Source organism: Rhamphochromis longiceps, linkage group LG9 (genome assembly GCF_057381845.1).
Source record: "Rhamphochromis longiceps isolate RC_006_pf linkage group LG9, R_longiceps_female_GT1.1, whole genome shotgun sequence".
Classification (NCBI taxonomy): Eukaryota; Metazoa; Chordata; class Actinopteri; order Cichliformes; family Cichlidae; genus Rhamphochromis; species Rhamphochromis longiceps.
In genome coordinates this window covers 28,886,233-29,030,411 of record NC_140565.1, presented here as the reverse complement: position 1 = coordinate 29,030,411, position 144,179 = coordinate 28,886,233, and the positions used below count along the sequence as shown (strand labels likewise).

At 39.2% G+C, this 144,179-nt stretch overlaps 1 protein-coding gene across 1 annotated transcript; it reads left to right on the top strand.

Moving 5' to 3' along the window:
• The first annotated feature begins 25,961 nt into the window (after positions 1–25,961).
• LOC146662499 (cadherin-12-like) lies at positions 25,962–129,505 on the top strand. Its single transcript, XM_085419165.1, has 12 exons — positions 25,962–26,448; positions 59,311–59,721; positions 78,319–78,613; positions 82,853–82,972; positions 85,156–85,323; positions 87,747–87,934; positions 105,782–106,035; positions 112,786–112,922; positions 116,288–116,409; positions 122,366–122,483; positions 124,948–125,199; positions 128,182–129,505. The coding sequence occupies exons 2-12, from the start codon at positions 59,476–59,478 to the stop codon at positions 128,691–128,693; spliced, it is 2,412 nt and encodes an 803-aa protein (XP_085275291.1). The 5' UTR covers positions 25,962–26,448; positions 59,311–59,475; the 3' UTR covers positions 128,694–129,505.
• Positions 129,506–144,179: the final 14,674 nt, after the last annotated feature.

Below are 144,179 nucleotides of genomic sequence, written 5' to 3'. Positions count from 1 at the left end.
ACAATTTGTGCTCGAGTATGCTTCAGTTTATATCAGTATGTCATCTCTCTCAGTCGCTCTCTCTCTTTCACCTACACAAATGCTTTTGATGAGTGCTGTTGTGCAGCACTATGAGCTTAACAATTTCATACATTTTGTGGTTTAATTGAAGCAGTTGTTGAACGTATCCTCTCACATGAATTACAGATTCACTAATTCTTTAACACGCTGCTTTTCACTGAGCCAGACATCATTGAGATAACACTGGAGTCCCTCGAGTGATAACACCATATACTACATGCTATATATAAAACGCACTTATATAAGTTCTACTGAACTGCAGAGCCTGGGCCCACCTCCTCAAGAGGGTCAGGTCATCATACACTAAACCTTGCCCAAGGATAGTACACTGCATGGATCAACCAAGTTCAGTACATTGTAAGAAGCAACACGTCTGGCATAGGAATTCTTAGTTGAATGAGAAATCATTAAGGTCATACACTTATGGGAAAGAAATATTGGATTTGAAACCTTCACATAGACATCAATGGTGACATCAACAGCCAGAGAATAATTGGCTGATTTGTTTGAAATGAGTGCCGAGACCTAGAGGACAAAACTTAGGGGACCAGCACAAAGAATCAGTTCGCTTCACTAGTGTTGCTGATTCTATTTAGGAAACGATGCATATTATTTATCAGCATAGTTAAGAAAGTGTGTTTCTGAAGCATGAAAATATTTGTAACTTTTTTAGACTAATTTAATCCTGTGCTACCGGCAAAGAAGCCGGGGCTTGGATATAAAATAGGACCCAGTCAGATAAATCACTGACATGAATTTAACCATTTCATATCAAGTAAAATACTTGAAAAGTAAAATTAAATTTGAATAATGGAATTCAATCAGACAATTGTTGCTGTTCAGCTTATAAAAGCAATTATAGTTTGTGTGCGCTCAGTATTAATTGAAAGGATGCTGCTTTTCTCAGTAGTCGGGTCTTTTGTATTAACTTCCAAAAGGTATTTGGCACAAGTTCATACTTTCCAGTTTTATTAGAAATCAAATCATACAACTTTAAAACATCTATCATTAAGAACTGGCACAGTCACAATGCAATGATTTGTGATTCAGTAAAAGAATCAGGGAAAAAAAGAGGAAACATGAACCAAAGTATCACTATGTGATGAGTATTTGGCCAAGAAAGAAGAAATCATAAGCACTGTGTAAGGCAGCCAGCGCCCTCTGAAACTGCGCCAACAGCAATTATGCTACATCAATAGCATTCTTCCATATACCCAGTTGTAAGCCGACCATAAAGGAAAAGAGGAATAGCTGAACAGCCACTGCTATTCATAGACAGGAAAATAGCCTGACATACCTCCATGAATACATACAGGCGTCACTCTCATCACACAATTATAAGACTAAAACAAAAGTTACTGAAAGATATTCATTCGTTAAACCATGATGATGTTTTCCTAAAGCTAAAAAGGTAGTTATGGTGCTCAAACTTAACCAAAGTGTTAAAAATATGAAATAATAAAAAACGTAGGCATATCACACATTTTAGACCCATTATTGTAAAATTAATATGTTTTGTTGACCAACATAGAAGTTGAAAATGTACTTTTTTGGCCAACCTCAGGGAGGAAGAGCCCAGTAAACCATCACTCTCTACTTGACTTTGACACATCACAGGATGAAGTAAATTCAGTAAAATTAAAGAACTACTACATTATTATATACTCTGATGAGTCATGAGCTCCATTAGTTCATTGTGTGTCATCAGAGCGCGTTCCCACGGGGTTCAAACTTTCTTGGAAACACTCTGACTTCTGAGTGTCAGCAGCACGACAGGGCCGCAGATAACGGCCCATGTTCTCAAACGCTCTTCTTCCAATATAACTTCACTTTGAAGTCCAGTCAAGGGATCAAGCAGAACATTTTAAGTAGTTAATCCCTCATTTCTAGTCAAATGCACACTATCCGCTTAATATTTACTGCAGAGAGGTTTCTAATTGTCCTGCTTACTAGTTCAGACTTAAAGGACCATACTGATATTTTATGTGCCCACTAGAGAACTATAGGCTGTGTGCTGAAAAATTGACGAAAGAGTGTAAGATGTTTTGTATAATTAGCATACCTTTGAAAGGGGAAAGTAACATCTCCTTTTCTTGGTTGCCTCAAGGTCATGGTTCTTAAGTATGGTAGTTTAATTAAATTTGCTGTCCATAAAGTTTTTGGGGAACATTATGCAAATAAGATTTTAATTATTGCCCATTCAAAGTGTCATCAAAGTGCTTGTCGAAAAGGGAATATAACCAGTCCTCTGTGATTTCCCCTACCCACGTTTCCTGCCATAAAGCAGAGAAACTTGGGAGGGAAAAAACACAAGTGAAGTAGTTCCAGTTTATGAAACAGCAGAAACTTTCCCCCCCAGATATTACAATTGTGTCTCCTGAAAATAACTGTAAGTCACTTAAATGTTCACAAGATGATCATCTATTTTGCTTTATCCATTAGCGCTACTGTAAATTTGGTTATGCGAATGTACTTATTATTTCACGAATGTGAATTCACTTATACTTGTAAAAAGTTTGTAATGTGCGCTTCAGCGCTGTTTAAGACTGTATATATAATTTCAGTTGAACATCAATCGACTTGATGGTGTAGTAGTTTACAGATCCACAGGAGCGAAGATCTATGGTCTGATCCAGGGAGGACACACAAATGCCAGTGGGGTTGCATGAGCTATAAAACTCTGTCAACTTAATTGTGCAGAGTTTGGAGAAGTCTTGTGAATAAGGTAGCTTTCTATTATTATTTGAACAGCTGCAATGTGCTCTGTAAACTTGCATATTCAACATTCTCCTTCACATGACGTGTGCGAGCACGTTCCTCAAACGCATTTACAGACTTTAATTGCTATTGGCTAATTCAAACTCGGAAGAAACTACTGTTGTCTGACATTAATACAGTTCAAAGGACGCTGAGTGTGGCTGCACACTTAGAAAAATGTAATATTGGCAAAAGCAGCCATCCCAGTTTAGGGGAATTACGCAACTGGGTAGGGAATTAAAAGTGAAAATGGGGATGCTTAGACTCTCATGACTAGGACCTTGATCAAATATTGATTGTGTGGCACAGTAGGGAAGGTGAAACTGCTGAGAAATCCCAAATCCATACTGTGGAATTTGTTAGACGTGGGCCTCCATTATTTAATTATCACCTCCTTGAGTAAGATCAGCTCTCGAGTCAAGCCCTGTCAGCTCCTCTTGAAAAGAACCTGCCAGAGGAAGCAAGGAGTTTAATTTGCAGCTTTTTGCTTTTCTTTCATTTCCGCATTACTGATTCACCCTGAAAGCAGTCGATTCAATCCCTCCGCGGTGAAGAACACATACCTATTCCAGCATGAGTAATTGGCAGTGGAATTGGGATTTACCACCTGAAAGAATGTAAAGAGTAGGAAAATACTCATTTCAGAAACTCTTAACAAACTGTTTCAGGACATCTGGAGTTTAAAAAAGGACATTTTCTTAGCAAAAACCAATGCCCTATTACACAAATAGTGGGTTGCAAAGGATAATTGGAAGTTTCTGTTGAACCTGAACATCTTAAGAATTTGTTTACCTTGTGTGGGGAGATTTTTAATAGAAATTAGAAATAGAAATATAATTTTTAAGCCGTTTTTATTCGCTTTCATCAGTTTGTTTAAGCAAGGTCAACCAACACATTGTGATTCACTAGATGATTTCCACAACTGTGACAGCTAACAGAAATGCAGAAATGTAAGGTTCATGTTTTTAGACCATGTAAGGAACTTCAAATATTTACTGTGAACCAGTTATTACACACTGACATGTTGTTCTACAATAGATGAACAGAAACTCTTCTGTCCCTCTTCTGACAACACACAAAACAGAATTCATAGGTCTGCTTATCAGATATCTGCAGAAAACAAAACCAAAGTTTAAGTCAAAAAAAAGCAGGACATCATCTGTTTCCCCTCTTCAGCACCTGAGTTGCAGAAAGAGCATACAGGCAACTTTTTTGTCCCCCTCATCCTTGCTTTTTAAAAATAGCACATGTGAACAGAAAAGGGCCACAACCAGCATATTTTTTATTCTTAACGTGTATATTTGCATTCATCTCTTTATGAGTGTATGCAAGTGTGTATATATCACCAAAATACATCAATGGGAGTACGCCTTGAGCCCTGTTCTCTTGAGGCCTTCATTATGTGGGGACCTCAGGTAATTAATGAACTATGAACAACCTCTGTGGTTAGTAAATTACACTAGCATATAATAAAAAATTCACTAAAACCAGCAGCGCCTTGAATACATGAATTGTATCATTGCTGAATGATTTAGCAGAACAAAACACTACATTTGTCCTGGCAGTACATTCGAAACCTTGCTTGCTTTCTTTGTCTTTAGACTTGTTTTTTACTGGGGAAAAAAAAAAATCAAAGCACAGCTACAATATAGACATGTCAGATTTATATGGGGTTAGTATCAGAGAACTTTCTGCGATTACATGCATTAAAGTTTCACTTGCAGGATTTATACACCCTGCCTAAAGTGATGGTATAATTAAAGATTTGAAAATGTGGACATTTTGCACATATTTAACAACTATTGGAACTAAAGACAATATTATGCAAAAAAAATAAATAAAGGTGAGTCATCACTAATTTTGTTGATCTTTTAAATATTAGGAGTCAACTTGTCAATCAAAACGCAGGTCAGTGGAGAAAGCCAATAAAACTAGGATCCCTACAGTAAAGCCTTTGGATGTTTGGAACTGAGGAACAACTTTGGAGGAATTCTCAATCTGGTCTCATTGGAGTGTGGACAATATTTAAGAGCGTTGGTCACCATTTCTTTAGTAATATAAATTTGAAACCAGCTGCCAATCCAATTTCAATAGGGTGAAAAATGTAATATTTTAACTCCCAAAGGAGTTCTGAATTGTCTTCAAAGAGGAAGAAGTTACCGCTGGCGCACAACATTTATTGCAGTTTATGAAATATCCTTACCCAAAAGGCTCAGATGTCCATCCTGCACTTCCTGTGAACCGAGTCCTTAAAGAGCAAATGCATGAAGCAGATAAATAAGTAAACACGTACTCGGCTTGATATTCTCTGTATACACCCACCTCCTTTCATATTGGTGGGACCAACTTCAAACAAGGTGAAAAGATACACCCTTACAGACTTCAAAAGTGCATTTGATATCCCAAGCTGGACATTTGGGGCATAAATAATAGATTTTGTGATTTTATTATTTAAAATTGAATGGGATGTTTCTTCTTCGAGGACCATTTCCTTTTTATCATCTCTGTGTGGAAACCAGCTGAAGACCAAGATGGTAAGACAGAGTGCAATATGGGGGAAACCGTCAAAGCAGCACAAACTGACCCTCTTTATTCTTTTCAAAGGCCCTCCTCTGCTATACGCTGCGAGAGGCACAGTGCATTTGTTCCCTGCTACTATGGAAGGCGTAGGTGATCGAAGGCCAGTAAGGGTGAATGACTCACAAAGCAATTCTTCTTCCTCGGCAGATATCTGAGTAAGTGGACAGGCCTGTATAACCACAGCATTTCCCGTTTTCTTATTACAAATCTCAGCACCAATCCAGTTCAGTCATACACTCCTCCAGACAAGCTAATGTTAAAAAAATAGAATGTGTTCAGGTACAAGTGGCTACAGATTCTAAATAACTACCTTTCAGTTAAAGGGGGAAAAAAGGAATGTTAGAACTCACCTTGAATTTCTCTTTTCTGTAAATAATTCAATTTATTATTGATTGCTCTTGCTGTCTGCTTGCTTAAATAAGGTATACATAACTCAATTTGCTGCTTGTTAAAAAAAAAAAAACCTTAGAAATTCAACATTACATACTGTAGATGTGATGGTAGAAATAACACAATTAGCTATGAAATATATACTCAAAAGTTATGAGTGAATCCTGAACAACAGTAGATATGACTTAAAAAATAAATAAAAACACTAAGTGAAATGCTTCGAAGTTCAAAGGGGCAGAGGATGCTTTTTTCCCCTCTAGTACATCAGAACAGAAACATCTAGCATCATGTTCATTTTTTACAAAGGGAAAGAGAGAAAGATCAATACCCCAGTTGTACTTTGTAATGAACAGACAGCTGAATAAGTCATTATAATAAGTTTTGCATTGCTACATTAAAATCTCTTTAAATTTGTTAATATGTTATTAAACAAATAAGCCTCCCCCCAAGCGCTGGGAAGAGGGGGGAGGGGCGGTAGTTACACTCGCAGTAGCACAGGAACAGAGCAGGAGGGAGAGACAGAGAAAGAGAGCCAGGGACAACAACGTCACATCAGAAAGGTGTAGTTTAGTGGTGTGCAATACTGCATATTTTGGACGATACCAATACTTTTCAATAAATAAGGTGGATGCCTCATTGAATTGCTAAATCGCAATTAATTTTCATGACCTTAAGTGTTTTTTGTGATTTTTCTTTTTGTATTATTAATTATTTAAAACCCAGGACATAATTAGGAGAAATAATTTATTTATAATTAAATAAAAAAATGCTTTATTATTGTGGCGGGCCGTGGTCTGCGATGCTGCTGCAGGTGAGATGGACTCACCTTCACTGCATCTACAATCATGCCTCACCGGCTTATAAACCTGTGCGCTGCTTGTGCTGTTGTTGTTTTTGGTGTTGATGTGTACAGCTGGCAGCAGGAGGGCTGCAGCCGTTGAATGTAGGCTACTGTTACAGCAACCGGGTGGACAGCACGCGGCTCGGGGTGAGCCGGAGGCTGGCGCGCCAGTGGGACCTGCCAAGCTGGAGATGGAGGTCGAGATGCGCGGGGGTCCTGCCTGAGGGCGGCATGCTGTCCGCTTCGGCACGCAGGCTGCATGGTCTGCCCAGCTGCCTCTGAGCCCGGCTCACTTCCACTCCTGCTGCACCGCCGCTGCTTGCCATATGGGTGGCCATCAGGCCAGCTCCCGGGCTTCCGCTGGAGGCGCAGGCGACCGCCAGAGTGGACACTTCCCAGTCGCTGGGCCGGGGGCATGGGGCGCCGATGGTCCGGGCCGATTCCTTCACCTGTTCGCGGGGTGGGGTGAAGCGGGCGATGGGGGTATGTGGCAGGGCGTGTTCTGCGATGCCGCTGCAGGTTTGGTGGTGGGGGAGTTGCAGCTGTTGAATTTACTGTTACAGCAACCGTGTGATTATTGTAAGAATAAATGATGCGGCGAAGCATGAAAATGCCATCGGATCTGCTGTGGTGGCGATCTTTCTTTCTTTTTTTTTTAAAATCTTAAGTGCACGCAAACCAGTAAAACAAATGAAAACAAATACTGTTGATAAACTATAATACAAAAATTACAATTAAAATTCTCAACAACAAAAACAACTGGTAAAAATATAATTAATATGTAAACAACTTAATAACTCCCAAAGTGTCTAAGTCACGTGACGTGTCAGCGCAACACCGAAACATAAGAGGGGGGGAGCAAAGTGTGCCTGCTCTCCGCTGACACAGGAGCGGCGAGTCCAGCGACCTGGCTTTTTCGTTTTTGCCGAAAGCACAGCATAACAAACAAGCAGAACTCAAAGTAAAGAATCGATCTAACCAGGCTAGTATCGATCCGATACCGATCCCGACTTGGGATCGATACTATCGATATTTGGATCGATCCGCCCACCACTAGTATAGTAATCAACTATTTTCAGTTGTGGATGATAAAGGATTCAGAAAGTTTATTCATGCAGGCCCATATGACGGAATATGCATCTTCTTTTAGTTTTCATATTTTAATTTATATTTAATTGTGTTGTGGTTTGTAGTGTTTTGTGTCGTTTCATTTTAAATTTGTTTAAAAGGAAAAAGCTGAAAATTTAAATAGTTAAAAGTTGAAATGTGACTAGTTGGTTTTTGTATTATATGATTTATTTATTACATTTTATGTGGAGTGAATAAATAAAAGCATATTTACGGTGGCCCCTACAGAAAAAAAAAAGACTCCAAAACACGTACGAACTCTGGAGCACGTAGAAACTCCAAAGTCAGCAAGTACCAACGACCGGATTTGGTGTGTGGTAGTAACAGGTAAATTAACATTTTTTTTAAATTATTTGAATATATATGAGTGCTTGTGTATAAATACACAAACAATACACATATGCTTTCAATTGTGTAATTTAAGTGATCTAGGTAGCTCTGTTTTGGAAGTTCAGTTAACGCTAGAAATGTGTTTTGGAGTTTGTACATGCTTTGTCTCTAGGGGCCACTGTATATAAACATATATAAATAAAACCACTTTTTTTTACATTAGTAATTCCTTTTGTGCATAATTTTATATTATTGTTAATAATAAATTAATTAAAGCAACAAAACAACCTGAAGAGCCGGTTCAGAGCCGAAAGAGCCGGTTCTCTAAAACGAGCCGGAAATCCCATCACTACTCGCTACTACCTGCTCTTTTTCCTACTGCACACATCTTGCAATATAAGCACCACTGAAGTTGTATTATATGTAGTGTTTAATATATGTACATTTATAAAATACTGTTTAATGTAAATTTTACATGTAAATAAGAATAACTTACATTGTAATATAATATATACAGTTAATGTGTCATTCACAGGCACTAATTTGTTTTTATAAAAATGCTGTGAATAACAGATTGTTTTGTAAGTGCGCTACCATATAAAACCTTTTTTCACTTTTGTCTGGCGTTTCAAAGAAAATAGTTCTTTCTGTAACCATGGGAAAACAAATCTATTGATGGATCATGAAAAAAAAAAAAAAAAAGATCAGTTGCACGGAAAACTTTCTTCTAGTCTGTAACTGATGAGTGAAAATATTACAAATAATGTTTTGCAGCACCCCAATCCAAAGTTTATTAATAAAAAATCTATTCATTTTTGACACTGTGGAGAAGGGAAATTATTTTACTGCTATTGTTAAATAATTGTCATCAGTACCATTGCATTAAGAATATAATCTGGAGTTTATATTGCATTCAGGGGTTAAACAGTGTCTCTTTCAGAAAGACTGAGTTGCAGGCTGACAGGAAGTTGTATGCAGAAGTGGAAGTTATTTTGAGCCGCAGGCTAAGACGAGGCTTTAACAATGTAACAGATAACTGCTTAAGACCTTCTTAAAGCTATGACTATTTTATACACAATGCATATCTGTGCTTATTAAAGAGTTGGAGCTCGGTCAATTAATTGGGGGTCGGAAGCTTTGTTCGGCGCGATGTTCGGACAATCTATTGTGCAAGTGACTTGGAGCCATAGAAGGAATTGCAATACATGCTTACAAAACACTTATATATCAGATCATTTTATATTAAGGTTTTAGTAGAGGTTCTTGGTTAAAACATTTATTTAGTAGAAGACAGACACATAGTCTCAGTGAGCCTCTGTCCTGGTGAAAGGTCAGAAGTGCAACAGGTGAATTGAGAAAGAGCATGTGAGGTCGTGACACACACACATGAGTTAGATTTATTTAGAGGAGAGAGAGGTTACTCATGTCTGGCTGTAACTGCAAAAGTGTCTCGGTAAAAGAGGAACCGTTCCTTGTTGTCTCGGCAAGAAAGAGGAACAAGACAAGAACTGAAAGGTAGACAGGAAGGGCCAGCCATGAAAATAGAAGATGATCTTCTGGGGTAAAAGCCAGAAGATCATCTTGTATAGATCTATGTATAAAATGTACCGGTGACGCATGAAGGGGCGTCAGTAAACAAACCCTGATGCTATAAAATATCTGTTCATGCTTTGATTAAGTCGAGGACTACTGGCTGTCTGCGTACAGAGTGTCTTCCCACACGTGTGTTCATTAAAATCATTGTTTGACCAAAGAGCTTCTGGACCAAGAGTGGTTTGTACTCTCCCTCCTCAATTTTGAACCTTAACATTTGGGGGCTTCGTCCGGTGGTTGAGGAGGGAGGATTGGAGGTTTAGATGGAGAAATTTGGTGGTCTCTGAGGTGGTCTGACGGGCAGACATGAATTCCAGTGGTCGAAGTGAGTGGGCATAAGCCGGCTTATCCAAAAGGTAAGGCACTACCTGTTGAATTATTTCCAAAGTGTGCCAAATTGGACATGATAAAATTTAAGTCTACTCACTGAAGTTACTGGTGGATGTCTGTTTTGATTTTGATGAAAAATCTCATGAGTTGAAGCAGTTAGAGTTCTGCTAAGAAGAAATGAAAGTAGTTAAGAGTCTGATAAGAAAAGTTTAAATACTGGGTTGAAGTCCCAAAGAAATTGAGTTAGAGTCTCAAGTAGTTTGGTAGGGAATTTGGTTATTTTTTGGTTATAAGGTTGGACCTGCTTCAGTCTTACACTTTGTTGGGTGTTTTACTGTTGTTCCAAAGTATTATAAATTATTTTAGAACGGAACCGAGGGGGTTCTAGGAAGCGCAGTGCTCAGAGGTAACGCTTGCCAATGCCAAGGACGCTTAGGCATTGTCCTCGAAGAGGGATAGTCAGTTGGTCACTGTGGAGCTTGGGGCACTCCAGAATAACTAGGAGATAGAGTCTCCTTACCGTTTGGAACGGTATCTGCGCTTTTTTGGTCAGAAGAAGTTGGACTTTGGGCGTGTAACTTTAACCTAAAAAAACTTCAAAGTTTGGGTTGGTTGACGCTTTTAAATTGAGTTAGGGATTTTAGAAATGAGGCCAGAAACAGTTAAAGTCTTGATACTGGTTAATTGGTCGCAAAAAACTCAGGGAGTTTATCCGCTGGGCGGTTATTTTAAATTTGTCTAAAATTGTGTAGGCGCTAAAGCTGACAGATCTGACAGTGGTTGTAAATATAAGACGTCGTTGTAATATAGAATAAGAAAATTTGGTGTGAGAGATCTCTGTGTGTCGAGTCAGTAATGCACTGACTGCCTGCTGCTATTTTTAGATGTGTGTGTGTGAGTGTGAAAATGCAAGGCAAGGCAAGGCAAGGCAAGTTTATTTGTATAGCACAATTGAACAATAAGGTGATTGAAAGTGCTTTACAGAGACATTAGAAACAAGAACAAATAAAAAGCATGATTTAAAATTGATTAAAACAAGCAAATAAACTAACTAATTAACAAACAAACAAACAAACAAACAAACAAACAAACAATCAAAACAGTATATAAAATCAAAACAGATAAAATCAGAACATGCTTACTAATGCAAATTAGTAAGCAGTGAACTGTTTAAGCCACAGTTGGTTTTACAAATACTGCTGCAAACATTGTTGAGTGGGTGTTTAAAATGCCATTTATGTTTATTAGAGGACTATAAATAAAGTTTTGAGTTGCCGTAGGGGATGTATAGTAATTGACTGAAGTTGGATGTAGATATATAAATATATTGAGTGCACTGTGTATACTTAAGATTAACATATTACTTTCAGTAGTAACTTCTCTCCAGCAATAGTTGCTGGTGTGTTTTATTTTTTCAATTTCTTGTGTGAATGCGGTGACTAGAAGGTTTTGAATGATGAATAAAGGTGTGAGAGGTATTTCTTGGGTGATGTAAAGTAGGATGCTTTAAAGTTTGAAAGTGTTTTTAATTTAAGAGATGCATGAGTGATGTTATAAGAGTTTAGTTTATTTAAAAGGTGTGTGTGAGAGGATTATGAAATCATTGTGTGAATGATGCTACATTTTAGATCAAAAGTTAGTAGAATTACAGAGGGTTTGTAGATTGTAAATACAAAATAAGTTTGATTAGCCTGGAGAAACAGCAGAGCAGCTGCGTGCTGTGTGTGTGTAACAGGAAATGGTGTGGGTGACAGGAAGTTTGCATGCCCATATAAGGTGACGAGTGAGCACCCAGAGAGAGAAACAGATGAGCTAAACTTTAGGCAGATTAAGAATGGAGGTTTTGAGAAAAGAAATGAAAAGGATAGTAATCGTATGCTTTAGTGTGTTAATACAGGTTCCAGATAAATGAAGGTGGACTTCTCTCAACCTGGAATTTTGAGTACGGCGCCAAAACCACTAGAGTAGCATAATTGGGAGAAAACAGGCCAGATTTTGGCTTAAAATTTTACAGCTTGACCTCGCACTTGTCCCCATCCTGAGAAGAAGCTCAAAGGACAGTTAATCTCCTGATGAAGACCGACAGAACATCGTGGACTTGAGAAGAATTAATAGCAGGCAAAAGACAGTGCAACGGAAACCACACTGACGACACCAGCAGCAGCATGTAAGGAACCACGAGGTGGAAACATGTACTGTAAATTACAGGCTGGGCAGTTGAACAGTGGGATAATGAACGGTGGTAAAGCACTGGACACTGATTGTCAGATTTGCCATGCTTGGAGTAATCTTGAAAGAGATGACTGAGAGGATCAACAGGAAAGAAGAAACCACGTGATGAAACATGCACGGTGGACAGCAGGCTGGTAAGAACAGTGTGATATGACTGTTTAAAGGCACTGAATGTGGTATTTTGCCAGGCTGGGACTTGATCCAAAAGGAAAATACTGAAGAGAAACAGAGAAGAAACAGACTGTGTTTGCTGGAATTCAAGACAACAAAAGGACACTGAGAGAAGAGGACAGTGACCAGTGAGAGGCGAAGCCGGACGAGTTCGACTGTGAGAATACAGGGTGTAATTGGATTGAAATGAAAGCCTGAACTCATGATGGTTTAGAGATGTCCACCGTCACAAACAAAGAGGTAAACAAGAATAGAAAACACACATAGACAAAGTGTTACATGTGAAATTATTTCTGGAAAGAATCAGAAGTGAGATAGTTTTGAATTAAGAAATCAGGGAAAAGATGCATGAATTAAACCTGATTATAACATACAGAGGCAATGAAGAAAGCAGCTTACACTTACTGAACATTAACAAAATACATAGGAAAAGCAATGAAGACCTGCTTACACGTATATACATAACATAAGTTGGGATTTCTGACCAGAGAGAGGGAAACGGGTAGTTTAAGTACTTATGATAATAATGAAAATGTCTCAGTTGTGTTTCTATAGGGGCGAAACAGATCTGGATCAATTTTCCACGTGCAGCGGTCGGAAGAAACCTGTAGGTTAACTTGACTGGACATGCCAAGGCAAGTTTCTGGTTGAATTGTTCACAGCGCCATGTCTCCATAAACCTGACAAGTGGGCCCTAACTTCTGGCTGAGGAGCAGGAATAAGGTGGGAACTTAAAATTTGGGTTAGCAAATTTGGGAAAGAGAACTGACGGCTTAAGTGGAGAATTGTGCAGGAGTCTGACACACTGCAAGAGCAACATAGGCAAATTCACATACACAAGCAGAAAATGCATTAACCTTATGAAGACAAGACAAGCTCATGGAGATTAATGCATAGATACTGATTAAACCTGGCTAAGAACACAAACATATGCAATGAAGAACAGCTTGCTATTTTGTATGAATGATACAATGGTGTGAATGTTTAATAAAATACATTTGAGTTTGTAATTGAGGAATAGAAGAAGCCATATGACAAAGGGAGTTATGAAAACAAAAAAGTGATTAAAGTAGTTTTAAAAAGAGTGACTTAGGAGTGCTCTCGTACTGAGTGATCAAAACCAGTGATAACTGTAGAAAGAAATAACATAATTTAATAAGTTGGGAATGTTTAAACATATGTTTCTGTTGTTACAGCTTTTTGAGAGATGACTCAGTATGCACATTAGCTGGAGTGAGTGGTGACGTAGGAGCTTCCTGTATGTGTGTGACTGAGGAAGTGACTTTCAGAAGAGGAAGCATGGCAGACGAGAAGTGCAGATTGGGGTAGGGAATTTTAGTTTAGTGATTATATGATGTCATAAGGGGTCTTATGCTGAATTTAAGAGCATAAGGGGGTGATTTTTGTGTGCAAATTGTGTGGTTTTAATGAGACTTTCGGTGTATTGAGGAGGCGAAATTATGTGGTGGCAAAACTTTTGTGCGTTTAAGGTTGTTGAGGTTGTTGTGGTGATGGGTTGATTCTGTCAGTTAGGTTGTTGTTGTTATTTTTGTTTTTAATAGAGGGAGTTTTAGGAAACATGGACATGTCTAAAAAATTGGGCCCATTATTTTGTAACAGTGCACTTAAAGAAAACCTGTCAGGTGATTTTGTTTTGTTTTTATGAGCTAACAATCAGCTCTATTTTTTCATTTCTGTTTTAAGCAGGCCTGCAACAGTGAATAACGGCGCTGAAAATTATCGGGAAGAGCAAATATAAGGTGGGCTTTCCAGATTACAATTGGCTGAGGAGAGCTACCTGTGGGGACTGATCAAGGTCATAAGTCCCTGTAAAAAGGATTTTATGCGAGTCAATCCAGTCCAAAAGCATAAAGAAATATTTTCCTATGGAAAATAAAATGACTGAGCTCATTTTGCTGAGGGTGGAGTATCTGATTGTGCGGGAAGCTCCACTATCAGCAAATACATGGTGTGACTGAATGTGAGTGAATGTGTGAGTGAATGTGAGGGTGAATAAATGTGGACAAACAATTTGCCTTTACCAGAGAAAATTTCTGTTTTGTTTTGTTGACTGGGGTTAGATTATGGGATTATAGTATATTGTTGGGAGAATGCCAAATGCTAAAGGGAAATATTTTTGATGAAACTCAGTTATCATTAATTGAAGAAACACATGACTGATAACTGTTCTGTTTTAAGTTTATTTTTATGACATAGATTGGATCATGAGTGGGGAAAACTGAGCATTTTTAAGTTTTGTATAGTATCTTGACACATGAAATGTATCAAGATAAAGGGGGGTTTAGGGTTTAATAATTTAATTGTTTAATAATTTAGGATCATTTCAGGACCTTTTGGGGTTTTTGATCATTTGGATATGGTAAAACTGAAACTGTTATTTTTAAGTTAAGGTTAAAGGATTAAAAGTGAACTTGTCACGGTTTGCGGGGCAAGCCGTGTGGAGTTGTAGAAAAGGACCCAAAAGGCGGCAGCTCTGGTGCAGGTGAATATTTATTTACAACGGTGGGCACAAAACTGTACTGGTGGAAAAACAAGAAACCGGAAACCTAAACTGGGTAAGCTAATAACACAAACCAGAAACGAGGATGCAGGGAGGTCCGGGGAAATACACAAGAGACGCAGGGAGACCGAGGGGAAACAACACAGACGAACCAGCAACTAGAATAACAGAAGACACAACTTAAATACACCCAGAGAACACAGGGAGATTACACACAGGTGGGGAACACAGGTGACACTGATAAACATAACGAGACAGGGCAGGAGTGAACACAACATTACGCATACTGACGAGAGACTGTCAAAGTAAAACAGGAAGTACACAGAGGTTCAGACAGGAGGAGAGAGAGCACGGGGAGAACACAGACATAACAGGCTGGAGGAAACATGGAATAAACACAAAGAGAGACGAGAGCTCATAAATAGACAGAGGGGCACAAGGGGGTAAGAGTCACAAAGGGAAAAAACACTTAGGGAACACCACAAGAGGACACTTCAGAAAACGTGGCCTAAATAAGGAGCGAAAATAGAAGGAACCAAGAATACTGGGCCAACATGGCCCAGGACCATGACAGAACTGAATCCTGTTTAGAAGATACAATGCAGGTTTTTCAAAGCTGTGAATAAACCTTAGGGGGAGAAATTAGTGAGGTTTGATTTCTAGAAGAACAGGTTTGATTTCTTTTTTGATTTCTAGAAGTACAGAAGTTACACATACAGATATTACATAGGTTTATCTTTAGGATAAAGGGGGAGCTTCTACGTAGAAATGATTTTTATACATATTGCATTTTGTGCTTTTAAAGGAGTTGTGGCTCAAATTTGTCTCTGGAGGGTCACGAGCCTTTGGCTAGCGCTATGATTAGCCAATCTACTGTGAGGATAATATGAGTTCATGAAGGATTGCACACGCTTACAGACACAGAGTCCAGAAACACACATGACAGTATTGATTCCAGGCAAAAGGCCTAAAATTCATTTAGCTTTTAACTGAACTTAAAAGAAGGACCAAAGAGGAAGGAAAGCATATATTTTGGTTAAGTCTGATAAACTAGAATTAGGAGGTATTGTTACATTAAAGGAGCAAAATGAAATAAAAAGGCTATACCAAAAACGGGTTATAACATAGGAAATGTGAGGTTAAAATGAAGTTAACACATAGGAGTTGTTTCAAGGCAGCATTTAGCTATGATGAAATGTATACAGGAGTAATTGCTTATATGCTTAAACTTAATTGATTAGAATGGTTGTTTTCTTTTGGATCTTTTAGAGTAGAGGAACTTGCAGCAGCGACAATTTGTGCACAGGATGTTGATGATCAGATAAGGGAAAAATAGAGCGAGCAACCGGACGTGAAAGCAGGGCTTAAAGAGTTTTAAAGGGATGAGTAATGTTGAAGAATATATATAAATATAAGTCAATAAGTTAAGAAGATAATTAGGATCAGGCTTTTGATTAAAGAGTCCCAGATAGGATAAGTTAGGGAGGTGCAGGAAAAGGTGTTTTGTTTCCTTTACAGAAGATCTCGGCGACCACAGGAGGGGCGAGGATCCTGGAGATCTCGAGGCCTGCTAAACCACCAGAGAGGGTCTGAGCGAGGACACAATGTATTGCGACCTCTGGTGTTCCAGAGGTCGAGAGAGGGAGTGTGGAGAAGGGAAATTATTTTACTGCTATTGTTAAATAATTGTCATCAGTACCATTGCATTAAGAATATAATCTGGAGTTTATATTGCATTCAGGGGTTAAACAGTGTCTCTTTCAGAAAGACTGAGTTGCAGGCTGACAGGAAGTTGTATGCAGAAGTGGAAGTTATTTTGAGCCGCAGGCTAAGACGAGGCTTTAACAATGTAACAGATAGCTTTAAGAAGGCCTTAAGCAGTTATGACTATTTTATACACAATGCATATCTGTGCTTATTAAAGAGTTGGAGCTCGGTCAATTAATTGGGGGTCGGAAGCTTTGTTCGGCGCGATGTTCGGACAATCTATTGTGCAAGTGACTTGGAGCCATAGAAGGAATTGCAATACATGCTTACAAAACACTTATATATCAGATCATTTTATATTAAGGTTTTAGTAGAGGTTCTTGGTTAAAACATTTATTTAGTAGAAGACAGACACATAGTCTCAGTGAGCCTCTGTCCTGGTGAAAGGTCAGAAGTGCAACAGGTGAATTGAGAAAGAGCATGTGAGGTCGTGACACACACACATGAGTTAGATTTATTTAGAGGAGAGAGAGGTTACTCATGTCTGGCTGTAACTGCAAAAGTGTCTCGGTAAAAGAGGAACCGTTCCTTGTTGTCTCGGCAAGAAAGAGGAACAAGACAAGAACTGAAAGGTAGACAGGAAGGGCCAGCCATGAAAATAGAAGATGATCTTCTGGGGTAAAAGCCAGAAGATCATCTTGTATAGATCTATGTATAAAATGTACCGGTGACGCATGAAGGGGCGTCAGTAAACAAACCCTGATGCTATAAAATATCTGTTCATGCTTTGATTAAGTCGAGGACTACTGGCTGTCTGCGTACAGAGTGTCTTCCCACACGTGTGTTCATTAAAATCATTGTTTGACCAAAGAGCTTCTGGACCAAGAGTGGTTTGTACTCTCCCTCCTCAATTTTGAACCTTAACAACACCACTTCTTTTCTCCTCCCCATATGTTATTCACTTCTTTCTCTTTTCCTATATTTGTTCATTAGCAGAGTTCCTCCCTGAGCTTTGAACACTGTTGAGCTGACAGATTCTGGCCTTCCTGACAGAAAGCAATTAGTGAGCGTAAGGTTGAACAGCTTGAGGCCTAAGGCTGCCAAAACTACTCTTTGCCTGCTCCTGTTGAAAGAAGCTATTTGATCATGTAGCTGTGCTCACCATAAGTTAAGTCCAATAATGACTGGACCCCTTACCAGGCAGGCTGGACCTGTTCATGACAGGTCAGAAAGAAGTATGTGTCGAAATACTGTAAAGATGACAACCGATCTTTAACCACTCAAGTTGTTGTGCAGTGCCACATAATAAGCTCCCAGCAGAGACTGCAAGTATTCACAGCAGAACCAATTTATTTTGTCTACTTCAGATGTAGTGTGCATGTGTGTTTTTTGGATTTGTCTAAATGAGAAAATGCATGCAGATTAAAATCTCCAAGTCTCTAATAGCATTCATGCAAGAATGGCGGTATTTGTCCTATACACGCCTGTTGACATTGAAGACTGTTTTGTGATTTCCGCTTCCAACGACACATAAACTGCACAACATCTAAAAACTTGATTTCCTTTGGTACAAAGAGAAAATTAAAAATGCCCTTGCATATAAGGAGATCACACACTATTGCCTGAAACAGCCTGATTCCACTATCCAAAGCTTCTTTCCTTCTTGCTATGATGCACAAATGTGCGTCAGAGAAGAAAAGCACTATGAACCATGAATTATCCAAAGTCCATATCAAATGACAGTCTGCTATTAGCTTACACATTCAGAGGCAACAGTAAGTCCCAGCAGAGCCTCTGGTAGAGATTACAGAAAGAAATGTGGTGGCATTTATAGCAAGCACCCAATTCATTTGTAACTATTTTTTCTTATGTAAATTATATAACCAAGAAATATCCTTTCTTTGAATCTACCAAAAAAAACAAATAAATAAATAAAATGCTGACCTCTATAAACTATAACTCTAGTATCCAATTGGCCAATTGACTATTTTAAAGCAGAACTTACTATTCTGTGTTATTTGATAAATTTGTAAAAGAAAAAAATCATTTTAGGACAATTTTAACACAATTTTACGGTCACAAGAAGCGGCTCAATATAAAGCACAGCAGCAGCTGGCAGATTCAGTCGCTAAAACAACTAGCTGCAGACAATCTGGTGTGTTTACGAGTTGCACTAATGAAATACAGCAGGTGATACAAGTTTATGAAGTTTATGTATTTATTCCCAGAATTTTAGGGTCCCTTATTATTCATGGTGAAAAGAGTTCCTGAAGGAGAAGGAAGTCATTTGCTTGTATTTGCACCGTCATTTTTAAATAATCTAGCTCCTGCTCTCTTTATCTGCCCTATGTGTGTGTGTCTGTGTGTGTTCAGCCAAACCAGTCCAACTAAATATTAATTTAAGCCCCACTTGCCAAGTGTGGTGGATGCAGCAGAGCTGTAACAGAATCATTCTGGCTTTAATGACACAGTGCCAAGTGAATTAGACTGACAGCAATTTATTGACCCAATTTTGAAACAGAATTGCTGGAATCATCATCTTCAGTGACAAATTAGGCTCTGTATGGTAACTGCCACACAGCTACCTTGTATGTTCATAATATCCGAGCTGCTCGAGAATCATGTGCAGGGGCTCATTATTTTCTATGTTTTATTTTTTATTTACTCTTTTTTTGTAATGAATAAATAAGTGGGACGCTGGTGGCCTATTAGACGGAAAGGCACATGTAGTTGTAGCATCTTTGGTCATTTGGGAAACTTTGCAGCGTATCTCCCTCCTCCTCTTCCTATATTAATGTTTTCTTTAAGTGATCCAATAATTTCAAGAAAGAAAAAATACTTAAGTGACAGCAAAGAAAATTGAACTACATATAATATTTTCAATTCATTTGATTTACTCGACTATACTTTTTAAAGTTCCTCTCGTGCTTACTAGAAAAGAAGCCTATTTAAACAAAACAACAGGGAACAGTATAATAGCAATTGATCTGCACTGTGAATCAGCTGCTGAAGTTCAAAACGCGGGTAAAACTAAAGCAGTAGATCCTCTTTTTTTTTTTTTTTTTTAACTATTCAGGTAAATAGTCATTTTGGTGGAAAACCATAACAACCATAAACAAAAGAGTTACTAATATTTGTACCTTTCCATTATCTCTTGAAACTAGCTCCATGTTAGACAAACATGCTAATTCTGTTTGTATTTACAGATGGTTTCACAATCTGACATGCTAAACGTCAAATTTGCTTTACGGACTTTTAAACATTTCTTTAATAGACCACCAAGAGCAAAAGAAATGTCGACATTGTGTTAAATATGACTAACATTTTATCATTACAATCAACCCTAGCCAGAAGGGGCCATGCACAGTGGAATACAGATCATACAGCATTTTAATTATTTGAATATAATTATAATATTAAACTTACAACTGAAAACAATGGTCATACTTAATTTAAAGTGCTACCTTTAATTTCTCTCCTAATGACACCAGTTTTAAATCGCCTACAGCAAAATCATCCACCTGATGTTTTCGATGCAGGTCAAATAATTTCTGTCAGATACATGAGTACCCTTTGCAATTCACAATACTTTGGCAATTACAGTGAATTAGCTGTGATTTGTTAGAAAATACAATATCACCAGTTAAGGGGAAAAGGGGTTTGTTGGGAGAGATGACAAATTCAGTTTAAACACATCTGTTGATTGGCCACACAGTGGGAATTCAGGGAATAATAACTGTGACGGCAGTGGGAGAGAGCTGGGATGAAGGGATCTAAAATCCAGGAAAGCCGTTTCCCTGGCACCGTTCTTCCCTCAGAGATTACATGTCTCTCGTTTTCATCATAACATCCAAGTTGGCTTGTGACCATTAATAGGACAGACCTCAGTACTTTTCCCCACTGCAACAGGCCAGGCACACAGACCGCATCAGAGGAACTGTGTCATCTACACAGCACTGACTTACAAATGCAAAACATGACATCACAGTGCAAGCTTACTGAGAGATGTTTAAGTATATCACTTCTTTTCAAATGCGAAAACAACATAGAATTCTTTTCACAGCACTAAGCTTGAAGTACAATTATGTAGTCTGGGAGAAATACTTAAATGCTCTCAATAGGCTTAAGCATGAGGCTGCGGGCTGCATTCAGGTGGACAGCGTGGAAACGTAATATACTGTCGCTGCAGAGCACAATTCAGAGCCTGCAGTGAGTTGAGGCAGTTTCTGCACCACAGCCCTGCTGGCTGTTCAAATCATCCTCGTTCACTCGCTCAATATACCTCCACCTCTGCAGGCTGGAGCCTATATACTGCCCGCCTCATCTCTCCACAGTATTTAATGTGTTCCTTCCTTCCCACTCTTAGTTCAAACCTTTGCCAAACGCTTGCCTGACAACATATCCCGCAGCTTTTGCAGCAGACAAGTAATATGGGCTCATTCTGCAGCAGCCTGTGGCACTGACAGGAGTGGGCTTGTGTCTGCCAGAGCTGATTACTTGCCAAGATTGCTGATCAAATTGTCAAATCACCCAAACTTTCAGACAGTTTTCACTCCCACCTAGTAAAATGTGACCCGGTTTTATTTGCAGGGCAATTTCTGTAATATCTGTGCTTTGCAGACAAAGACTGATGCGACTCCAAATCAAAATTTATGGGTTTTTCTCTCATACAACTCGTACTATTCTTCTAGGAAACGAGTTCCAGTTCCAGTGTATTAAATCCCGGTCCATAATAATTTGTCTTGTATTATTACCTTTTATCTTCTTCTAGAGGAGGAAAAACATCAGGGAAACACGTGCCGGCCTCACTCAAATAAGCGTTTTTAATCTCTTTCATTAAGTTGGCATTAGAGCTTTGAGAAACTGATTAGATGCCTCATTCCTAGTGGCTGCACTGATTGTTGTTAATGGCAACCTGTATTGCAGGGGCATTGTCAGACCCTGGCTCACTCTGTTCAAGCAACTTTCTGAAACACATGGCTGTTTTAATTAGGTCTCCATTCAGATCAATGCAGCATTGCTACTGTGATCAGTATTCAGTATTTGAGTTTTCCTTAAAAACTCCCCTCACTTTCCTTCTGGTCTTGATTGTGAAGAGCCTGCTTTATATGAAGAGCTTTAATGAAAGATTATTCCGCTGTGATTTCACACTGTGGATGTGGATCTCAGAACCAAATGCAACTCCAAAAGGCAAAGAGATGAAAAAAAATGCTTTCAAATTGGTTCACTAGAATGTAGACTGCCTTGTCTAGGTATGAAATGTTTTCTTAATAAAACCTATATTATAAAGTATACTGCATTATTGTCATAAATAGCTTCTCACTGGAATATATATTAAACTAACTAATCATTGTTTCTTTGTAAGGGAGAATGTCACAGCCTATGAGCAAAGATGGAGCCTGGATCAAGTATTCTTTCTACACAGAACATATCACAGGTAAATAAAAAACAGGTTATTTAGGTTCAGTTTTATTGATGCACTACAGAAATCCGTATCTACACATGTGCTGTGCTGAGGATAAAGCCTGCCTCTCTCCTACTAGTAAATACAGTGAGTCAGAGTGGGGGAGGCAGACAAAGGCTCCAGATGCCCACTTCTGGGCTAGACCTCCCTCAGGACAGGCTCGCCTCTTCTTCGGCTTCATGATCCGGCAAGAAGCAGACTGGTGTTTCCATTAGCTTAGCCTCTAATAACAACTACACCTGGGTCCTTGTTGTCCTGCAACAAATCCCTCTCTATGTGACCCTCTTCATCCTAGTCACGCTCCAGGAAAATGAAGTACAAATGAATCTAAATATTTTGTAAGTAATATGGACAAATTTCTACAAAAAAAAAGAAAAAGATTACTGAAAATATCTGAAATATCACCCTGCCTTTGTTTATACACCACATTGTTAATCTATGAGCTTTTAAATAAAAACATTATAATATGAAACATCAGACCTGGTGGCCAAAGAAAAGTTCATGAATAAATCTCATGCCCTTAAACTGCCCACTATAGCTACACCATCATTTAATATTTGTAAAGAATAAATCAATATAATAAGTTATCAATCCCTGAGCACAAAACTAAATGGTTTTTAAGCACATTTTGCCATTTATAGGAGCTTTACAAATTTAACTTTATTTGAATGGCACAAGTTCATGTCTGGTTTTGGTTTCCATTAGGTTCACAAAGGAACCAAATTTCACTATTAAAATCTCCTTTTTTAAATATAACTACGTCTTTATTTGTGTTGAATGCAAGGCGGGGCTTTCTGCCACATCTTCTTTGAATCTTTAAAAATGTTTAATTGCCATAGCAGTACTGAAAACTGCTTTTCTATTAAATTGTTGTGGTCTAAATAGCCCAAACCTGGTCAAAAGGAGTTCTAACTTCTATCAGAGATGTTTTCTTTAAATTGGTCATTCTTTTTAATGTTTCAATTTTTACATCGCTTGTATATTTTTTCTGAACTTTATTTATCCTCTTCTTCCCCTTTAGGTATATTTAACTCATATACATAAACATGTATCTACTCATGTGAAACACAATAAGAAAATCTAGAGAAATAAAATTCCTATTTAACAACATTAAATCAGTGTTTGTATGGTCTTTCTATTCTGATTCTGATTTCTTGTATATCTACAGCATAATGGAATGTTGAAACCTTATTCATCATAATATATTGAACGTCTATTCAGTAAGAATGTATCATCACATTCAGTTACTTTTTTTTATGACACCAATGGATTTATCTCTTCCTCTGTCTTATGCATGCTTCCGTGGGACACTTTTGTGTCCCACACAGCAGTCTGAAATGCCCTGATTGACGCCTGACTCCAAGCATCCGTTCAGCCTCTTGCTTTGCAAAGCTTGTGCCAAGAGGATTAAAAATGGAGTTCTCTAGGGCCATGCCATGCCATCTGGACAGAGTTGATCTGGGAGCAGGGTTGTCAGCCAGGAGTGCTGAGTGCAAAAATACTACATAACTATATTCAAACACAGCCTTTAGCCTTTTAGAAAGACATTAAGAAACACATTTTTTCTGTGACTGTTCTGTGCATTCAGGAAGTAATACAAAATATGGTCAAAAGGAAGACAACGACTTTGTTGTCATTTATTATTACTATTTTTATTTATTTATTTTACTTTCTTCTGCCTAGTTTGATATTGCCACCTATTGTATAAAAACAATGAAATGAAATTGAAACAGGATGACTGACTAATTACGGTTAACAGGGGAGTCTTGATGTAAAGCACTGTTTTGCACTTTGAAGGCAATTACTTTCTCTAAAATAAGGCTAAACTACAGACAGGTGACACATTATATGAAAACCCATCAATGTGTCTAAGTTGAGATATGTTTTGTTTTAATGTGACTTAGAATTTATTCTACCCGTGGGTATCTTAAAGGGGGCGATCTTAATCCTGTATTTTCAGAAGGTATTTGTATATGCTGAAAAAATCTTTGTTTTTCTGAAATTAAAAGCACAGACTTTTAGAGTTTGTAATAAAAAAAAAATGCAATGAAATGGGCAGAAAAGGAAATATAGTTTTACCATGAGTCCTGTCTCTCTTTAAGACATTTAAAATGAAATATTGAGAGGACTAAATGCTAATGCCTCAATAACCTTTTTCCATAGAGTGATGTGTGTCACCTTTGATTCTCCCACCATATCTCGGTCTAACTTTAAAGGTTAAAGTGAGCCGTTGCTCTTCAATATGCCTGAGAGAGGCAAGATGACATCTGCGCTCTGCGTGGCCAAGAAAGCCAAGCATAAGTGCATTAAAAACATGCACACATGAAAATAAGAGAATTTAGGTCACCGTCAGTGACAACTGCTATACTTCAGAGGCATCTGTGAAGTTTTGATGTTTAGATGATGTAATTCTTTTTCTTTGGCGATATCTGTTGGGAATAGAAGCGGGAGATGTTGGGGTTCTTTATTAGCTTTTTCTCTTTGAGTGGTTATGGCTATTAGCAGTAACCAGCTGATGCCTCCTTTTCTGACTGGATTCCCTCACCTTATTTTCACTGCGGGCATTCCCTGTACCGCTGTATATTATCGCTTTTTTTGAAAGGTGGCATCCACATAAAGACATATTTCACAACTTCGTCCACAATCTACCCCTGAAGATGCACATATTTACACTGATGCATAGTATAAACTTATACTGATTAGCTTACCCAGTACAAGCTCTGGGGTAGCCTACTAGCTCAGACATGAAAATGGAGACCTCCACAATGGTGCTTTGTTCTACAAAGCTTAACATGTTGCCATGGTATTACATTTACTAGTCATATATGATCAGGGTCTGGTGGTGCAAAAAAAAGAAAAACAAATTTAGTTAATAGAGCCCAATAGTTCTGTCAACTCATTGCTTTAATTTTGTAGTTTTTATTTCATTGCAACACTTTACTGAACTACAAGGTCTACTATACTTTACAGTGATATACTGAGCCACTTAATGCCATCTAATAGTTGCAGTTTTTACTCAATTTCCTGATTTTGACATGCTTGTTTTATATAGAGATTTACCATTTGATTTTTGAATGAATGAATGAATGAAAGGCTTTATTGGCCACATGCAGGTTGCCCCGCAGTGGAGCATTAACATGCACTGTCCTAAATAAATTAAATTAAATTAAAATTAAATAAAATTTTTCCATACACTGCAAAAACCAGCTTGATGGATTTGCAGAAGGCTACATCATTGCTATGTATGAACAACGCTAGATTTCATGTGCAAAAACGATAATAATGAAGACTTTCTTTTCACCTCTTAAAATGAATCATCAAATGCAGTTTTGGTGATTTGGCAAATTTCAGTTTTAGCTTGTGAGTTTATTTACACTACACCTCCATCTGGCTGGTTCAGCTGCCACTCAGTCCAGGATAATGGCCCTACCCAACACTATACTCTTCAAAGCACTGCCCAACAGTCCCAACAACTTCAGAAAACCAAACACACAGATCTACGTGAATCTTCTTTTTAAAGAAATGATTAACTCGCTTCTGTTTGCAAATACAAATAAGTCATCTAATTTCAGTTGAACTTTAAATGCTCAACATCCACATGAGCTCTGGACAAAGGAAGCATCTCCAACCGTCTTTCTGATTAGAATATCCCCAGGGACCACAGCATGCATCATTGCCTCTGTGTGTGTGTGTGTGTGTGTGCGTGTGTCATTGGGAGTTTTGGGGGTGGGGTGCTTACTGGTCGGTTTAATCTGCTTGATGATGAAGATCTCCGGTACTCAGGGGACCTGATGGGGAGGGTAAAGGGTTTTGAAGAGAGGTGTTGCTCTACTGTCTTGCACCAATGCAATCACGACCGTTGCTCGCCACTGAAGCCAGCAGCGCTCACAAACGCTCTCCCTGTCTCTTTCCCTCGCTCTCTCACTCCTCCACACACTTCCTCTCTCACTCTCCGATACACGCACACACAGACTCGCACACTAGCTAACTTCACTGCTCACTGACTCGTTCGCCCTCCCTCAGTCGTCACCTTGTAACGGTACGGACACACTCGGCTTTGCTACAGCTCCTGTGTAATTCTCCAGCTATTCCAAAGCTGCTGTCTCAGTGCCTCGCGTAGCGCGTTCACTCATAAGCATCTGTTCTGATCTAGCGTGGGCTCAAAGTGTACACAGAGAGCGGGATAATGAAAGAAAGGCACCAAGGAGGAAGGCAGGGTGAGAGAGGGAATTAAAAGGAAGAGAAGGATAGAGCTTGCTCTTGCATAAAGGTGGGAGGACAGTTTGATTCAGTGAGAATTTGGATTAAGCTGGCTACGACTCCGCTCTAAAGTTACCACTAAAGGTAAGTGCATCTTCTCCTTGAGATATTTTCACTCTGCCTCTATGCATTTCACATCCTAGTTTTCGCCTCCATCTAATTTAAACTGATTTCCAGCAACTCTGCAGCTACTTGGTTTAGTTGAGACTCGTTTTACAGCTTGTTGACAGAGCTTCACAGAATAGACGGAGCTTTATTCGATTAAGTCACTGTCATCGTTTCTTTGAGACACACAGTTGAGACTCTTCTTTGCAAAAGCTAGTTAAGTGGGATGAAATTTGGATCGGCAGTGCCCTTGACAGTGTTGTAATGCCGTTTAACTCTGACGACGGCAGACATTTAGTTGTCTGCCTCTTGGACTCTGTCACGTCTCCCAGAATTAAATGAGAATTCAGTGAGTGTCAATTAGTCACATGTCAGGGAACGCTTCACTCTAAATGTGCTAACCCCATTTGTAGGTCTCCGTTATTTCAGCTCGTCTACATACAAAAGACTGTGAAGCTTTTCAACTCTGTGTACTGGAGGGTGCTCAACACTGATTAACACACCATGGTGTGTCAAGTGGCTTTGGCAAGTTTTCCTTGCGACTTCAAAATACCAACCCCCCCCCCCCCCCCCCCCCCAAAAAAAAAAAAGAAAAAAAAGAAAAACATGAACATGACCATGCTTTCCTTCTTAAAAAATCAAACTATGGTAAAATATTTAAATCAATAGCTTCAAATTAGCACTAATATCAACGTTTTTAGCTGAGAGTAAGAGCACGCAAGGTCTGATGGCTCAATCACAGGCTTGAGATTATTCTTTTTGTTTGAATAGTGTATATCTGCAACATCATTAGTTGGTAAGGCCATTCTTGTGGTGTGGAAAGGGATTAGAGAGAACAATCTAAGAGGATATCAGATAGGCTTGACAGAATCTGATTTGCTGAGAAACATTGGATCGCAGATGCAACCTTGCCCCCATTTTGCATAACAGATGCTTATTTGGATGAGCTAGAAGGGAAATCTTAGGCCACAAAATATGGAAATGTACCCTTCAGCAATGCTGAGACATTTGCATTAAATATATACATCTGATCATTACATCGGCAATTCCGCTGTGATTTGTAATTGCATCAAATTTGCATTTCTCAGACGAGATCATGCAGTGGACAGACACAGACACAATGGACTTACCGGACTTCTGAAGCAATGTGCGTCATTTTTATTGCAGCAGGAGTAATTAAGATCGCAAACTTCCCAATCTCTCTGTGTAACATCATTTCAGTCTAAAGCGATACCTTTTGAATTCAAGCACAGCTTTTCAAAGTCAATCCCATCTTTACTTACAGATTAGATTAAAAAAAAAAAGTCTCTTGCCTTCCTCTACTTTAAGCACGTCTAATGTAACTCACTTTAGTGTCAGAGGAGCTGAGTCTTCTTATCAGCATTCAGCTGAAAACACCTGCTTTGGAATAATCAAATTACGCTCCAAGGAGTCCACTTCCAGAGGAAAAAGAGGAGCTGGACCCTCTGAGTACACAGAGGCTACTGTGCAGAAAATGAGCATTCAGGGCATGCAGCCACCAACCACTCAGGTATTATAACTGCATTAGAGGGGATAAATGAAGAGGCATGCAGTATACTTATGGTATATTAAGTGATGACAGTGATATCTGCTGACTCGGGTGCATATTAGGACAATTATTTTAGCCACTTTGGAGACAGCGTGAGGTGGAAGGAAACACTTTCCAAACGACAGGCAATCTATAGGAAATAAATGAACAACTTTTTTTTAAGAATAAAACAATGTCAGGTTTGCATATTTTGTTTTAGATTTTCAGCATTGCCCTGCATAAGTGAAATTTGTCTGCAACGGGAATAAGCGGCATCCTTGCAGATTTCAGATCCCCACACTGCCTTCTATTTACATGGATGTAATCAGGTCTCAATGACCAACAAAATTATGATGAGCATGTCTTGTTTTTTAACTACCTCTTCTAATCACAACAACTGACAATTATGTTTGATTACTTCTTGGGATTTAGAATTAATTTAGCTCAAGGCACTATGAAAAAAGATATTAGCACTTTGTTCTATTTGTTGTAAATGTAAATGTGGAATGTCCAGAGTAATGCATATGATTAGTTTCCTAAATGCCCTGATAGATGGGTGACAAATGAAAGGACATCAAGTGACTTAGTAAGCCTCACTCTGATTTGTTTTATTCACCAAGTCTTTGTAACTCGAAAGGAGGCATGGGACAGCAACTTTTGAACATGTATTCTTTAATTTAGAGTTTTGATGACAACATTTGTTATCGTCTGCATTAAGTGCACTGAGTGGTCTAAATATTGCACAGGTGTTTAGTACTGCTGAGATCTGGTGTCTATGAGGAGGGTAGCATAAGAGCCACAACCCAAACCTTTCACTGACTTTTCATTCTCTGTGAACAAGAGCATCTTCATCCTGGTGCTCTGAGTCCTGACTGCTCACATCAGGGTAGACATGTTTCAGTACAGAACAAAGGTGACCACTCAGAACAACTTTGTATTGATTTGCTAACTCTAAAGAGATAAAGTGGATCCAAACCACACCAGCAAAATACCTCTAACTACTCACTCTAAGGGTCAGTCATTCAGGTTTTTCCTTTAATTTGTCAGCTGTCCGTATGAGACCATGAGCCCAGGAAAATGTAAAGCCAAGCAGCTCCTGATGCCTTTCTCTGCACTGTGTCCATGTAAATTTAATGGCAACCCTGAGTGCTTTGTGGTAAATTACAGCATTAGGTCTACAAAGCTGTCATCATACGTTAGGATCCACTGCTCTGTTTGATTAGGGCTGAGCTGTTATTTATGGAGAGTCTGCAGCCTTTACCGTAAGCAGAACTACGGTGATCAGTCATACAGATATGCTACCTATCACTGCATTTTGAAGTAAGTGTCCATCAAGAGCCTTGGGCTTAAACAGAATCAATACTTGAGATTATTTGAAGTCCCCAGACTCTCTTTACCTTGGGCTCTTCAATCTCCGCCCTCACTCAACGGACTCATTTTGACATCATTCCACTCTAAATGAGGTGTGTCCGAGTGTGTGTGTGTTTGTGTGACAATAAAGTGTCTGTGTTCATTTCTGTAGCACCCCAAGATGTAATAAGCCATCTGTCAGAAACTTGCCTCCATCGATTAAAGCATCTGAATGCTAATCAGACAGTGGATTCAGTTGTTCTGTCTGCAGTCCTTATTGTACTTGCATAAATGCGCTTTGTGTAAGGCAGTGATTTCTTGCCCTCATCCACCCACACCCCCTCCCGCAAGCCGCTCTCAACTAAGAACCCTGCAGACCTCTAAGACCAGGCTCTCATCAGCAAGAGTCCTAAACATCTCAAATTAAAGTCTTGCAGTGATGGATGACTCTCAATCTCTAGGAGATATTGCGCACGCTTCTACTCTGAATGATGGGCAACTCCTCTTCACTCTACTTAGTAATTATTTATATGGATTTGTCTCTGCTCGTTTGTCAGTTTTTGAGACGTGTCGTTTCTTCCTCTCTGTGGTATTAATACCCAGCAGAGGTAAAACCTCACAGTTTCTGCAGCCGTCTGATGCTGGTGTTTCTTCTTTAATATATATTCTTTTCTCCTTCTGGAAGGAAAACGAATATAACCTTCCCTGTGGTATACGCTTGTTGTCTGAAGCAATGGTGAAAACAGAAGTAGGAAGGATGCAGTTACCTGACGATACAATTTATAGAGGACACAACTGTTTTGCCCTACGAAAATACAAAACAGTGAGCTCAGTGTGGTGTTCTGTGTGAGATAAAAGGTGAGGCAGGTCCTCCGAGACTCAACTGTGCCGAGTTTCAACATTGATTATTACTCATATCTGAGCACTGCTGTGGCTTATCTTAAAATGCCCACAGTTGGAAGCATCAAGGAAAATGACAACAGTTTTTTATTCCTTCTTCATTGACATTATTAAGCTGCTTTTCCACATCCTTTAAGAGTTTCACCTAAATGCCTCTGATTTTTTAAGTATTCCCTTTGAAGATATTTCAAGGAAAGTGGGGTCACATCATTGTCTCTCCTTTTGTTCGATTGCTTTATGAACTTTCTTTCATAAATGATTTTAACATTGCAGTGCAAAGTCTTTAAATATCCCAAAGAGGCCCCTGGGCCTTTGCGTCTTTGAATGTATTTGTGCCATCCCTTTGAGAAATCCACCACAGATTCTCAGCCAACAGTGGGCAGAAACAGTTGGGGTTATAAAAATCACCAGAGGCAAAGCACAGGCACAAGTACAAGCAGATGATTGAGGGTGTTTTTGTGCCAACGCTTTTACGCCACCATTTATAAAAGTTGTTCTTTGTTGTGTCTCCATATTCAAAGAGCACTGAATAACTGGTTGCATTGTTTTCAGTCTTGGTCAGACAGGCAATTAGCAGGTTATATATGTAATCTCCATCCTCTGCATTTGTGATGAAATACTTTCGATCTGACAAACATTTAATCACCGGGAGTCGTCCAAACAATAAACAGTCATCTCTGGCTGGACTCGACTTTATAACCTTAAACACAACCTCGCTCGCCCCAGGGGGGGACGTGGGAAAGATTTCCTGTCACACAGGTGAATGACTATTAGTTTACTGACCCTAGAGGTAGAGGGAGATTGTAATGATTTTTAGAGAGGGTGCTGGGGGGCCTTTCATTATAGGGGCTGAACAGGGCTGTGGAAGTCCTGCAGGAAAGAGGAAGGCAGATATGGAATACTCTATTCTGGTGAACTGATTAAATCTCGCAGATGACTGCAACCCCTTGGCTTTAACGGGTCAATAAAATTATCGCAAGTTTATTTTCATTTGAGTTCGGCTCTTCAGGAAACACTGGGAATCGTTTCTATGTTGGCAATCCGTCACTTAATCCGTCGGTGATGATAAGATGAGCACTGAGATACAAATACAGTGACATCCCCAGGCCAGACAAAAAATAAAACGTGATACAGAGTTGAAAGGCACACACGCCACAGAGGGCTCTTACAAAGTGTGGGACTTTTCCCCTACAGAACATCCTGAAGCAGGCATTAGTATTTTAAAGGCCCGTGATCCCAAGCCAAGTCAAGCCATTGGCTTTAGCTTCAATAACGCCAAAGATGGAGTGCTCAAAGCTGAGGTAATGAAAGCATAAGAGATGAGCCAAGGAAGTCGAGGGACCTCCTAGCCATCTGCAACCATTACGAACCCGGCTGTAAGAGGATATGGAGAGAAAGAATATAGTCTGCTGGTGCACCTGAAGCAGTGGAAAACTGAATGACTGCATCACATTTAAACACTACTAAGCTGAGCATTAGCAAAAAAAAATAACAAGAGTGATGAGTTTTGATTAGCATAGATTTTAAAATGGCAGGGTTTTCACAGGCTACCACCAAAGTTGGCAACTAGGGGCATTAACATTTATTCATGTATGTATTGCTTTATTTATTTTATTCATTTGGTTGCAGTTTTGGTCACAACTTGTAAAAGGATTTAAAACAATACAAAAACCTGATGGTATGTTGGGTTATTTTTAATTGCCACTTTTCATTCAATTAGCATCACCATTTTATCAGTCATACACATTTAGCTCGAAAACATATTTGTCTCACTTTAATGCTCATTACTTAGTATAGTATATAATGAGGCTACATGGTCAATCTTATTAATGCTAAATACAAGCTTAATTTTGATTTAAGGAGATGAATGTGTTGTTGTCTGGTTCAGTATATATTATCGGCAATGCCTCCTTTTTCAGTTTTCAAGAAAACTTTGCAATTAATTCATTCATTCTTCTACTACATGCTGCATAAAATTTTTACTTTATTAATTATAACTCTTTTGTATTTAATTAAAATGAAATTAGCTCCTTCAATGACAATATCCAAGTGCAGCAAACACTACTTTTTCATGAAGTACCCTCAGCAAATACATTTTGTTTAAAACACCTGAAGAAGCTAATCATCCGGAAAGTAGACTTCAGTAATGCAGCTGGTGAAGCCGAAGTGTTTTATACTCCGTTTCCCATGTCCAGCAATACTATCACAGTATCAATTTCATAAGTCTTTGACACTGGAGAATATTGTATAGATATTTCTAAGATCTTCCAAACTACAGGTGAGCCACAAACTAAAAGAACAAAAAGGGCATATAAACACAGTTGTATGATTTATAATATCTGAGGTGTAATTTCAGTCCTGTGTGCATAAAACGGCTGGTGTAGGTGTTCAAGGTGATTTGATAAAATTACCCATGGAAGTTGCTCCCGCTGGTATCTCCTCCTCTTATCATTATTGTGGTAGAAAGGAAAATTACATCATAACTTACTGAAGTAGAACAGGGGCTGAGCTAGCACAGTTGCAGGCTGCTGTTTGATATGGGCGCTAACCACAAAAATCACTTGAATTATCACTCATTCATGTTATCACAGTATTGGTACATCCTAGAGTCAGGCTGTTAGGCCTGTCAACCATTGCTGATGGAGGTTGCACTCAGTGTCTGCAGAAACATGACATGAAACTTTGTAGAGTTTTTGTTGTTGGTTTTTTAGGATTAATTAAAACTGGTGGGTTTTGGAATTAAAGACACACTTTCTAGAGTTTTGTGCAGCACATAAAGATGCTGATGTTAGCAAAAGTTGGCTTTTTGAATGGGACCAAAAACATGCATTTTAGGCAATCTTTGATTAATTAGCTGCAGAAAAAAGAAAGTTAGTAAACTTTCATATTAAACAACTGACGACACTGTAATTTAGGAGGTGTTGTTCAAATTAGCCTACTACGAGATTTCAGCCAAATCAAAAACCTTTGGAGGAAAAGAATTAAGACTCTGAAGTGTCGTCTTTGATCACGTCTTGAGGACAAAGAAGCTGTTTCTATCGTATTCGTTCGTGCTTATCTTCCAGTAAATGCCTCTGTGAAAAAGGTCCCTGAGATAGGCAAACATTGTTGTCTGCTTTTTAGTTTACTATTGAGAAGAGCGCCAATCCAATCTGAAATTACCCATTCATTCCCAACACACTTAAATCACTGTGACTCTTAAGGACATGTCTTTTTTGTATACAGGGTTTTTGACTTAACAGCTTGCCATTTCAAACAGGTTTGCCTCTTATGTCTTATATAAACCATGAACTTGGGGAGTGATAAAGCGTTGCACTTCTTCCATTAAATAGAATAAGAAATCATCCTGACAGACCCTAGATCTTGGCCTGGGTTAGTCTTCTTATGAGCGAGACTTCCTCAAGGTCAGCATGATGGTACTTTTCTTTGGTGTGTGCAAGCACCTGTGATGAATAGGACACAGTGTATGCGGGAAAAGGATGTGAGGGATGAAGATTCACGAGGGTTAATGTATTGTGTTTACCTGTAAATAGAGGCCACGGGTTTCAAAGACGTGACAAAGAACTTTTTTTTTGAGAGAGCGTGCCCTGATATGTCCCAGTCTTTATAAACTGTTAATGTCACTACACGGACAGGCACAAATCACCAGCTATTAAAACCAACAGTTTGTCAAGTTAGTTACCAATTCAAAGATTATCTCTGTGTAACTAACTATGCTTTCTTTTTATTCCCTTTTTATTCCCTTGAAAGATTTCTAATAATGTTACGGTTAAGGTCCAAAAAGGAGCACAACAAATCAAAAAAAGATTGTAATAGTTTGATTCAGTACTTAAAAATGTTAAGAAGAAGCGTGAGTCATTGTTAAAGTTGAAAAGCTTTCAAAGTAATTTCATGCTAAACTTGGAAGTTAAAAGCAGTGTGACACTGAGGTGACCTACATCAAAAGTGCTGATTGGAATACTTGAGATTAGCATGGAAAGTCCCTCTCTACAATCAATATATTATGCCAAAAGAATTTGACAGGTTTATGTCACAATGTCTCATCTGGAAATAACCCATTGAACACGGTGAAATGGTCAGAGGAACAAGACAGTTTCTTTGTGTTTACGGGATGTATTTTTTCTGAAAGTGTGTTGAGTACACTAGAAAAAAAAAAAGAAAATAAATAAAAAGCATTTATTTTGATGTTATTGTTTGGCTTTTTTTTTTGTATTTTATTTGTTCCTGAGTAAATCGGTTTGGCTGAGATTATAGTTATAGTTTTTACACAGCTGAACAAACGTCAAGGAGACAACTGATTATCAGAAGTGTGAGATGCTGGAGAATATACTCCGGTGTCCTGTTAGATTTTAGATAGCAAGGAGTTTCTTAAACTTCACCGAAACAATCTGCAAATTTCATTAAAATTTAATAAACTATCATCTTGTCTTTATTTTTAGTTAGCACATACCTTAAACACTTAAAGCTGTAAGCTAATGATAGTTATATAAGAGCAGATGCTGCTGGTGCAATAAGCTGTACGCTGTACGTCCAATGGATGCATGATCTGATTAGTCGACTAATCGCAAAAATAATTGGTGACTAGTCGACTATCAAAATAATTGTTTGTGGCAGCCCTAACTGTAAGGACATTATTTTGTGGTTTACTGCTCTGTCCGATGTAAATAAAACAAGTAATTACCTGAATCTATATGAACATGCTATTAAAGCAGGTTATCAGTGGTCGCTGTTTAAATAGCATGGGTGGCTTTTTCCAATTCTAACTACCCTCAAAGTGGAAGTGCTCCAAACTTCCACAGGTTCTGCTGTACTTTACTTCTGCAGAGCAGAACAATGAGTCACACAAAGCAAAATTCAAAACAAAACCCCAAAGGCTTGGTGCCTGTGTCTTTGACAGCTGTGGCCTAGCCTGCTGAGTTTTCCTGATGAGCAAGACTTCATTGTGTAGAAGATAAACAAGAATGTGCTCAGTCACCCTTCTCCAAGCAAGGCCTCTGTGAACCCCATTTCTGGTAGTCTGCACAATCCACTAGACTGACAGATCTATCATCTTTGTTATATAGAGCTATAAATCACTCTGGCTATGTTTTAGTAACTTAAAATTGGTTACATGTTTGATCAAATAACCTGCAGTAACAAAAGGTTCACAGTGTTTACAAAATATAATTTATGAAAGGGAAATCTAAGCTACACACACGGCACGGCTTTTCTTTTTAAATAAAAAAAAAAAAAAATGTCCCTTCATACATTTTTAAATACAATTTGTATTCTTTATCAAAACTACATGCATTGCACAAGTAACTGGGCCAACTAGGACAACAAAGCATCCGGCAAGGCTATATTTTCTTTATATAGCGCTATCCATTAGCACTGCAGCCTCACAGTAAAAAAGGACCTAGGTTTTAACCTGGGGCCTTGTCCCTGTTCTCCTTCTGCCTGCACGGGTCTCCTCTGGGTGATCCACTTTCCTTACTCAGCCCAAAGACATGTTTGTCAGGTTAACTGGTCATTGTCTGTCTCTCTGTGTTAGCCCTGTGATGGACTTTGAGGTGCAGCTCACCTTTCGCCATTAGTCAGCAGGGACAGTGTATACACTCCAGGCTCACAAAGTTGGAAAAGCAGTAAAGGATATTGACTGTATCTAAACAAACATCTGAAGACTTGAGTAACATCTTTAATTAAAGAATTAAATCAACTGAAATATGTTATAATTCAACAAGAAATTTGACATTGAAGATTTAGCTAATTTTTTGGTTCTCTGTCAGTGTCATTAACGACTTCTGCCAATATTCAAGTGACTGGCAACACTCGTGTGTGCTTGCATCCAAGAAAAAACAAAAAAAATACAACAGCTTATGTTAGTGTCATGACTCAAGAGAACTATTTCTTACTGGCAGAGATGATCTGTTTTAGACTGTGTGATTTTAAGAGTTAGGGTGAGAATTATTCCCCAAAATGTTTTTGTATCGTGCAACAATAGTGGCGGTCTCTGTTGTTTTTGGAGTATTGCACATTAACCCGACATGTGGACCAGTGCACTTATTTTCATTAATTTTATGTGACTACTAATGCACTTTGTCATGTGGCACTTTGATTGCATCATTGAATAAGAGTCAAAGTACACACAGTACAAGTACTCGGGACTGCATGGTGCACAGAGTTTTGACTTAAACCTAATATGACAAGGTTTGCGACTGTGGTTAAGATAACAAAATGTGCTGTAAACTTGGATTTAGTCAAAGAAAAAAACAATAAAATTCCATGTAATCCGAGTATGAACTGGTGTAGCAACATTGCGTACAAAAATGTAATCCATTTATTTCACTCTACAGAGAGCCATTTACTTTCCACCTCAAAGAAACATAATTAAAACATTCTGCAGATGTTTTTGGGTGACGGGTGATGATTATGTCTCTACACGTTACGCACGATAACTGTGAAAGAAAGAAATAAAAAAAGGCAAATAACTGGTACATGTGACTCATTCAAGAAACACATGGCTGATCTCTTATCTTATCACACGAACAGGGATTACATAATTGACAGTTACTCTGGGAAAATAATGATTTGATGGTTGAAGCAGCTGGGGAAAAAAAAAAAAAAAAAAAAAAAAAAAAAAAAGGAGCCGCATAGCGCTGTCAGATTATACAGACGATGCCTCACAGTAGCTGCTCATCAACACTTAATTTTCTCCTCTACAAAAGAAAAAAAATCCACATGAAGATTAATTTTCCTCCCGCTTATACTGTTGTTTTTAGAATTTTATGGATGCAATTTCTAGTCATTTATAACCAAATAAGAAAATACTTCTTGTTCATGCTGAAGCAGTGAAATCGGCTACGTGTGATTAAAATAATAGATTATAAACATGTAAACATTGCAGCTTATCTATATATTTGCATTTAGCTTTTCAGACGAAGAAGTAGAGGTTGAGTGTATTGCAGCCGACAGCCAGCAAAGAGCAAAAATATCTTCTTCCTGTTGCATAACATCATACCTGGTATACAGCTTACAGTAAGAGACTGCTTTGAAACACCTATGTATAGAATAGTTTTATATTCACTTCAGTTCAATGGATGATGGATGAATAATTTGTATTTTCTGGCAAAGGGTTTTTTCTGTTTTTAACGGAATTCATATTAACCTGCTCCAGTTTCAGCACATGCCAACACCTTTTCTTCCCAAAGTTTACTTGCTAACTGGAACAGAATAATGTAGAGGAGATGAAATGTGGTATGTGAAGTTATTCATAAACCTTTTATAGCTATTGTCAGCATTAGACTCCATCTTTTCAATATTTCAATACAGCTTGCAAAGAAGAAAGTACAATAGAAGGAAAGCAAGTGAGAGAGTTCCTCCCAAAGGGAATTTTATGTCCAGCGCTGTTGCTTAACAGACAAAAGATATTATACCATTTTAAATACTGAAAGAGTCCTTTATAAAATAAACCAGCACAGAGATATTTCTTTTTCCGAAGTCAATAAATACACTTTTTGCAGCAATTAAACAGTCAATATTGCTGCTTTTAAATAGAGGAGTAACTGCTGACAATTAGCTTTAACGTCCAAATTTAACAACAAACATAGATGCACACAAATGCCATAAAGGACATGAAGAGCCTTCAAAACAGAGGAAACAAAGTGACACAGACAGACTATCAGGCAAACCTAACTGTGTTGTTTATGAGCAGGAAAAGCCGGAGACCTGTACTCTTTATTTATTTATTTATTTCGACTTGGTTTGTTGCGGGGGAAAATGTTCCCGTTTTCTTCCCATCAGTGTGAGTCATGAAACTCAAGTGCAGCAACCTCAGATCTTCTTCTCCAGTTTTGTATGCCATACCATTATGCACCATTGACCCAGTGAGACAGGGCCATTACAGAAAAGACTAATTCTTAATCTAGGATATTGCTTTCTCATTATTCCCTCTCCCTCTGGCCTCTTGCGTGATAACTGTTTGATTAAGGCAGTTATGTCACTTGAGGCCCTGAAAGAGCCCACCTTTTAATATTACCTGGCTGAGTGATTATGCCAGCACTGCTTGAGGCTAATAATGTTGAACTGCGATGCTTGATTACAAATGCTGATGGGGCCTCTTTGACAGCATTCAGAATTCTTAAATATTAATCAATAAACACTACAAACGGAATCCCAGTGCCAATTCATTTTTAATAGCGTGCACTCAGATTGACTCTGAAGTTTACATTTTTGTTTAGTCCCTGTGTAATTCTACCATTTCATACAAGACACGCTACTGCTGCCTGTGAAACTTCATTCATCTGCATTGAAACTGAAGAGCATGAGCAGTCCACTTCAATGAAATAAAGACTGTCATACCTTCAAGAATGCTTTGATTGCAGACTGTTGGAATGAGGCTCGTGTCACTTTAATTAAGTGCTGAAAAACACTGGGGCTTAAGTAGCTTTCTGAATGCCTGTGAGGTCAGGCCACTCTATTATAATAGTGAGGCTCAGCTGAGGGTCCATTACATTATCTGTGCTTTGAGATGAGAACTTGACAGCTTGAAAAGGAATTTCAGGACAGGGGAGCGACATGGAAGTCAAACTGTGAGCAAAAAACCTGAGAAAAACTCTCAAAGGAACAGATTATCAGTCAAATAAAGATGCATGTAGCAGCTTTTTTTATTTACTTATAAAATCTGTTTTCAATTTCAGACAAGTGCAGGCTTATATGCCGTGAAGTTACGCTGAGCTGGAAGTGTGCTGTGTATACAAAAAAAAACCCAAAAAACAACCTCTGTTTTAACTGAAAGCATATCATCCTTGCCTGTCCTAATGCTCTTTGACAGCTTTGTGTCTCGTATTGTTTCTCAGTAATCAGTGGCAGACGACAGCAGGCAGGGGAAATGCCAAATAAATGAGATCACAACAGTTTCAAAAAGATAATCCCACCAAACAGCCACCTCAAAGTCACTGACTCACAAAACTGTTCCCTCTTCTATTTGCACAAAAAGGTATCACAGGTTAAAGTGGACATTTTTGCCGGCACAGTAATATCACCCTGCAATGCTGCAAACATCAATAGCTTGCAGTGCAAATTGCTAAAGGGGAGGAAGATGAGATTCCGTGAGGCGTATCATTTATATCACATAGTGTGGTCACCGAGGGGCCGCCTAAGGCAAAACCCTGAACTCATTCTCTTTTACTTGCATTTCTTTGATCTTCATTAATTAATTAGATAATTATTACACCAAATTTCAAGCGTGTGAAATGCGCATAATGGACCATTAGTTTGGGATGATGTGATTGGTCTACTGGGTTTCTAACACTTGCAAGTCAATGAAAAGCCTAAAGAAATGTTTACTGCTCAGTTCTTCTGTGTCTTCTTGCATTAACAGTGAGATACTCTGCACTCAGTTACAGACTCGCACACTTTAATATACATATGTACCAGCATGACCATTTGGCTACATGGACACACATGAAAAACACAGAAGCCCATTAGCATAAACCAATGACATGATCATAACTATACATCAGCGACTTCCAACCCAAATGTTCTTTGTGTTTATCTTTACCCTGATAATGAGACTCAGCTTAATGTGATTCTGTATCTAATAACCCAGAACACCATGACAAAAATATTTGCTTTTGTCTCTCCCTTTCTAGTTTTATTTTGCAGCATGGTTGAGCAGAAAATGTGCACCACGCAAGAGAAAATAAAAGAGCCATTAAAACCGAGGATAAAATGGAGCCAGCTGTGGAGGAGTGGAGGTTGACTGGAGGCCACAGAATAGTAACCTGGTCTAAGGTTGATTCACTCCCACACCTGCCCACCCGTGACAGATAGTGGAGACCAGAAAGTTCAACTGCATCATTTTAGGTTCACTGACTTGGCAAAACCTAACGGTTAATGAAATTAGGTGCGGAGTTTTGGTTTTTTTTGTCAAGGTTTCATTTCAAGGACATAACTCCAATAAAGGAGAAATAAACCTGGCTGTGTTACTGATATGATATTCTTCCATTCCATTCTTCTGATATTCTACTTTTCTATTTTAAAGGTTTCTCTTAAAGGGCTTACATCTATGAGCTACATAGATGCATTGATTATATAAGCTATCTAATTAATCTAAGTTAGATGTGTCACCTTACATTTAAGAACAGCATGTTTTAATTATGCTTTTCATCGATTAATGATTCAGAAAAGGATGAAGCTCATTTAAATCAGTTTTGCTGTCTACAACTGGGAAAACACGAGTGTTACGGTTCGGCGTTGGCAGTGTATTGTTTTAGGCGTTTTGTTTTGGCGTGACTGTTATGTGTTTCCTGTTTTACTTTGAAAGTCTGTGTTATCTTAGTGTTCAGTTTACGTTTCCTTGTCTCGTCAGGTCTTATTTGCCCCAGCTGTGTATCCCTCCTGTGGTCCATTCCCTAATTGCTCCTTCTATGTATTTAAGCCCTGTGTTTCTGTATGTCATGGTTGCGATCTCCCCCCCCCCCCCGTTGTAAATAGTTTGGCGCCTTGTGTTTGGTGATGTAAATAAATGCCGTATCTTGCTTTAAATGTCGTCCGGGATTGCTTTTGTGGAAGTTGCACGCCGGTTACCTAGGCCGGGGTGTAACATATGGGGGCTCGTCCAGTCGCTGGAGGGTCCGAGGGACCGCTCCAGCCTTCGTCGTCTGCTGGAGGGTCAGTGGGACCGCTCCAGCCTTCATCAGCTTCGTCTGCCTTCGCTGAGGAGAGGGTCCGTGGGACCGCCCCAGCCTTTGTCGTCGCTGGAGGGTCCGTGGGACCGCTCCAGCCTTCATCCGCCGTCGCTGGAGGGTCCGTGGGACCGCTCCAGCCTTCATCCGCCGTCGCTGGAGGGTCCGGGGAACCGCTCCAGCCTTCGTTTGTCTTCGCTGGAGGATCCGTGGGACCGCTCCGGCCTTTTGCGGCTGGTGGGCTGCGTGTCCGTGTTTGCGGCTGGTGGGCTGCGTGTCCGTGTTTGCGGCTGGTGGGCTGCGTGTCCGTGTTTGCGGCTGGTGGGCTGCGTGTCCGTGTTTGCGGCTGGTGGGCTGCGTGTCTGTCTTCGCTGGAGGATCCGAGGGCCCGCTCCAGTTTTCCGTTTCCACTGGAGGACCCGTCCAGCCATCAGCGTCGCCTGCGGGACGGCGGCCGGTGTCATATGGGTTGGACATGGAACAAACATTTTTCGTTGGGGTTGTATGTTTTAAATGATTGTTTTTTTGGGTGGGGGGGGTATGTTACGGTTCGGCGTTGGCAGTGTATTGTTTTAGGCGTTTTGTTTTGGCGTGACTGTTATGTGTTTCCTGTTTTACTTTGAAAGTCTGTGTTATCTTAGTGTTCAGTTTACGTTTCCTTGTCTCGTCAGGTCTTATTTGCCCCAGCTGTGTATCCCTCCTGTGGTCCATTCCCTAATTGCTCCTTCTATGTATTTAAGCCCTGTGTTTCTGTATGTCATGGTCGCGATCTTCCCCCCCCCCGTTGTAAATAGTTTGGCGCCTTGTGTTTGGTGATGTAAATAAATGCCGTATCTTGCTTTAAATGTCGTCCGGGATTACTTTTGTGGAAGTTGTACGCCGGTTGCCTAGGCCGGGGTGTAACAACGAGTAACTACACTTTATCTTTTGCATGCAAATTAAACCAGCTTCTCTCTTCTTCCACTTGTCTTACAGTTCTGAAAATGTTATTGTTTCACAACACTTAAACCAGGATTTTTCAATAAAAGTTGCCCAGGAGCCCCAAACAAACCGACATAAGTTAACATCACCAACTGTGTGGTATGGGGGAGTCTGTTGCAGTGATGCAGGCTATTCGTCTGTGTCAGGAAGAGGAAGACAACAAAGAAAGTGTCAATTGCATCAGCAGATACACAACAGGCACTGCTCATGAAGAAAAGACAACAAATCAGACTCCTGATATGTTTTTTTTTTAATGATGCAGCAGTCACTCACACAACAGAAACTATTACTCCAAGAGTAAAACTATAATTTACTAAGCTAACATAAATAATATAAATAACAAGCTCCAGGCTGCATTTACTGTCAAGGTTGGGTTCAGAAATTCAATGTTCACCGGTCACTAGGGGTGAGCTACATAAAAACGGCCTGCTCGCCATGTGAAATTGGCCTTTGATGAGGATTTTAATTTAACAGTTCATTAATGCTCATAATGCCAGACCTTTCCCGACCAAGGAACAGATGTGATGTACATGCCCCTGCTTTAAAGAACCTTTTTCTTTTTATGTTTTAGGCAATGCTTCCAAGTAATTAGGGTCAGACAGGGCAGGAAATACCAGGTTTAGTACGAACCATTTAACTTTAAAACTACATGCAATATCCTCCACCTCTGTCTTGTGATCACAGGTCCAACTAAACGACTCAAGAAGAATAGGTGTGCATCCACATTGATCTCAAATGACAGCAACCACCTCAGAACATTTAAATGGGGATATGCGGTCAGGATCACTTCTCTTTTCCTTATCTTGGAGGTTGTCCTGATAGTCCCAAAATAAAATGTCAAGTGTTCGATCCATGAAACACCAATCAATAGTTTAGTCCTTCTCTCACACAGGCTGATTAAGAGACACATTGAACCTATGTATACAACGGTTCTGCATAATAAATCTAAATGTTAATGTGCTGCTCAGTGTGCCAGAACAGTAGCGGACTCCCTGCAGTCACACTGCATCTTTGTTATCACTTGTTTCAACACATGTAGGCCAACAATAGAAATACCTGCGGTTTGGCCACATATTTAAGTCTGTCCAAATGTGAAGAGACTGTTCACTTTGTGCGTGCTCTTTCCTGTGCTCTTTTAGTTGGGACATCATTTTCATTACTCCTTGTTGTCACAAAGGTCATATCTTAAATAATTATTGCTTATTTGATAATACATGCTGGTATTTCAAATTCATTAGATGGGGCATGCAAATAAAAAAAAGGTTTTCTACTTACATATTCAACTGGGTTTTCTATAGAGTTCTGCAGAATTTCTGTGGTATTTCTGTGGTAGTAATAACAGTCATATATGTGACCTCAAGCCGGTGTTTATCTATTTGCTGTACACAACTGAATCCATTTGAGCGCATAAATAATTTAAAAAACAACCTCTCTGCGATAGCATTTTCTCATTATACTCTAATTGCTAACTTTTAAGAGCTATTGTTTCATTCAGTGTTTCTACATGTTGTTTTGGGAGGTCACATAACCCAAGTTTCATATAGAGTTGACTGCAAGAAAGAAGTGAGTGCAGGTATTTGATGATCATTATAAAATGTTTCAAAATCAATTATTAACTATGCATTCAGTGCTAATGCTGCACTGTATGCTGTATTTAGCAATCTTGCGGACTGTTCATCTGGTTTCAGATCTACCCAGAACACCACAAGCTGTGTGGCTCTGCTTCCATCCATCATGATACTGGGATGGGGGGAAAAAAGGGAAATCAGCAGGACAGAATGCTGAAGGATAGGAAAAACAAGACTACTGTATCTCCTCAAATAAAAACTAGCAGTCAGTTTAAAAGCTGAGTTGACATGTGTGTTGAAAAAAAATACAAAAACAGAACAGACGAGCTATTTCTGCATAATTTAAACCTGCCAAAGTCTCAATAAAAGTATAACGCAACATCTGTGTTTAGTTAAAAGTCAAAGTTACACAATGTGTTAAAATTACTTATACTGCATTCAGACTGCATGTCAGAAAACTTGGCGTTTTAACAGTAGCCAAGCTTAAGGACTAATGCGTTCAGTCGTTTTAAGTAATTTCATGTTTTGCCCCACCCCCTCCCCTCATTTACCGTTTGGTGGCTCATGATGTGTTTTATTTAACCTCAACTCAGACCAGCAAAGCTGTGACACTATGAGTGCAGTTGATGAAAGCATACTGAAATAAATTTGAGTAATCCCTTTTGAGGAAACAGTGCCCCCCACACCCACCCCAAATTTAAAACAAAACGCCAGCCTCTGATACAAGCTTGTTCTCTTGAATAGTAGAGGCAGATAAGCGCTCTAAGATGCCGTCAGTACTTCATCCCTTTGTTCGAACACACACATTACAGCAGAGCATTAATACCAGACGATTAAGATTTGGAATTTCTATAATCATATCATTGTGCCCGTTCAAGAATAAAGTAAACCAGTCTGTGTCACAAAATTACTGGAAGAATAAATAAGAAATGAATTCACACAGTGTCAGATGTAAAAATGCAATAATTTTCTACAATTTAGCATTTTTAATTAAAAAAAAAATGATTCCACTTCCATCGGTGTAGGCGTACATTAATTACCATCAGTATTTGTTGCACAGGTTTTTGTTCCTGTGCATTTGTCTGACCCTTGATCGTTTTGCCTCTTTCTAAGCTGTTGTGAATTAGTGGAAAATAACAACATTTTAACTGAAACATTAAATCCCCTTTACATTAGAACATTAATACACAGACAATACAATTTGTCAGTAAACACTATAAAAGTGTATAATTAACCTTATCTGGAGAGCCTTCTTGCACTCACCAGCCTCTTAACAGGCACTTCAACAAGCACCGATGGCACCCACAGTGTCAGCAGTACTCAGTTCTTTGATTCTCATTTTTATTTTTGTGGGGTTTGTTTCAGGAAATTTTCCTGTTGTATTCGAAATTCCCCATTTTTGACAGCTTTGAGGAGATTAAAATTGTTTAGAATTTCACAACAAAACCAAAAAGGCTTCTACTGAACTCAGTTTTCTGAAACTCTGCTTGTTAACAGGAAAGATTGTCAAGAGAATAAAATTCCCTGTCTCATTTAAACATCCTAAGCCTTTAAATCTGCAACAGGGGAGTAGAAGACTGTGGGGTTTCATTACCCACAGAGTGTAAACCTTTTATTTAGTTTTTATGTTTTTCTTCCAGGTTCGTCCTAAATAAGTACAGCTCTTTTTTTTCCCCAAACATCAGGCCAAAATGTTCTATTTATTTTCTGAACAAACAAACTTTTCTTTTGGTATGCAGGAAAAATCCTGCTAGAATGATATGAGAAAGAAAAATAAATAGAAGGGACTGGACAGCATTTTCTTCTTGCAGACTAATTTTGTAATTTCGAATTGTGAGAGGCAGATGTGTTTCATTTTAGATAAACTCAAACAGAAATTGAGTGAAGAAATGAATGATATGGACTCTGATATTCCACAGCTTCTAATGAAACAAAAATGATAGGAAAAGGCCATGAGTATCCCTGACCACGTCAGTAGAGTACAATTGAGTGGCAATGCCAAAGCAGCAGCGTGCAGAGGTAGATTATTGGTATCAGACCTCAAACATGTGGGTTTAAAGTTACAGAAGGACAGGCACGTTCAGCTCCTACGCTGTGGAAGTATTTACAGTGCTGCAGAAGAGGGGAGATAGGGGAAAGCAACTTCCCAGGTGTCACTCAGGACCATATCCATGCAGGGAAAATTGATGATGGCACAAGAAGGAAGGCAGGAATGATGAAGATTTTCACTGCCACCAATCCATATCAGTGTATCTGGGATGTCTGTGCCACCACACTGCGTGTTTGTGTGCGTGTCTGTTTCCTCATTCCATGTGCAATCAAAGTAGGCAAACCTCTGAAAAGCTTCCATCTAAGTCCAAATGATAAATTCAGCATATCCGCTAAGAAATGCATGTTTTATGTAAAAGTAAAGTCCCCAAATTATAATTTGATTAGCTTCAAAATGATCTGCATCACCAAAGACAACCGCCATCCATTCCTCACCTACTGACTGCTCCATGTCATCGTTTAGTTCAGTATCATATTCCGCTATTTAGGCATCCTTGCACATTTCCTTGCTACTTTTATCGCTTCTCCTGAAAGTACAGGCAAAAATGTGTCAGCATCTAACCAAAAAGCTTTATTTTGGTTCAATTAGTGACATCTTTTACAATATGCCAACCTGATAAGCAGTCTCTATTCGCTGAAAGTAAAATTTATGTGTAACAAAAGGTAGAATGGGAAGGGGAAAACCACATGTCAATTCTAGTGCACATGCTGTGCCATAAGCATCATTCTGGTGGAAAAAGGGGCAGTTAAAATTTGCATTTAGATTACTATGGTAATAGAAAAAAACCACAGTGATGAATCTTGTTCTGAAAGAGAGACTAATGTGGTTGTATTTTGAATAAAATTGTAGAGTTAAATACTTGTGGTAAGCTGTATGAAAAGAGGTACAATGTAATCCTCATAATTAATTCATCGGGGTTAAACAATAAAAGCCAAGCCAAACTTACTACCATAAGGAAAAGATGGCAGTGGTTTAATGGAGATGAGCCAAATCATGTGTCACCACCATTGTTTATCAAGTGCGCTAAAGATTATGTGAACTTGATGCTTACTTCTGCCATGTGTACTTTATAAAATGGACTAATGGTAATGCAAAGCAGTAAAAGCTGAAGACAAGTCATTATTTCTTCAACATGCATAATCTCCAAACATTGCATGAATAACTATATAATTGTAAAATAAAACTTAAAGACACGAGAAATTCAGTCATGAGATGAATTTGCCACACACCACACAAGTACTGATTTTCATATTCATGAGCACCACATTGTTTGTCAATAGTGCATACCAAAAGGGCTTAATTTGTTTTCAGTTCTCCCCCGTCCTCCAATTGCAAAAGTGACGGCTCTGCAGCATCAGAGCCACTTAATTAAGCATCGCCGAGCACACACACACGCACTTTTTAGAGCTGTCTCAAATAATAAGGCATTCTTTGGGTGAGAATTCCCCCGATGACTGTAGTCATTACTGTGGAAGGGAAAATGTAAACAAAAGGCAGGAAACACAATTGAACACAAGTTGGAGGAAATTTATTCAGGGAACTTATTTTGTACTTACTTCTCAAGTTGAGAGAAGTTTATTTTGCAGCCCAGGATGGCAACAGGCCAACTGTTACTCCAGGCCGCCTGAATTATTAACTGCGTGTGACAAACAGAAGTTGGGACTTTTTAATTTCTGTCCAAGACTTACTTGTTGCACAGCAGATGTTTCAGTGAACTGTCAGACGCCATTAGCATTCAGTTGACTGCAGAGGTGGAGAGTCAGATTAAAGATTCAGCATGTGACAATATGCACAAGCTTGCAATTCATACATTTGTAAGTACTTAAAAGTTTGACTTAGTATGGACTTTTCCCCCCCACTTCAACCTCACACGCTTTTCTCACTGTGTGAGAAATATGATCCATCCCCTGCATCAACATGATGAGCATAAGAGAGACGCTGCGGTTGATGTGAAGACACTTATTAAGTAAAATGCTTTTGATCTGACTGTTGAATAGAAGATGCAACATTAAAGCAGGCCTCCATAATAGCTATGCTTTTAAGTACATCACCACAATATCATGAAAAACAAAATAAACAGGAGGAGGGAGGGTGGGAAGAGGCGGAACTGCTCATAATATCAGCTCCAAAACTGTTGATTAGAATCTACAGAAACGCCTTCAAAAATACCACAAAAGCGAGCAAAGGCTGGTTCGTTCTCTGCTACCATCAAACGGGATTTCAGAAACTGTTTAGACTCATTTCTCTCTCTCTTTCTTTCTTTCTCTCCCTCTCTCACTCATTTCTAATTTATTGCCATCTGCTCTGCTCGGGTGTAAATCTGAACGCAGGCTGACTTGCTCGCCCAAGCTTTATCTGTTAACATTTAGCAATGTCTAATTAAGCAAAAATGGGAAGTGCGTTGGCTGAAAAATGCTGCGGCCGGATAATGACAGTCATAACAGTTTGGGATACGTGTCTGTCACAGCAAGCAAATGCACTTATTAGATCAGGGTAATTAGAAGAAGACAACAGCTATAATAGGCAAAAGCTGTTCAGCTGTGATTAAAGAGGCCAACTTGCAGTACGTCGCTTGCTTCGTTTTTAAGTTTCAGATGTGCAAATTGCTGATGAAGGTCACTAAAAAGGCAACATACTTCATTCACCGTACATACCTACTGACAAAGACAACAAATGCTTTAATTAAAACAAATGTTCTAATCTGATGAATGCAACAGTAATTAACTTTTCTGGCTCAGCTAGACAATACTCAGTAATCATCACTAAGTTGGCTAAATCAGGGCTTTAAGTTGGCGTATCCTGAAGTAGCCAAAGTTGAGCAACAGCAAAGATAAGGAGCGAGGAATTAAGCGCTAAAGCCGTAGTGCCCCATAGGCCTTCAAATATTATTTCATTTGGATACTTAAATACATTAGAAACAATACATATTTTGACGATTCTCTGCCTGTCCCACCAATCAAACGTGTGAAACCAAAGTAAAAACAACCATCTGGAAATAATTCAGCTGTCAGAATTCAATTTTATGAACAAAAATTATTTTATGGCCAAGTGAACATAGCAAAATGAACTTCTACTGGTTAGACATTTTTACATGTTGTCAAACCAGTATTTAATTATAAGATAGGTGCCCTCTACGGGGGTAAAAAAAAGTCTATACATAGAATCCCTTATAATCCCTTAAAACTCCTCTCAGCTTACACGAGGAGTGAAATGTCCCAAGATGGGTAATTCAAGTCAACAAACAACTAAATAATGCTTAACAGACCAAAAGTAACACATTTGCAATGCTAAATGGTTGTTCCTGAGTGTCATTAATGAGTTTATCCCATGACTGACTTTAATGTGCTGTATTTGCTGCCTCACTAAAAGATTTCCAATTTGTAAGGTAAATCTAGGAAGGGCTTCCTACTGCCTCACTGGAAGTTTAATGTTTAAGTGTATACTAGGACCGGACAGTTTGACCAAAAATCTTCTCATCGCTGTAGTTCTTGAAATTCGGATGGTTTCACAGTATAAAAATTGAATGTCACAATAAATATATAAATACAAGTAAAGAAACCAGAAATCAATAAATAATCTTCTCTTAAGCTCTATCAATTCAATTATTTTCCAAAATGCTTGCAATGTTGAACAGCATTAGTTTGGTTAATTGTTGTCTCATGTAAAAAATGTATCTCGTGCATGGAATTACAATTAGTATAGAGGTAATAGAGTAATCTAGTAATTTAGTAAAACTACACAATCCCCTGTTATAGCTGATAAGAATGTGTTTGGATGGTGGATTTCTTGCATCTACCAGTCCTTTGGGCTTTGGGACTCAAAAGGTAAAATTCATACAGTTGACTCAAACAGCTGGATGAATTTATTTTATACTTTAATGCCAGCTGACTGTACTGTTAATCTTTCAACAGAAACTCTTGTGTGTAGTGAGACTATAGGAGATCAATGCACACCTGCAATGCAGTTTCTGGAAGCAGAAACAGAAAATAATGGCATTATTTGACACCCGCATGTACTCTGCTTCTTGGCATTTCAGTTAGCATTCTATATCTGGCATAAATCATTTTTTTGAAGTTCATAAAATGATGTTTTAGACATTTTTTTTATCCTCAATTAACTTTAAACTTTTCTAGCACAGAAATTAAAATCTGCCTTTCTGCAAACACATTTACATTAAATTACCAGTGTTGTTCATGACAATTATGGATTTTTTTTCTTTTCATGAGTTTTGATTACATATGGTTTTCTGCAACTCGAAACTTAATTTTCTTCTCTCACCTTAAAGAGAACCGGTACTTAGCCACTTCTCTGGTGCTATCAGTCTTGTTATCATCTGACTTGCCTTCTCTAACCTTGTCTGCCAATAGTTGGTGCTGCCTTCAGAAGAATTTAATGGCACACACTGTAAGGCAGCAAAAGAGTTCAAAATTCAGCCTTCGACCATTTCTTTCCATAGCTCAAAATGAAGCAGCAGGGGCTGAAGCACTATCTGAGCTTCTACAGCGTACACTACAGTAGGGAGGTAAAGCAAGATTCCTCCTACTGCCAATTTGGCTTCTGGGTCTGTGCTCAAGCTGAGCACTGACAGGTCTTCACAGTCACACCTTTTATTTTAATGTACCTTCATTGAGTTCAGATCAGAGAACAGCAGTAGCTTTGACTAAAACAGCATGAACCAGGAATCACTTTTGAGCTGTTCCACCTTTAGGGCCAGTTTTTCTTTTCTGTATGTGTGCAGCATGTCACAGATTATCCATAGCATCTAAACTTTAGAAAGAAAATACAGAATTCCGATCCTGGGTGCCTGTCTGAAGTTTTATACATCTTTCCTTTTTAATCATAACCTTTCATTTGAGTGATATCTGTTGCATCATAGATTTTGTTGGCAGGGGATCCAGACATGTTCACGCTGGGGAGAGCTGAGTCAGTGTGGAGCTTTTTTTTTTTTTTTTTTTTTTTTTATTGCCTCAGGCCAGTTTTGTCTCTACAGCTAAGCCTTCCATATCTTCAGGGGGATAAAGTTCAGTTTCTAACAGAGAGGCAACCTTCGTTCAGTAGGACACATAGCTAATTTATTTTTCATAATAACTGGATTATATTCAAGGTGTTATACTGTCTCACAGAGTACTCAGTGGCATGAAGAGTTCCTAAATGAACAGAACTAAACTTGTGAAAAGATGTCTTAGTTTGTAATCTAGTCTACCTGTCTTAAATGACAATACAATGGAAAGCCATGGAAACCGACGTAATCAAGGATTCCAAAAACACCCCAGCAAGCACATCGTCAGTTTTCCCCTATCTGTCTCTGAACTGATAAGGAGGTGACAGATTTATGACTGGAATAATCTCCAAAGTATCAGGTATCCACAGCTTTGGACACATTTTAGCATAAATCTTTAGCTTTTGGTTGTCGTGTACTTGGTATGGTTAATTTGTAATCGACACCACAATATCCCAAATATGCATTCACCAGTGCACAGCCATTACTGAATTATGAGCACTGCTGCTGAAATTTCATGGTTCATCAATATCCACAATGGAAGGTAATCAACACAAATTGTAGTTTCTACATTGCAAGCAGCTAACTGGGATCAGTATGAAACAAAGAGGACCAGATAGCCACAAACAATTGCATGTATAATTTAACCACTGCTTACCATAGATGGCTCATCAAGTGTTACACAGACAGCTGGAGTCAAAAGTTCATGGAGAATTTTTATTCCCAGATACAAAATTGGACCTAGACTAGTGCAACAGTGTCCTGCACAAAGTGTATTCACTACAGAGCTCCATCAAGTCTCAAACTCCACAAGGCAGACATAAATCATCCTAAAGATTCAAATTTTGTTTTAAGCTACTCCTCAGCTAGTGTGTGTGTGTGTGTGTGTGTGTGTTGGTCCAGTCTTGCACTTTAATGGTCATCGGATCAATAGCTTCACTACTTAAAAGAAATATAAAAAAAAGTCTGCTCCTAAATATATTTCTGGAAGTCATTTTCTTTTGGCATAAACACAATCATCCATTGAATTGTGATTATTTCTTAGAGACAGAGGCCCATACAGAGGTACTGTCACAGAATGCATGCAGTTTAAAATGAGAAACTCTGAGGACCACTGCTGCAGTCATGCCTCTGAAACGCAGACTTCTACTCTACATCAAGATAGTGACTTTCTACCTGCTTACTCTAAATAGATCCTCCAAGATACCCAGTTATGTTTAAAAAAAAAATGTAAAAAGCTAAATGATACCAAATGCCACAAGACAGAGTTGTGAATCCCTCATTAAGTGCTGTTTTCAAGCAGCTCAAATTCACAAGGTCAAAAACTTGTTGTCTGGCATCCCTGAGAACTGTCTGCCTGAATGACGACAGTTGCCTGTGTACCATTGGTGCACCATGGCTGCCTTGGGGCAACAGGGATGTTTCATTTCATCTTAGTAGCTGCTTGTCTTTCACTGCTCCAGAATAAGATCAGGCATGTCTCCTGACTCTGAATATTTGTATCTGTCAAAACCTCAGATGTCAAAAAAGTGATAAAAGATAGCTGAGGACTGGTTTATCAGGATATAGGGGAAATATATTTGTTACTGTGATTCTTTGATGTACCTGGGTATTAAAAGTCTGAGTAAAAAAAAAAAAAAAAAATTATATATATATATATATATATATATATATATATATATATATATATATATATATATATATATATATATATATATATATATATATATATATATATATATATATATATATATATATATACATACATATATACATATATACATATATATATATATTAAATGTAATCAAAAATAGTTTGAGTATTTGGGATTTTTTATTTTTTTTTGTACACCAACACGTTAAATTTTAAATCAGACAGACAATCGAGGTGTGACTGAAGTGAAGTCTTTCGTCTCTAATTCAATTGTTTAACAAAGGCAATGTGAGAACTGACACTTTGTGTCAAAGTGAAGTGACGGGGTGACAGACATCAAATCAAAGGCGCAAAATAAGCTGTTCTTGCATTTCCTGCCTGTCTTGTTTGACTTTATTATAAAACTCTGCTTTTTGGCAATCAATTGTCAGTTTTTATCATTATAAAAACACTGCATGTTGCCAAATCCATGCACACCTAGATCAATATTCCAAGTCCTTTCAAAGTAGCAATCTGCTGACTCCTCGTCTGATCAGATACTACTACTAATTGTGTATCAGACACACTGAAATACCAGCCTTTTATTTCGTTGGAACACCTTTTACTTCCCAAACTAATTCATCCAAATAGTGAAGGCCCTTGTTCCAAACTATTAAGGTGATGAGCTTAAATTATTGATATGACTAAACATTTTAGTGGGCAAATTCATCTCTTGAAGTTGATATAAATTGAAATGCTGGAGAGAAGACGTCTCACTCTCTTGGTTGTACAATAGTCTTAGAGTAGAGCATCTCAGACACCAGCTTGCAATGTTACAATAATTTGACAAGACAAACTTAATTACATAAGAAGATTTTAAAATAATTACCTGAAGCATCTATAACTTTATTTTTCCCTTTCAAAGGGAACACTGACAGAAATCGGTGCACACAAAGCAATACTGCAAATGACAAAGAGTCAAGGTGGACAATGCGGTACAGTACAAAATGTGTCATTTTAGGCTGTTGAACTCCCTGTCCTTGTTGTGATACATAAACAATGAGATGTTTAGATATGTGAAGCAAGGAAAGCAGTAAAAGTATACTTCCTAAGCAGCTTCTATCAAAACCCCTGCAAAGTATCTTTGTAGTGATGACTTTCTGGTTTTGTCGATGTAGCACTTTAACAAACATCAAAGCACATTCATCACAGAAATAGTCTTGGCAACAAGCATAGTTGCCATTTGTCACTATTAAAAGAATGTGTTTTCGGCTACTGTCTAGTAGTTGAAGAACTCAATCCTTTGAGTTTATTACAACAGTCCAATTTAACAGTTTAGTTTAAAAATGCATACTGGCATTTAACAGTGGTATCACCTCTTTTAAATCAATGGGGTTATTTGCTGCTGAATCTATTTGTTGGCAAGGTAGTTTTTTGAATGCTTTTACAGTTGTTGATACCCAAATAAGACACATATTGAGGGTGCATGCAAACTGGAGAAACACTTCCCGACAAGACTAAAGTGTAAGTGCCAAACTTTTGTGAAAACTTTTCAATACGTTTTATGATTGGAAGCAAAATATGTACGCAACCTTTTTGAAGGACTCAAACTTTGATGGATGTGGACATGAATTTATTGCAGACAGAATGCCACGGGCTACCTATGGGAAAATAAAATTCATCATATTCCTGTTATGCCCACAGTATTTCATATCGACAACAAAATGTAACATTTTTCCAGGAGTAACACGCGTTAAAGTAAAGAAGATGACTTATCACATCATAATAATAATAATGTTTTCATTGTTCAGGGAACAACATTTCGTGCTGCTTGTACATTTGTGTTATAGACCTTACATGCTGACGCCCTCCAAAGTGAAGAATGTTTCCATTTCCAACATTAGCTGTGTTATTTTACACATGAATAAAGGACTGTATTTTCAGACAAGCCAACTGCATGGTAAATAAGTACATTTATCTGAGTAACTAACTGAGCCCTTTTGTTCACTATTCATTACTTAGGTTGTGCTATAACCTACGCATGAGGTGTTCCTCGATAATTTACCTTGACTGGCCAGCTGTGTTGTTACTCCCATTTTCATTACATTGCTTCCACCTACACCTCTCTCCTCCCACTCTTTCCCTCAAGGGTTTCAATGATATTACTGTCTTCTTCTGCCTTAGCTCTACAAAAAAATTCTTCCAGTTATTTCCCTGACACTTTTTTCCCCTCACATGTCCTCAGCTTTAGTGCACATATTTCCTCCTCAGTCAGAGCTGTACTTGACATGAGGTTTCTGCCTTGAACACTGTAGTGATAGAACTGTGACAAGTCCTTTCCTATTAAAACTTGGAAACAAAACTCCTTGTATGTTACAGATTCTTTAATGCAGTGGTCCCCATCCCCCGGGCCTCGGACCGGTACCGGTCCGTGAGTCGTTTGGTACCGGGCCGCGAGAGTTGAGGCTCAGGTGTGAAATGTGTGGTTTTCAGGGTTTTTAAATCGGTTTTCAGCGTTATTTTGTTATCGTTTTTATCGTTTTTATCGTTAACTTGGTTTTCCTGGGTCTTTTCACGTGTGTTATGAATAACTCGTCTATTTTTCAGTACCGGTACTAGTTTTATTTTGTTGTATTTTTCCGCGACACCTTAAAGGCCGGTCCGTGAAAATATTGTCGGGCATAAACCGGTCCGTGGCGCAAAAAAGGTTGGGGGACCACTGCTTTAATACAGATACACATATAGATCCTAATACCATTATATCTTTTAATATCACCAGCTGATAGTTTGTCAAATATAAGCACAGACAGAGGGAGACTAATCCTTATCTAGATGTACATGTAGGTGCTCTCAGGGAATTGAGTGAAAAGCCTAACAATAATGCAGAAGTGAGTGAGTCAGCACTATGTGGAAACACCTATATTCAAAGGACAAATTATCCCTCATGAAACAGCATTTAAAAAGGTTATTCTTGGTACACACTGAGGAATTAAAAGACCTAAGGAATGTGAATCAGGTTCATAAAAAAATGTCAGTATAACATTCTCAAACAATATATGAATAAGTAAAACAAACTGACAGCAAATTACTTGAATATAACTCTTGAGATTATTAGAACAGCCATGTCTGGTCTAAAAGGAAGACCAGACATGGCATTCAACATAAAATCTAAATATTGTCCAATGTCCAGTATTTACAAAAGGATTTTCAGTTCTGTTTAGAAAGTTACCCTTAACACAACAGTTAAATAGGGGAAAAAATGTTTACTTGTTTTAGTTTGCTTGAGTCCCCACAAGAGAAATCTTTGGTGAAAGCCTCGGAGCTTTGCAGAGCTACAGGAAGCCAGTCTAGAATATGTTGAGACCAGAGTTCGATAAGCTTTCTGAGATGCCCTGCACCCCCGTTGCCAAGAATGATTCATTACTCCTATGCACAGAATTCAATTTGTAAAGTATAAATTGTAGCACTAGGGATAAGGACCCAGGTCATTCCTGGACTGGCAGAACATGTGTCCATCACAGTCTGTGACCTCCTATCCATAAACTCAAAATCACTCTTTTAAATGCAAAAGTCATTATGAAGATTTACGAAAAAAGAAGCCATACGACAATAAATTATGTATTACATTCTTGCATTGTTCTGCTTAGGCTGCACTACTTGATGCTTCTGTCTACAGTGAAATGTGCATGCTGTTGCTCTATAATCAATGGAATATTTATTCATCTCTGTATAAGTCGATAACCTCGTGTAGATGATCATCAACATTTACACAAGGTTAGTGAAATCTCATTCGGTAGTTGTACATTCGGGAAATCTAAATGCTGTTGTTAGGGTTGGACAAGATGGTAAAACCTCTCACACAGGTACGTCTGAGGAAAATAACAGCATGCAGTACTAAACTATAAAAACGTAAAATTATAATATTGTAGTATTACTTGTTATTTGCAGAGTCACATGGAGAATACTGTGCCTGACAAAAAAAGATATTAATAGAGAAAATAACAATGTAGAGTGTAAGAAAAGATGTGCTTTGTGCAAATGCTTTGTAGCAATTGTGTTACTGGTTAAGCCTTCCTCTTTCATAAGGTGACCTTGTGTGCTACCTGTGTGTATCGTACACAGGTAGCACTCTATTTAAAATATGAAATCAAGATCAATTCCGTTGTATATCAAACGTAGCTAAATCCCTAACCTTATTATTCCAAGTACAAATTTTCTGCTGGCCGCCACTGCAAGACGCTGCAGTTTTTAAAGAAGGATGAAAACAAACATCTCTGCCCACTTGTCTACCAAGACATTAATGTGTTTGCAAAACAACAACTTGATCCAGATGACTCATTTCTCCCCCCTTTTCCAAAAGTCAATGCCTACTTATTCGTTTGTCATGTTTATAGCAGCCTTGACGACTAATAACTTTCTGTGGGAGTTTCTTGTGGGTGGTAATCTGCACCAGCAGATCGGCCAGCCATATGTTGTTTGATTATTGAAGGTGATGTGCGAGAACACTGTCAGCCTACTGCGTTGTGTTATCTGAAGTAGACACCTGGGTCAAGGCTCACAACCGAAGCCAGACATATGCTAATTAACTTATCTCATAAAATATGCATCAAGCCCTCCCAGGACCGTACAGTGGCAAAGGATCGTGATTTTCCAGGAATTATGGGAACAGTCATTTTCCATTATGTCGATGCTAAATGAGGAGTGACCTGCGGGAGAGGCATGTCTGACCCATGTCAAGACAGTTCCTGCCAATTTTGCACAGAGAACTTTGCAGATCAGTTTTGACTTTTAAGATACTGTCGTGACAGAGAGAATAAATGGATCCAGTTGCACCGCATAACCTTGTTGAAGTAATCTTCTTCTGAAGCCGATGTTCCAAGTCAGTATAATTAATCAAAGACAATGATGTCAATGAGGGCTCCAGTTATGAAATTAGAGGCACGCTGTCTTCCATTACTGTACAGCTTATAAGTGCATTAGGAGGGAAAGAGGAATAATAAACCAGGTGTGGAAACCATTAGCTCCATTCTTCATTCCCACCATTTGTGGTTGCCTTCTCTTGTTTTCAGCACAATTAAGTGTCTTGTAACAAGGCCAGAGTTGAATGCGTGAGTGTTGATATGGTAGTCAAGATTGTAAACAAGGTGTGAACAGCAACACTCGGTACAACAGTCATTTGCTCAATAATGAATGAGCTTAACAAATTAGGCTCCTTGTGTAATATTTCATTCTCTTCTGTGCAATGGACTAATGAGTGATTGTTCAATTACAATACCATTTCAGTCCTTTTATTAATAATAATTTAAAAAAAAAAGACTCACCTGACATCCATAATTGCAAGTAAATTAGTTTGAAACTGTATATTTTTTATGTCTGTCTAAACGCAGACAAAAATGGGGTTTCTAAATTATGTACTTTAGCAATCCTGTTTCTCTCTATAATCTCTAGACACACACAAACGGTCATGTTTTTGTGTTCCATTCTCATTTGTTTATTTAAGACTGGTGGATATGTGTGTTAGATCAACACTAAAGTATACCACAGGGGCTGAGCGGTCAGAAAAACTATTAAAAATGCGCTGTGGAGTCGTTTCAATATTATCTAAAATCTGCATGCCATATTTCTGCAAATACTGCAGGGCCATTATTTACCTGAACTGCAACAAGAAAGGTTTCATTTGAAGCTGGCTTGAATTAGAGGCAGGCTTTTATTTCTAGTTTCCTCTGTTTAATCAATACAAGTGTCCATGTATCAGCATTAAGTCTCGTTACGCACCAGTTTGCCCCGTTAAAGTCACCAACACGTGGTAACTTACTTTTGGGAGAGAGAGAGGGTGTGTGATCAGCGAGGTACTTTATATTAATGATTTCACATACATGTAAAATAATTCTCCAATGCACCAATGTACAGGTCAAAACAATTTGTAATACTTCAAGATGTTTACTGTACTGGAAAAAAGTCTAAGACTTCTCTAAGAAAGGCAGGCAAAATAAGGTGCATTTTCATTAACATAATTTATGAACATAAATATTTAAGCAACTTAAATCCTTATGTTTACCAAGCAGTTTAGGTTTGTTCATACTTTACATCTGGCGCTATAGCACAAGTAAGACCACAACACAACCATTGTTGTTTTAACCGTTTTTACATTTTTCCTTCACTCATTGATGCAAAATCAGATCAAATGAACTTCTAATGAGTTTTATGCAAACAAAACCTCTTGGATATACTGTAAGTTCTAATGAAATCTAACATTATATGTCTTTGAGTGGTAATATGTATAATGAATATCTTCTACATGAGGTGCCACTTTTGTACAATACATGTCTGTCAAATGACACGCTACAGCAATAGGTTCAATCTCCTGTGGCCACTAGTTGTCAAAATGCACTCCACATAAGAGCGATGTCTGAAAGAAAGCAACGTATCCTAAAGAAATCACTGAGAGCATGTTGACATTTTACACAATACGCATGTCAATTTGATATATGAACTGCCAATGTATCACGTTTTATTTTCAGATGGCTGCGTGCAACGTTTGTCAGGTTTTTTGTTTTTTTTTTTCAGTAGAGTTCAACTTTCAAGTTTCATTGGGTTTCATACTAAGACAAGGTTTGTGAGGCAAAACATAAAGCTAATCAGCAACCTCTCATTAAAGCGTCACTAAATAATACATAACTTTGAACTTCTGTGGGAAATCATGGCAGTGACAGGTCCACAGCACAGTGGCACACAGTGGTTTGACAGCAAGAATAAAGTCTCAGTTTTCACTAAAGAGATGAGTAGTCTAGATAATTAGTGCATGCGTCAATAAGAACCGTCTGGTGTAGAGGTAATCTATCACCAGGCAAATAATTACAACAATTATTTTTATGCTTGAGAATCAAAGTAGTCTCATTTATCACTGTGCAGTTAAAAAGTAAAGCATGGAGGTTGGGGGAAGAATAAAGGCTATGCTGTACTATCGATTCACTGACATTTATGAATAGCAGGATAACAGCACTTCATATCAACCTGTGATAATCACAAGTGCTGTAAGACATTCCTGGACCGTCTCTAATCAGAATTAGCTGTATTATTACAGTTTGGTGCAGGTGTGGAGGATAAGGACGTCTTTTCGACTAAACATTTGTTTTCTTTCCTTCAGGTGATGAGCTCCACAACTCTCTAAGGGGGATCCTGACAGACCGGGGAGAGCTGCAGAGTCTCACAACTCACCCATTTTCCATACACGCCATCGCAGATTGTTTCACTGTGGCTCAGTTCTCGTCACTGGACTTTAACTTGGGGACCTGAACCGCACAGATCGCCAATGCTAACAAGGAACTGCCTGCTGCTGTTCCTGTGGATTCTTGTCGACGAGGGTTCGGTCTCTTATTTACGTCCACCTTTACCACCATTGGGACGGAGCAGGACGGGAAGGGAGCACACCAGGAGGTTGGTGGGCCCAATGAGGAATGGGGCAGCTGGATTTCAGCGGGTCAAAAGGGGCTGGGTGTGGAACCAGTTCTTTGTACTGGAGGAGTACATGGGGTCAGATCCGCAGTACGTGGGCAAGGTAAAAAACTTTTTTTTTTTTCCCCCCTGTTATTTATGGTGCAGCAGAAGTCATAAATCACATAGTAAGGAGCCTAGGAGAAATTGAATTGGGAGTAAATGGAGGGAGCGATAGAACATGAGGAAGATAAAATGGGAGGAAGGGAACAGAAAAAAAACCTTCTAGTTTAGAGTAACTATAAAACTACCCTAAAACTACCAGTATTTTAGATGGGAAATATTTTATTCCTTGAGGTTATAATTAATTATTGACTATTTTAATACCATGTACTTATACAAGTAACAGCAAATACTAGAAGTTGCCTATTTTCATTCATCCCCAAGAACTTTACCTCTTTAATCTAATAATGCTCCTAAGGCTTGTAAATCTGCTCCTATTTCTTAGTGTTTTATGATGTGACCAGCATCACGCAAGAAAAAAATCCAGACCTAATAATGGAGCTGTGCCACAAGATTTCCACGTTAGACCAGCCACACATGACATTGAAGTGGTGAAAGGTTTGATGGTGTGGTAGAAATAAATTTAAATTACAGTCCTTGTAAAGGTGTCAGAACATCATAGTTATGAGCCACGGAAGATGCTGACAGCAATAAAAAGACAGCAGAGACCCAACAGCCTGATCCGAAACCAGACGGAGATATATACACATACATCCCATCAAACTCACATCTTTTTGTGTCACCTCAAACCTTGGCCGTCCCCGCTTTTTAGCACAGGATTTCTTATTCACTGTTCTGGCTTAAGACATTCGTAAGCAAACTCTGTGGGGGTTTAAGGCTAAAGTTGTAATTTGGCACTCCAAGCTTACATAGGATAATAGTAAGACTGACTTATCTGCCTCAGTGCCACTGCAATCAGCCCTGACAAGCCACGCTGTTTGTGGAAGTCTCTGAGGCTAAAGCAGGGCCAGAGAAGCAGCTGTCTACTGCACTCTTAAATCACTTAATCCTGGGCGGCTGCTCTTCTTCAAAATAATTGACTGATTCTTCAACATATGAAAAGCATTTGGAGATCCTCGGACCTTTGTTGGGAAAATCTTAAGGGAGAGGATTTCCCTTTGAATCTTAACCTTTTTATTGTACACTGTTAAATGGCACGGGGAGCGCTGGAGTGGGTTACCATTTACACACACTTCTGTGATATCATATTGAACGGTAATGTGAGAAATGTTCAAACAGAGAGCATACTAAGAGATAAAGATGTAGGTGAAAGGGTTCAAGGACCTTAGGAAGCAGCTTTGTTTACAGGGCACATTAATGGACTATAATTGACCATAAGTCTGCAATGAATGCGTGTTCTATATTACATCAATATCTAATGTGGTAATGTTTTCACTTTAGAGTGTACTCATGATTTCCAGCCAGTGACCTGCAGTGAATTGGAGCTCAAGACACTTTTGTTTTATCCTCTGTGGCAGAAGTGTCCTTCTGGACCAATTGAAGTAGTAATTATCTGACAACAGAGAGGCAACTGAACCCAAGAGGAAAAAGTTTAGTGAAGCAGCTGAAGCAGTTTGGGGTATTTTTTTAACATACGCTAAGTAATATAGAAAGCACAAGTAGTGTACATGTGACTAGTTTATCCAAATGCACACCTATAGCTCAAAAAGGGTATTTTAATGAGACATGGTTTGTGAGTATGTTACCTGGCATTTATTTAGGTATATAACGTACACAGTGCTGTTATTATTCATTACTTTTTGTGTTTTTATTATTATTTTTATTGTTTTGCCTTTATTTGATAGCTGCAGCAGAGATCTATGGGAAATGTGGGGAAAGCAAAGAGGAGAATGAAACATGAAAAGGAACCAGGAGCTGAACTGAATTCTGAATACAGCAATCACTATACTTTAGTACGTGATTGTTAAAAATGCTGTCATAAGAGATTTATCAACAATGGACTAATAAGGGGGGGGATTTTACATGCCACACTCCAATTTATCAAGGAGATGATTAATGCAGACAATTAATCTTTCCTTTTAAAGTTTAAATGGCACGATCTGACTGTAGGAACAGCGCTCACAGAGGAAGCTCAGAAAAAGGTACTTCTGACAGCAGGAGGTGAACGACTTGCATCCATGCATGTGTGAGACGAATGACAAACACTAATAAATCCTGACCCTGTTAGCAATAATCAAAATCTATTTCGAGAGCATTAAATGCATCACTGCCAACTGTAATTTTGACAGCCAAATCACTACTAATTAGTGCTGGCCAATAAATAAAAAAAACAAAACAAAACACGAGTCACATTACAAACAAGGTGTATTTCTGCCAGTTGTTCTGACAGCACAGAATGCAGACACGTATCGGACGAGGAATGGGGACATTGCCAGTACTGGTGTTATGGATCAGTAAGTTTGCCTATTAACTAGTGCCTTTGCCTGAACACACCAGCTGTTTGTGGAGAAGGAAGATGTTAAAGCACAGCGGGATAACATTTAGTTGTGCTTACATCTGCCTTGCTGTACGTCAAATTGTCAGAACACGCTCACCTCAGTTTTAGACTTCACCAAAACAATATCCGCGCCAATGCAATCGGCACAAACATAACTGGATAACATGCAATTCTACCTGGTTTTACTGCTTGACTATTCCCACTAAAATAACTCATGTTTCAAAGCATCTGACAGACATAAATAACCAAATCATTTTGTGTATCTCAGAATATCCTGCTTCTTCTATTATATTGGTAAATGTATTTATTTTTCCTAGTTGCAAATCCATTTAATAATGATGCAACAAACCTAATTGGGCATTTCTGTACTTCTACCTGGGGCAGCATGTGCATGGTGATTAGTATCGTTACTTTACAGCAAGAAGGTCCTGACATCTGGCCTGGCCCTTTCTGTGTGGAGTTCAGATGTTTGCAAGGTTCTCTCTGAGTACTCTGAGTTCTGCCCGTAGTCCAGTTATTGGGTTTAGGTGGTTCTAAATATGCCATGGGTGTGTATGTGACTGTAAGTGTCTTCCTCCATGTGTTAGCTGTGACAGACTGGCGATCTGTGGTAGCTGGGATGGGCTCCACCCCCTCCTCCCTGTGACTCGGATAAGCAGAAGAAGATGGATGGATACAGTTACCTGATATAACTGATATAAAAAGATGATTCACTGGTCCAGCTTTAGTTTGCTTGATTTAATTTACCTTAGTCCTGTCTTAGTGGCTTACATAAGGTTTAGCTAGAGCAACTGAAGGTCTTTTAAACATGATATAATACTAAAAATAAATAACAAGGTTCTGGGTGACAGACTTATGTAAATTTGTGAGACTAGGTTGTCTGTAAAGGGCAGAAGAAAAACACATGAAAAAAAAACACATCAAATGCTGCCTGATCTATTTTGGATTAATGAGTGCAAGCAAAGCAAGATTTCTTTTCTTCTGCACCACAAGCAGAAAGATATGCCATGTCTGCATTTTCACTTGTTCTGTTATTATCAGATGAGTACAAAATAAAGAAAATGAATCTACACTCCAGCTTATATACCGTTTAATATATGCCATCTAAATTAAAAATACAAACTGTGTAACTGTGTGTGACAAAAAAAAGAACCACAGAGCTACAATATTCACACTGTTTTTAAACACATCATGTATCTTAATATTTAGATAGGATTTTATACACTCCAACACTAACAGCTACATGCTCGGGAACTTAAGGTAGGAGACACTAAACGTGAGAGGAATGTTAGAAACGCTACAGTCACAACTGCAGGTTCACCTCCACTACTTACTTAATTACCCCGATTTCTCCCAGAGGTGTAAGTAAGGTCACCGGATTCAGCAAGGTCTTTAGCACTACTACTACTAGTCCCAACTGCTTGTATTAACAAATGCTCTGAGTTCTTGCATTTTTTTTTTACTTTTCTGCATACAATCACAATGCTTTATGGACTTTTTTCTATTAAAGATACACTTAGAGTGAATCACATTTACATTTGAAAAAGCAAAAAAAGGGCATGTTAATACCAGATTTGATTTGTAGTGTAAATAAAGGAAACATAGTCTGCCAAGGATATTATAAAGGTTTTAAACCACATTAACATGTCATGCTCGTCGTTCACTTTTATGGTGAGGTTGTTCTCAGCAATGTGAAGAAACAAGCTTTAATGCCATAAACATAAAAGTAAAACAAATATATTTTCACCATCTTTCTCTGCTGTTTATAACGATAGCACATAAAGTATTGTGTCAGCGTTTGTGTGTACAGCATTGTTTCTTTGCTGTTCCATTAGTATTTTCACAGCACTTTTCATTCACTGAATGGTTAGGCACCTAAATTTAAATTAAGTTTTCCACAGTGTAATTGTCTACTAATGAGACTGCATCATCAATGTGGTTTCATTCCCTCAAATTTAAAGTAATACGCTGCACCGACAATACGTTTGCAGAGACAGTTACTGAAAGTTGCACCAGCAGGTAGAGCTTGTCACTAACAGAGGGACAGTTACAACACCAGCTGTGGTGGCCACGTCATCTTCTTGCTGACAACTTGATATAGCTGCTGTAGAATGTTTGGCACACATTGCAAATGTTTTCTTAAATCTGATGCGTTGGCTGTTTCGATGTTTCGAAACTCGTGTACATTCAGTATCAGTCCGGTGCAATTAAAACATGAGCTGGAGGGGAACTTCATGTGCTGGCCCAATGTAGCAAATAGTAAATTAATTGATTAATCTCTATCGCTAAACTATAACCAATAGAAAGGCATGATCATTAATAAATGCAACGCTAAATGTGCATTTGCATAGTGATAAATTTACTGCTAATGTCAATAAGCTGCACCCCTTTTAATACAACCATCAATAAAATCCTAACGACACCTAACCATGCACTTAACTCAAGAATATACGTGAAGAAAATTTTAAGACTCATGTTGACAGCATCATTATTGCAGTTTAGCAACGAAGCCCGGAGGGCTCGTGGGGGTTAATATAACAACCCTCTGTACCCTCAATAAGATAATGCTGAGGCCTTTCGTGTGCCAAGCAGTGATTATCTGACGTTAAAAAAAAAAAAAAAAAAAAAAAAAAAACTATTAACAGCGTGGCTGCATATCAAGTCAAACTGCTTCCTCTCACTCTCGATTAAACTCTCCAATGAGTTCGGGAGCTATTTTCGAGATTTTTCCTCTGACATCATGTCACTTTCTGTTTAAAGTTGATGGCTATGGATGTTGGAAGCAATTCCCTAAGATTTTTAATAATATGGAAACTCAGAATACACTTAAACAGCACTTGTCTTCTGAATGACAACACTATCTTAATACTTAAGAGTAGAGATGTAATCAAAACCCAATGTATCTCTTATTTTTGCCAACCAGACTGCTGGGATTTTTCTAGCTTGATGCTCCAATTTTATATAAAGTCATGCATATTGTGAGTACTTTATATTGCATTGCATATGGATGCTCAAGACAATATGCTTATATACAGTTAGAGGAAGGTAAAGAGAGATTATTACACTGATACTAAACTAAAAACTTTGTTTTCAGTATTTTCAGTGCAACATTATCTAAGAATTGTAACTGAGTACTGGCCCCAGATAAGAAATGTTTTCATGTTATCAAATCCATCTGAACTGTACGCCTGAATTGTTTTTTTTGGGGGGGGTTTTTGCTGTTGTTGTTTTTTCTAAATCAAGCAGTGCACTGTAAAATGACAGTATAAAGCTTGTGACACTGGATGCTTTTGCAAACTTGATTCACATGCATGATATATTTTTTTTTACCATGTATTCATTCTAAGAGATAATTAACCAGTTGTACTGAAGATGAAAAAAATAGACATGATAGGGAATCCACTATTTTCTCTTTATGCAAGTCATGAGAAAATGACAACAATGGAATGTGCTGCCAATGACAGTCTCAAAAGATACTCAACAAATTATACACTTGGCAAGAAAAAGCAGACAGGGAATTGCTTTCATTAAAAAAAAAAAAAAAAAAAAAATTTAAAAAACGCAGCAACACGGTGGCACAAAGCAATTATTTAACCCGTAACGGCACTGAAGGTTAAAGAGAAAGCCAATCAATTTAAAGAGTCACATTTACAACCCATACAAGGAAAGAAAAAATATACGCAGTGTATGCAAAGACATGCAGGACATGCCCCAATGCCCTGCTTTTCACACTTGCAGACAAAAGGTCACTTATTTACATATAAGTCAATAAGCCTCTTTTTCTAGAAAGGGCAGAGCTGTTTCTCCCACAACTTGTTTGTTTCCTGCCTGACAAGGAATGACCATCCTTCTTTTTATTGATGGCTCTTCCTCCCAGTACCACCCCACACCTGGCTGAGATTTATTACTGATGTGAAGCCTGCAATTTAATCTTTCAATGAGGACCTATAAGAAGGACATAAAAACCTTTTCAGCAAGACTTATGCACCAGGCTCAACAAAGAGAGCGATTCCATCAGCTGACCATATGAAATTTACAAGCCTTACTCTGCGATAGTATGTTCCACACTGTTAAATACAGTTTGTTTTAAATGCTATGGAATTAAGCTGTAAAGCTAAAACCTGAAGACGGCCATATAAAAGCAGCAAACCTGTTTACATCATTTGATGATGACAGCCACTGCTGTAAAATACTTGGGATAAAATACTTTGATTGACTACAAGGCAAGCGAGCGGATAATTAACTTCAACTCCAAAACTCTCAGCCTTCATAACACTGTTTTGCATGAAGCTATGAAGACTGGTAGCCAGTGATCAACAGCTAAGCTACAGAAAGCTACAATTTGAAGAGTCTTTCAAGAATCCTGTTGAATTGTGCATGACTTCTATGCAGTATGTCCAACTTGTACATATGCTCCCTACCGGTCTCTGAATTCACCTCTGAATTCAAGTTTGCCACCTTTTTAATTCACTGTCACATTCTGCATAATTTGAAAGGATTGCTCTCCTGAAGAGTATGCATGGAGTGTGTCGGTGAGTCAGCTGCTCGTTACAACATATTAAGAGGTTGAGAGCATTTACAATTGTAATGTACGTTAGTGATGAATGCTGCGGGATTTCTGAAAAGAACAGCTGAAATAAAAGCTAATGATGCCATTCATCTGTCCTGCCAAAGTAATATATATTTCACATATTTTGTCCTCATGGGTAATGGGCTTTTTCCCCTGAATTGCTTGGGCCATATATCCAAATGGTGCACTAATGCCCCAATCAGTATCACTTTATACCATAGTCCACTTTTTCTATGTTTACAATGACACTGATGGGCAGTATTGTTGGCACTGTAGGCAGAAAATCGCATTGTGCATGTCATATCACACATCAATATATCGTTTAATCATGTGTGATATGAGGAAATGGAATGCAGCCTTAACCCTGTTTTCTGGGATCAACAGAATCATATATATCAATGTTTTATTTAAAGAAAGAAGAAGAAAAAAATCAGTACTGCATAATGTTATTTGCAAAAGGTAGCCTTGTATACAACCAGTAATCTTAGCACGAGTTCCTCGGATTCTTGGCCTAGGAAACATTTACATCAAAAACAATTTACAATTGACCCATTTACAAATGGTAAACGCAGTTGTCTCAGTTCTGACTGCTGCTGTCGCACACCCACGACAATATCTGTCACTCTGTTACTGCCTCTTGCTTTCGCTCTCTCCCTTCCTCACACGTGTTTTCTGAGATTGCGTATCTACCAGTATAGCCTCCTGTATGAATATCTTTTTTTTTGTTAGCTTTTCGTCCCCATTACCTGACTGAGGTATGACACAAACCAGACAGGGAGCTCCAAGTTGTCAGCAGCAAAGAAATAGCTCGGAGGCCAGTATCGATCAGCTATAATAAGCTTGCAGGATTTGGCATAGTATTTTCCTTCCATCAGCCGCTGCTCACCAAAATTACCTGCAAAAACTTACAATGCAACCAGGAGTCATCATGTGCCCTGACAATACACGAACTTCAAGCCACCTGCAACGTACCCCAATGCCAACAGACTGCCATACTGTCATCATACTCCTGAGTTGCTAGGACAGTGGTTGAATGGCTGAACTGAATGGTGGTTTCAGACCTTATCTAATGAATACAAGACAGCAACAGAACAGGGGCGCATAAGAGCAGTGGAATGTTTTACTCTCATTAACAGTGCACAGTATAAATTCTGACAGGTGACATATAGAATATGCCCTGGTCTTGCTCAAAGCATAATCCACAATTAAATATGGATTAGAATCAATTTATTTAATAAATATAAAGTATAATAAATATGCAAAGAAGAGCTTTGTGATACCAGTCAGGAAGCATGTTTCGCTTGTATACCACGAAATGTGAATAATCCACAGAGACATTTAACTGCATTTAAAGACAAGAAGAGCAAGTACGTTCTAACTCTTTTTCGACTTGTTTACAGTTTTGTAAATGCACTCAGTGGTGCGGGATTGCTGGACCATTCAGGGAACAATGTTGGCTCGCTATCAGCAAAGGGTTGTGGCTGTGATATGCATTCCTTAGAGGAGCTCCACATAATCCTGGTTGCAGAAATCCAATTACAGCATTTTCTACAGAGGTTGGTTACGTTCTCTGAAATCACTCAAATTAATCAATATGCAGGGTTTACTGCATTGCCAATGAGGAACCATGCACTGCAAATCCTAAAAGGAACAGGGATCACCGACCTCTTGCACAGTCAAGAATTTACTGCAAGGCAAATTCCAAATATGTGACTATTTTACAGCCGGTAAGATGAGCTACCATTTCCCATCATTTCTGCTAGTAGTTGAGTAGTCTGAGTCAGTATTAGTATTTTGCCCTGATGATTAATAGATGAGTAGTTGCCTTAGCCATATTTGTTTTCAAAGCATTGCTGGCGCATTGGCTGCTCATCATTTCTTCAATACTGTGGAAATTAAAGGTTTAACCCTAAATCTAATCTTTTTTTTCCCCCTTTAAAAGCTATGCCAACAAAATCTGAACTGCTTCGTGATCACTGAAACATTTGTCTGACAGTCTGTGAACACTAAAGGACATTAAAGAAAAAAAAAAAAAAAAGAAATGTAAACAAATGAAATGTAAGTGCAGTGACAGTGTGAGCTTGGATGGCAACAGGAATCTCATTTCAGCTCCACACACGAGCAGTTTCTTTTTATAGCTGCCATGTCACCTGATACCTTGAGCAGAGAGTTTTACTAATTGTGCTTAACATGAAAAATGGAGAGGAAGGATATCATCACAAGCCAGCTCTTATTCACTCATTCTCCACAAGTTAATTTACTTAATGTGTGCAAATGAAATAATGGCATTACTGAAAACTGTAACTGTTTTGTTCATGTGTTAGAAATTGGAAGCAGTGCTACAACAATGGAAGGAATTTCCCCGTCTCTATTTTTAAAAAGCCATATTGTTAAAAAGGTTATGGATACGATCATGTCTCTTGTCTTGTGGGTGTTTTATAGCTTAAACAAAGCATTTGTCTCCCTTCTTATTAATGGACTTTCTTTACATAATTGATTACCATTGTTAGTGCAATGGAATTTTTAATTAATATCAGTCAAGTTTCACTTATAATTAATGGGGCAATGAGCCTGTTCATTTTGCATTTGCATTTCTTTTTCATCTCCAATTCTGCAGCTCTGAATCAATGTGCAGGTTCCTCTCTTGGGTACTTGTATTGAATAAACTACAAATGTGAAAAATATTCTTTTTATGCCAATACCCAGAAGAGGCTTGTTTTTCCCCACTCTCTTCTTAGTTAAATGACAATTAAATATAAACTCTCATAAATACAATGTGATTATTTGCTCAATAGTACACAAAAATATGAATGCGCCCACAGTAGTACTGTGTTGACTGATGATAGGGCAGCCTATTGAGTCATTAGTATATTGATTAAACACCATCACATCACAAAGTAGAGTACATGGAAGCTATCGCAAACAACTAAACAACCTTAAGCAATCTGAAACAGTGCACTGTAAGAGACAGTGGTGTGAAGATGTTGGCTCAGCACTACTGACTACAGACTTCAAGTGCTCCCTGTTTTGTTCACTGGAACTGTGGCAGATAAAGTTATGTAACTGCAATCACATTGTGCGATTCATGTGTGATCAAAACAATTATTTTAAAATTCATTATCATATTTACATTGCTTGTTGCAGAACCTGTATTAGACGATGATGACTGAACACAGGTGTTTGTGCTGAGTGCGACCCTGTATGTTTCTTGTCAGCAGAGGTGGCAAAAGTACAGACATTCTATACTTAGAGGTACAAGAAGAAGTGCAGATACTAGTGCTAAAAACCACTCCAGTAAACGTCCAAGTACTGATTCAATTTCTTTACTCAAAAGTAAAAATGTACAAGCTCTCAAATGTAATCAAAGAAAGAAAGTAAAAAGTTGCTCTTTGGGGGACATATCTATTTTTGTGCAAAGCTAACTGAACCTTGTGCTGTATTAACATAATGACAAAATAATATCAGGAGATGGGAATGGAAAAACTTAAGTCCAAAAAAATTAGCTGTAGGGGCTCAGCGTGGGGAAAAGGATCTCACAGTAATTTCTACTGAGAGCTCCAGTAGATTTTCTCAATGTACAGGTTGTGATCAGCTGACCTGCTTCTCTCTGTGGATGCACACAACTGAATTCAGCAAGATGTCAGCGGATGTTTCATGAGTTGTCTTGGCCGATTTCCATCCTCACTGACAGTACACTGTTTATGCTGTATTTTTTCTAGACAGTATAAGTTGGTATGACGGTGGAATTCAGTCAGTGAATCTAAGCATCATCTGCTAAAATTCATATGAATCTCTGCAACACTCGTTGTAACTCTGACCATGAAACCACAGCCGCTGTGCACCACACGCTGTTCTTTACTTTAAATCCATCACAGTACAGCAAACTAACCTGTTTAACCTTCACTATGCACAGGATTTTCATGCAACCTTTAAATAGCAATGTTCCACAATATTAAAAAAAATCAAAACATACTGTCACATGTACAGACCCAATATCCGATTTAAAAACATGAGGACTTACATGTAAGCTTTAATTTTCCAGTTTATCAGATACCACAGAGCAGTTCTTACCTTTAAATGTATATCTTCTTCCGCTCCTGTCCTGTTTTTCTTATCTTTCTCCATCTCTGAGTGAAGTTAGCGCTCCTTCTTTTCTCTCCCTGTGAAATACAGCGGCTTTAGCTAGCAACACAATGTGCGACAAACCGCACATGAACAGTTTGTCTTTGCTGACGTTTGTTGAGCTGACAGAAACATTGCGTTTGAAATTACCTGACACTTAAAAAAGGTCACTCCTTTTATGCTCGCTCCTCTTCAGTAGGGCTAGTCATTCCAGTGTTGTGGCAAAAAATAAATAAATAAATAAAAACACCAACCCACTTTTAGCCCCTTAATTTGGCACATCTCATCTCTTTTTATGCGATGTCCTCTGGCGATTAATACACGAACAGGATTTCTTATCATATGTTACTGTTTAGGCTCAAATCGGTTTGAAGACCAGCAGTGACATAAAATAACTCCTCTCAAGTTCATTAAAGCAAAAGTTACGAACCTGTTTTGAAAATGTAAAGAGTAGGAAGTAGTCTTGTGAGATACCACGGATTTCCTTTCCGAACCGATACCAAGTCAAATTCACGGCGCTATCAACGATACTGATCCGATACTTTGTACAAAAACTTAATGTGTTATTGTATTTCAGGTTATAGCTTTATAATGATTACAGGACATCAGACTACTTGTTCTTATTGTTCAATTATGAAGAATTATCATAAAGAAATGTAAAAAGAACTAAAGTTGTGTGTTAATTGATGCTATTTGAACAGGTATCTTGTCATTTAACATGTATACTTGCCTGGACATTTCAGCAAAAACATTCAACATTCACACTTTCCCTCATTCACAGCAATTCTGTGCCACACTACAAGTTTTGGTATCAATCCAATGCCAAGTAAATACAGGGCCAGGATTGCCGATATCAGTACAAATTATTTTAAGTTATTCAGGCAGCTAATTGTGGGAGAGTAGGTGCCATGACTTATGAGATAAATTCTCAGTTTGCAAATTCTGCACAGTTTTAATCACCACTATATCACTGTGATTGTTACTTTCCACAATAATTAGTTAACACAACAAAACACACCTTTCAGTTTTTCACGTGTTCTGAGACTGGGTTTTTGTTGACCTGGGATGTAAATATTTCTGTCTCTAAAGCACACAAAAACGTTCAGACATTTTTTTATAGTGCATGTTTGCGGTTCATTTTTTGCAAAGAAATAATTAACACAGTTCAGTGGGCTACATACTGAACTTAATGGATAAAAGCAAAGTATCAATCCAATCGTGCTAGTACCGATCCGATACCAATACTAGAGTTGGTATTGATATTTGGATTGATAAGCCCACCGCTAGTAGGAAGTACAGATATTCACTAGGTATTCACTAGGGGTGGGTTTAAAAAATCAAATCGATTTTAGTTTGAATTATGCCATATCGATTCATTAAAACCTGAATTGATTTTTAAATATAAATGTATTTTTCAGTAACACCACAATCCTGAAAACCGAAATCTCACAGATTCTGAAGCTGCAGGTTTCGTCAGTCTCCAAACAAAACTCACTGAACCACCACCAAAAGAAGATCAACACTACGCTTCACATTTGAAAAACTTTGCTATGAATTCCCTCTTAATTTTGCTTTTACTTCCTGCACAGCTCTCTGTCAGTGTACTTAGAGACCAGTTTACCATCAAAAATCTCTATTTTCTGCATTATTCTCTTGCTTATTGTGCTTTCGTGCTGATTATGCGCCAGTCTACCGTTGTGTACCATGCCTTCGGGAGCTGTTTTTTTTTCCCCAAAAATGACCTCCAACAAGAAAGCCTAATTTCTGCTGTTGAATACCAAGGAAATGTAAACTTTAACAAATTATGTCAAATTGCAAAACGCTTAGCTGTGTCTCCAACAAAATATTTGTAACTTTGCCCTGCTTCACTTCAGCAGCATCAGGTAATGTTCATATGTTGATTCATGGTTTTCTTCTGTTTTTGATTTCCTGTGGAACATGTTTAAGTTGGTTATCTGCCATAAAAAGCCAGGCCAGCAAAATTTTCTTCATGGTTTTCCGTATTTGATCCTCAGTTGCTTTAACACAAAGGCATCTGCTGTGATGCTAACACCTCTGATGAAGTCTCACAAGTGTCAACTTTGTTTTTATACATGGATATAAAAATCTGAATATGTCTGATCATTCATACACTAATGAATGATCAGAATTATGATATTTCTGACTGTCTGAGTCAAAATTGAATCGAATTGGGATCTTGTGAATCTGAATCGGATCAGTTATAGAAATCAGTGACGATACCCAGCCCTAGCATTCACTCGTACGTCAGATCATTGCATTCAGGTGTTCCAGTCATCTTAATGGGCACAGGTAATATAAAGGACTTAGGCATGCAGAGAGCTTCTAAAAACCTTTTCGAAAGAATGGATCACTCTCAGGAGCTCAGTGAATTCCACTGTGGTATTGTAATAGGATGACACCTGTATAGCAAGTCCAGCCCTAAAATTTCATCACTGCTAAATATTTCACAGTCAACTGTTATTGGTGTTATTATAAAGTTGAAGCGATTGGGAACAGTCGTGAATGTACGTCACATGCATCACCAACACTAACAAAAAAGTGTCAGATACAGTGGTGTAAAGCATGATGCCACTTGACTCTAGAGCAGCATTCTCTGATATACCATATCACTGGCAATCTGATGTCAGTGGTCTCGGTTTGGCGATGCCAGGAAAATAGTGCGTGTCTGACTCCAATGTGCCAAGTATACTTTTGGTAAAGGGGAGATTATTGTGTGGGGTTGTTTTTGCAGGAGTTGGGCTCGACCCCTTAGTTCCAGTGAAAGGAACTGTTAATGCTGCAGCTTAACAAGACAGTTTGGATAATTTCATGCTCCCAGCAGTTTGGTGATGGCCTCTTCCTGTTCCTAAGCAGTCCTAAAACAAGTTTCAGACTAGCTGCCTGAGATTATACCCTTGGTTTGAACTTATAATGGTGAAATGAGTTGCGCGATTTCTAATATACACAGGGTTGATGTGGTGATAGTTATAGGAAAACTGAAAGAATGCAGAATGCCATGGAGACATGGCCATGGAATAATATAAAACTTCCAAAGCAAATATAAACAGAGCAGATGTTACAGCAATCATGTAGTTTAAGGAAAAGCACAATCAAAACACAATCTCTACCAAGGATAGGGCAATAAAATCTTTAGTTAAGCTCACAGTGTATACGAAAACCCTCTTGCGGAAAACATTTAAGTGAAGAATTCCCTCCGCAATTTTGAAATATGTATTTCAAGCCCTCGCTGTTCACTATTAATTTAATTTCATCTTCCCACAGTTGGAAATCTACTGTAGTACAAGTGATTTCATAAACCGTTTGAATAGATTTTGAATGTTTACAAGATTGCAAAACAGGACACAAGGTGAAAGATGCATGAACCATAGTTACACAAAACCCTTATTCATCTTGTACTCTTCTTGATGCTCTGATACTGTCCAACTAAAACACCAGGTACTAGAATACACAGTGTTTTATTAAAGACCAGCAAACTCTGAAGCACAAATTCCTGGGGAGCACTGGAGGGCAACAACACTTAAACCATACTGCTGTCAGTCAAAAGATCCACAAGAAATGGCTGCCTTTCATTTGGCTCAACAAAATACAATTCTCCACATAAGAGTGCGTATATCCACAAAGGACTGTGTTTATACCCCAGGCCCTAGGGTATCTGAATGTAGTTTAACCCGCAGACATGGTACTGTGTTACATATAGCATCAGAAAATGATAAATAACTGTAATCATTACTGCTCCAAAAAGTGCTGCCCAGATTTTGTGATGAAGACAGTTTAATTAGAGAGGGAGCTCTCTGCCCAGCTGATTTTACAAGAGCCTGATGCACCCTACAACAGCGGAGACAAGAAGCAGGGAACTGCAGCCAGCAACATCATGGCAGGTTTACTAAATGATGAAATGCACAGCCAAGCACAATGGCCAAAGTAAGAGCACAATGGCTTAAACCAAAGTAGAATATAAACAAAGGAAAATAAAACAGCCCAATTATACTTTATAAAGACAGAAAACATATCAGGAAGCCTATTGCATCTAGGTGCATAGGTGCATCTGCACCTATTGCCTTTGCATCCTTAAGCAAAGCCATCACAGAATTTCCCACATGGATTCTACGTTTTACAAATCAATAATCCGAACAGAGAAAAAGTAAACCACATCTTTTTTCATAGCCACTGAAACCAAAACCCTTCTGTCTTTTCTTGATTTTTATAATTACTGATTCACATTTTACATTTTTGAGACATGGCATGACTCAAAATGATGGGGAAAAAAAAGAATCATAACAACTCAAACTATTTCATCAACTTCTCTGCTGCAATAAATAAATGTCAATTGGATATCTGAAAAAGCTGAACAGATGGGCCAAAACCATGACGCACATGCTGCACAAGCCTGCACACATGCTAGCAGGAAACAAACAAAATTCAAGTGTACATGAAACAAATCTAACAGAAGCTATAAGCAGGACATCAGCCAGGCATAATGGCACAGCAGCCTATAGCCCAACATCACAGCAAAAAGTAAAATAGATGATTATAGATAATAAATAAGAATGTTCCTCTTAAATGTTTTAGGTCAGACGCAAAAAGAAAGGAAGCAAGAAATCAGACAAAAAAACAGTAATGATTTAAATTAATTAATTAATTTTGGACTTGAGAAACCTGGTGAAATAATTGACACACACTGGCAGTCAATACGTCGTTATATATTATGCATCACCCAGCCCTTGCACTCATACACATACACAGGCAAAAGTAAAACTGCAGCGAGCCTGAGATTGACAAATGGCACAGAGGCACAATGGCACCCAGAAATGGAGAAAATGACAAATGGAGTCACTGAATCATATGCTATATTTTGTAATCACAGTGTTTTCTTTAATGTGGTATTTAATACGATATTTTCATCAAACCCAGAACTCCTCGGGTCTTTGCAGTCCTCATGAGCTCATGTTACTCCATTTAGCAGCAAAGCATTGTAACATTAAGCAAAACTATTCCTGGTTTCTGATGGCATAGGTGTGTGTGTAAGTGTGTGAGTGTGCTTTTCTTTTTAAGCTGCTAATTACTTGGCATTTTGCACATTAAGTTCTATTGACTTCATCCACAACATCTTCCAGTTACCGTCTATCATTCCATCCATCCAACCATCCTGTTAACCAGTTCAAGATCGCTGGGGACTGGACGCTTTCCCAGGTAGGGAACACCCAGGACAGGTCACCAGTCTGTTGCCTGGCCAGTTCAAAATTTATTTTTTAATTTTTTAATTCTGTGTGGTTGCTTTGTCTGTCCCTGTAGTTCCCAAAGCGAGGCTCCTTCCTTATCAACATATCTTCCAAACTAGAAGTTTCCACCCTCAACCCCGTGTCATTGCCCATTGGGTTGAGTGCAGGCACTCATCCTCACATGAAATGAAGATGCATTGTTAAAGTTTTAAAAATGAGTTTTTCTGTACACTTACAGTGCTGCCCTGTAGGCGGATAGCAACAAAAGAAATACCCCAAAGCCTTTTACAATGTTAATTTGAGACACATGAAAAATCACAATTAATTATCATTAAAATTAAGAGACCCTCTGGGATAAATGAAACTGCTCAACCATTCAAGCATGATTGGAAAGAAGTTTTCAGTTGCAAATACTGACACTATTGTTTCATTGTAAGCACTTGCAACAAGTTTTCATTTTATTCTGTTTAGTTTTAATACTTTATGACAGGCACGTTACGACATCCCTTTCTTTCAAGGACTGAATTCTCTTCATGTGGAGACACTTGATCCACTGGTTTCTCTTCATTATAAGACCAACATGTCCCTCGGCAAGAGGGCCTTCAGCCAATAAATGTTACCATCTTTTGCTTTAACTCACATGTCAGTTAGTGGTTAAATTGACATAAGATGGTAGTTTTAAATTAACAGTAGTACATAAGGGTATAATATAAGCACAGCACATCTGCATATAGGAAACCAAGTAAAAAGGTACTTTTTAATTATTTAACGTTGGTTGTGGCCCACATTCTGCTACATCATGATATATACTGTTACGATGTTACAGTACATGCCAATCATAAGTTAGAATCACCTTATATTACTAACTAAGGATAAATGCAAACACATTTTGTTGTTACAATATCTAGTTTGTGCCTGAGGATCATACTTTTATCATTATTACTTTATGTATATTAGACAATAATAATACTTTTTGCATTTTTTTTGGTCATTGCAGAAAATATTATGTGGTTTTGCTGCCATCCAATAGGGGTCATGTACTAACTCTAATTTTCATTCATTTCTGTAGAAATAAATAATGCACCACGGGTGATAACATTATAATGCCAGGCTATGCTTGCGTGAGCTTGGGAATTTGCTCTGAATCTCAAATTACTTCTAGTGTGTTTGTGCACATGTCTGTGTGTCTTGGGTTGTTTTGAACCATAATCTACAAAGAATTCATGGCCTCATCCCACATTTACTCTTGGCTCTATGCCGGGCATTGCCATGGAAATTCACTGGAATTATCTATGTGCAAAAAGGTTGATATTTACAGGCTGAAGAAAGGCTAATTTAATCGAGAGAAATGTGAGTGTTAGAGTGTGGATCTATCCACGTGTTAGGTAGTGCCATTGTAAGAGGGTGATTACAGGAATCAGTTCACAGGTTTAAAAACAACCAGAAATGTAGCAACCTCTACTCAGATCCCTTTTTTGATAGAATAAAAATGAAAAAGATGTTTTGCCCCAAGCCACAAGTAGTTAGCTGGCTATGGAAATTCCATACCTTAGCAAGCAAAAATCCATAATCATATATGGTGATGATCACATTGCATTACAGCCTTTAAATATTTAAAAGGCTTTGAATTGTATGAATGAGCGCTGCAGTGAGGAAAACATAACTGTGTCAATAGGCTTTCGAACACCAGCCCAGAACTTGTTTGTCTTGTACAAAGAGAGCTGCCACTGTCCTGGGTTTATATACAAAGAGGTTCTCTTGCTGGAGCTGTGATACTGTGAAACTGTGCTGACTCCTCTGGTTACAAGACTTTTAAGGTGAAGGTTGAAAACGAGTATTTACTTCAAGGATTTATAGTTTGAACTTTGCTACTTGGAAGAAAAAACAGAAAAAGAAAAAGAAACCCTCACATCTCCTGTTTTATATAAGAGAAATTTTTTTCGTCATTCATGATTAGGAATTGATCCACGATGTTGAAGAGTTATCACTGCAGCGTAATTGCACAGAGAGAATACATTATTTATGAGCGACTTAGCCTCATTAATCTGTGAAATGTTCTGAAAGCACGATCATTTTATTTTTCTCATGACTTAGTGTTTTGCAGATCTGTGCAGAGAAATGAATTTGCTCTTTGATGCGCAGTCAGTTTCCTTGGCTGTCTTTGTGAAATAGTCTTCCTTGACAGCCCTTCCCCGGCGCATTCAATGAATCATTATATGTGCCAATGTTTGCACTCAACCTGTCGTTTTTTTCTGCTTTGTCTTGCAGCTACACACTGACCTCGATAAGGGGGACAGTGCAGTGAAGTACACTCTCTCAGGAGAAGGGGCTGGCTCCATTTTCACAATTGACCAAACAACGGGGGACATCCATGCCTTAAGAAGTCTTGATAGGGAGGAGAAGCCTTACTACACCCTGCGCGCCCAGGCTGTTGACATCAACACCAATAGGCCCCTGGAACCTGAATCAGAATTTGTAATCAAGGTCCAAGATATCAACGACAATGAGCCCAAGTTCCTGGAAGGACCATATACAGCCAGTGTTCCCGAGATGTCACCAGTAGGTAAGTAATCATTCAGAGTTACTTTTAAATACTTGGATCAGTATCATCATCGGCACACCACAATTCTCAGCATTGAAAACTTTCTTTTTTCCACTTTGGAAACACATAAAGTTCTCTTTCAGGCGCATCTTTACAACCACAGGGTAAGACTGCTCCCCCCAACAGATTTTGACATTTCAGAGGACCATTTATTCTTGGTGTGCCCCGAGTGAATTGCACTGCTTTGTCTTTCAACGTTATCCCCAGGGAGAACAGATCAAGGTAATTCACGGGGAAAAAGGCTCCTCTTGATGTGAACTGCAATAAAACCCTCAAAACTCCAAAATCAGCACTCTTTGGAGAATTGGTAGGAAAAACAGGAACAACGCAGCATAACCCCAGTGAACACTCCCAAATCACAGGCTGCATGGTAACTGTTTATTGTAGAATAAGAAAGCGACTTTTAAGTTTATCAAAAGAAAAACATCTGTTGTGACCATGGAAACAGTGTACAGATATGAAATTTAAACAGCACCCACACACTGGATTAATGGCGTTGCTTACAAATAGCTAGTTGTTGGGCTTCTGAGGTCCAAAGAAAAGAAAGTCAAACAAGCACTGATGATTTATACTGTGACTTTCATTCTAAAGCATTAGCGAAAACTTCACTTTCCATCAAGCGACTGGATAGTACAGTTCATTTGTGAATTAAATCAGTGATTACATCTGCAACAACCCCACCCCCCACCCTGTTTGTAACACTAGCTTCCTGCTATAAGTGGAAAGTCTTAAGCGGAAACACCCCTGATGATATCATATGCAAAATGATTGGTGAAGCACCCCTGATGGTATCATCATAGTCATTTTTTCAGCCTTTGCAGAGCTCCCTCAAGATCCATAGAACACATACTCCAACTGTTTTTACAGCTTGAGTAATACTCCCTATGGTGTTATGACTAAAATGACCTTCGTGCCCATTTATTGGACTGCCCATTTAACTGATAATGGCAATGTGAATAAGCTTAACCAATATGTGACTGATTACTGTTTTAGGAGAAGGCAATATCTAAATGTATAATATTCTGTGTAAAAATAGTAAGAGTAACCTATTTCTACATTGAAGAATATGTATATGTATATTTTTTTAATAATATCTAGTCTGTATAAAGGTTTAGTTGTGTGTTGGGTGATAGAACTGTTATTCCAGGTCCCATTAAAAAGTAATGGTGAAACCAAGTTGGTACCAATTTATACAGAGGGACATTACTACCAGAAATGTCTTTGTTGAGAATTCAACTGTGTGAATTCAGCCGCAGCGGCCAGTGTAAACAACAACCCACAAGGATGCCTATGCTGAGCTGCAACCATTGGATTAGCATTAAACCAAATGAAGTCATTATCAATATTTATAGCAGCAAGACTTGGGTGATCAATGGGCTCATTAACTGCTACATCTCTCTTGTTGTCTTTGTTAGCAGGGCAAAATAAAAGCTAAAAGATGCTGAGCATAAACACTGTAATGGCAGATAGAGTCAAGTAATCTATTTGCCCTCGTGGTAATAATCCTTTGTTAGCTATTAGCTTATCCATGAAGTTTTTAGAAAAAGTTAATGTGCTGAAACGACTGTACCTTACTGTGCAAAAGTCTCCTCTAATTTCTTTATATTTTACTCCCAAGGAGCCAGACCAAAGCACCTAGCCCAAGGGATGAATCACCTTTGTATCTACATACAGTATATATGAAAATGTAGCAAAGAACCAATTTTAAATTGTATCTTTAGCCAATATGTTACTTGCAGCCTGTCTCAAAAACTCATAATTTGTTCCAGCTTCATTAGTTCAATTTCTGAAAAATCCCAATTACACCAACAAGATGATTTTTAAAGAGCTAAAAACTAGGCATATCTGGGCATTGTGTGCAGTGTGTCCTTAAAAAATCTGAAGAAACTAGACAAGAGGAGAACAAAATTGTTATACCTAAAAAAAATAAATCTGCGTACTGAACAGTATCTGAAAGTCACGCCCTTAAGAAGGTCAAAATCCAGCAAAGACCTGATGAAAGACCTGAGAGATATATCTGACCCTTAAGCTGATGCATCTGCAAAGCCTCTTCAGAAAAAGTCTCAGTGGATTAAATGCTGTTGAGGTAAATGAGGAGGCTGAGGTATGCCAAATCACTGACGAAGTGGACAAAAATGGACCGTAGTGTCAATAGGTCTAATGGAGTGATGAATCTGAAATTGTTGGTTCCAGTTGTTATCCATATGTACAGAGTCAGGTACAAGAGTGTGTGTCTGCAGCCATTTGCAGGCACTTCAGCTAGCAGTATTGGGAACCTGGTCAAAATTGATTAAGTTACAAACATATAAAACTACTATCAGATTTTGATCCACCATTCAATATCATCTGGAAAGTCTCTGACTGGAAATAGCTTTATTTTTTCAGCATGGCCATGCTTACAAAAGCATTGTAAATGCAGTGAAAGCATATCTGTATAGAAGACACAGTGCTTACCAGAGCTCAGACCTCAACATTATTGAACTTTAACTTAACAGAGGACATAACAAAAGGCAGTCAACATACAAAGAAGAGCTGTCTGTGTTTCTTTGAAGACACTTGTCAGGCTTGAATGTCCTTCAAGAAGCCTGGAGAACTATTCCTGAAGACTACTTAAAGAAAGGACAAGAAAGTTTGCCTGAGAGAGTTCAGGCTGTGTTGAAGATTAAAGGTGGCGATACCAACCATTGACTTTCAAGCTCGTTAAAATCCGTTCTTGCCTTATATACTGTTTTTCCATGCACCAGAGTTCTTGACTGATGCTCACTGTATTCATTCTCTTCTTTTTTTACTTCATATTTCATTTCAGTGTCATTTGACTTCCTCTACACTCTACTGAAACACATCATCGTCATTTTTTTGAATACTGACTGAAACGAATTGAATATTTAAAGTTAGATAAATACAATATATTTCCTTTTTGCAAAATGTTACCAGCAGTGACCTTTGAAGTCACTTCTTTCATCGTATTCCTACTTATGCATTTGAATTTCCATAATAATAATAATATGAGTAGAATTTATTTGACTTGTTTATAGCCCTACACCTAGGTTGGTGCCTGCTGCGTAGGCGTATGATGTGCTTAAAGTCTCTCAAACTCTCTCTGCATCTGAGCTCTTACTGAAGCGGATTTCCTCTCCTTGGATGAACAGAAAAGGTGTTAAGTGTATTATCTCATCTATTGTATACCGTGTTGTAACATGATGCAGTCCTTCTCAGGTATGTCTAATCAGGCACATGTGGAGGACTGAAACACTAATCCCTCACACCATGTTTAATTCCATTGTTACCATCTCCTCAGACTGAAAAGCCTATTTAGTATACATCAAGTTCTTTATAGAGAGCTAAAATCTTAGCAGAATTCCAAGCAACTATGTAAATACAGTCCCCGTGGTCAGCCTCTCTTGATCATACTAAGTATCCCATAAATGCTTCAGCTATATTGTGCACAGCTATCCAGACGTAGGCATGCGGTTGAGACGTGGACGTATGTGCACTGCGAGTGAAGCATCAATGTCAACCTGTCTGCAAGTCCTCCTAAACAATTGGTCCATCTGCACGAGAACCCCCAGAAATGAGTTGTGGAGTTGTCAAACAGTCATGCTGTCAAGGCATCACTTATTGTTTCCTCACACTAGAAACTTTTTATTAAATCTGTTTAATTCCAATGCATTTAATCAGGATTGTGTTAGTGAAATAGTGTTTTCACTGCCAGCTAGTTAAAAGGGATGAGCAAAACATCCAACAAGTAATTATTCTGTCCCTGTTACTGAAGGAGTTTGGAAGACTGCCATCTTAATACTATTCTTGCCATGCCCCTTTGTTTTCTTAATGGTTACACTGTATAATGAATAGTCACATAAGAGTTTTAAGAGTTTTTGATAACCAAAAACATAAAACTGCTGCTCTATTGTTAAAGAACAGCTACTTTTTAGCGATGCACAAATCAACACACACAACAAGAAAATTGAACAACTTCCCAGCACATTATTTCTCCTCTGCACTCCTCCTCATTGCTCATTGCACTCCATCAGGGGCTCTGAATGTTGCGCATTAGCTGAGGCTTTCTCGGCAGAGATTCACCATTCATTAGTGTCAGGTGAGATTGTTTAGCAAACTGATGAGGTTCAAAGAGTTTGGATCTCGGTCTAATGAAGAAAGCGATTAGATCGAGTCAATATGTCTTCTGACTCCTGTCTGCAGGGACATATGTGACGCAAGTAACAGCCACAGATGCAGATGACCCTACCTATGGAAACAGTGCCAGAGTGGTGTATAGCATCCTCCACGGGCAACCCTATTTCTCTGTTGATCCCAAAACAGGTAAAGTACTTGTGTTTTTTTTTTTTGTGTGTGCTGTGAACAGATTTAGAATTTAAACAAAACAATAATGCAATGTTTTGCAAATCTCAGAAACCTATATTTTATTCACAACAGAACATATAAAGCATATCAAATGTTAAACTGAAACATTTTATCATTTCATTAAAAAATATTGTCTCATTTTGAATTTAATGGCAGTAACATGACTAAAAAACTGGCTGAAAAACTAAGTGGTACTAAAAAGAAACAGCCAGAGGAACCTTTTGCATTAAGTTTCTATTAATTGGCAACAGGTCAGTAACATGACGGGGTATAAACGAGCTTCTAGAGAAGCAGAGTGTCTAAGAATTTAAGATCAGCAGATGTTCACCAATTTGTAAAAAAACTGCATCTACAACTTGTTGAACATTTGTAGCATAGATATAGCATTAAAAATAGTCATGATTGTGTTATGAAAATCACTTAATTATCTCATGAACACTTCCAGAAATAACTGGCTGTTATCCACGATATCCAAAAATGCAGCTTAAAGCTCTAGCACGCAAAGAAGAAGCCTTAAGTGAAGATAATCAGGAAACACTACCCAATTCTCTTGGCCAAAGTTTGTTTTAAATGCACTAAGTCAGGACGCTACCTGACCCCATTTTTTTCAGATATGTTGCTGCAATCAAATTCAAAATGAACAAATATTTTAATGAAACGGTAAAATGTCCAGTTTAAACATTTATGTTTTCTGTCTTCCACTGTGAATAAAATATGGCTTTATGTGATTTGCATTGTCCCAAGAGAATTTGGTTTTTATCAAACGTGTGAGCATGTGTGAGAATTTAACACTCGGGAAAAACAGGCCTCAGAATTAACCTTGGGGCAATAAGACATGAGAATCTGAATTATTTATTTGAAGGTTTAAAATTGGATTATAGGATGTGCTACACTAAAACCAAACTGCTCTAACATCACACATTCACCTTGAATATGGTGAATGTCATTACTTTGTTACTGAATCTCAGGCATATAGATGCTGGCTAGCCAGTGTTGTGTGCATATAGAGGTAGGTAATTTTAACCAGTATCTATCTGTCTCTGGTGGTGAGACATTAAGAGTGTTGGTTATTTCCATCTTATTTATATGTGTGCTTTGGTCTCATGTGAAGGAAATGGCACTAAAAAGGTTGTGGAGTGGCAGCAGGGGGAGCATGGCAGATGATGGCTCTGAATCTAAAAAAAAAATCGAAATAAAAAAATAAAGAATACTGTACTTTCATACTGCCAGTACTTGCTGGTAGTAGGCCGCTGTTGGCTTGCTTTCTGGAACTGTTCAAAGCATATGAAAATAGGTTCATACATATCACACAGCCAGATATGGTGGAATCTGTTGCTGATTATGCTGCTCATCCCAGAGCTTTACAGAGCACCTACTGTGACTGTATTTCAAACTGAAGCTGGAAAAAAATCAAACTGTTAAAGCAAATGTTTGCCCTGCTGGGTCTGCAGCTATCTACAAACGCACATAAACAAGGGGAACAAACACTAGGAGGTAAAAGGTGAGCAAAGGCAGGAGGACAACAATATACATAAATCACCATGCATGTCACAGGGAGAGACACTCTCCTTCTTCCCAAAAGAAAAAGATGACAGAAGTTTAAAAAAAAATAACTATAGTCTTTGATTTGGATTCTTACATGTTAGATGTTTGCGGATCAAATGGGACATCCTCACCAGATTGAGTAGAATGAGAAAAGGAGAAAGTGTGGACCCACCTATGCTGGTTGCCTCTTTTTAGCCTGCCAACCTCCCACTGACCTAGCTATTAATCTGCAGTACAAACGCTCTCTGATCTCAGGGTCTCTGATCCTCAAGTGAATCATTATATGGCTTCACCAGAGCTCCCTATTGAATGTCAAGTGTTTCCAGTTTGTAAGATGACCTCTATTTCAGCCTTGGTCTGAGCACATATGCAGCTTCTTACACGGGAGTCAGCTGCTTAGGTGGAAATATATTGTGCTTTTTGTAGTAAATTGTGGATCTGGCATCAACTGTTTTTTTCTGAGAATTTTATGTTCACCACTCTTTTTCCCTTTGTCTCTCTATCTCTCCATCTCTGTCTCTCACTATCTGCTCTTCCTTCTCCGCTATATCTCTTCTTTATTATCTGTATTTCTCATCAATCTTGCTGTACACCAGGGGTTATAAAGACAGCCTTGCCCAATATGGACAGAGAGGTGAAGGAACAGTACCAGGTATTAATCCAGGCCAAGGACATGGGGGGCCAGCTGGGGGGACTGGCTGGGACCACCACCATCAACATCACCCTCAGCGATGTCAACGACAACCCACCCAGGTTCTCTAAAAGTGAGTGCACTTTGCAGAAAACAACGTCTTGGCTGTTATGTAGAGCAATGATGATGGAGATGACCTTATACAGGTTCACACATTTTTTTGATAATGAAATAAACACTGTGCAATTACAACGGGGCAGGAGGTATTCATCATATCTACTCTTTGTAATTGCTTTTCATTATTTGTCATTACTGCCTTACTGTCGTAAGCAGTCGTAAGCAATGGCCTGTTTGTTTTGCATGATTGCATCTACTGCTACTACTCCTGGCAAATAAACCGGGGTTGGTTTTATTTCGCTCATGGGGCATCCTTCTATATTTGGATCAGATTTGAGCATGTCGCTGATGCATCAGGGATTGAGCCAGTGTATTTAAACTCAGTATTTTACTCAGTATTTTATATAAGCTGCTAAACAGATTAATTAAATTGTAGCGTTCACCAGGTCATGTAAGAAGCCATGCAGGGGAAAAAAATCCACAATTCTGTAAAATCATTGATCTGTGAAAGCTTCTCTGCATATACTGAGCATAAATATTAAACTCTCTGCACAATGTTTTCTATTCCAAGCCAGCAACTGTATGACAGGAAAGCACAAATACTGCTCTGTATTGATGCAGACTTTTTCGGTATTTCAGGTGACACTGAATGGCCTCCTCTGAATGTAAATAGATGCAGTCAGACGGTCAAGCTCCTTTGGCTGCAAGGAAAAGCTGATATTTCCATAATGCTGTCACAGCACAGAGGTTTGGGCCAAGTATGGTGGCTCCTCTGCCCTGTCCTAAATCCTGCCTTTGTCTTCTTCTTTTTTCCATTTATATGGGGCTTGCAGGTTTAAATAATGTGCAGTGGTCATGAGTAGAAGCACTCTTTCTGTCTGATTCAGTAATATATTGCCGTATGAACCCACCACACATCTGTCTTTCCGTTGCTTGTTATTATAGATTATGTGTTTGGGAACTGTCAATCCCCTAAACCTCTGTGATGGAAAGCCAGCAGATGCCATTACTAATAGCGGTGTATAGTACCTGCATCTGGCTTAGCTGAATTAAATCATAGAAGCTTGTTAACCCAATGACAGTGCCACATAACAGCTGTTTGTTACCATCTAATAATTTATAACTTGATTTTTTTTTCACTCTGGGGTTTACAAAAAGTTCTTGTTCTATCCTTGAAAGGACACGAACCTGAAAAGACTTTGAAATGACAGGATGTTCTTGAGAGTATTTGATTATTTATTGATTATATTTAATCACAGCTCCTGGATTCACACATATGCTGCAGCTTTCCTCTCTCAATCCTTGGATCAATATGAAGGAAAAAGCTATGATCCACAGTAAAATTGAGGAATAACAAATGAGTCCTAAGATAGTACGCTATTATTTTCTTGTGGTATTGGACAGTTGGTGGTTTTGTTTTAGCATATTTATTTTTGAGAACCAAAGTAGGAATCCACTGTTATCAGAAGCACAATCACACAATTTCTTCTGCACATTTTGTTCTCTTTATTGATCCTTTCTAATCCTCAAGTTCAAGCAAGATTTTATTTGTCAAATAAAGGCTGAGCAAATAAAAAACGTGTAACTGGTCTTTGCTGCTTTTTTTTTTTTAAAGTATTGATTCAGTATGATTGGAATTTGCTTATTAAAATGGCAAAGCAGTGAAGCTGGTGCAGCGGTCAGGTTCAGCTGCTGGACTCTGATTAGACGTGCTTGCTAATCCAGTCATCATGAATAATATTTCAGTGCCTTCTGACATTGCATCATTCTGAGATTTCTTAAACTTATATAGATTGCAAGGACAAAATCAGTGGTGTAATTACCCTTAGACGTTCCAGGTCCACTTTCAGTGTTCTACTGAATCGCCCACACCACCTCCTTGAAGTCACTAGGTGTAGGCACTTGATTTTTAATGCAACAGTAAAGTTTTAATTTCTCTGGCAGCAGCAGAAACTGATAGTTCAAACTGATATCCTTCTGAGCCAGAGTAGGGAAATTTAGAATGAAAAAAAAAAGAGATGAATTTCTATCCACCACCTGGTGTAAGTGATAATCAATCAACCTGCTGCTTGTTTGCTTATGGATTTCTTCCCAAATCCTCGGCAGAAATGTCTGCTGTTGGTAGTATCAAAGCCCCTGGACTCTTGTGTATGTTGGTCTTACAGGTTGAGCCAACCAATTTCAAGGAGCCGAGCAACCTTGATGTCCAAACACGTCAAAATTGAATAATATCATGCCTATAGCTACAGGCCTGACTTCAGACAGAGAATATCAGTTGCTTTGCCTGTGGGTGGATAAGACATCCTTGGCTCGGTGAGAGAATACTTAAAGCACAGAGGATGTAAGGAGCTCTACATTTCCATTTGATGACAACAGATGATAACAAATGAGTCCTGTCTGATTTATATAAACACATTTTTGTGTTGTTGTTGTTGGCAGGTTTCTTTCACTTGAGAGTGCCTGAATCGTCTACAGTGGGCTCTGCTGTTGGGAGAATCAAAGCCCATGACCTGGACATCGGAAAAAATGCAGAAGTGGAGTACACAATTGTGCCGGGCGATGGAGGAGCCATGTTTGATATCACTACCAATGAACACAACCAGGAGGGGATCATCATTCTCAGAAAGGTAGCTTCTCAGAATTGCTAATTGTTTCAAATAATGGTTGCGTGTTTTATTAATGACATTAACACACGCATTTGCTGGAAGCGTTGAGTTACCAGAAATGGGAAAAGACCGGACTGTGTCAATCTCTACGGGTCAGGCTGTTGCAGTAACCTGAGCATATTTAGTTACCAGTGTTGGTCAAGTTACTTGAAAAAAGTAATCAGTAACTAATTACTGATTACCTCTCCAAAAAAGTAATCCAGTTACTTTACTGATTACTTATTTTCAAAAGTAATTAATTACTTAGTTACTTTTTAAAAACACAATTTACAACCTGAAGAGGTGATAAAGCGATAGATCTTTCAGCCCAATTCTACTTTTTCTGCATAATCCATCATACAAAATGTAATCAAATGGAAAAGTATCTTTTTTTTACTTGTTTTATCAGTTTTAATCTTTTAACTCACAGTACAATAATATTGAATGGGTTGCATTGTTGTATTTTGTCATGTTTCTCAGGTCTTTGTCTGAATTTCTACGAACATTATTGCTAAGGATTGTCTTATTGCATTGGAGTCACACTGGGTTAAATATGTACACTTGGGTTTTAAGGGGTATTTATTATTTTCTTCTTTTTTTTGGGTTGTATGGAAGCCCCAAACGCAATTTCATTGTTCTTGACAATGACAATAAATAAATAAATACTAAAAAATACTAAAACTTTATGCATCAAGCAAAAAATTTAATTATATGCACCATTCTCTGACTTGAATAAATTAGTTTAACATTTAAACCTATTTTCTGCACATTCCAGCACATAAAATAAAATATTTATTGTGTTTACACTCAGTCTTTCAAATAGAAGCAAGTAAAACACAGCAGAAAATAAATAAAGTCAAAGACTCAGCGGTCCTTTTGCTCTATTTTCACCTGTAAAGCAGGAGTGGGGAGGCGGAGGTTTCCCCTGGTGCAGGTGTGCCGCAGCGGTGAGTGGAAGAATCCGCGAGTGAATTTCCCATTATATCCTTGTGCACTCAGTGCTTGTTTAGGGCTTTTTTTTCGCTGTAAAAAGAAGTTTTCTTCCCACGCACAACGGACGCTAATGTTTTTGTCACTTTTTATGGAATCAAACTCAAAGTAAGGTCAGTACTTCCACGCTTTAAACGCTGCACGCTCATACTCTCTCCGCACTCGATATATTATCCATTGTTGATCTGCACACAGCTGTTGTCACTAACGGCGCACTCGCTTACGTCACTGTCATGAGACATTCTCGCAAAAAAATCACGGTTTTAGTAACGCAGCATTCCTATGGGAAAGTAACGGTAATCTAATTACCGTTTTTGCAATAGTAATCCCTTACTTTACTCGTTACTTGAAAAAAGTAATCAGATTACAGTAACGCGTTACAAATAACGCGTTACTGCCATCATGCATTGTTTTTTGTTATCTTTACACCCAGGATGTCCACATGGATAATATTTTTAGTAGTGTGATTATGAGTTTTGAGCACTGCAAAAGGTTTTTGTAGCATTTTTAGGCCATAGCAACAATATTCAAATAAGTGAAAATGTTCAGGTACGTCAAGGCTCATTTAGTATGCCATATGTTCTTTCTGCTAAATGGATTAATACATCGAGAGCATTGTGACCCACAGCGAGAGGTCTTGGTTGCTGGCTGTTTTGAACCACAGAGCAAAAGTATCTCATTTAATACCAACTTCTTTCACCACACACAGCATTAGAGTGGCCATGATATCACTTCACAAAATGGTAAGTGGCACATAGTGATATTAGTGAAATGTATTACTCCTAGGATAAACCCACTGAGATCTGTCATCACATTTTCGAGGGGGGCCTGTAACTGCAAGAGGTGAAAAAAGGCCATTACAGCCACAGACTAAAATTAGAGAGAGAAATAGAATGGTCCAGCCAGCGCAATCACTTCTAATCTGCTAAAATGAAGCTATATTAAGACTGATTATGCAATCCATTATTACATTTAAATATGTATAGACAGTGCTGTGCAAAAGTCTTCAGCCACCTACGGGGAATGGAAATGGGGAATAAGTTCAGTGATTTATTGAAATGTGCATACATGGAGACACACTATGTTAGGGGAAAACAGAGTTTGTACAAGTCTGATTAGCTTGAAAGTACAAAGGAGTGTTAGGGCCACATTAAGAACAAAATGCAAAATGCCTTGGCACTGTCGTGCTGTGTGATACAACATACATTCTCTTTATTGCAGAAGAGTGTAACCGTTGTTTCCTTGCATTTGTCCATTGCCAGCCATTTTGCTTTGTACAAATCTGGCCAACTCAGAGTTTGTGTGCTTTTTTTGTTCTGAGCAGATGCAGATTTCTGCACCGTTTTTTCAACGTCCTTATAATTATCACCACATAGTATTTATGTGCTAAAAGAGGGATAATTTCCTTGTAACTGTAAGTGTAATTGATTTCACTACAGAGGGCACTTTGTATAGAGCATAACAGCTGCAGGTTTTTTTCTTAAAACCACAACAGGAATCTTCACATTTCAACTTTTTTCCTGAAATAGAATTTTGACTTTATTCTCAAAATGATTAATAATGTATATATTTTTTTCTTAATGTGGTCCTGATACTCTGTGGTATGAAAGTCAGTATTTCCCATGACCAGCTTTGAATCAGAATCAGAATACTTTCTTAATCCCTAATGAAGGAAATTATGTAATTTTGCTTTTTGCTTTTTAAGATAGTCTGAACCTGAAGTTTTCTTGTCATGGACTAGTAACTAGTTTTTGAAGGACATTCAAAGCTTTTCTTTGGATGTTGGTCATGATGATCTCACATTGCTACATTAATGTTGAGATACGGGCTCTGTGTTGGCCAATCCATGACCAAAAGCTTACCATTGTGGGGTTTTCTGTGCAGGTATAGTTCGACTGAATTGGCAGTGTGTTTAGAATCATTGCCATGCTGAAAAATCAAGGTGTTGCCAACCAGATGCTTTCCACATTGCATTACATGGTAAATTAAAACCTACGTTTGTAGTTCCATTCATTTTTCCTAGATCCATAACACCACTGGCTGAAATGCAAAACTATGACAGAATGTATCATAAATCCAACAAAACATGAGAACAAATGATGTGTTTTTGTAACAGGGAGCAAGTTACAAATTTGGCATGATTTAATTTAAGTCTTTACAAAGTTGCTTGTTATGTATAGAGACAACACTGGTTTATCCAATGAGGTGCCTCTTTTATACTTGAATATAAGTGGTAAGTGGCTTAAGAAACCAAAATAAACATTCCTCTGTAAACAGTCAGGTAGAAGCAAATGAAAGCAAATGAAGAAGCAGCCAATGTCCAAAGGGAAACTTTGAAAGACCATCAGAAGTATTGCTCAAGACCACCAAAAAAAAATGTGACCTGTGCTGCTACTCCAATATCCATTGCAATTTTTTGGATTTGAATAACACAAAATTAGTATACATCAAATGTCCAGTGTCTGATTTTAAAACCCTTTGAAAAAATAAGCAGAACTGTGCAGAAACATTTTTGTGTTTTTTTTTTTTTGTCATTTTTAAACAGGTTGAAAAGTTACATTTGAAATTACTTAAAACAATTTACCTCCTTTACTCTCATTTACTTTCATTCCACTTCTGTGGTGTTAGCTAGATGCTGTATAGTGATCGAGTGTATTTACATCTGCACCTTAAATACATCACAAAGATGAGAAGAAAAAAAAGAGTGTGACCAGGTCTTTTCATTATTTTCTCATTGCTGAATAAGTGTCTTCGTGCCATTACTGAAAGCAACAGCCAGCTACAGGACACAGGCTGCAGGACACAAAAATGAACTCATTCAGCAATAATATGCATTAACCTGTCTATCAGATTTAAATGTTCATTAATTCAAGGTGCAGGAACGCTGTACCGGATTCTGCTGGTCCACTTTAACGCCTGAGTACACCTCATGATTCAACAGCTTGTAGAACCACCTTTAGCGGCAATAACTTGAAGTAATAATTTTTTTCTATGACTTTATCAGTCTCGTCACATCTTTGTGGAGGAATTTTGGTTCCAGCAAGGAACCAAAAGCAAGGTCCCAGCAAAGTGTTTCAATCAGGCTGAGTTCTGGACTTTGTCTTGGTCATTCCAGCACCTTGATTCTTTGCTTTTTCAGCCATTCTGTGTTATCTGTAGAGAGAAAAATCCAATTTTAGATTTAGACAAAGAGCTGTGACACAAAAAAGCAAACCTCTAAATTTCTTCAAGTCAGAATATCCTCATTAAAATCATTTATGCTCTGTTCTGTTGTGACCCTTTCTTTGTGATAAATCTGGTTAACAACGTATGTTAACACACATAAATAGACATAATGTCACTCTTACACCCACAGCAAAAGGATGATATTTCTCTTTGGACATTGAAAGCATTCAAGTCAATTGCCGTGGGTGGGTGAGTGCTGCATGGGCAGAGAAGAGTCACATTGCAGTCTCATTAAGGTTTCACCGGCCATCTCTTAAAAGGTACAGCTTTTAGAATGATGGCATGCATCACAAAAAAGTGCATTAATAGAATTTTATATAACTTTAATTACCACTGGATTGATTTTTTGCCTTCATCGGGCCATATTAATCAAAATCAAAGTCAAAGTGCCTATGTACACAGAAACACGAGCTTCCTGATGTTGATTTGTTTGCCTCTCCACTCTGTTTTGTTTTATGAAAGCATCAAGCATTACAGGCCTAACTAATACTGTGCAATATGTTGTTTTCAGCAGTGCACAAACTCATACCTTTCATTGCCATTTGGAGCCATAACACAATAAATAATAAACAGAAATGCTCACGCTTCCACAATTCTGCCATCATGCCAGTATCACTGGAACAGCTGGCAAATGTTTGGCTCACTATCTCAGAAAGTGTCATGTAACAATAGAGAACAAATAATGTGAAGGTGTAAAAGTTAAAATTACCCACACAAGAAACTACACAGATGCACTCATATAAAGTTTTTCATGCATTCTCGCTTTCTCTCTAACGCACGGACAAAGAAACATGCAGAAATATCAGCTCTCAATCACTTAGCAGCTGACACAAGTCTATTGTTACACTGATACCTTCGTATTCTTTTGCGTATTTCAGTATTTAGTATTTAGTATTTATTTATTTATTGTCATTGTCAAGAACAATGAAATTGCGTTTGGGGCTTCCATACAACCCCAAAAAAAAGAAGAAAATAATAAATACCCCTTAAAACCCAAGTGTACATATTTAACCCAGTGTGACTCCAATGCAATAAGACAATCCTTAGCAATAATGTTCGTAGAAATTCAGACAAAGACCTGAGAAACATGACAAAATACAACAATGCAACCCATTCAATATTATTGTACTGTGAGATATGATATCAGATATGATAGTTATCTATTTAAGAAAGAGGGGGGGGGGGGGGGGGGGGGGGGGGGGGCAGGAGGGGGAAGAGAATAAAGATATGATGCACCAATGCAGACCAGTTCATTGCTATTAAGAAGTTGGATATGGTTATTGTCCGTGAGAGGGGGGCAGAGAGTTCAGGAGCCTCACAGCCTGTGGATACAGGCTGTTGGCCAGTCTGGATGTTCTGGCCTGTATAGACCTGTACCTTCTCCCTGAGGGCAGCAGATGGAAAAGGTGGCGCGCAGGGTGATGTTGGTCCCGCAGGATACTGTGCACCCTCCTCAGACAGCGAGTGGGGAAGATATTACTGATCTCTGGCAGACTTGTTCCAATAATTCTGCCAGCTTCTTTCACCACCCGCTGGAGTGCTTGCTGATCGGCCTTGGTGCAGCTGGGGAACCACACTAGAAATCCATACGTCAGAACGCTGCTGATGGCACAGTTGTAGAAGTTCAACATCAGAGATCTGGGAATGTGTGTGCTCCGCAGTCTCCTCAGGTAGTAGAGGCGCTGTTGGGCCTTCCGTACAACTGAGGTGATATGGTTGCCCCAGGACAGGTCCTCGGTCACAGTTACCCCCAAGAATTTAAAACTGCTCACCCTCTCCACCGCCTCACTGCCAATGAAGAGAGGCAGATGGTTGTTATGACCCCTCTTCCGGAAATCTACAATGATCTCCTTGGTCTTTTTGGTGTTTAAGACCAAGTTATTGTCGTGGCACCATGACTCTAGTTGTTGCACCTCTGTCCTATAGTTTGTCTCATCATTGTTGGATATAAGTCCGAGCACTGTAGTGTCATCTGCAAACTTAACAATGAGATTGGACGCGCAGGAGGAAATACAGTCATGGGTGAAGAGAGTGTATAGCAGAGGGCTCAGAACACACCCCTGAGGGGCACCGGTGTTGACCACAAGGGTGGAAGAGGTGTTCTTACCCACTCTGACACTCTGTCTACGGTTAGTGAGGAAGTCCACAATCCAGTTGCACAGAGAGGAGTTAAGTCCCAGTTGGTGGAGTTTGGGACGGAGTTTGTATGGCCGGATGGTATTAAAAGCCGAGCTGTAGTCTACAAAGAGGAGCCGTGCATAGGTGTTCCTGTGTTCCAAGTGCTTCCCTAGTCCCTAGTCATTTCACTTTAGCAGGATGCAGCAGACCCCTGTGGTGAGTTTAAATGGCATTTTCTATCAGTGGTATTGAGATTCAAGAGAAAAGGGGGGAAAAAAGTGCAAAGGAAAGCTACATTTGCATGATGAAAAAGCCAGAAAATGTCAGCATTGTGGAAAAGAAGACAATATAAATGTCAGTGACTAAAGATTATGCTTAGCATGCTTTTATAGAAAACATTTAAATGTGTTGGAACATATGTAATCGATAAGCCACAACTTTTTCTGTTTTTTTGTTTCTTTTTAAATACTTATTTAACAGCAACATTTAATTTTAATTTCATTTGATGTCATTAAATTTTTCTTGTCTCGTAATTATTTTTGGTTGTGTGTAATTGTGTATAAAAAGAGTCTTCCTTCACATGAAAAATCACTTGTAGAAGTTAAAGAAGTGGGTTTCACATTAAAACTTGCTTTCTTCACTAAAAAAAAATCACTGCTAAGGAGTTACAACAGATCCGTTTTTGTCTCTCATTTTATTCAGGGACGGAGCATTTATTTCATCTGATTGCAGAAGTATTTGAAAAAAAGGTGCAGCCAATTCTGTCTGTATTTTGTGCCTTTCAGGCTTTTTCTGATGTAAGTGTCTAAAATTTTCTTTGGGGGAATGCGAATCTGCATTTGTTTTTCTGATCTATCAGACTGAGGTATTCGTTAACTGGTACATTTTTAGTACATGCCCCAGCACACGACTACACAAAGGTGTGTGATCCTTTGATCCTCCAAAAATATGCAGCTGAGTGAGTAATTGATTCACTGCTTAGTGTAAGAGCTCCCTCAGTATGCTCTATACGTGTGTGCATGAACATGTGCAAACCAGTGTGTGTAGATCATAGGCACGCGTCTGTACACTGAAAGCGAATAGTGGATATAGTCATAGCTGTAGATCATTATATCGTGACCTTCTCATTGACAGTAATGGAAAAACAGAATGAAACAGGAGGCAATTATAATGTAAATGAAGACAGTTATTTGTTTACATCAGGCATAGCCTCGATGGATGGCAGGGATGCATCTTTCCTGCTATTGTTTTACTTCCCATGTTTGATATGCTGCCATAACAACAATGCAGCATTGTGATGTATCCCCTACAGTAGCATGGTTCTGTACAAAGCCAGCATTGAAGGGAGGCATTCTGAGCCCCTCTAACTGACCAGACCCCCCACAGGGTAATTTGCCAAACAACACGTGCTCCGTCCCATCTGGTATTACGATATTAGCAGGAGTGAGAAAGAGAAAAGAGGAAGAATGAGCATTGCCTTGGAAAGGCGTGGGAAGCAGGTAGCCAGAGATGAAGCCTTTAAGAGTTGTTCACTGTGTTCCCCAGAATACTGACCTGCCTACGGACTTGTCTTTTTTCAGGTTGATAGACTATCCCTAGAGACAGGTGTGCAAATGTGCACAGATCACCCCTCACTCTACCGTTTCCCCTCCCTCTCTGTCTTTCTTGTCTTTTTTTTTTTACTTCCCTTCCTCTCACACACATTAAAAACAGTGGGGTAGAGACAAGAGCCACATTGTGCACAGAGCAGAGTTTGGCAGACCTCAAATTAAAGACTCAGGAAGGTTGGCTATGATAAGAGGATCAGGCTGAGTGTTGGGTTCAAAGGATGATCATCTGTTTCCCAGTCTACCAATACAGGGAGAGAGGTAAAAAAGAGGCACAGAGGCATAGGGGGAATTTGTACATCCCATCTGCAAAGCATAAGATTATGGGAGACAATAGGTAAATCCACCAATGAATTCCCAAAGAGACGTACTGACAAATGTGTGCATACAGAGGGACATACTGTACATGGAAAAGCATGCAGTGGCACACAGTGTGTTCAAATACCACTATAGGTATATGGAGAAGACTCGCACACCCACACATTGAGAGATCTTGCATGATAACCTTGGGTTACGACGCTAGAATAGTTTTCAGTCAGATTGAATGCTGTTTGTCCATTTGCCTGTTTATTTGCCTTCTCCTGGGAGGGAAAAAAAGATGGCAGATATGTGTAATTGAAATGTGCGAGGCCTAACGGAACAGCATTGTTTAATGACAGCTTGTGTGGCTTAATATTTGCTGGCTCACATTCAGGGAATCTATTTTAATACAGGACTATCTCCTCCCTGTAAAAACTGAATGCCCCCAGCGGCCACAGTGCATTGAATAAAGAGCATTTGCTGCAAACCTCTGGCACCACTTCCAAATCCATTACCACAGAGAGCGACAGTGGTCCATAAACCACTGTAGAGAAGTACAGACGACTTCAGTTGCAAGCTGCTGTATCTATAGCTTAACCATGAGTATATATAGACAACTGGGGTTGGTAAAATAATATATCTAGAACATATGTTTGGGGGCGATCGTGGCTCAAGAGTTGGGCGTTCGCCTTGTAATCGGAAGGTTGCCGGTTCGAGCCCCGGCTTGGACAGTCTCGGTCGTTGTGTCCTTGGGCAAGACACTTCACCCGTTGCCTACTGGTGGTGGTCAGAGGGCCCGGTGGCGCCAGTGTCCGGCAGCCTCGCCTCTGTCAGTGCGCCCCAGGGTGGCTGTGGCTACAATGTAGCTTACCATCACCTGTGCGTGAATGGGTGGATGACTGGATATGTAAAGTGCTTTGGGGTCCTTAGGGACTAGAAAAGCGCTATATAAATACAGGCCATTTACCATTTACCATTTACCATATGTATGCAATATGCTAGGGAAAATCTGGACAGCTCAGCCAGATTTCCTGTAACCTCAGATGATAACAGCATTTCCATGCCAGTCCATCTTGCCTTACACCTACATGTATCTGGGCATCCTACTGGCAAATCTCCTTTTTTAAATAAATTTGAATTGAAATATTTTTATTTAAAAGGGGCAGTCTATATTATTGAACATATCAATGTAAATATGCCAGAGTTAGCCAAATGGCTATGTTTCATCTCCAGTGCCTGGCAGTTCAGACAAAATAAAATAAAATAAATAAATTTAACACATCATTAGATAAGACAAATATGATATGGTTCTTTGGATATTACAGTGTTTTGAGCTGCTGTTGGATATTTTGTTACAATGGTGTCATGTCTGGCATCGTTTTTGATTGGTTGTCAAGGTTTTCTATAGTTTATGTTCATGGTCTGGCTATTCCTTAGCAAGAGTGGAGTAAGTTTATTAATCAGTGGTTTGATGCTACAAGATGTTGAACTCCAATTATTCTCTGTGGCAAGCCTAACACCTTTGCGCTGAAGCTCTACAAACATGAGGGTGAAAATGGATTAATGAAATACATATTGTATAGAGATTTGTCCTCAGCTTTAATGGTCCAGTCTATTAAAAATCGGTTGCCATGGATTTTGAAGTCATCAGTTAGGATTGTTAGATTATTGTTAGTATATTTAAGTTGGTTGTCAAGGCAGTGTTGGAAGATCATTGCATAAAAATGCACAGAAAAAGTGAAAACTTATAAACAGCACAAAGCGTAAACTAGACACTCTTTAGACAAGCTTCATCTTAAGAATACCAACTTTCAAACAAACCAAATACACAGAAAATGTGTCCACGCTGTAGGCATTTGTGCTTAAATTCTGTGCTGCATTGTGCCACATTTATAGAAACATACATGCAACAATAGCAAAAGTACACTTTACATAGAAATAAGTTTAGTGCTTACTATAAAAGAAATAATTAGTTTTACAGAGTCCGTGAACATAGGTGTCATTTGTCACTCTGTCCTTGGTGCTGAAACATCTGACAAAGAAAAAAATGGCTTGAAGGTTTCAAACTTAGCATATACTCACCAGCCACTGTGTTACCAACCACATCGCCACAATTCAGTAAATTTAGCCATGTAGACAAAGTCAATATGACCTGCTGAGGTTCAAACTGAGAAACAGGGATATAGGGATAGGGAATAAAGGGGAATGTGCTGTGGTTTTTGGTATCAGACAGGCATTTCCCATTCAAAAATCTTTCAGTTTACAGAGAATCTGAAAGACTGTGAAAAAACATTGAGTGGGTGGGAGTTCTCAGGGTAATAATCATTTTCTAATTCCAGAGGTCAGTGGAGACTGGACAAACTGCCTGGAGCTAATAATCAAATAACCACTTGTTACAACCGAGATTTGCAGAACAGCATCTTTAAAACACAAAGCAGATTGAATGGAACAGCTGAAGCCTACACCAGGTACAACTCCTGTCAGCTAATTACAGGAAACTGAGCCTTCAATTTGCCACAACTCACCAAAACTGGATGGTACGGAGGACTGAAAAAATGTCTTCTCTGACAGTCAAATTTAGGGTCAAAATTTGGTGCAAAAAACATGAAAATAGGGATCCATATTGCCAACAACAGGCTGCTGGTGGTGTTGATGCAATATTTGCACACTTTGAACACTTTTAGTACAAATTCAGCATGATTTAAACACTACACCACAGCTTCCCTGGTTGTTGTTGTTGACTGTGTCTGTCCCTTTATGGCCACATTGTAAGTAAGCTCAAATGATCTCAGACTGGTTTCTTGAACATGAAAGTAAGTTCACTGGCGTCCAAACTTACCAAATCAAAGAGCACTTTTCTGGGGCTGACAAATCTGCATCAATGCTTGATGCTGTCACAAGCAAATTTCAGACCATATCTGAAAAGTTTTAACTGAGATAATACTTCATACAAGAAGTCTATAAGATTCAAGACTCCATCACTCTTGCTTATAGATGCTATGTTAGCATACAAGCTGGATTATTTAATGTATTTAAATGTAAATAGAAAGAATGTCTTTCAAGATTTTGAGTTAATAAAGCAGCAGTCAAAGTCATCCAGCTTGCATAAGGTGACATGTTTTTTCTGCTCCCAAAGAACAGCATGTTCAAGTGATTAATGTTATAGTGTTGCATGGCATTTAAGAAAAGAGTGTGCCACCAATAGGGAGCAAAACAAATTCGACTGATTGCTTGGTTTGCCTTTGCTCAAAATGTCCATATTTAGACTTCCCCATAGTCAATTGACTGTACTGAGAGAAGAAGCCTTTTTTTTTCAGCCTTCCTGCCATCAATTAAGGACTTAATTTTACTGAAGCCATAAAGTGACTGCAGTCTAATTTCTTCATCAGACATGTCATTACTGTGCTGTTTGAACAGTAATCATTTCAGAGCATGAATGCTGTTAGCGCCTTTCAATCTCCCTGAGATACTAGCTTAAAAAAAAGGTCAAATGACAAACACAATGAACAAGCTGCTTGAAGGACCAAAAACTGTGAAGAATATTGGTTGAATGCAAAAGAACAAAGAAGACTGATTAGACAAAGGCACATTCATTCAAATGTCTTGAAATAACATGTCATTGTATTGTAAAACCATCTGAAACATATAATGCTCATAACCTATATATTTGTATAGGATAATTACAGTACCCCCCCAACAAACAAACAAACAAACAAACAAATAAAAAACAAAAACAGACAAACATACACGCCAAAAAGAATCCCCCAAAAAACAGAGACCACGGAGTGGCATGATACTACCTAGTCCTGCTCAAAGACAAGAGTTGAAACTCATCTATTGATTAACGTGCCGAATGTTCCAGTAGGAGGTGAAATGAGTTATTTTAGGCCTGGTGTAAAAGGAGTCCAGAGATGGGGGGAAGCAGGAAACAATATGTCAGCACAGCGGGAGATTCAGGTGTCCAACACATGAATAACACCTTGCCGAGACGCCAAGCAGGGAGCAATGTGTGTGCACGTCTGTGTTTGCATGTGCCGTCTGTGAGCAAATACGTACAACAAGAGAAAAAGAGGAGAGAGAGTGACAAAGAGGTGGCTGAGGTGGTGCTAGGAGTCGATGAAGTGCCTTCTCTCTCCGGTGGCCTGGGGAGGCGTGGGTGTTATAGATTAAACTAGTGTCTCGGGGCTCATCTCATGGCTAACCCTGTCCTATTAAGAGTGGCAGCGCGAGTCTTTCACAGTCACTCTACTCAACTGCAGTGTGGACAGAGCTGCTGGCAAGGCTCTCACATGGCACTCCACTGTTGTGAACACTGGGGGGATGGAGATGCTTCGAGGCAGCCAAGGACACAAACCGATGTGACTGATGGCAGCACAATAAAGTGAGCAGCTCTTCTCCGCAGTGTTAGGACCCCCTGGTATTCACAGGGACATGAAATGGCTCTCTGGGGCATGTAAGCTTTTCTCTACTGATGATAAGCTCTTTGTGCTCTGTGGTCAGTTGACTGCTGATAGCACAATTGTGGCCCCAGGGCTTAAGTATTCTTCTGCATGGCCGAATTTCGCCGAACTGTCAGTCAATGATTGCGGTGACTTCATGAAGGTGTCATTCATTTTAGACAGCCCTACTAAACCGGCGACAAACCATGCCTCATAACTGCTCATCTCACAATCTCAGTGGAATCTGAAGCGACTTTGTATCCAACAAATAATGTGTTTAGCTTATTGGACTGGCTGTCATGTAGGCTCGGAAGGTATTGATCTCACAAGAAATAAGCATCCAGACAACACGCACTTTTGCTATTCAGAGAAATATGTTGGCTCACGCGGCTGCTATTAGAAATGTGTAATATTCTGGGCATGTTTGGCTTAACTTTGATTTGCTCTCGAGGGGGTTGGAGGGGTTGGTGATTCATAAGCAGTATTGTAAATATATAATACTGTGGTTAAACGGATTTAAAGCCGCTCTGCACATCACAGATTAACCAACACTGTTGGATTTTTCACCCATTTAATCTTCGGCCCTCTTCAGGTAACACAGGCATTCAGCACAAACAAATAAAATCAGCCCTCTAATGGCTTGCTGTGCTGTGATAATGATTCGTCAGTGGGAAAGACTAGATACAGTCCCGGCTATTGGCAGAAAACTATCCCCCCCCATTAGCAGGTGAGCATAGCTGAAGTTGAAGAAGAGTATTGAACTCTGCTATTGTTACAGTATACTGAAGTGAATGCACAAACAAACGGTGAACTTATTAAATATGCATATCATCCTGCCTCTCACATCCCTAAAATAACCACCAAGGTAAAAAAAAACAAGACAAAACAAAAAAACAACAACAGCTGCAACTAACACTTTATGCTGTTAAGAGAGAAAGCTGCGAAGGCGCGAGTAGAAACAGAAATGAGTGCCAAGTGAGACGTAAATTACTTTTTTTGTTGGACTTGCCCTTATAATATCTCAGTATAAATCGTCAACGAGCTCATCCATTGTTCTGTATTCACACATGGGAATCTGTCGATGTAAGGACTTTTTAACGTGTGTGAAGGATAATACTGTACCTGTGAGACTATGATGCTGTGATTAGTCCCCAGCTCTGAATTAACAAATTCCCTTGGAACATAACAGGTTCAATTGGCAAGGAAAAAATAAATAAAGTTCCTTCATTCAGTATCACTGCCAGTGCAATGAAGGTGCACATTTACATATCAAAGGGCGCTGCGCCATGTCTAGAATTTCAAGTATGTTCTGTTGTGATGTTGAAGAGCAGTAGCACTGACATGAGAGGAACTTGGTTTGTCCTCCTTACAAATTCCGCCGTTGATACGCTTCCTTGTTGCGTCTGCAGTCACCCATAAAAAGGTGCATAACAACTGAAGCAATAATGAGACACTTTAAACATGTAATTGAATGGTATGCAACTTGTTTATGGACAATATACATGTGTGGATATGGGTAATACTTAGCAATACAGAGCTGGCTTCATAAGTAGGTCATCTTCGAAGGAGAGGGAGAAAAAAACCTAAAATGATACATGCAGGCACAGAATGAATGGCTGTTTTTTTTTTCCTTCTTGGGAAATTTCCCCTATGGCCTGCAGGTCTGATTTGATTCTCCCCAAGTCAAGCGTTGACACATTAGTACGTCTTCTCATTAACTCAGAGTTTCTCATTACCCCCTCCTGGTCCCATTTTATTCCAATTTAACCACAGCTATCCCAGACATACTTGGACCATCATGTGTCTCAGACATATTTAAAAGGCCGTGAAGCTCTGAACATTACTGTTTGCACTGTGGAATTTGCTCGATGGTTTGTCCATGCATTGTCTAATCTCCCGCTTCCATTTGTGAAGTAAATGAACTGCACTTTGCCCCCGTGTTGTCATCTCTTTTCATTTAATAGGAGACTCGATATCAAAACCTTTCAGTCGTCTGCCATAGTACTCCATAAAAAGAAAAAATAATAAAGCCATAATAAAGCACTAATAGGTGCTCTATCATGCCGGGGTGTTTGTTGTGTGTTTTTAGTTTTCAAATGCTAGTGTAGAATTTGAGAGCTCTGCTCTTTATTTTGATACTGTAGAAGAAAATATCCTGGGGGGGTCTTTGTGCAATCAAATATTATTGGCAGTGTTTGGTAAGCTTAAAACAATATGATGGGGAGGGTATTAAAAGGTTTGGATTTTTTATATTATTTTTCTGGTCTCCTGTGCACTATATTTTAGTCTTCCACTCTGTTGAATTGTTACACACTGAATAAACATGTCAAATGAACTTAATTAAGTTTCATAATGAGCAAAATGTTATAAATGTGATAAATGTTTCATAAAATGATTCAGGGCAGGAATATTTTTATGACATTTAAAACACTTTCTAGTTGCCACATTGGCTGTTTCAGCTAACAAAGGTGAGTGTTTCATAATTATGAAAAGACACACATCTTTCAAAGAAATGCACCATACTATTAATTTCTTGGCATAAAACCTGGGACATCTTAATAAGTAGGAATTTTTGTCAAACAAAGCTGTTGTGAATGGGAGGGTGAATGTGAATGCACAGATTTGAGAGCACCTTGTAGTTAGTGGCTTGTGAGAAATGTTAAAACATTTGCAAATATGCAAATGCAGAGAGTATAACTGCAGAAGCAAAGAAGTTGAGAAAAAAAGAAACAAGAATATGTGAATCATAACTCATATGTGATAAATATGTAGTAATAACGAATAAACCAACCAGCAGTTTTAAGATATAGCAAGGTAACTTTTTGAGTCTGACAAAATTGGCTAAGCGTTGCTGCAGTTTAAGAGTGCCTTATTAAAACAGTCACATTTAAAATGCCTGAATCCACATGCAATTAAATAGCATTGCTCATGCTCAACTGTTTTCAGGCATTATTTATGCAAAGTCATTTGTCAGCTGGAGCTCCAAGACACCAGCTGCGCTTGCTAGGAGATTTGTGTCAAAACTGTGGCAAAGTCGGTGTGTGAAAGGAGCATTTCCTCATCGCATCCCGCAAGACTGTCCTCAGCTAGCTGCGGATTACAAGAAAATTAGACAGTTATAAAGGGTGAGATTTTGGGCCTGTATCCTAATTGTGGTGATGCAGCATGTTGAGATGGAAAGCAGAGCTTCTCCCTATCCCCAGTGAGATTCTGGCTAATGAGGCCGGGCGTACACCTCCTGCTGTCCACAGGCCCACCACCGCCTTCCCTCCTCCTTCTCCACCTGTGCAAGTATTACTGTTGAACTATGCATGGCTGTCTACAGATGCCGGTCCAGGCACAGTATGATGTACTATGCCAGAGGGCCTATTATTAGTATGTTATTCATTTTGCTTTGTTTATGCGGGGTTTGAATCGTATAAATTCAGGTAATGAGAACTGTTTTAAATATCTTATTGGTGCAGTTATTTCAGTTCTCTCAAACATACTTTTTAAGAAACAAAAGCACAGAGATTTCCTTTTGATGCTGGTTTCCAGGAATTCACAGCAGGAAGCTCAGTAAACACTGACTGTTGTACATTTCAGACTACTTTGCAGGTGTCGGTGTAACTTTGGGGAAACTTCTCGCTTGATTGCGGCGATCAGAATTTGACTGACACCCACAATTAATTCAGTTTTTACACCAGACTGTTGCTTCAGGGAGCTCTGTCTTCCCTTGATGTTGTCACCTCTTGAGAGTGATTGAAAGGGACAGAGTGTATTTCCTGTTAAAGAATCTTATAGCTGTGCCTAGCCAGTTGCATCTGGTGTACTGTAATCAAACCAATCATGGTGGTTGATGGTCAATGATTGCTTTCAGATTGGCTTGCCTTCACATAGTGCTCTTGCTCTCTTTTTTCTTTTTTTTTTCTTTTTATGGACACCTGCTGCAAGTGCAAGACTGTGAAGCCGTGGAGATGGAAGAGAGACAGAGGGCTTGAGAAGCATCTGTTATCACTGTGAAATCATGACTGCACAGCCTCTGATTATTTCTAGTGGTTGGACTCTAATTACATTGCTAATTCATGTGCATTTAATTTGGACAGATGATTTAGTCATATTCATTTTGCATGGCAAAAAAAAAAAAAATCCTCAATTTTAGGCATCCTCCAGCTTACCCACTCTCCCACAGCCTCTGTCTCTTCACATAAGAACATTTTGCAGCCCTATTACCAGCTGTTTTCACTTGGTGTCTTCTGAAACAGCAGGCCAGAGAAGCCAAAGACCTGAGGCAGGGAGATAGCATTGCTGCCATAGTGGTTACATGTTAGTCAATTTGAAATACACAGAAAGGAATGTCTCTCATGTGACTCCCGGCCAGTAGAGCGTGACCAACTGCAAGCTCGCCAAGTACGGTTGGTCACACATGAGAGGGCAGGAGACAGGCAGAAGCACGAACACGGGTGTCATTGCTGTCGGATGTGTACACCTCATTCGCAGACATGCCGAGGCCGCTCATTCCACCCCTCGCTTTTCACTAATTGACCTTGAGCTGATATGTCAGACGCTCAAGTAGGAAGAACATATGAACTCTGAAGCTATTGTTTGAGAACTCTTGTATGTGGGGTGAAGTCCTGCTGAACCAAATAAGTGCTGCTTGACTTAATCACCCTGAGGGGGGGGAAACGTTGACCTGGTCAGGACCTGCAATATGTGTCTCATGAACTTGGTGCTACTGTACTATTAACTGCCAATTGACCTGTCATGTAAACAACAAGCATACACACAATCATTATCCTTCCTATCATATCAGTTGTTGCTTTTTTCACAGGCAGGTGTGAACAATGCCGCTTGAATGTGTTTTGCCAAACTGAATAAATACAGGAAATAACACGTAATGCTGTTTTTTATTGAATGTGAAGACTGATGTTGACATTTGATAGCAGTTACTCATGCTTGAAAATGATAATATAACAAAAATGAAGTGAGAGGAAACTGCTGTCAACAGCGATGCTGATATCGAGTTGCAGCATTTTCCTCAAGAGCTCTTAGCACGTACATGATGAACACTACACCAAAAGTGCATTAGATCAGAAGTGCAAACACATGACACAATTATGATTTGCAAACAAGTTGGAGGTAAAAATTACTTCTTTTTTCCCCTCACTCAGCCTCTGGACTATGAAACAAAGAAGGCATATACCTTTAAGGTAGATGCTTCCAACGCTCACCTGGATCCAAGATTTCAGAGCTCTGGGGCCTTCAAAGACACAGCAACAGTGAAGATTAACGTTTTGGATGTGGATGAGCCTCCGGTGTTCAATAAGCCCTCCTATGTGATGGATGTGTATGAGGACACACCTGCGGGGACCATCATCGGAGCAGTGACTGCACAGGATTTGGATGCCAGCAGCAGCCCAGTCAGGTAAAGTTAAACTCTTCAGGATTAAAAAGTAGATCCTGTAGACATATATTTCTGCACATGGTGTTTAATCACAGTTCAGTTTTATCAGTTTTGTTATATCTCAGTGGTGGGAAAAGTGATCTGATTTATCAAAGGGTAAGCCAGTCTCAGGTTTCTTTCAAGTTAAACTGCCACAAATATTTTGCACACAGTGGAAACTGTCTGGAAAACCTTTGTTTTTAATGCCCCAGGAAGTGGTTGTATTTAAATCACAAACATATGTCTCCACAGTACTACACAAATGTCTTGAGTAACCTCTCATTTCTTTATATTCTGCAGAAAAATGGGAAATATGTGCACTGAGTTATTAAAACATGAGTATAATTCAAAGGTTAATATTTGGTGTAACCAGATAGTATAAGTAACTCCAGTACAGCCTGAACTCTCTTAAGCAAGGTTTCTTGTTATTTCTGTAAGCAGTTTTCAGGCATAGTTCTCCAGTCTTGTTAAAGGGCATACAATACAATTCTCTGGATGTTGTCTGCCATGATGAGGTCTGGACTTTGAAGAGGCACATTTTTCGAGCAGGATACACTTTTGTTGCATTAATAACATGTAAGGCATCACTTTTGTGCTGGAAAAATAACGCTGTTGCCAGTTAGATGCTTTCCAGATGGTATTGCATGATCCACTAAAATCTGGCTGGACTTTTCTGCATTCATAATTCTATCAATTTTAATCACATGCCCACTACCATTGGGTAAAATATAGCCTGGAATTTTGGAATTTTCTGTATAGTCAACTAAACTGTTGTAACAAGGTACCAAAAGATACAATTTAAAATAGTTTCTATGTTAAGTTGTGTGAAGACATGAATTAGGTGTGTTTTTATACTTATTCACAGTTTAATAAACTATAAGAAGCATATCTGTGAGGCTTCTCAGTCATCCAGGTCATCGTAGTGTAAGGAGCTTGGAAAGAAGAGCATCTGGAGTTGTACACCTGCATCTAAAGGACAAAGGCCATTTTTTTGAGAATGCCAATGTCCACTTCTTGGACAGAGAAGACAGAGGGTTTGAAAGAGGAGTGAAAAAGCCATCTATGTCCACTGTGAACAACCATCTTCAAACAGAGGCGGTGGCTTACGACACCAACTGTCTGCCATCTATAATCCAGTTTTGAGATCCCTTCCCAGACACTTTAATGCCCACTCACATCTTAGGTCATTTGTTCTCAGTAAGTCACATGATAGGGTGGGGCAAGGTCTCACAACAGGTTCACCCAAAACTTTGGCTGATTGTGACCCACACCTGTTTTCACACCTTTGCTTGTGTGATTAGGAAGAGGAACAACAGGGGGTCCAGGATCCTCTTAGGGACACTCCCAACAGGACTTAAAAATCTGGGACTCTCCACCAGTTGCTCTTAGAACTGAAGAAACTTCTCAGATGAGAGGTTGAGAGGTGAAATATCTTCAAGAAATTTTAAAGAAGTCCAGACACTTTTAAAATATAAGAACAAAAGAAATAAAAAATGTGCCTGAAGAATGTTGCACAGCACTGTATATAATTCGAAATATTTCTCTTTTGTAGGAATGTTCAGAGACAAACTGCACTTGAAAATCAGTTTTTCATGCAATCAGTTATGCCACTGACCGAATATGATGCTGAATGAACAACACTTACTTCTTTTCTTAATTACTAAGATTAACAGACTTGTCAAGATGCTATGCATTTTGTGCCAACTTAATTATACTAAATTTGCATCGTCATGATGGTTTTATGTAGAACCTTGACAACACAGCTACATTACAGTGTTTCCCGTGATTCAGAAATCCCTGCCATTAAAAGAAACACATTGGTTGACATTATTCAGACTATAATTTGTACTAAATACTTGAGTAAAGTATGGTAGGATCTAAACGCGCATCCATCTTCAAGAGCTCAGGCTATTGAGCCAAATTGCCCTTGGTATTCTCTTGAGAATAAAAGTGTTAAATAGGGAAGTACTGTCATTCTGCAGCCGGTGATTGAAGGTTTTAGATCTCTATTCATCGGTGTTTCCAGTCTTCATTCATCAGTGTCATCATAGCTTTAATCTTGAGAGTTTTGTCAGGTTTACTCATCAGTCTAAAGCCCAATCAGTCTATGTAGAACATTTGACACTGCCATCTAAAATCCTGCTAGGATGATCTGTTAGCAGGTCTACACTTGCCGGTAATGTTACACAACATAAGCAGCCTATTTGAACTTTGTAAGAGTTGTCATTAAGTATATTTAAATATTCTGTGTACTTTCAAAACAAAAATTAGTGACTTTAGTTTTTAATAGTTTATAATGACTCATTAAACTAAACTGAATGTATTGATCCCTGCCTCTCAAGCTGAACATTAGAGATACCTGTTGTTATGTTTAATTTCTTTTGCAGATAACAAATAGGGATAAAGCAGCAGGAACCTATGTAATTATGCCAACAAAGGCAGACAATTTGGGAATAAATCAGTAATGTAATAACATCATTGAAAGAACACTACAAAGCTGGACATTGAGAGGCGATAGCACACTGGGAACAATAGTGAGCAGTATGGACATAATAAGCCAGCCCTGACAGAAGAAAGCAATGCAGTGACCAATGCATCTACTGAGCTGAGGTTAAAGATTATGGCCAAACACAAGGTATCAACCCAACTGAAAACGATCCGGAGCTGAAACGGAACAATTTTGAAGAATATGTGGGAAAAAGAGTTGTCACACAACACAAACTCCAAGTGGCTATTGGACCTAAGAGCACACCTCCCAGAACAAGAACCAGTCAACTTCACAAAGACAGACATCCACTTTCTGGAATGAAGAACTGGACAGTACCGGGACCCGGCACAAGCCCAGCCTATGAAAAAGCTATCTCCTCCTGAGATCCAGCCTGTTCATTTATGGCCCCTGTAGTCGACATACAAATCACAAAAAAAGTTAAATTGGAAGATATTTTTGCCCTTTGTTCTCAAGAGGATTTGGCGATCCATGATTGCCTGGCAGCACGAATAAGGGGCTGCTAATAGCAGGTATTCATCCAGACAAGGCAGAACAATCCTGATCATGAAGGATCCCCTAAAGGCAGGTAACAGCCAATTACCTGCCTCTCCACAGAACACAAATTCCTATCAGGCATTATAGCAACCAAGCCGATTAGGTATATAAGTCAACACGTGAACATGAGCATTGGAAAACCCACCAGACTGCCAAAGCATCAGCTTGTGGTTGATAGAGCAGACAGTAGGAACACATGTGAAAGGTAAAGTCCAAAGTGATCCCAGTGGTATTAGTTACATCAGAAGCTGTAACCCCCCAAACTGGGAGAGAGACTCCACCAGATTCTAAGCACAACATCAGAGGTCTCTGTCCAGAAGATTGCAGTTCTAGCAACAACTAAGACACTGGACTTGTTACTGGACACCTTTCATACTGTTTAAGTCCAGTTAAGAAGGAACAGGACGAACATTTTCACCAATCACTTTTAAAACTGTAGGTGACAAAGAGTGGACCTTAAAAATCTGCATAATTTACAAAATTGATTTTACAAAACAGATTTCATACCTTGTTTTGTTTTGTTTGTTTTTTTCTTTTTCTTTTGCTTTATTTTTGTCGGGTGCAGGTTGTTTTCCCATAGACTTCTATATAAACATTTAAGATTGCATGCATCATTTTTTTTTAACAGTGAAGGAAATACTTACTGTATCATGCAATCAAAACCCAGATTGTACAGTGAATTACGTTTTACCTTCTCAAATCTAATCCCTTTTGTTGTATCAGTTTAGTATTGCTGATAAAGTATTTTCAAGACATTCTGAACAAAACATGTTTTCAATAAATCAAGGTTTACATACATGGTTGTGGATTCTACATAAATGCATACAGTATCATCACTTCACAGTGTTGTAGCTTGTAGTAAGTCTGCTTTGGACAATGCAGATGACATGTTTGCATTAAATACTGCTCAGAAGTAATAGATCTAAGAATGTGTTAGATGAAAGAAAAGTGTAAACCATAGCATAATATATCCATGTAACCTTACAAGGGTACTAAAAACAAATGGAAATTCATTCCCTTTGCTAATTTATATTATTAGAATTAATTACTCAGGTTTTAATTTCCTCTTTAATAGTTTTTTGTTGAACGCTGAAATCAACCACCTAGTTTATGAAAGCTGAAGGGTCCTTTATAAGGCGCTGCTGCTCTCTCCTGGGTAATTATCAGGTGAGACATTTTAACATTACAGCTCAGTTTTATAGATCTGACATGCCTCACTCATCTTCTGATTTATAATCAAGGCAAGACGCTCCTTTTCTTTCTCAATCTCTCTGCCTCGATATGCACCCGCCACTGCACGCACACACATACATAGAACGCACACTTACTCATGCTGCCCCATTTTCTACCATTAAACCTCAGTGGTGGATAACAATAGACTGTCCTTTGCAAAGACAAAAGAGTGCATTCTTAAAAATGTATGAGAACCCTTTCGCTTTTTAAAACATATTAGCTGCTCTTATTCAGGTGGATTGCTTTATAGTAATGGATTTCAGAGATGAATTACCAGAGTGTTACGCAAAAAATGGGAAAAAAAAAACATGTTGCATGGACAGTAGTTGTTTTATTATGAATATTTCATCCCAGGGAAAACAAAAGAAGAGAAGAAGCAAAGATTTGTACAACAAAAAACGAATGCCCTCTACTCTGTGGATCTCCACTTTGTCTCCAACATTTTAAATATTCATCAATACCACAGCTGACATTGTTCATTTGTGTGCCTTTAGAGAGCCATACATTCTTCACTTCAAAACAACGGACCCAGTGACCCATCATGCATAAGGAATAATGCTTTTAGACATTTAGACTCGACCAGTAACACTATTTAGCAGTATAGTGTCAAGCTATCTCTAGCTGCAGGGACAAAAAGGGCATCATGGATAGTGCATTGTTGGCTGATTCTATAGAGCTTCCTACAGCTTGTGTTAGTTTTCAGAACTTAAAGATGGAAAGGCCTCTGCCTAAAAAAGGCAGTAACACAGATCACAAGACTTTGAAGAGGCACATTGGTCATGGACTTTAAAATGCTACCACAGTAAAACCATAAACTCTAAAAACCAACGACTGTAGAAAATAAACTGAAACATGCCTTCCTTTTTTCCCTTAAATCACCTTGTGCACTGTGTGCAATGTGCACTGAAGTGAATTAACATCATCGCAATTCAAAGAAGGATATAACGCCATAATTAATTTTCATATCTACAGCTGTCTGCACTGAGTTGATCTTAAATAGACTCTTTATATCTGTGATTTCTTATTCCTAGCTGTTGATGAGCTCTATTCTATTTAAAGATAACTCAGAGATTAGGACAATTACAAGTAAAACTATTTTACATGCTTTTTGTCCCACATGAATACAGAATTAATGTTTTTTTCATCTTTGTAATGCACTTTTAGAAACTGTGACTGATGTGTTGATACGTATTGTGTCGTTGAACTGAATACCAGCGCTGTTTGTTAATGAACATGCGATATCTTGTAATACCAACTGCATGGGCCACGGTGAAAGCAACACATGTGCTTGACTAGCAGGTTGACAACAATGATACCCTCTCCCCACAAAAAGCATAAAAATAAAATGTTTTACCCTGAGGAAAAATTACACCTATTGATTTTTTTGAACTTTTGATGGGAGTTTGGCTGTAATATTTATCAAAGAGACTCACACTAAACTATTTTGACACGATCATGTTCGCTTCAAGGCCGCATGCAATGCAGAGTTAAAGAGACAATGGCGACTGACCCAAAACTAAACTGAAAATTTAATGGAACCCAAGCTCATAGAAAATATTACTCAAGTGGTGTTGTTATCAACCTGATTACAGTAAAAGACTTGAGGGTGTAAATGTAAGCCAGGCTTTTTTCTCTTAATGACTGAGTCAAGTCCAGTTTGAGGCTCTGTAGTGTGGAAAACAAGCATTATAAATATTCATGAGAAATAGCTTTTTAAGATCAAATACTTTGGCATGGAACAAAATGTTTTTTTTTTACCAGGATAGTGGCAAAGACAGCCTTTTCTGTATGTAGTGAATGCGGACTCACTCCCATGAAAAATTAACTATCAGCCCTGTAGAAATGACCATGAGTAAGGCACCAGATTCCCATTACATCTCAACTGACCTAATTGTGAATGAGAATGAAAAAAGACAATCTATTTATTCCTGCTGGAACGCCATTGACGATCACAAAATTATTAATGAAAAATAGCCTTTTAAGATCAAATAGCATGGAGTGATGAATGGCGCTGTCACTGCCATGCGGTCTGCTCTCAGATCTCTTTTGTGTTTCATAGTTTGCATTCAGAGCAACTCAGTAAGACCAAAGATGCATTTCACAGAGAGGACATCATGCCTTCTGTTCTCAGACATCGAACCAACACTTTATGCCTTTGTTGTTCATTGAGCATGAGAGATTGATACGGTTTCAACTGTGCCCAAAATTCATTTATGTTCCCAAGAAAACCGTTAGCTCAGCATGGCCAAAGTACGTGTGCCCCATTACTAGATTGGAATGTATATGCGATCCTCAGCACATTTCCTGGAAATGACCATTCAGAATGAGTAATGAAGGCTACGCCAACATTACATTACACCTAACTCATATACATGAAGCTAGAAGGAAAATCGCTGTGGTTTAATTTGCTGGTTTGTGCTGCAAATGGATGTCTTTAAACTAACGTTTTCTTTCAGATATTCCATTGACTGGAAGACCGACTTGGACAGCTACTTTGACATTGATCCAGTGGAGGGAACGATTTCTACAAACGAACTTCTTGACAGAGAAAACATCGCCCAACACAATATCTCCATCGTAGCGACAAAACTCAGTAAGTATGACAATGAGATCAGTTATGATTCACGCAGGTGTCATTGTCCTTCCCCCACCTTAATCTGCGTGAAGGATTTAATGCACTTTTACTCAAGTCAATACTCAATCCCATTTTGCTGGAAAGGTTTATAGGTATCTATAAACTATGATAGCTCTCCCAGAGGGATGTGTCTTCAGGACATTGTCTCCTCTAGCATACTTGCCTTAACTCTGTTTTCATTTTTAACTGCCTCTTTTAGCACGTTTGATGTCACTGGCATTGGAAGAGAGCTTGTCTTGCCAGAGTCAACTTTTACTTACGCCGCAATAAAACGTGAACCTTCCACAGTTTAACAGTCCGCCGACGCAGCGGCATCGCAGCATGTTGTGAGCCAAGCTCGGAAAAGGATGGAACTAATGTGAAGCTGTGGCTTTAAGACATGTCATCAAGCTAATTATGTTTTTATGAAGGAAGTGGAGCAAATTTCTGGATAAATAAGCAAATCCATCGTCATCAAGTCATCAAATCTGCTAAGAACCGTCAAAGTCATTATCCCAGAGGCAGGCTGGTGCTCAATCAAAATTACACATGCTGTATATTCATTAGGACAGACTGTGAAATATGGGCTGTTAAAACTTGAGTCATTGTCGCCTTGGAAACTGATATTAGTCACTTCCCCTCAAGGTCATGGAAGTGACATGCTAATTTTGTTTTCAATGTGTGTGCGCCTTTCTTTGTGTGGCTTTTGTGCATAAGTGCCAAGAAATTGCAGGATGAGGTAGACTGAGAGGAAACAGCACAGATGAAGAGGAAGAGAAGCGAGATGGAAGTTTTAATAGGCAGTTACATGTTCAGTGTGTCATACTAGATGCAGGAATCAGGGGGAAGTTCTGCTCATTTTATCCTCACCCACCTGCGCTTCACTCCTTTCTTATCACCTCGCTACAAGTTGGGCTCTGATCCAGACCTCTGCCCACCCCTCTCAGAGGATCAATGTTCATCTACAGACAATGTTACTCACTGACAATAACAAAAAAAGAAATAAACAAAACTTCCAGAGCCAGTGTTTAAAAATAATAGTTGGACTGGTGCAGCAAGAACAGAGATAAAACCAGCACCCCAGAGTTTGTGTCCCAGCTTGAGTTCAAATCTGTGTTTGACCTTGAGTTAGATTTGGCAGTACTTTGTGTTCTGGGTATTGGATGGCTGTTATGGCTCCACTCTTCTGGATACTATTGTCATCGTTGGCATGTTTGCTGTCTGTTATTCAGGTCTTAAACCATGGATAACAACAATAAATACTAAAGCAAGGATGCCTTCAGTGCCCATACAAAAAAATCCAGTTGTTGAGGAGAGGTCACGCACACACAGAGAAAAAAAATAATTGTTCTAACTTATCTACAGTCTGTAGCAGCCCTATTTAGTATTGCACAGCAGTTTTCAATAAACAGTAAATTATTGCAGACCTCTGTATTTGACCTGCCTCGGTATCTACCGAGTGTTCTTGCCGCTAATGCTTTTTAACATTTATCCGCCCACACCTTTTATTCCCGTTACACTTGGTGGAAAGCATCCAGCAGTATCGACAGAGTTGCTGGATTGCATTTATGCTTTTGTTCGTCGGCGATAAACACCTGGTCACAACACCTGAGCTGGAGACACTTTAGTTCGGAGACCTTGGCGATCCGTCTGGTCGTCTGTAGACACTGCAGTCATGCAGCAAAATGAGAGCAGTGCGTGCTGTTCCCCTGAGACACTGGGCTGAACAGAAGGCGTGCTAAATAAGAGCCAGGGCTAGATTAACTGGTTGTGTTTTGGCATTTAAACTCATTGGTAATTTTAAGGCAAGGGAGAGATATATTCAATGCTGTAATAACCATGACATGGGGCAATTAGGAAGCACACTTACTATCTTTCTTCTTTTTTTTTTCTTTTTTTTCAAAAAAAATGACAGTCAACACAATTTGTTTTTTTGTTACTTATGTTATCTGCAGTTACACTTTTAGCAGACAGATACTCAGAATGATTTCTTTTTATTAGTGTTCTGCAGTGCATTTTATAGATCCGTGGTTGATTGCTTGCAATAATAAAGTTTTTTTTTTAAATTAAAATGAGAAATAAAAAATGCAAAATGTGCATTAGAAAAACAGTATAAGCTGGTAACTTCAGGGCAAATCACTCAAGCATTGTACAACTATACAGGACTCAGTAAATCAATAGAGCATATGTTTGGGCTAAATTGCTGCTCGAAGTCAGATTCAAATATAACCACTGTGCCATTGCTCCATCTAGTGGGCTGAATGATATATCACTCATAATAACAACAGTTATGGAGATGAGTTTTTAAAATTAGATGAGAGGGAAAACTGTAAACTTAACTAGCTCAAACCACTGAGACTATATAGAAATATAGAATTTATTGATATGGAAATATTTTAAGTTGTCCCCACTTTTATAAATAGAGTTCTCGATCACAAGCGAGCGATAGTGCCTTTTTGCCAACTGAGCATCCGTGTTAGTAGTTCAGTCAGTGCAAAGCAGCAAATCCCATGATCAGTGTCATTTTTACCTTGGTGGGAAGATTGCTTTTTCCATCAAGGTCAGAGACAGGTTGCTAACTGAGCCGTGGCTGCTTCTCCAATCCCCCCGCCCTTGCATTTTTTTTTTTCTCAACCACCCAGCAACGCACAAACCTACCAACCTGTGCACTGGCACTCACACAAACGAGAACACGCTAAGCCTCCCAATGTGCACCAAAGCCTATTCCCACATCAAATCCATAAAGTTTACCTTAACTGGGCTCTCACACAAAGAGAACATTTCCCCATTGTATCCCCTCTGTGAGGAAACACTAACAAACAACTGTGGATTCAAGCTATTCCCACTCGAAGGGGCTTTCACACACTAATTAGAATGGGATGCACATCTTATGGTTCAAACCCATAACAGAACCTTTAAAAAAAGGCTTGTAATAAAAAATGTCCTCTCGAAAGGGCCGTATACAATAATATGAGGTGTGCTTTAGAAGCAACACATGGGATGAATTTAGTGCATGTATTTATTTTATTTTCCTTCTCAGCGTCAGTCAAAAGCATCATAAAACAGCATTTATGCATCACTGTGTTCCACACACATAAGACGTTTTCCAGAATTTGAACACTTGCAGTGGCTAAGCAGCTATAACATCTGTTCAAGGAGACTCAAGCATGAAAGCCTCTTTAACCACTTGACCATGCTACTGCAACAGTGATAAACCTTCGAGCTCTGGCTTGTCATAAGATGGTAGTACTTAATTTATCCACATGATGTCAGTGCTGTGAACAAAACACCCAAAATGTCTCTGTTTCTGTATTCATGTAATTGTTTGTTGCTTCTCTCTGCAGACAGTCCAGTTCTGACCAGTCGAGTAGCCATCACTGTCCAAGTGCTGGACATCAACGAGTTCCCCCCTGAGCTCGCCAGTCCTTATGAGACCTTTGTGTGTGAAAATGCTAAAGCAGGACAGGTATGTTTACAGCTGCTGCTTTTGTCTGACAGGTGCTGAAGGAATTAGGCAGAACTCATTAAATTGTGTTAATTTATAGTGAGATAACATCTGCTTGTTGGAATATGTGTTCCCCCATAGAGGGGGGTATGGTTTTACAGCATTTACTGACAGTTATCTAAAGATGTCAAATTGAATATGAAGGATACTTCTTTATGAATAGTGACAAAGTGTCCCTGTTTCAACTTTGGCAGAAATAATTTCAGACTTTTTAGAGGAAGTTTTTGCTTTTTGGAATGCTACACATTTCGCTCTCACATTGATATCTAACCAGCTACTGCATCTTACTCAAGGTCACTTGAATAAAAGCTTTTATTTCAGGGGATTTTTCCGAGAACACTTACAGAGTAGTACAGAGTATGAATCAAAATCTCGAACTGACTGAGTCATGGAGTTGGATTCAGTTCATAAAGCAAAGCGGCGCTTTGCATATCAGCAACCTCGAGCACATTTCGGATAATATATTTGAGATGCAGTGGAGAATTTGCCTGTGTGGATTGTAAACCACCTGTGCCTGTAAATTAGCCCATTAACTAGCATCTATATGCAGTTAGCGTTGTGAGGGAACAGCGTCTTTGGCAGTCTATCAAATCACCGTAGACACCTCATCACATTAAGGATGTTTTGCTGGTCGTCAGGTCTGTTGCAATCAAAACGCCCATGCCCTTCATTTGAAGACATCAGTGTCTTCCTTGGCATGTGAATTTGTCATGTTTCTTGCTTGCCAGACTGAATTAAAACAAAATTGTCATTTTTCTCCTAAATTTAACGTGAATGGTTTCTCATTTGAAGTTAACCTTCACTCAAAAGCGTGTTTTGCTCATGGCTTCACTGTGCAGGATGATGAACAGTATTTGATAGTGGAAGGATGTTTTATCATTTATCTCCTCATGGAAAATGTTTGTCTTGAAGTTTTTGTCTTTAGAGTTTAAAGCATGTACCTGTGAGCATGTAATTCATCTAATCACACCTAATCGGAAGGCAGTTCTGGACCAATATGCAATTTACACTTCACAGCATAATGTGAGCACAGTAGTACAGATACACATAGCATGTTCAATGATGTGCAAGGCTTTGTGCGGGCAGCAAACTTTTTTTTTTTCAATCTAAAAAGATTGAAAAAAAAAACTATATATATATATATATATATATATATATATATATATATATATATATATATATATATATATATGGAACGCCATGTATACAAGGCATACATGGAACGCCATAACCAAGTGGCCGGCATAGTGTACAGGAACATCTGTGCCGAGTATAACCTGGAAGTCCCAAGGTCAAAATGGGAGATGCCCCCAAGGGTGGTGGAGAATGACCGAGCTAAGATCCTGTGGGACTTCCAGATACAGACGGACAAAATGGTGGTGGCTAACCAACCGGACATAGTGGTGGTAGACAAACAGAAGAAGACGGCCGTAGTGATCGATGTAGCGGTTCCGAATGACAGCAATATCAGGAAGAAGGAACACGAGAAGCTGGAGAAATACCAAGGGCTCAGAGAAGAGCTCGAGAGGATGTGGAGGGTGAAGGTAACAGTGGTCCCCGTGGTAATCGGAGCACTAGGTGCGGTGACTCCCAAGCTAGGCGAGTGGCTCCAGCAGATCCCAGGAACAACATCGGAGATCTCTGTCCAGAAGAGCGCAGTCCTGGGAACAGCTAAGATACTGCGCAGGACCCTCAAGCTCCCAGGCCTCTGGTAGAGGACCCGAGCTTGAAGGATAAACCGCCCGCAGGGGCGTGCTGGGTGTTTTTTTTTTTTTTTTTTTTCGATCCACATTCTAAAGAAATGAGGTGTACAATGCGTCCTTTAAAAGGTTTTCAGGCTAGCGGCTGTGGACTTGCGGGTGGCTTATGGGAGGTTTAAGGAGAGTGTATAAATGTGCAGATATGAGTGGCTATCTGGTGCCCTGAGCATAGTTTCTCTTTCCTGAGGTTGTGCCCCTAGCTTTAAGGATTAGGAGGTCATTATGTTCAATTATATGACTGCTTTGATTCTGCTTCAGATGAACCGATAGAATCAGCTTTTTATTTTGCTCGGTCTGTTGTTTTGGGGTTTTTTTTGTTTTGAAATTCCTTTATTTAACAAGATTAAGATTACGATTTTTATTTATTTATTATTTTTCTATATAGACCTGTTATACATGTGCAAATGTATTAGGGAGGTAAAGAAAGTAAACAAGTTGAAATAATATCAAGGCATTCATATATTCAGGTGAACTGGTCACATCATGCAAGAAGTGTCCTGTATATAAAACACAACATCGCATCTCCGTGGGTGGCATGGTATCGTGGTGTATAGTATTACTGCTTCACTGAGTTTGAATCCACCTCGGAGCCTTTCTGTGTGGACTTTGCATGTTCTCGCTATGTTTGGATGGGTTCCCTCTGTGTACTCTAACTTCCCGACACAGTCCAAACACATGCATGTTAGGTTAATTTGTGATTTTAATTCGAACATAGTTCCGAATGGTTATCCTCGTCTCTCTGTTAGCCCTGTGATAGATTGGCGACCTGTCCGGGGCATACCTCGCCTCTCGCCCTATGACAGCTGGGAAAGGCTCCAGTGACCCTGAATTGGCACTTCTATTTCTCTGGAGCTTCTTTTTCCTCAAATCCGGAGCATGCTTTTTCTTCCACAGCATGATCCTTCCAGGTGTTTTGCACAGCACAGCTGGAAGATTTAACAAAAAAGAACCGCAGAGCCTCTCTTGTAAAATCCATCATATGTTCCCCTTGTCTGCACTCACACGGCTAAAAACATGTAAAAACAGCTTGTTTCAGAGTGTCTCGTGCTGCTGCACAACATCCAATTCAAAATGATTGGTAACTTGGATGAAACCAAGCAAGCAGGAAAAGCAACTGATTGTTTTTATGTAAGTGTGTGGAGAACGCAGGGAGGAGAGTGGCCTGAAACCTTCAACTGAGTTTTGCATATAAAGAAGATCAGGGTTGTGGCAAAGTTAGACAGCAGGTCGTTTCCACATCCCATAATTTACTGTACTCAGAGTCAACTGGTCAAGTGTGAAATGAGAAAAGCAACCATAAAGGGAATATAAAACAAATGACTTCCTACATATTAGCGCAGCTGGCGCTACAGTGTGTTCCTTCTGTTATATTTACTTTGTTTTTGATAATGCTATATTAAAACAGTGACCTAATGAATCACACTGATTCGCTGGAACAATTACATTTGCATTTACAGCATTTAGTTGACACCCTCATCTTGCTGTATGCAAAAGTGCAGAAGCAGGATACACTTAAAAACCATTAAAATATATATAATAGAGCCCGGTATATTCTACACATGTTTGTATGGGATATTGTATTTGTTTTAAATGTTATATACCTATGTGGTATGTGACTTTTGTTGCCATGATGCCAGGTCTCTCTTGGAAATGAGATTTTTAATCTCAATGAGATTTTTTACCTGGATAAATAAAGGATTAATAATAAGCGGTTACTGCAGCAACAGCTCTACTTGTGATCAAGAGGAGAGGTGAAGCATTTTTGAGAGCAAGGTAAGGTGGATTTACACTTGACAGATTATAATTAATTTTCTGTTTGTGAAAAATATAATAAATGCTGTTTTAAATAGGTGATACGAGGTTCTGATGTTTCAGCAGTGAAGCTAATTGTCAGTTAATACTGCGTGACATGGATTTACAGTAGTAGTAGATACTGTGGTCCTTGATAGGTAAAGAAGAGGGATAGTGGTGCACTAAAACACATTTTAAATAAGAGCGAGATTTTGTGTAGCCAAAGCTGATGGAGGCATACTTGCCAACATTTAATACAGGCTATTTTACTAAGGTTTTATGCATTTTAAAATTCAATTGATGCTAAAAGACCGTAACCTCTTTCATCCTTTACTTGGGGATAAGTATCCACAAGGGAGGTCTCCTGGGAACGACATACCTTCCTAGCCTCCCCCCCTATTTGCTCTTGCATCTCTAATAGTGAAATCTGGAATGATGTAATACCTGGCCAATGGTTGGTAATGCAAAGTCACCTTTTACTTTTGATATTTTCTTGTAATCCTGTTTCAACTTCTTAATTTTCTCTCTACATGTACCACATTACTGTGCTTTGTGTTGGATGCCCAGCAGCAGGTCAAGTGGAGCTACTTGTGAAGATTTTTTATATTTCCTCTGTCGCATATAGGTTTAGATTTTCCCTGTTTTTCCACCTGACCTCTCTGCAGAGAGTAGGGAGCCAGAAGTGTGCGTGTATTATGGTTTTGTTGAGTTTGCGTTCTCAGTTTGCTTTTGTTTTTCGCTCTTGCATAATTGAACTTTTTGCACATCAGCATTTTTAGGTTTTCGTTCATATTGTGTTCATGCTCTAGTTAATGTTTCTGTTGTCTTCTATTTGTGCTCATTTTCCTTAATGTTGCTTTTGTTCAGTGTAGCAGTTATCTGTGGATTTAGTTCTTGTTTTACTTTGGCTGTGCTTAGTTTTACTTCCTCCCCTGTCTCATTTTCTTGATTGTCTACACCTGTGTCGATTGCCCCAGCTGTCTTCACTTCCATGACCATGACTTTCATGGCTTCCCTTCACTCTTTCTTGCAGTGTCTGTTTAAACTTACACTGTGTTCTCTGCCTACTTTGGATTCAGTTTTACATTTTTCTGGTGGACTTTGAATCAGCCACAATAAAAGGCCCGTCTTTTGTTATGTAGTCTGTTTTGGAGTTTCCATTTGGGTTCTCTTCTTGCAATTCATTAGACAACCTGCCCATATTTCTGGACCAATCACAGTACACCTACATAATTCAAAGTTGAAGGTTTTATGTGATATAGTTTAAGTCATTTTCCTTTGGAATACACTGCAAAACACGATTTCCCAGTCTTTTGATGGCCATTAGACAAAATTGCCTATATTTATTGAAAAAAGATGGGTCTGTTTGTAGCTTCATTTATTCATAAAAAAGCTAATTTGGTTGCAGGGGTTCAATAGTGCAAACTGTACATCTGCAGCGAGGACCTCAGCAGAGTGCTCATCACACCTAGTGTCAAGTTTACTCCCCTGGAGGGAATTTCATTTAGATACTGAGAAGGGAAAACCTCAGACACAACGCAGCCAGGGTAGCAGGGCAGTGGGGCCGAGTCGTGGCTCCTGCAGGTGGGGGAGCCAGCACCAGGGCACTGGGTCTCCCGCAGGTTAAATCCAGTAAGTGAAGAGCAGCTTGATTGCACAGCTGGATTGGCAGCAAGGCCATTTCCAGACATATCTCTGAAATGTTTGGGGAACAAAAGAAAGTAGAAAGCAGTCAGCCGCCTGGCACAGAGGTGGCTAAATCAGCAGTCTATGTCTAACAGGAAAGTGCAGAGGGGATAGTGGCTGTCATGGTGTTCTATTAGTAAACTCTATTTCACATGTAAGTGATCCAGTTTGCTGAGGTGCAGTAGTACGTAACAGTCGGTGTCGGACTGATCAAACTGTGTCTTTTTCCTGCATTTGTCTATGCCTAAAGCAGATGCACTATAAAAGAAATGCAATTTAAAATAGCTGGCCTCTTTCCATGACCATTGCACAAGCTCCAGCAGTTTTGAATGAAGTTAATCCATCACTTCATGTGATGAGGTGATCTAGCAATTTCAACAAGTTTTCAATCAAGTGCTAAAAACGTCCGGCAAAACAATTCAGTGGCAGGTCTGACACACAGGCAGTTTAAAACGACTAGACGTTGTTCAATGATGGATAATTTTCACCTCCAAACTGTGCAAATTCAGTCAATTTTCTGCGTGTGCGGTTTGCCAGTCTTCCACTAACCAACAGGCAGGAGAAGAGCAAGCCTCTTAAAATCCCCCAACGTTTAATACACATAAATGGCAAAGGAAAAAAGTTGATTTGAATAGTTTTATTGTCAACCTGTGGCATTCATTTATTTATTTTTTTTGCAGGTGATACAATCTTTCAGAGCAAAAGACCAGGACTTACCAAGCGCTGGACAACAGTTCTCCTTCAGATCACCAAAAGAAGATCTGAAAAACAGGAATTTTACCATCCGAGACTTTGGAAGTACGTATTCTCTGTTTTGACATACCTGACCAATGAGTACAGTTTGAAACATGTCTCCTGCTTTAACAGTTTATGAAATACTGACAAACAGGTCATAATCTTAGAAAGCAGATGACCTTTTTCAGAGATAAATTGAAATTGCACTTGAAACACTTTAAAGTGACAGTGAAAGTAATGATGATACTGAAATATACTGGGGTAGTGACATAAAAATCACCTTGGGTTGTACATTCAAGTGAGATATTACTCTTCAGTCGCTGCCTGCAAAAAACCTGTCTCCAAACAAAACCCAAAAGCACAGAGACTTCAGATCATCTTTTCATTGAAAGGTTTGAGTGGCATGTCTCAGTGCTAAAAATAACCCAAACACATGCAGTCAGACACTGTATTGTGATAAGGCCACATATCACATGTGAAGCTCTGCAGTCTGCACCGGTTGAGGCCTTTGAAGTCTAACCAGAAAGACGGGTAATGAAAAGTGAAAAGTGGGACATGGCAGGATGAGGCCAGGGAAACGAATGCATTCACCATCCTTGACAAGCACTGGTCCGAACCTCTGATCCAGTTTTACCTTTTGGACACAGTGTCTTGCAGCATCCTGACTGCCAGAAGCCTCAGAAGCACACTCTCCAGATACAAAGTGAGATCTGATAGGTAGGGACAGGAAATGCAAACACCACAGGCTCTGCGGACAGGTTGGGTAAGACAGGGGGAGAGAGTGCACAAACAAAATCGTGCTTGTGCGCAACATGCAAGGTGTGCTAAAACGCCTGACCTCCTGTCAAGAGAAAGTGCTAGGCTTCGTCACTGGAACAAACCTGGCTTGACAGGGGTCAGACAGTCTAGCTGTAGCAGACAGAAGCAGGCAGGTTTAACCTGACATGTTCCCTCTCCCTCGTATACACTGTCGACCTCTATTCAAGTTGAATTTCTTACACCTTTGGCTGTCATCCCAAGTTGTTCCCTTTGTGTGTTTTTAGGAGTGTAATCAACAAAGCAGCAGTAACCCCACTGGAATTATTCAGATTATTTTATTATTTTATTTTATTCTTTTTATTTCTTTATTTATCCATGCTGCAAAAGGTTCATGAAGTCAGAACCATAAAAACAAACATTTCACGACAGGCTCCCTGTTGCCAAGAATATTCATACCACAAAACTTTAGGTGCCGCACACGGAGGTGCCACTATCAAAATGAAGTTTACAATTTTACACATAGCTCAAAAACAGCTTGGCTTGCAGTGGTTTCTTTTCATAGTTTCATTCTCGGAGTCTTTGTTCTAATAGTTTTCAGCCCCAAAGTAATTTCCAAAAAATGGTTACAAAGTCAACTGATACATCAGATTTGACATTACAAAGTAAATCAATATTTATTGATTTAAATAGATAAAAAATAAAAGGAATTTCCCAGTTGTCTGAGAAAATACATTTCTTAATGCACACTCACTAATGCGTACTTAACTTTTCTCCAAGTGTACTCATTCATAAATAATAGTAACAATTTTTAAATCATTAGACGTCTCCATTTAAATGCTGCCAACACTGTTACAGATGATTTAAAGAAAGCGATCACATTTCAGTAGTAATCGGACACGTCGATGGTGAGACTTGTCTGAACTGCTACTGTATAGTCAGCCTGTATATTATAGACTTAGAGTATTTGATAATACATGCAAAGCTAGCAGAACAATATTTTAAATCATAATTTAATCTATTTTGCTTTAAGTTTAGTTTGACAAAAACATGTACATCTGAGTTATTGCCTCAGCTGTACACATGTGATGTCATTACATCAAGATGTGAGAGAGTATACTGAAAACCATGTGTCTCCCCCCACTGGTGCAGCCAGCAAGTCAACTTCAGCGAACACGTAAAAGTTAATATTTAACATTCCTGGTTTCTCCCAAATCCTACTTGTGTTGACAGAGATCTGCAAATGCTTCCAGTCAGCCTGGACCCAAATTATTTATAATAGAAAATTATCTACTACCTGTAAAACAAGATATCATAAATAAAACATGCATACATAATTACAAACTCTCTGCAGTTAGATAGAAAACCCTTTGTGGTGTTTCAAGGAATACTGTCTCGGGTGTGGCTCGAAGCAAATTATTGAAGTTTCTCATCTCACTCAGAGAAACAAATTGAGAGGATTTGATATCACACATAAAGAGTTATCAGACATGGCAAAATTTCGTCTCTCAAACTTGGACATTGAGAGTTGTAATTCAGCTCAGAGGATTGTCTGACTGATGTGAGGTTATACTTGGAGGAATATTTCAGAACTTTCAAGCCTGCACAGATCAAGGAATAAGCAGTTGCTGCACTACTTCAGGCCTTTCCATAAAAAAAAAAAAAGATCTCTTAAATCCAAGACTACATATGTTGTCAAAGAATCAATGACTGTGTTTGAAGCTCTTTTGTTTATTTGATGACATTTTAAAAAAGCTCTTGTCTTTTTTAGATAACACAGCTGGAATCGTGACAAAGCGGAGCGGCTTTCGAAGACGTTTACAGGAGATCTACTTCCTCCCTGTGGTTATTGAAGATAATGGCTACCCACCCAAAAGCAGCACGGGCACATTGACCATCCGTGTATGCGGCTGTGAATCGGACGGTTCACTGTTAACTTGCAGTGCAGAGGCCATCTTTCTTCCTGTGGGTCTAAGCACAGGAGCGCTGATTGCTATACTTCTATGTATCATCATCCTGCTCGGTGAGATTCGGATTTTATTCTCAAACTTTTGAAAACTCCAAACTGTGTGAAATATGACTATATTTATGGCAGTTATAGTTAGTAGTCATTTTCTTTGTGGAAAATATTTCATGGGATTTCAGGAGGATAAGTCCTAGTCTGCTCTATATTTATCCTTTGTACTATAAACTCTATTAAAATGTGAACTAGTTTGACATTTTGGGAAATATAACATCATTTTTCATAACAGCTGGAGGCAGTCCAGCAAAACTGCTCCGTCCAAAGGTCTGATGGCTTCTTATCACTGTAGAGGCTCAAGGGCACACAGTGTGCATATGTTTAAGTTGTATGAAAAACCATTGCGTCCAATTTTCCTGGGTTGGACTCTTTCTTGGCTGGGTTCAGCGACAGTCTGGAGTCTTCATTGTTTGCCTGGCGATCTCATAATGAGGCCAGGACTTGGAGAAATATTGATCTTCTCTAACTTCTGAGGTGAGAAAAAGAAAAGAAAAGCAGGGGCTGACATTTTATGAAATATCAAACTATTGACATTTCCACTCTACAACTATTCCTTTAGTGCAGGCTCTGAAAAGTTGAGAATTTATTTTTTAATTCCTGCGATTTTAGTAGCCAAATTCTGATCTGAATGTAACCAAAGAAAACTGTAATGTTTTAGAAAACCCTGTGAGACTAGACGCATGTGCATCAAAGAATATTGATGCATGTGCTCCAGATATACTTCCCCTTGTGTCTGGCAATACCTGGTTCCAAACATGCTGAGCTGACCGTCAGAGTTGGGCTGGCATTTCTCCAGGAGTGTCTGCAGTTAATTATCAAACCCATGTGAATATTGTCATTCAATGAGATGTTAAAGACTAAAGGGAGGGTCGCTCGGCTCTATAAACTAAATCCAATCTTGCTGCCCTGTGGCTGTTTCAGAAGCTACAGCTTTTACATTTCCCACAAGGTCATGGTTGTAAAACTCCTTCCTAATTCTCTGCTATTAATGCCTGAGCTCATCTGCATAGCTGGGAGGAAGTAAATGTAGGTTTATGGCATCATTTTCTGAATTATAAGCGTGGGATGGTCGGTTGTTAAAGAAGACCTTGTTTTAAACTGGAAGTCCATGCCCTTTGAATTTAGCTGTATTTACTTTTCTCTATCTCCTTCTAATTTACGGTGCACGAAGAATCCACTGTTAAATTCCACCTATGCCTAATCATTAATCCTTTTTCATTACCCTCATGAATGTATTCATGTGAAATATCAGCCCAACTTCCACTGTTTTATATGTGATTGAACATAAAAGCACATTGTGGCACTGTGCTGTAGAGCTGTGTCGGTGTGTTCATTTCATTTGAGAAGAATGTCTTCAAAGCTCCAAGTCGACCCACCCCCAAGGCTAAGGCTGATGCCAAACTGTCATGCTGTCCCTGAGAAGGGAAGAGGCAGAGAAAATCAGCACTCCCACTGAGAACATTTCCATAGAGCCACTTAGTTTCTGTGCAGCATTTGTAAGGATGACCCAGTTGTCCTGTGAGGGGAAAAAAACCGAGGAGTCGAAATTAAACAAGCCAGGCGTTCATCTGCATTGCTATGTCTCCCAAACCGATGTGGATCGGCTGCATCTAATGACAAAGCCTGTAATAACCGTCTGTTGTGAAAGTCTACAAATGAGCCACTGGGGGGAGCTGGAACACCACTTAAAGGAAGATAAAAATAACTTGAGAGTAAAAGAAAGGAGAGAGAAAGTGAGCTACAGAGAGGTTGAAAAGAGGCGACCTAGTCAGGGCTTTTTTCAGTCTGAATGTATTTATTGGAATATTTCATTTGAATGATTTCACTTTTTCCTGCCCATTGCTCTTACTCCTAGATGCAGCTGTATATTAAAAGCCCAGAGGAGAAAAAAACCCCCACATTTTACTGCAGTTTTCAATGACTAGGCTGAGAAGGGGACACAGACACAGAGAGACAGATTGCACTGACAGGAGTGAAGAGAGAGTAGGAAATATACCGTGCTGAAAATAACACAGCGGTACTATGGTGTCTAAAATATGCAGCACCTCGAGCAATCTCTGATGGTTTGTGTGAAAAAACAAAATGTTGCTTTGGGTATATTGTCAGCGGTACAATTTCACTTCCAACAATGTTTACAGCTCTGTGCTATTTTTTTCTAAGCATGTTTTGCAGTGAGTACATCTTATTCTTTGAGATGCCAAGGCAAAAGAAGGCATTGATTTGCAGGTCAGATGTCTAGACAAAAAATGACAACGATAACAGGGATCGTGGGTTTCTTTTTTACCCCTTATAACTGTTGTTCCTGTGCTCTATATTACCACTTGCTTTTGATCGTGGGTATGACACAGCATGGCAAAACGTATGGCTTATGTTGGAATGAGATTAAACATCTAGAGTCATACTACCTGCACTTTGCTGAGCACATTTCTACACTAATCCTCTTTGCTAGCATACTCATCATCTTTGTTTCATGTGTACGCATGTTAATAGCATTTTATATATATTTTTTTAAAACACAATACTCAAAAAAAGAACACTCTGGGCCACACTGTGTATAAATCTTGATCCTATTAAATATTTTCAGTAGGATTAAGCATAAAACCAGCTGGACTCAGTGAAGGAGGGAGACTCAGGTGATACCCTTCTGTCCATCCAGTCGAGTAAATTTTATATAGGGTTTAATATTTAAGTTGCCACAGTTTCTCTGCATGCTACTCTGCCATACAGCCAATCTCAGCTGCAGTATCTGTTCTCATGTAGAGCCAAGTAAAAATTAAGACATGCCAAAATCATCTTTTTTTGACTATAGGGGTCCTGTTTAAAATGACATTTACTGTTGTGTAATCCAAATTCATACCTCTGATCAACACATATTTTGAGCTGTAAATGGTTAAAACTATACCTCTAAGAGGCTCTACTTTTCTCACAAATAACCTGATTTTTTTGGGAAATCTAACATGGAAACATTTCGATTTGTTCTCCTAGTTATTGTAGTTCTCTACGTGGGATTGAGACGGCAGAAGAAGAAGGAAACCCTTATGTCATCCAAAGAGGACATCCGGGATAATGTGATTCACTACGATGATGAAGGAGGAGGAGAAGAGGACACGCACGCGTTTGACATGGGGACACTTCGCAATCCCAAGGTTGTCAAAGACAACCTGTACCGCAGGGATGTCAAGCCTGAGATGAAAAGAGGTACCAGGCCGCCTGTCTCTCAGGACAGCGCAGACATCCGAGACTTCATCAACCAGCGTCTGAAAGAGCATGACACGGACAACTCAGCCCCGCCGTACGACTCCTTAGCGACATACGCTTACGAAGGAGATGGCTCTGTAGCTGAGTCGCTAAGCTCCATTGAGTCCCTCGCAATAGACCTCGAGGAGGACTATGATTACCTCACTGACTGGGGGCCCCGCTTTAAGACACTGGCAGGGATTTTCGGGGAACAGTCAGAAACTCAGTCGAACTCAGCAACCACAGAGAACGCACATTGATGTTGTTCACAGACTCAAAAAGCAAATATGTAACAATATTCTTTTTGTTGGCTCAAATGTTTCATCATTACTTTCTTCCCATGTTATCCATTTTTAATGTTTTGGGGATTTTTTTTTTCAGCTCACTGTTTTCTATTTCATTGGTGCTTCACCATGCTCAGTCCCCAAATTGTCTCAAAAAATAAAATAAAAAAATAGAAAGAAAGAACATATGATAACATAAGTACATGAGCTAAGCAGTCATTCAATTTCCTTTCGGCTGAATATTGTTTCTTGTCTTACATTTTATTTCCTCTCGGGGATTACGCATAGACACGGAAATGTTGCCGTTTCCAACAACATCCTTTAAAGTGCCTCAATATAATTGTTCTTTCACTTGCTATTTCATGCCACATGTCCAGTGATGTTCTTTTGAGCCCCATAGATAAATTCAGTCAGCACTGCGCTCTGACTGGCAGAAGCATCTACCAACACCAATGTAACTCTGTGGGGACAATGAGGTGGCCCAAGTTTGGCCAAAGATGTTTTGAATGTTATTTATTGTTATATTTATTTATTGGCTGATTGAGTTTGATTCGATTTTTGTGTATTTATCTATTTATCTCTCAGTCATCAATCTGTATTTTTACTTTTGGAGACACTTGAGGATTTTGTAATTAATCGAGGCCCACTTGAAAATGTATGTTTCTATTAGGTGGGTCCTGTGAATAGACTTGTACTAGAGTTGTAAAAAAAAAAAGAGAGAGAGAAATTAGGGCTAAATACTGCAGTTGAGTCATGTAAGCACTGTTTTGTTAAATAAACCACACTTGGATAGAATCCCTCTCCATCTATTTATTACTTATGAAAGTTCACTTACCACTGATTAAAATAATACTGTCTGATTTATGGTGAACTTAGAAGTTGTATGAATGGACCTGAGCACTCTTGGTAGGTACATTAGGTGTAATTGTGAAGCTGTATATATTATACATGTGTAAATAGTAAGTTCTAGCTATCAGTGGGTGATGTTACAGTACTACGCACCGGCAAATTCATAATGTGAGTTGCTAACTAACTTAGCCATCAAATGTCATTATGTTTAAATAGCATACATACAGCCATGGTGAAAAAGAAAGTGCACCCTATTTCAATTCAAAGAGTTTATGTTTCAGGACATAAAATCATCTACTCCTTACCAGGGCTAAAATGAGTTAAATACAATATTGTTTCATTGTTTTTTTTAAGAAAAGATAAGACAAAATGCAGAAACAGTGTGTGGTAAAACTAAGAAAAGCCACGTGCTGCTAATCAAATGTACTTGTTTGATTAATCATCATCAACTGTGAGCACCTCTATAAAAGCAGAGGTTTTGGCAATTTGCTGGTTTGGAGCATTCGGTTGTGCAAGCAATTGTTGATGGCCATCAGTCTTGGAAGGGTTGTAAAGCTGTTTCCAAACCATTTCAAGTCCATCCTTTCACAGTGAAAAAGATTATAACCAAGTGACCAAAGTATTATAGAGACAAATGTGAGACCGTCTGTGTGACAGCTAAGCTTGGCTGAAATTGGGTCATGCAACAGCACAATGATCCTGAGCACAGCAGCAAATCTGCAATAGAATGGCTGGGAAAGAAAAGAACAAATGTGCTGCAATGGCCCAGTAAAAGTCCAGACCTCAACCGGATTTAGAAAGATGTATGGATAAACAAATGCCAATAAAGATTAATGAACCAAAGCAATGTTATAAATACAAGTGGGCTTGCACAACAATGTGAAACTTGTTGGTGAAACGGCAAACAATTGGAGTTATTTCTACTAAAGGTGATTCTATAAGTTACTGAATCAAGCGGTGCACTATTTTTGTTTCACGCTGCTTCAGTATGTCAGCTTAGTTTCTGTTAAATAAATAATGACACTGTGTGGTATGTCATGGGTTGATGTTAATCTGAGGTTGTATATCACTAATTTTAAGACCTTTTAAGGACCAGACCATTTTAATATGTCCCAACATTTAAAACCTTAGAGCTGAAAGACTTTCTTTTTGCCACAACTTCATGTCTCTTTACCAGGTCTCACCACCAAAGTAACACAACCTTCCTGCACCTGAGAAATTACTTTCTGATCATTTGATTGAAATAAAGGTTTTTAAGAGAGTGTTTCTGGATTTGGCCATACTGAACAAAGGTAATCAAGGTGCAAGCATTTCAAGTAACACAGAGACTTCAGTAGGGTATTAGAATGGTTTATTCCTCCAGTAACTGAATGAGGTGGCTTGGTTTTTTTCTTGGCATGCTCTGGTGACAACATAATGGAAGGTCTGGATGAAAGCCAAAGCAGTGACATACAAGGTAGATCTTTTACTGATGGATGTAAGTGATTCCACTTTCTGTCTCTCTTTGTCACATCCAACAGGTATACCAAGGTAGAGCTTCAGTAAATGTGTAGCGATGTGTTTAAATGGACATTAGGTAATCTATGATCCTTGCAGGCAGCAGCAATTGCAACGACAGTGATATAAGTTAACTCCTACACCCTCTCTGTCCTTTTTACGGATAGTGGTCCACAACTGACAGTGATGACAATAATGCTGCTTTGTGCTTGTCATTTTGCAATTTGTCAATTATAGAACTGAGCTTTCCTCACAGCTTAGCTGCACCACTGAAGTTTACTCCAACTATGCCTATGATGCAATATGTTAATTTTGTGCTCTTGTCATATAACAAGTTTTTGAACCATTAAAACCTGTGAATTTTTTCATTTGCAAAATTGCAAGTGCAATGCAAAAATATTCTGCAAATTATAGGCTTAGTAGACAGAAACTGCAGACTCTGGCATTACGATTAATAATTCTCATCTAGCTCACATTATTGCTACTACCATAACAGCCTCAGGTTTTTAGCCATGGATCTACCAAATGGATTGGCACCTAATTTGGTACAAACTATTTGGTATTCATTACATTACATTAGATTATTCCTAAACCATCTGAATTTTACCTTTCAAGGTCCATTTTGAGTTTGATTTTTAGGTAAAATATTGCCATTTTATGTCTTTTAATTATTTAAAGTTTATGTCCTAAAGTAATGCCCTCCCATCAGCTTCAGAAGCACTGTGCTTTGTGCTAACTGGAAATGTTTTCTACCTAAAAGGCTAAAATATATGAATTCTACATGGTGAACAGTTATGAGCATATATGCATAATGATTAAATACAGCCTCAGAGGCTCAAGGCTGTGCACTTTTTGTCACAGTACGGCTGTGTGCAGGCAAAAGTAGGACCCAAACGCAAACTCACAGAGACAAAAGGTAAACTCAAAAAACACAGCTTTATTGCTGGCGTGGAGTGGGACACGAAAAACAATACAAAATAGGCTAAACTGGGAAAACTAAAGCACAAGGAGCCACGGGGGGGGGGGGGGGGGGGGGGGGAGAAAAAAAAAAAAAAAAAAAAAAAAAAAAAAAAAAAAAAAAAATCACACAGCTATGATGGAGACTACGACACTGACAAAGAGAAACACAGGGCTTAAATACACAGAGGGATAACGAGGGAATGAGACGAAGGAGGGCACAGCTGGGAGAAATCAGGACAGAGACGCAAAACTAGAAACACTCACATGAGGCATGGACCTTCAAAGTAAAACAGGAAGTATCACACAGAGACGCGAACTAGACACAGTGGAGACAGCAACTAAGAAACAGAGACAAACCATAAGGCAGAGGTCTAAGAACCAAAATACACAGAGGGAAATACTCAGCTTTGAACACAAGAGACTAGACTAGAGGGAGTAACAAAAGACCAACCATGAGAACATAATGCACAATGCAGGGTGACAGAAAACAAGAAACTCAAACATGCAAAGACACACCATAAACAGAACAGAGGGGGCACAGAGAGACATGAAGGGCAGGGGAGACTTAACATGGGTTGAAACACAAGGGGGAACTAATAAGCAAATCAACATAGGAGGCCTAATGAGCTAAACATACTATAAACATCAAAATGAACTAAAACTCAAAACACTGGGTCCTAAGACCCAGGATCGTGACAGAGCCCCCCCTTCAAGGGCGGATTCCAGACGCCCAAAACCAGGAAAAACAAAACAAAACCAAAAACAACCCACCCAGGGCGGGCGGCGGGGGTCCAGGACGGAGGGCCAGAAACAAAGCCACAAAAACACAATGTCCATCAAAAACACAGGAGCGCAGGGAACAGTTCACAACTCCTCAGGGGGCCGACCCGGAGGGTGACGGTCCAGAAGTCCATAGTTCATTTGATCAGGGGGCCGTCCGTGCGGACGGCAACGGCGGCGACACGGAAACGGTTCAGGGGGCCGACCTCGACGGCGGTGACGTGGAAACAGGTCAGGGGGCCGGCCGTGCGGAAGGCGACGGCGTGGAAACAGTTCAGGGGGCCGGCCGTGCGGAAGGCGACGGCGGCGACGATCAGGGGGCCGGCCGCGCGGAAGGCAGCGGCGGCGCCCAAGTGTCAGGCGTACCGGCCGAGGCTTGGAGGGCACAGGACCAGGCGACGCTGAGGCAGAGGCAGGACCAGGCGACGCTGAGGCAGAGGCAGGACCAGGCGTAGCAGAAGCACAGGCAGAGGCTGGCCCAGGCGTTGACGAAGACTCGGATGCAGCCGGACCAGGCGACGACGAGGCGGTCGCAGGTGGCGGCTGGACAGGCTCCTCGGGCCCTCCAGCTGATGCGGCGTGAGGCTGAACGGGCCCCTCGGACCCTCCAGCGGAGACAGGAGGCTGAACGGGCCCCTCGGACCCTCCAGCGGAGACAGGAGGCTGAACGGGCCCCTCGGACCCTCCAGCGGAGACAGGAGGCTGAACGGGCCCCTCGGACCCTCCAGCGGACGAGGCATGAGGCTGGACGGGCTCCTCGGGCCCTCCAGCGGACGAGGCATGAGGCTGGACGGGCTCCTCGGGCCCTCCAGCGGACGAGGCATGAGGCTGGACGGGCTCCTCGGGCCCTCCAGCGGACGAGGCATGAGGCTGGACGGGCTCCTCGGGCCCTCCAGCGGACGAGGCATGAGGCTGGACGGGCTCCTCGGGCCCTCCAGCGGACGAGGCATGAGGCTGGTGTGGTTCTCCGGAACCACCAGCTGACGTGGCATGACCAGTAGGTGCAGAGACCACCGGCTGAACAGAAGGCTGAGTGGGTGACGGAACAGATGACTGAGCTGAACAATGGGGAGCTGGCTGAGCTGCACAGTGGGCTAAGGGCTGAGCTAACGGAAGCACGGGAAAGTGTACTATGGACTGGGTGGCTAACAGCGCTAAAGACTGAAAGGCATGCAGTAGTGATGGCGGTGTGGATTGCAGACCGAATTCTCCTGAGCCCTTAGTAGAAACAGGGACGGGCGCAGGCACATGCCGGACACTAGCCACTCCCACCCGAGGAGTAGGTACGGGTGCGGAGACGGGCTGTATCCTGGCTGACCTCACCCTGGGGACCGGAACAGGCACCGGCAACGGCTGGGCAACTGCCCTTCCCACCCGAGGAGCTGGTACGGGTGCAGAAAGGGACAGAGCCTCAGCCGGCCTGGAAACCAGAGCGGGGACCAACTGGGCCTCAGCCTCCCCCACCCGAGGAACTGGTACGGGTGCAGAGGTACGCTGGGCCCGAGCTGCCCCGGGAGGAGAAACACGAGCAGGAAAAGGAGCAGGCTCAGAAAAAAACAGTCTTAGAAACAGCAGGCTCAGGGTCGACAAAAACAGATCTATCAAAAATGAACCCGCCGTCCACTTCATGTTTTGCAGTCTTAGTATTAGCAGTCCTTGTTTTAATAGTTTTTGAAATCCTTGGGTTGACAGTTGTAGAGTGAGCTGACTTGGGGATGACTGAACCGGACCTGACGAAACCCGAACAGACGGAACCGGAACTGAGTGTGTTTGACCTGGTAGAGTGGTTCACAGTTTTCTCTTTAACAGCATTTACAGCCTTTGGCGAGTGCTTATTGTCTGTGATTTCTCCCTGTTCAGAGGGAGCAAAATGAAAAAACTTCTCCCAGTCTATGTCATCGTCCATCAGGGACACATCGACAGGATCAGGAGTGTGTCTATTGTTCTTAATGTCCAGAGAAGCGGAAGAAGGATAATCAGTGTTACTCACCACCGGGAGTTGCTTAACATGGTCCATCTTATTGCGGTGTGTGCGCCGCTTCCTACGGGGAGGGGAAGTGGGCGGAGAGAATAGCCGAGCCTCCGGCGTGCAGAACGGCGACACGGAGGCTGGAGCGTGGGCAATTGAAGGGACGCGGAGAATTCCCACCTAAAGCGGCCGCGGCTTGGGTGCAGGTGAAGCGGCAGGTGGGGGCTTTCGGCAGCTCCGGGGACCACCGAGAGCCAGCCGCGTTCCTCGGAAAATCCGCCCGTAGTCAGGAGTGCACCACGGCCTCAAGCGGAGCTCCTCCTCTAGCTCAGCAAAGGCAGCATCCTGATGCTCACGCAGCTGAGAGCGGTTTGCTGGGTCCATGTAATGGTCGTAGTCTTCTGTCACAGTACGGCTGTGTGCAGGCAAAAGTAGGACCCAAACGCAAACTCACAGAGACAAAAGGTAAACTCAAAAAACACAGCTTTATTGCTGGCGTGGAGTGGGACACGAAAAACAATACAAAATAGGCTAAACTGGGAAAACTAAAGCACAAGGAGCCACAGGGAAAAATCACACAGCTATGATGGAGACTACGACACTGACAAAGAGAAACACAGGGCTTAAATACACAGAGGGATAACGAGGGAATGAGACACAGAAGGAGGGCACAGCTGGGAGAAATCAGGACAGAGACGCAAAACTAGAAACACTCACATGAGGCATGGACCTTCAAAGTAAAACAGGAAGTATCACACAGAGACGCGAACTAGACACCGTGGAGACAGCAACTAAGAAACAGAGACAAACCATAAGGCAGAGGTCTAAGAACCAAAATACACAGAGGGAAATACTCAGCTTTGAACACAAGAGACTAGACTAGAGGGAGTAACAAAAGACCAACCATGAGAACATAATGCACAATGCAGGGTGACAGAAAACAAGAAACTCAAACATGCAAAGACACACCATAAACAGAACAGAGGGGGCACAGAGAGACATGAAGGGCAGGGGAGACTTAACATGGGTTGAAACACAAGGGGGAACTAATAAGCAAATCAACATAGGAGGCCTAATGAGCTAAACATACTATAAACATCAAAATGAACTAAAACTCAAAACACTGGGTCCTAAGACCCAGGATCGTGACACTTTTGTTGTACTGTATTAACTGATGGTGTAATGCAAGAATTATTGCAATTGTGGCTCATTTTTGAAAAAGAAAATGAAAAGAAATCTTAGCTGCATTCTTATGCCAGGGGTCAATTTGGTGGCAGCAGTTCAAATACTATGGTGGTGGTGGACTACTTAGAACTGTTGTCTCACAGGAAGAGCCAGCTGGGGTATTTCTGTGTGGAGTTTGCATGTTCACTACATTTACAATCTCAAGGTAGTCTGGCTCTCACCCACAGTTAAAGTGCATTCTTCTTGTTGTAGTTTAGCTGGCGATTTTAAATTTGTAATATGTGTGAATTCTTGTCTGTCTCTATGTGTTAGCCTTGTGACAGACGAATGACCAGTCTGGGATGTATCCTGCCTGTCATCCAGTGACAGCTGGGAGAAGCTCCACCTCCACCGCAAACCTGAATCAGAAAAGTAAAAGGAAATGAATGGATAATGAATGGATAACTGAAAAAAAAACCCAGTAATGAAAACAAATCTTTGCTACAACCCCAGTTTGGTGACACAGTATTTGAGCGGATACAGTAACCAACTGTGATCAATAAACACCCCATTCCCCTGTGTGGCTGTTCTAAAAGGACGGCATTTCCAACACTGCTTGTGACTCACTCTGTCTTGTGGCACAGTCTGTGTACCAAACCAAACAGAGACATCAGGACTAACAGGGGGTTGTGGTGGGTGTGGGAATGAGGGGGATGCCATCCCCTGCATAAACATGAGAGAACTGGCACAATCTATGCTATAGCTCAGGGGAAAGCGGCCATTACTACCGCCAACAAAAAAAAAGTGATGGCATTGATACTGTTTATGTTGGACTGGGTTCAGCCTTCTGTGCCCCGGTGAAGAACACTGTCCAGTCCCATTGTTCTTGCTCCTCTTTTCTTTTTACTGCCAGTACTCCACAATGAGTTAAGTAACTCCATAAAATGAAAATGTCCCCTTGGTTGCAAGTTACTTGTCAATACTTCAATAACAAAACTGTAACTCTGGAACATAGAGAAATATCACAATATACGGGACATTCATGCTCTGGGACCATTGTTTGGCTCTGAACTAAGATGTTTGTGCAGCATTCACTTTCTGAGTCATATTAGCCTGTGAGAGCATAGCTGTCATGATTCAACAATCATGAGTTGTCAAGACACCTTTTAAATCAACTCCCCTATTGTTGTAGGCACTAAACTATTTGCTTAGACGAAATAAATGAATACACATCACCAAGAGTACTGTTATTACTTTGGAGTTGGCTATGGAAATATGCCTCGGTTACTAAAGAACCCCTCAGGGATTATAAGGCTCAAAGATGCACGTGCGCTAATTAATACCAGTCACTTTGTATTATTCTGCATGTAGGATGCTTTTAGAAAGTGGATTTCATATGTACATGGCAAAAAAAGCCTGTCACTACTGCCACTGAGTTCTCACTAAGCTGACAGGTTTGCTTTACAGGAATTTGCTGATCTTAGTGTGCAAAGCTGCGCATCTTTGGCCACTTACTTTTGTTAACCCTATTAATTATGCAGTGACAGCTGCTGCTAACCTTGAGACAGAGGAATATAGGTAAACACAGCAGTCATTATTGCACTCTAAGAACATTTTTAGCTTTTGTTATGGAATAATTAAGACATAATGATGAAACAGAAATAACTTTTTAAATAGGCAGTTTACACCCAGATGTACCAGATATATGGCACAACTAAGAAAGTGAAGCTGATCGCAGCCAAATAGAAAATGATTATTGACATGATGTTGGAGAATTGCTGTCTAAAGGTTCAGACCTTATGCTTAATTGTATTGTACTGCATGGGTATCAAATCCCATTTACTTCAAAAGGGTGAAAAACGGCTCTTATTTTTATCCCGAATCATGACAGACTGCACCATAAATGACACTATAAATTCTAGGCATATGTACAGATCATCTACTTGGAATTAACATAGGGATGTGTTTGAGGCTTCCTATCTTTAGTTGGGTTGAAAAGAACTGGGTGAAAAAGTCAGCCAGTGAATAGAAACAAAGACCACAGTAATTTTTTCCTTTGATGGTTTTATAAAACTAAGCCACAAAGTAACTTTTTGAACCCATCCACAAATTTCAAAACCATGTGTAAAATAACCTGAATTCTTTTGTTGTATGGAGTATCTTTATTTTCCAGCTTGTCACTGTTCTCCACCTGTGGTGTGATTCATAAGAAGTCGAACTAAATCGTCTCTCTCTGTGTGTTACATGTTCTACTCTGTGAAAATGGCAGCGTGACTGCACCAAAGCCAAGAAAATTAAAAACCTAAATAAAAAAAATCAGGATTAATTCTGTGGCGACTTTGATCGAAAAAATTTCTGATAATTCAATTTCTAACCCGGGGAGCTAAATATGGCACGATTGCATGTATTTATGGAGTAGTATACAGTCCCTTCTACTAAACTTTGTCTTGTCCCTGTAATCCCACTGCTGCTTACTTAGTGTGAAATGAAAATGAATAGACTGAGTCTAAGATAAACAGACATCCAATACGATAAAATAAGCACAGAGCCAAATTGAAGTGCTATGCAGAGGCTACAAAGTACATTAGAACAATGGCAAGGGAAATAAAAACAATTAAAGGAGAATCAAATTGAATAAAATGAGAAAGCACTCTCACATCTCCCGTATAAAAACAAATATATTACATCGAAAGCTGTTTTCAGTGATTTTCTGTAATCTGACAACCAGCATATCAAAGTTTGTTCCATTTCTATTTTTGATCTTCAGCTCAATCTTCAATGACTACTCTTGATTTCTGAAGGTCCTGGATATTACTGCTCTCGGCGATAAACAAGAATGGAAACAAATGCATTAAACATTAAATGCCACCATGACTCAGCACACAGCTAGTACTTTACTCCAGCCCTGACTCATTCTTTCAAGGCAGTGACACTATATATAAATAGAAAAAAAGGCCGTGTATCTCTAATGCAGGTCAATATGGTACAACGCAACCTAAAAAGGTCAACTTTTAGGCCAGTAACACATACCTTTTACCTCTTCTTGCAAATGGTTGTCTTTCTTGTCCATCTTTTGACAAGCAGAAAATACTATTTGACATTACCTCACAAATGACAGAAACACAATAAAAAGCATAAAAAAAGACAATCCAAAAACAATAAGAAATACAAAGTTAAATAGGCTTGGATTTAAAAGGGAAAGTTATTGTGTCAGTGTTTTAATACGTTCTCATATAATTGAGGCACAGAATGTAATTGTTACAACCAGGAATCCCTAAATAGCAATATTTCAGTCCCCATTGTCTTTGCTACTTCATTAACTAAGGAGAAGCACCTTCTCATTTCACCACTGAATGACTTAAGGGCCATATACTCTGTGCTCTGTTCAGTCTTAGAACGTAGAGTACACATTGCTTGAACTCATATTCATTTAGTCGGCTCCTTGTGTGCGTTACTAACACTAACAGACACAGACCATTTTCTACATGGTATCTGCCCCAAGGGAGTGGAGTGCTTGCTATTTTTAAAGCCAATACAAAACAGGTTAGGCTGGTGAGAGCCAAATGTGCATGTTATTACCAAGCCAGCTACTACAAAGCTGTCCCCATGTAATGTGTATCAAATAAAACAACATTGCCCACAGATTTGTGTCTACTGTCATCCTTTTCTTAGAATGTTTGCATAATGTTGAAAAAAATAAATACATTTTCATTTGTGTCTTTTGCAAGAGGGAGGGACTGAAGTTGGTTCCCTGTGCAAAAACCTGACATTGCTTGATAAAGTACAGGATTATGGTAGGGATGCGCGCATTTTGCATGCTCGAAGGAGTTTATTCCAACTTTGTAGACATGTCTCCTCTATACTGTTCCAAGTCGTGGAGCTTCCAAAGAACTGGGCCAAGATGCTTTAAAAATGCACTTCTCACTTCTTCTTCAACCACAGAGGTGCTTGTGGTATTTAAGTACAAATAATCTGCATTTAACCTTTTTACCATGACACTCAGTTTGGATGTGGGTCTGCTGACAGTGAGAGCTCCAAAAGTATTGAATTTTGCAGAGCATCCTGCCTGAAGCCTTCCTTCTATGCACCGCTGATATAGTAAATGTGTGGAAGACTCAGACTCCTTGAAGAGATTTGACCAGAGATCTGTGAAATTAAACAGATTACTGATTAATACCAGAGAGCACTCCAAGAGCACATGACTGTGTCAAGGCTGTGCAAACCTCTAAGTTTGTTTTTTTTTAATAAAACATTCTATTGGGATTATATATATATATATATATATATATATATATATATATATATATATATATATATATATATATATATATATGTGTGTGTGTGTGTGTGTGTGTGTGTGTGTGTGTGTGTGTGTGTGTGTGTGTGTGTGTGTGTGTGTGTGTAGATGAACCTCTCATTTCAAATGCAATTTAATTAAAAACACACAGAAACAAACAATAATGATATCATACCTGTAATTCCCAGAAGCAACTATCATGCCCTCATTAAAATTATACACATTCCTATTGGTTTAAAAATGTTATTTAGCATTTATGAATCCATTGCCTCTAGTTTAATAAAGTCTGTAGATGAAGAAGGACTACTAATGCCATCTCTGCAAGACTTTTTTGATTTCCTGGTGGTGGAACAAGTCATCAGCCTCTGTAGAGTCAGAAGAGTCTCTCCTCACAAATTGCTTGAAGACTTACTGTACCTCTTCTGAGACAGTTTTCTCATACTCTCTGGTTACAGCTCTGCCAAAAAAAATACCATTGGCTATGCACTTATGTGTTACCGTGCACCTAAAGCCTTGTGGCACTGGAATAAAGTGGAATAGAGTGTTGAGACACTTATTTTCAATGGTCTCTCCTCAGTCTTCTGTGGATTGTGTCAGATTTGGTTGTTGCTTAGGAGAGAATTGTTCATTTTAGTGCTCTAATTGTCTAGTAACACTTTATTCTGTTTGTATTTCAAAACTACAGCACTGACATTGCATCATCAGTATGTGTTGTGATATTATCCAGATTCTTATAAGATAGACATTTTATTTCCCACGTTTGACAGTTTTCTTCATGTTGATAAGCATAGATCTTGTCTGACAGTTCCTATCTGATGTTGATTTAAATTAAAAAACTCTGACAGATTGAAAACAAAAAAAAAGAAGAAGTGTGAAATAACACTTTATTTACATCTACTGTAGGTATAGCAGGCTCACAGCGGATAGAGAAAATGAAATGGAGACAGATTGAATCAATGTTAAAGATATGGCGCATATGATGTAGAAGAATGAAGGAAGACTGAGCTTGAATTATTATAGTGATGACCCTTGCTTTATATATTTTGAGTGGTCTGCTGATTTCCCACAACACCCACTGAGGTCAGTGCACAAAATTCGAAAACACGGCGGTCTAATGAAAAACAACCAAATGATTATATCAGCCACATAATATACACTGGATTACACAATCTCTGTGATTACCCCTGTGCTCAATGAAATTCCCCCGGCTACATCTGTTTAACACATGAGATGCTACTGGTCAGTAAAGCTTCAAGCTAATGTAGTTTGGGAATGTAAACAAGTTTAGATGGCAGTGGGTTTTGTTCAGCTCTTTGAGGATACTACGACAAAGCAAAACATTTATTTATCCTTATTATTACATTTATTATTAATTTATATCTAAAGTGTATAAGTTTCTAGATAAAGTATTTCCAGCTTCAGTGTTGTGTTATATTATTTGATTTATGTCCCACATAAATCAAAGTCCTGTTCCTAGACTACAGTTCAGCATTCAACACAATAATTCCCTCAAAGCTTTTCACCAAGTTGAAGGACCTAGGACTCAGCTCATCACTGTGTCAGTGGATCCTGAACTTCCTCACAGGCAGACCCCAATCAATAAGGGTGGGAAGACATGTCTCCCTCCTGATCTCACTCAGTACTGGAGCACCTCAGGGCTGTGTTTTAAGCCCCCTGCTGTACTCACTGTACACTTATGACTGTGTAGCCACATCACATACCACCTCCACTGTCAAGTTTGACAACATCGAGAAGGCCTACCTGGAGGAGATTAGGAACCTGGAGAACTGGTGCCAGGAGAACAACCTCCTCCTAAACGTCAGCAAGACTAAGGAGCTGATTGTGAACTTCAGTACAAAGCAGGCGAGGAATTATGAGCCCCTAAACATCAGTGGCATGCCAGTGGAGAGAGTGGACAGCTTCCGGTACCTGGATGTCCACATTACCCAGGACCTGTCATGCGCCTGTCACAATAACACCCTGGTCGAGAAAGCCTGTCAGCATCTCTTCTTCCTCAGAAGACTTCAAGACTTCTACCTGTCGCATTTACTCCTGCACCACTGAGAGCATCCTGATGGGAAACATCTGCACCTGGTGTGGGAACAGCACCAAGCAAGACAGATGAGCTCTTGAAAGAGTGGTGCGCTCGGGCGAACGCATCATTTGCATCAGTCTGTCTAAACTAAGCGGTGCAAGACCAAAACCAGGAACATTATGAAGGATCTCTCCCATCCCAACAACGGATTATTCTCACTGTTAAAGTCTGGGAAGCGCTTCCGCTCCCGTATGGCCAAAACAGAGAAAATGAGGAGGAGCTTCTTCCCTCAGGCTACTTGGTCTCTGAACCAGGTGTAGGACATACATCACACCACTGCACATGCACTCTAATAACAATAATGTAGCTTATTACTATACCTCAGTAACTTGTTATTTTACTGTAAACTATTACTTTGCACACCGTATATTTTAAAAAAATCTTCAAGTTGCTTATTTGAACATTTTTTTAAAATGTAACTTTAATTCTTAGTTCAGACTTTACTTCTTGGGTTCAATTCCTAATTTATTCTTTAAATCTTGTTATGTAACTCTTATTTCTTTTTTCTGTAAATTTTTACCGTATGGTCGGGCATTCCACAGCAACAAGCATTTCACTGCATGTCATACCGTGTATGATTGTGTATGTGGCGAATAAAATCTGAATTTGAATTTAAAAAATACATAAAATGTGATCAGATTACAAAAAGGACATTTAAAGTCCAAAACAAAAATCACAAAGTCAGTAAAGTCCATAATCAAAGCAACACAAGTCTTGCAGGAGCAAATAGTAGGAAACACATTGGCAAGGAAAAACTGAGGAGGACTGGACTATTTATACACATGTAGTAATCAGAGAAGTGGAAGCAGGAAGGATTACTAAATTAAATCTAAACAAGGAGACAGAGGCCAAGAGTACCAAGTAAAACATGACTGCGTGACAACCAAACCAAAACCCAGAAACATGAACGACCTTAAGAAAGTGAATCTATAAGAGGATGACACTGAAGGAAAAACTAAGGGGACTAATTAAACTCAACAAATACAAAGAGCAAATAGAACTAAAAATACTCCAAGACTTAAATGCTTAACACAAACCTAAACAAACCTAAACTAAACAGATCTAAGACCCAAGTAGAAATCACAAAAAACAAATAATAAAAAAAGTAATCCTAAATCCAACAATATCAAAACCCTGGGACCACTTAGAGATCATGACCAGTTCAGGAGCAAAATAACATTTCTGATGAAGAACTGTGAATAAAGTAATTCATTTGTAAGCTTATTATTTCCACATTATGTAACATCGCTGAAGAGTAGCATTCAGGGTATTTGCAGTAAAACTCTATGCAACAAAGTGCAACAGAGAAACTAATCCTTGGTTTCATATCCTTCTGGACAACTTGTTATACTTTGGCATGACTCAGTCTTTTTATCTTGTCTTTGAATGTTTCAGAATTCTGCAAAACAAGTTTTGAAAAGCTCAAAAGAGAGTCTGTCAGTTCCTCTTATCGCTTCAGGCCAAATAATTTAATTTAAAATTCTTACATCACAAATGCCTGTTTGGATATATTAGCTTCAAAGGCCTTTGCTCTTCTAACCAAAGTCCTGGTTCCTACATCGAGGATTAAATAAATGTTATGGGGAAAACCTTAACAATAGGTGCATCAAATTTACTAATTATCTTCCTCTGCCACTGTGCATGTTTTTAGAATCTATTGAGCTTGTTATTCACCTAAAATTCAGTTTTCCCCATTGTGTCTCATCAAAGAAATGTGTTTAATCACTTCCATAGCATTTTTAGATGTTGTGTTTCTGTGAATTGTGAAACAATGTGTTTGCATTCATTTTATTTGATTATTTTCACCACATTTCTCTCCTTGTGTTTATTTTACTATCTCTCTGAATGTGC

Excerpts from the sequence above, each read along its gene's own strand:
- LOC146662499 (XM_085419165.1), top strand. The coding sequence starts at position 59,476 with ATGCTAACAAGGAACTGCCTGCTGCTGTTCCTGTGGATTCTTGTCGAC. Across the intron at positions 87,935-105,781 it reads GGATCATCATTCTCAGAAAG|CCTCTGGACTATGAAACAAA; the intron begins GTAGCTTCTCAG and ends CCCCTCACTCAG. Across the intron at positions 122,484-124,947 it reads TACCATCCGAGACTTTGGAA|ATAACACAGCTGGAATCGTG; the intron begins GTACGTATTCTC and ends TGTCTTTTTTAG.